This window comes from Mchenga conophoros, linkage group LG3 (genome assembly GCF_057382185.1).
Source record: "Mchenga conophoros isolate Kocher_MC1m ecotype Shallow Benthic linkage group LG3, M_conophoros_male_GT1.1, whole genome shotgun sequence".
NCBI classification, from domain to species: Eukaryota; Metazoa; Chordata; class Actinopteri; order Cichliformes; family Cichlidae; genus Mchenga; species Mchenga conophoros.
This window is the reverse complement of record NC_140528.1, coordinates 42,768,207-42,889,347: the sequence shown is the minus strand read 5'-3', so window position 1 is coordinate 42,889,347 and position 121,141 is coordinate 42,768,207. Positions and strand designations below refer to the sequence as shown.

The following is a 121,141-nucleotide window of genomic DNA, read 5'->3' as shown; positions in this document are numbered from 1 at the left end:
AAATCAAATGTGGAGCTTTAGCACACATGAGCAGCTGAGATTGTTTACTAATACTTAAAATAATGCTGTAGGAATTAAAAAAACAACCACAAGAACAAACATTTCACAACAGCAAGAAAAAAAAACAAAAATGTTGCTTCTATGTGTAAGGAATAAATGATGTGAGTTGAGCTTGTGTTCTCTCAGAGTACTCCACAATCACATCAGACACTTCTGGATCTTTTTCAAAACCTGATATTAGACTCTGACAGAAAGCACACATTCATTTAGTCACAGAGTCAGATTTGACTGATTTCAGGACTCAAACAGGAAACTGATTTTGAATTGTTCTGTCTGTCTCATCATCCACAAACAAAGCAGAAAATAACTCTTCTTTTTGAAAGGAGTAATGATAATGCTGATGATGATTAATATCTTTATCTTATTTTATCTTATTAATACAGCCTGAAAATCAGGGACAGTGGCTGCACTGGACACTTTTAGATGGTGTTAACACTCACTTTCACTTCAGATCTATGTTATAACTTCGCACTTCTCCGCAGCTGCTTACGAGGCAGCTGCACGTATTTCATGTGTGCTTTGAATAGTTCCTGGAAGTGTTTAATAGGTAATCTGTGGAGACACAAGCTCTGTTTTTCAGTAACTACTAGTCAGTAAATGCTTTTATTATTTTTATATTATATTATATATTTATTATTTTATTTTATTAGATATTTTTTATACCACAGTGAAGTGTATGCAGTTAAATATATTTATAAGTAAAATAAGGATCAATGTTAAAAGAAACCTTTTAAATGGGTTCTAAAATCAGGGTTAATCAAATACAAATTGAAAGAGTATAAAAATAAATGTCTTGGAGTGATAATTAATAATAAGCTTGGAATTATAAATGAATTGAAATATATAGAACCAGCGAACGTTTTGTTTATTAATTTGAATACCCTGAAATTTAATGATTTAGTTGAATATAAAATGACACAGAGTCAATAAGGGGAACAGATTAAAAAAAACAAGATAAGGTCAAATATAAAGCAGAGATGTGTTTCTGTTAGAGGAGTTAACTCGTGGAATAGTTATGACAGTGATTTAAAAATGTGTTGTTCATTTTCCTTGTTTTAAAACATGTTTAAAACTAGAGTATTAGAAAAATATATCAATTAAGAATGAAAAGAGCAAAAATATTAATACAGCAAGTGTTGGTTGTTTTGCTTTGATTATTGTTATGAAATTAAATTTAATGTATTTACTTATCTAAGGTGGAAGGGTTTTTTGTTTTGTTTTGTTTTTTGTTTGTTTTGTTTTATTCTTTTGCTTTGAGCCCATATGCTTCAGCCAATACTTTTTGATTAGCCTTGTCTTGTGCTTTCTTTCTTTGTGATAGATCTTTATTCTGTATTCATTGAGATATTTGAATGCTAATCAAATAATAACCTCCACAATAAAAGAAATGTCTGCAGAAACCACACACACACTTTCTCACACCCTACACTCTCGCCAACCTACGGGCACATGTTCAACTGGAAATATACAGAATGACAACTTTATTCCTTGACTCTGTTTGGTCCTCCCTCATTTGAACATCCACAAGTGTCCTGACCCGACACCCTGAAGTGATTGCTGCCAGTTCATATTTCCTGAACCCTTCTAAACAGGAATTACATCACTCGCGTAACAGTTTAAACATGAATTGTCCAACAAACGGGACACGAACTGCAGACAGAAACAACAATGGGATGATATGCAAAAATTTAAGGAGTCAAGCAGCAGACTAGCTGCCAAGAGCAATGCAAATAAGTGAGTTAAAAAATCCAGTGTAAGCTCAGAGTTCACTATTTTTTTCTGACTGAAAACAGTGCAATAATGCAGATAAATGATAGAAGTCATTATTATGCTTTTATATATGAAATTATTCAACATTTAAATGTTTCCCCCTACGTATAGAATTAAAAGAAATTAAATAACCTACAACAATCAAGGGCATCATTATCGTTTGCTGCACACAGCTGCACTTCCAAACATAAAGGAAAGTGAGATGATACTGATAAATGCTAGTGTGTCCACACAGCAGTGCTGTGTTACACTGAGTGAAAAAGGTGCCCTATTATCTCTTTCATAAGACATTATGTCTAAAGTGGAAGCTCACTGTTCTTTGTTGGATCCACAAGGATGGGGGAGGTGTAGCAGAGTTTAGAGTAACGTCAAAGCATAAATACTTCAAACTATATTGAACGGTTCATTTTGTTGTCTTAGAGGAACAGAGTGAGCTTTGTTTCTAAACTCTTGTTTATCAAAAATCAGCACATAATTGAGAAAAAGACTTTTACTAAGTTAAAGTAAACTCAGTTGTATTCACTGGTTGCTCTAATAATGAATTATGCCATCACCAGTCACTGATGAAAGATGACAATCCATGACTAAATGATAGATGGGGAAACAGTTTCCATTTCAGACCCTGCCATCCTGATGACTGCACACAAACCTGTCTGAATGTTAGGAGTGTGGCACCTTGGATACAGAAAGTTGATCACTATGTCATGTGGGTGGGTGTGTTATTCAATGTTTTCTAGCAGTTATCTGTGTGTGGGTGTGTCTTAACAGGAATCAATTTGATTTAATTGTGCAATCAGCCTTCCAGCAGTGTGTAAGCTGGTAGAGAGCTGCCTGGTGAGTGACTGAACCAGTCCTGGGGGTGCACTTTTATGGTGTAATCTGCTTTTTAACTAATCTGTTGTATCTGTTGTCAGCAGATCTGTACCTTTCATCTGTACCTTGTCTTTGTAAAATAAACGTATTGCTTTACTTTGTTTGTCTCTTGGAGTTTTTCCCGCTAAAATGCTTATGTAACACTTCTGGAGTCGTTACAGTATACTAGGACCAGTTAGGTTCGACTACTAGATCAGTAATGAGTGTAGCGTGTGATAAAGACCACAGACCAGAAAATACGTTTAAATTGCCGGATTATTATTTTGTGAAGACAGAGAATAGATAGTTATAGACACATTATATAACACATTCAACATCACACATTTAAGGAAAACAAGATATTTTCTTTCCCCTTTTTGTTAAGTATGTTCTGTTAGTTTATCCTATTTATCTCAAAACCTTTTATTTGGCTTTAAAAGGATGTTATTCTCAACCTAGGTTATTGTCTTATTTATTTCAAGTTCTACGTTCAAGTTTATCCTTTGATCTATTTGAGTTAACACTGTGCTATTTTAAATCAATTTTAGTTTCTTTAAGCCCAAGATTTAATTTAATCTTGGTCTAGGTTCACCTTTAAATTTCAACCAGTTCTTATTTTGTTTTAACCCAACAAAATTATTTACATTTCCATTAACACCATTACAGCATTAAAATGTAAGTTTGACCAAAATAAATTACAAAAATAAATAAATAAATGTAAAACTGAAAACAATTCAGCAAAAGGCTGAATGAATCCCTTAAACAAACAAACAAAGAAACAAAAGAAAGTTGTCTCTGTGTCCTTTAACTATTAATCCTGGAATTGCTCTGAATGATTATCCAGTGCTTTGAAAGTCCGCTGTTCTTTTGCAGAGGTGTATGGATTAATCCTACCAGTTTTATCAGCGAAAGAGCTCAACGTCCAGCAGGGGGCGTTTCCCTTTTCCTGCTCAGTATAGTTCAATGGGTCCGTGGGTGGCTCGCCATCTTGTTTCTCGCTCAGCGGATCAAACTCCCGATTCTAGCTCAGCATTTCCCGATCCAAACCTTAATGGCCTACCATAACAACAAAATAAAGTGCATAAACATTCAAAAATAACACACGGGTAGCCCTTAAATAACAGTAAAAGTCTGTTTTTCCAGCTTATTTAGCCGTAAATGAGGTGACGCCAATATGGCGCGCTGAAACACCGTCAAAAGCCTTTGAAGTACAGCCTGTGTGTCGGTTAAGCACGAATCCACCGTTTTTAACATAAAACAACAAATCTGCTACCTTGGCTCTCCATTTGCATGAAATGAGCAATATAATACAACAAAACATTTCTTGCATGAAATAAAATACAATTTCTGAACTCACCAATTCCCCTTCGGTTATGTTTACAACGTCACCAAGGCAAGGACAGGTCGGAAAAACAAAAATATCTCAAAGACATAAAAGACAAAAAAAATCTCCTACATTCTACATTCTAGGGCAGGGCGATATGGCAAAAAATATTTATCACGATATAGATTTGAAAATTTGCGATAACGATATAACTGACAATATAATTGATGCAAAACAAAATACAACTCCACAACTTTTTTTAGTGGAAAAAAACCCCATCAATTTGTTTTTGTTTAAACAAGCAGCTGTTTATTTTAACGTGCATTACAGCCACACAAAATTCAACAGTGGTTATCCTGTTATATACATGGTTATCCATAATCATGTAATGTATATCCACAAAACTTAAGAGGTGCTTTGCAACAAAAGTGCAGTGTGCAAAATCAATAAGTCAAATAATAATATTGCACAAACTCTTGAGTAAAAACAAAACAAACAAAAAACATAGATAAATTATGCTACTGCTCGTGGAAGTTTTTCTACATTTTAAGTTTTAAGATTCTTTGCCAGAAACACCAACATGTTCACAGATGCGGACCTTTGACAAGTTACAACATTTCCACCTGTGCTGAACAACCTTTCAGATGCAGAGCTAGTTGCTGGAATGCAGAGGTATTTCCTAGCTAATCTGCTGATGTGGGGAAAGTTTACTGTGTGAACTTTCCACCACGAAAGAGGATCACACTCACTGTCTGCTGGTGGACTATTCACTTCTCAGTTCAGATGATAACCTCTCTGCAGTTACCTCCATCTTGCCACTAACTGGTCCCTTCAAAAAACTCCCGAGACTCTTCTTTTGCTTATTAACAGCTCCCTGACTTGTTTGGTCACCAGTAGATGTATGAAGTGTTTCTGAAAAACCTGTGGCTGTGCTACCCTGGTGTGGGACAAGATGCTCTAGTTCACTCATGACTTGAACTTTGATGGCTTCGCTTTCGCTCTCACTGAAATATTCTGTATGAAACCGTGGATCAAGGAAAGAAGCCATGTTAACAAGCCTCTCTGTGACACTGTCTTTGTAGCTTTTGTTCATGTAGTCAAGTATTGCTGTTTTGATGTCTTTGGTCAGCTCAGTGTCACCTTCTTTTACTTTTAACATGTCATTGTTAAACATCTGAAGAACAGGCTTAACACATGAAATGGTTACATACTCTTCAGCAGAGAAAGCATCTGTAAACTCTAGGAGTGGATTCAGTGCAGTGCTGACCGAGTCAAGCTCTTCAATGTCTTGCCATGTCAACATGAGGTGCCTTGTGGTTTTATCAGCAGCTAAAACCTGTGTTATAGCTTTTTCTTGTTCCAGCAGCCGTTGGATCATTCTCTGCTTTGAACCCCAACGAGTGCAACATTCAGTCATGAGTTTGTGTTCTGGTAGGCCCAGTTGCTTTTGGGCAGCCTGCAGAGCTCGCTGGTGCTTCCAGCTATGGCCAAAAGCAGCAACAATCTTCTTTCCCACTCCAACTGCTCGTTTGATCCTTGGGTCCTGTTAAGAAATCAGTTTTACCTCGGTTCTTTTTATTCCTCGAGCATCCAGAGATGGCACCGGACTCAGTAGTCATTTCACAAAACCTTTATTCATCTTTACTCATCTTCATTTATCTTTACTCTTCTTCATTTATCCTCATTTAAGCATGCATCTTCTAGAAGGGAAGACGAGGCCGGTGTCCCTCTCCAAATCTTCACCCCTTTGATCGTTACAGCCAGCTTTATAGAAGCGACCCCATCATAAACCCCCCACGGTGTGCTGCAAACTCTGTCTGTATCTATGTGCACGAGCACATGAATGCCTACATGTGCGCGTTCCCACGTGTCTATGTGAGTGCTCGTGTGTGACTGTGTACGCATACCTGTGTGTATGTGTGAGTGCACATGAGTGAGTGTGCGTGTGTATGTGTGTGCGTGACAGTTAAAACACTGTGGGTGTAGGTGACTCCCTAGAGGTCATAAAACCCATCTCCCTTCCAGACCACAGTTATCCAGTTACAAATGTTGAGAACCCCACCCAAACATTCTCTGGGGAATTTCCACTCAGCATTAACTCCTCTCTGTTTTACTTTCACAGTTCAAGTGGGGGAGGGGTCTCCTACAATCTACTCCTAAGTTCACGACACAGTGAGGCCTTTATTATATTGAGGGCAGCGTCAGTGTCTCTACAATAGTTCTACATTCTATGTTAACACATTTCTAAACTCTAAAATAAGCTAAACACTCCTACAGTCCTTCACACTTCTTTCTAAAAGACATACATTTAAAAGGAAACACAGTTTCAACAGCAATATTAATGCGGTGTGGAATGTGTGACATTTAAGTTGTATAACACACAATTATTTACACATATTTATATATATATATTTATTTATATATATATATATATATATATATATATATATATATATATATATATATATATATATATATATATATATATATATATATATATATATATATATATATATATATATATATATATATAATCTTGCAGTACAACTACCCACATTCAGAGATTGATAACACAAACAGTATTATTACCATCATTTAAACTAATACAATAAGTTCTTAATCTGACGTTATAATTAACTTACCTATTGCAAAAAAAACCAAAAAACTTACCTATTGCAATGTGTAGGCGATGTCCAAAGCATGAAAGTCTGGTCCAGTTGTTGAGTGCGACGGCTTTCACAATGTTGGTCCCGTTGTCTGTCGTCACACACACTTGTTTTTCCTCCTGAAGATTCCACGAGCTGAGGAACTCTTTTAAGACTATATTTTCCCCAGTATGGTCCTCGGGGAAAAAACATGTTTCGAGGCACTTGTTTTGTAGCTTCCAGTCTTTGTCCACGTAATGTATTGTGAGGCTCATGTAGGGGTCTGATGTTCGGTTTGACCACATGTCCGTGGTGGACGCAAAAAACTCCACCGAAGATAACGCATTTGACACCTCAGTACGGATCTCTTCATATAAAGCAGGCAAGGCGACTTTAGAGAAGTATTTCTTTGTGGGTAGCTTGTAGCGTGGATCGAACGTTTTAAGCATCTTTTTGAAACCTTCTCTTTCCACACTCTGAATAGGCATCATATCCCTGGCTAAACAATGTGTCACTGCATTAGTTAGTTTCCCCCAGCGTTTGTTACTTTTGTCATAAGGCGTGCAGCTATTTAAAGCTACGTCGATTGTTTGTTGAGTCATCTTCTTTGGTCTTACCACCTCGCTAGTTGAACCGGACAACTCTTCACGTGCTTTAATGGCTTTTTTGTACTCCGAGGAATGCTTCTGCTTGAAATGATAAAATAGGTTTGTAGTGTTTCCTCCCTTCGCCACGATGGCCCGCTTGCATGTTCTACAAAAAATTGTGCTTTGGTGGGTATCCGATGGACAAAAACCAAACCACTTCCACACCACCGAAGTTGCACCGTTTTACTGACCAATTCTGGCTCACCCGCTTCATTCAAAGATGCGCCTTCGTCCGTGTCATCCTCCATTGGCGCCATACTTTTTCTGCCATGTGCGTATGAGCGTTTGAAAACAAAGGCACTGTGCATGCGCATTTTGCCCACATTCTGTCGCGATATTTCATTTTCCTATCGTTGCCGAACTTTATACCGGTATTACCGTGAACGGTATAATATGGCCCAGCCCTATTTCTGGCTTGTTTTTACTATTTTTTCACTCATTTAAGCAGCAGCTCTGCAAGGACTGTCTGCATCAAAAAGAAAGAACAACCCGACTGGGTGTGGCTATCACAGGAGTCACGCTGCAACGTGCCCTTTCACAATAAGAGTCTGAACACATATTTCAGCCATTTTACCTGAATTAACATAAAACACCATGAATTAGCAAGTTTTTTACCCTTTTAACATGTTTTTAAACACAAATGAAATCTTATACCATGAATTATATCATTGCTGATGTTTTTAATTAATTTTCTAACCATTATGATCTATTTATTGACTATTTATCACCTGTAATATTTTTCTTATGACTGTTTTTACTAACAGGCATTTATTTGTTGTTAGCTATGTTAACCAGGGTTACACTTAATTTATACTTATTTGGTTTATTTGGTCTAACTTGATGTTCAATACTAAAGTGTTGAGGCTGTAAAACAAAGCAAATGCAAAGATAGTCAACATAGATGATGTGATATCAGAATTCCGAATTTGAAATTCAGATCAGTCATGAGCTTTCACTTTCACTGTTTCACTGGTGTTTTACTAGATCTGTGGCACTGTTTTGAAAAATGTATTCTCCACATGAGTCCCTCAGGTTTTTGTCTCTGAGCAGTTGTAGACATGGTATTTGAATTTTTAAAATTTCTTTAACAACAGCTGCAAATTCCTGATCCTGTTCTGGTGAATGACAGGGACAAAATAAACTATTTAAACTTACAGCATGATAAGAATTAATTTCATGACATCAAGCAAACAAGGGCATGAGACAATCTGCATATTCATATACTTCAAAAACTTCCCTCCTGTGGTTTCAGCAAAGGGTGGAGATGATTCAGAATGGGGTGGGGTGGGTGGGGTGGGGGGGTTATTGTTCAAATCATTCTGTCAAAGGGTGGAGATGATTCAGATAACTGGTGTGAAGGCAAGTCATTGGCAGAACCTAATCACAAATATGGACACAAAGATGATCTTATTTTCATTTGATACCAACAAATCTAACATTCCTGCTCAGTGTATCACTCCTATCATATGTTAGCTTCATAAAGTGAAAGCAGCAGAAGGAAATATGATGATAATGATGTCATAGTTAGTGACAGATGTGAGACTTACTGTGAGCTGTTCATACAGCAGCTGTGTCTACTGGGTGGAGTTTTTCAGTTAGTTTGATATTAGTGGAATAAAAGCAGTTCAAATGAAACAAAGGAAAGACAATATGTGTTGTTCTCTTTTTTTTTTTTTTTTTTTTTTTTTGTGTCCCGTTTGGATCTATAGCCATCAGAATTGTTGTCTTGAGGCCAAGAAAGATGCCAAACGGATTTATTTTACCAAGTGGATCATCATGGCCTTGCCATATTGGTCCATTTGATTGACCTTTATTATAATTATGAATTTATTTTATTTTCAGTTACAAACGGGACAGACATGACAGGGGGAAAGAATGAAAGAAAGAGAGGGAGAGAAAGAAAGAAAACCAAAGGGGAGAAGAGACGGTGAGAAGGGGGGGGGAAGAGAGAAAAAAAAAACCAAACAAACAAAAAAAACAAAACTCCTGGGTCACCTGTATGTGTTGTTCTCTTTACAAGTTTAGAGAATCTCATGGAGAGCACTGGCACCAGCATGTATGTAAAGTACATCTGCAATCCAAGTCTGGTAAAAATGTTTCCTGCAATCTTTAACAGAGCAGAGCTTAGAATAACTTCAAAGGATAAATTGTCACGATTTGCATCTCTGTGATATGTTAACCTTCCTGCATGGTAACACAACAGCACTCCTGTTCCCTTCATTGATAGCATGCAACAAAATCAATTACTCCAGCTGTGCAGTGTCACAACCCGGCTCAAAGGAAGTGACAAGCAAGAGGGAGACCACACACAGGCTTTTAAAGGCTGTAAGATATATTTAATGAAAATAAGGTGAACACAATTGAAAGGAAATAACAGCCATAACTGAAACCTCCAAATGAACATGATGGGTTCCAGACAGAAAGAAAGAGACCCCGCTGGTTCAGTCGAGGTGTCTTTATATACACTGGGACTGGCCTTCTCAGGTGTGCTGCATCTCTAATTATAACTGCAAGAAACAGTTAACAGAAAAAACAAAACACAAGGCCATCCCACTGGCTGTCACAGCAGACTCAGGACTGAGGACACAAGTGCAGAGATGGGCAGTAACGCATTACTGTAATCCGATTACTTTTTTCAAGTAACGAGTAAAGTAAGGGATTACTATTGCAAAAAAGGAAATATATTACTGTTACTTTCCTGTGAGCATGCTGCGTTACTAAAACTGTGATTTTTTTTGCGAGAGTGTCTCATGACAGTGACGTAAGCGAGTGCAATGTTCAGCAACAGCTGTGTGCAGATCAACAATGGATAATATATCGAGTGCGGGAGAGAGTATGAGCGTTGTTAGGAAATCAGTTTTACCCCGGTTCTTTTTTTATTCCTCGGGCCTCCAGAGATGCACCGGACGCAGTAGTCATTTTCACAAAACCTTTATTCATCTTCATTTAAGCATGCATCTTCTAGAAGGGAAGACGAGGCCGATGTCCCTCTGCAAAATCTTCACCCCTTTGTCTGTGAAACACAGTTTTATAGAAGTGACCCCATCATAAAACCCCCATGGTGGGCTGCAAACTCTTTGTGTCTGTGTGTATGCACTGTAGCAATGGAAAATGAAAGTACTAAATCATAGTACTTGTGCCAAATCATAGTATATGTACAAAAACATACTATGTCTGCAAAATCACAGTATATCTGTTATGTTATAGTATTACTACTAAGTCACAGTATTTCTGCCAATTCATAGTATTTGTACTAAATCATAGTACTTGTGCTAAATCATAGTATTTGTTGCACATCATAGTATTGGAACCAAAACATAGTATTTGTCCCAAAGCATCGTATTTGTATGGAGTAATAGTATTTCTTCTAAATCATAGTATTTCAGTCAAATCTCAGTAGTTGTGTTAAAATGCAGTATTATTGCCAAATCATAGTATTTGTACCCAATCATAGTATTTTTGCCTTGTCATCGTATTTGTGCCGAATCATGGTATTTTTGCCAAATCGTGGTATTTGTGCCCAATTAATAATTATGTTATGTTATAGTATTACTACTAAGTCGTAGAATATCTGTTATGTTATAGTGTATCTGTGGAATATAGTATGTGTGCCAAATCATAGTATTTATACCAAATCACAGTATTTGTGCTAAAACATAGTATTTCTGCCATATTGTGGTATTTGTGCAAGAACATTGAACTGTTATGTTATAGTATTACTACTAAGTCATAGTATTCCTGCCAAATCATAGTATTTGTACTGAAACATAATACTTCTGCCCAATCATAGTATTTGTACTAAATGATAGTACTTGTGCCAAATCATAGTATTTGTGCCAAAGCATCGTATTTGTATGGAGTCATAGTATTTCTTCTAAATCATAGTATTTCAAGCAAATCTCAGTAGTTGTTGTTAAAACGCAGTATTATTGCCAAATCATAGTATTTGTACCCAATCATAGTATTTCTGCTAAATCATAGCATTTGTGCCAAATCATGGTATTTGTGCAAAAACATAGTATGTCTGCAAAACCATAGTATATCTCTTATGTTATAGTATTACTACTAAGGCATAGTATTTCTGCTAAATCATAGTATTTGTACTAAATCATAGTACTTGTGCCAAATCATAGTATTTGTTGCACATCATAGTATTGGAACCAAAACATAGTATTTGTCCCAAAGGATTGTATTTGTATGGAGTAATAGTATTTCTTCTAAATCATAGTATTTCAATCAAATCTCAGTAGTTGTGTTAAAATGCAGTATTATTGCCAAATCATAGTATTTGTACCCAATCATAGTATTTTTGCCAAATCGTGGTATTTGTGCCCAATTAATAATTCTGTTATGTTATAGTATTACTACTAAGTCGTAGAATATCTGTTATGTTATAGTGTATCTTCGGAATATAGTATGCGTGCCAAATCGTAGTATTTATACCAAATCACAGTATTTGTGCTAAAACATAGTATTTCTGCCATATTGTGGTATTTGTGCAAGAACATTGAACTGTTATGTTATAGTATTACTACTAAGTCATAGTATTTCTGCGTTGTTATAGTATTTGTGCTAAAACGTAGTATCTCTGCCAAGTCATAGAATTACTGCAATTTCATAGTTTTTTTTAGGAAATCTGTTATGTTATAGTATTACTACTAAGTCATAGTATTTCTGCCAAATCATAGTATTTGTGTGAATCTGTATACTGTAATATCACTGTATTATGTAGTGGCTAAGTAGGGGCCGTTTACAGTGTAAATAGGTCATCTCTTGTGTTGGAGTGCCCTCTTGTGGCGCCTTTTGGGTAGTGCCTTAGTAAACGTGAACCCTGTAAGAAGTGGTATCAGACTGATTTGTAGTGGAGGAATTTGTTGCCAGTTTTCTTAATCTTTAATCTGTATGCATGTTGTAATGCATACCCTGTTCTTAATCATAGAAACCACACCATATCACCTCTCCACATCCTCCTACTGTATGCCATACCTCCCTGTACCATCCATCTGACCGCCAATAAACTCCACCTGTGGTAATCTAATCCATGGATGTCAGCCTCTCCTTCTGACTGAGGATAGTTACTATTGCAGCACCACCCAGCATTAAACTGACGTACACCATTCTGTACAATAGTATTTGTGCTAAAAAGTAGTATTTCTGCCAAATCATAGTATTACTGCTATTTCATACTATTTAAGCAAAATTACAGTGTTTCTGCAAAAACATGTTTGAGGGGTGGAAATCTGTCCTCCTCTCATTTTTCAAACTCCGAAAATGAAGCCGTTTCTTCTCTTGTCATATCTCTGCGACGGAGATACAAAGAGCTATGTAAATCGCAGTCAAAGTACACCAAAGTCCACTGATTCACCCAGTGCAAGAATTATGCTTCTATCCCACCTAGTTTTTGAGTTACACGACGTTTTGTAACTCCAAAAAACGGCGTTTTTCACCCTTTTTTCCAGGTGCTCGCCCCCTTTCCAGGTGGCGCGATTGGTAATGAAACGGCTCTTCAGACCAAAGGTTGTGGGTTCGATTCCACCTTTGCCCACATGTTTATTTTAACTACAAATTTATACACTATCACAGACCGGTAATTCATATTGATAATTTATTTACACAGCCTGATGAAGCAGACAGAAGCAGTACCTCTGATTGGTTCAGCATTTTCACCTCTTATCAGCACAAATCTCAGCCTCTTCTGCTGTTTTCATTAGAATTTTAAGCTTTTCCACCTTTTTTCAGTTACATGAGAACCAGTTTGGCTCAATGAGTAGCTGAAAAATATCAGCCTCTTCTGCTGTTTTAGCAGGATTTCAGAGTTCAGCTTTTTCACTTGTTTTAAGCACAAATTTCAGTTTCTTTATTTCTTTATTTATTTCTCATTTCACAACAAAGTTCTTCCTCTTCACCTCTTTTCTGCTAATTTGAGCTTCTGCTCCACAGTGCACTCAGCCTCTTCTGCTGTTTTCATTAGAATTTTAAGCTTTTCCACCTTTTTTCAGTTACGTGAGAAACAGTTTGGCTCAATGAGTAGCTGAAAAATATCAGCCTCTTCTGCTGTTTTAGCAGGATTTCAGAGTTCAGCTTTTTCACTTGTTTTAAGCACAAATTTCAGTTTCTTTACTTCATTTCACAACAAAGTTCTTCCTCTTCACCTCTTTTCTGCTAATTTGAGCTTCTGCTCCACAGTGCACATTTTCCCTCTCATCATATCTTTGCTTGTGACCAGAACTCATTTGGCTCAGAGGGTACAACAACAACAACAATCTTTATTTATAGAGCACATTAAAAGCCCGGGGCATGCCAAAGTGCTTTACATGAAACAATAAAACAATAAAATGATTTACACTAAAACATCAGAATCATATAGGTGTGGGATTATGTTCACAGGTAAAAACCACTAATAGGAACAGTCAATAGCACACAGCTGTAGCAAGAGAACTGTACCATCATACACAGTGATAGAGGACATAGGCAACGCAACAATAAAATAATAAAATAATTAAGACTATAACGTCAGAGTCATATAGTGTGAGATTATGTTCACAGGTAAAAACCACTAATAAGAATAAACTATAGCACAGAGCTATAGCAGAGTAAAGCTGTAAAGCTGAACCATCAAACACAGTGATGGAAAACATTGACAGCACAGGACAACGCAAAACAACCAGACACATTAGAACATTAGAACAACACACTAGAAGCAAGGCGAGAAATTAACTGGTAGGAAAAGCAAGTTCAAACAGATATGTTTTAAGCCGTGATTTAAAAGATTGAATAGAATCAGACGCCCGGATGCCAATCGGGAGACTGTTCCACAGCTCAGGTGCAGCTAGAGCGAACGCTCGATCACCTCTAGACTTCAAGCGAGATCTGGGCTGAACCAACAATGACTGTGAGGAGGATCTTAAGGCCCTCGTAGGAAGATATGAATTTAAGAGTTCCTTAAGATAACTTGGCCCTGTGTTATTAGTAATTTTAAAAGTAAACAACAGAATTTTAAATTGAATACGAAATTTCACAGGCAACCAGTGCAGATCAGCAAGGACGGGAGTGATGTGAGCAAACTTCCTAGTTTTAGTTAGAATGCGTGCAGCGGCATTCTGGACTGTCTGTAATCTATGTAAAAGGGTAGAGTGGAGACCATAATAAAGTGAATTACAGTAATCTAGTCGTGACGTAACAAAGGCATGGATAAGCTTTTCCAAGTCATTGTGCGGGATGTAATGTTTGGCCCTGGAAATAAGGCGAAGTTGGTAGAAACTAGATCTAACGACAGCAGATACTTGTTTGTCAAGTTTAAATGAGCTGTCAAGTAGCACACCCAGATTCCTAACAGTGTCAGGGAAAGAACTGGTGAGAAAACCAAAAGCATCATGAAGTTTGGCACGAAGAGCGTCACTGCCAAAGATCATAATTTCAGTTTTCTTATCGTTAAGGATAAGAAAATTTGCCAGAAGCCATTGCTTGACCTCGCACATGCACTCTCGAAAGTTACTCACGGACATAGCTAGATCATCATTCAGCTCAAAATAGATCTGGATGTCATCAGCATAATAGTGAAAGGCAATGTGGTATTTCTCCAAAATGACACTTAAAGGAAGCATATACAGTGAGAACAGGGTAGGGCCTAGCACAGATCCCTGGGGAACACCACAGCAAACAGGTACAGCGGAGGAGGAGGAGGTAGCCAAGTGAACCGAAGAGAGCCGATCGGAGAGGTAAGATTTAAACCAATCCAAGGCGGTGCCCTTGATGCCTACAGTGTGCTCTAGTCTCGCCAATAGTATGTTATGGTCAACCATATCAAATGCCGATGAAAGATCCAATAGCACTAGGACAGAGGGGCGTCCATTGTCAGCCATTAGTAAAAGGTCGTTAAAAACTCGAAGCAGTGCTGATTCAGTGCTATGGTGTTGTTTAAAGGCCGATTGATATTTATCATTAATGTTATTCTCATCCAGGTAGGTCTGAAGTTGAAGCAGAACTACCTTCTCAAGAATTTTAGCCACAAAGGGAAGTTTGGAAATCGGCCTATAATTGGCATAATCATTTTGATCAAGATTACTTTTTTTTAGAACAGGTTGGATTATGGCATGTTTAAGAGCTGATGGTACATAGCCGGACAGCAAGGAGGAGTTCAATATGGACAAAAGACAAGGTCCAATTGTACTAAAACAATCCTTGACTATACGGGATGGAAGAACATCATGTACAAGATTAGTAGGGCAGCTGCCGTGAGACCCGGTGGCAGAGGTTCTAATCCTACCTGTGACAGTTGCTGCTCATGTTCCCTGCTTGCATGCGCTCTGCTTTCTTGACACTCTGCAGTGTGTCATTACACATACAGCCATCTTCAGCAAGCGCTTCTGCTTCTACACTTCTTTTCAGCTCATCTTTTTGCTTCTTTACCTCTTTTCAGCAGAAATTCTTCTGATTCACCTCTTTTCTGCCAAATGTTTAGCCATTTCACCTCTTATCAGCACAATTCTAAGCAGCTTCTGCTAATTTTACTAGAATTGTCAGTCTCTCCACCTCTTCTTTGTGCGAATGAGTGTGGTGCAGTGAGTTGAGTCGGTGCCTTTAGACCAGAAGGTCCGGGTTCGAATCCTGCTCAAGGCAACATTTTTTTTTTCAACTTTTTCAGCTTTTTTCAGCAGATATCTTCAGCCCTTAAGGCATCCACACAGCATTTTCGCAGGAAATGCAAATTTTTCTAGTTGTGTGGATGCCCTCAAGGGGGCATCCATTTCCTCTTCAAACTGCTGTCAGACATTATCTACTGTACTCTTATCACATCACTCAGACCAGCTGCTTTCTACAAAGTCTCATCAACAACATCTTTAGAAACAAACATCAACAACCAGGAAGCAGCTTCACCTCTGATCACACACACACTCAACTCTACTCACTCACCTGGAGGATAGACAACACTCAGTGTGATACTGCTGATGAGCTTCTCTTGGTTTATTCCTCTCTGAATGACACGGCACTCGTACGCTCCAGCGTCATTAATTGTCACGTCCTTCAGAATCAAAGACACGTCTCCATCCTTCATCTGTCTGTCCTGGAGATCCACCTGGTTCTTAAAAGATGGATTTTGGTATGATAGAAGAAGTTGCTGACCGTGGTACAGCAAGACATTTTCGTCTGTTATGTCAGATCTGCTTTGAGCTCGACACAGTAGAGTGACAGTTTGACCAGATTCAGCTGTGATGCTTATCGAGTCTAAAAGAGCAAACAGCACAGAGCAGAGAGGTTAAAGAGTCCAACATACAATTAAAGACTTCACAGTGAGGAGCAAGTTTTGCAGCCCGCTGAGCTCTGCTGATCTGGAAATGCAGAAATAAAGTACAATGTAAAGGTGGCACACTGCGACTACTATTAATTATTATCAATTTCACTGTAGACCAAAATTGTGAAGGGACACATGAAGAAATCATACTGCTGTATTTACAGTTTTTATAGGCAAATATTAAATGCACTTTTACATAAGGGGAGAATACAAGCAATAAAAACATTATAAATCTATATGACTGCATGTTCAACCAGTCACACAAATGTTAAAGATTCCTGATCGGTTCTAATTCAGCTTTAACTTCATCGGCCCTGAGATCAGAGAGATCACATTAGCTACTCATATTCACAGTGGAACTTTTAATATAAAGAGAATTCCACAAGAAATTAATTGTGCATTTAAAGCAAATTCAGTCCCACCTGCAGAGATGAATAGGATGCAGACAGAGAGCAAAGTCCAGCAGAGAGACGCAGATGTCACAGCACACATTTCTGCTTATCCAGCCCACACACAGATTATTAGAAATGTCCAACGGATGATGGTATTAAAACTTGACGAGATTCAGGTTTTTTCTTTAACCTCAAAGTGTCAGCGTGTGAGAACCAGTGTGTCCGTTCACAGCAGCTCATTGCCTTTTTCTCTTGAAGAAGGGAGAGTTGTGGGGCTACAACCCAACCCTCTGGGCAGCTTTACAAAGTCTGGAAATTTCAGTAAATTCAAGAATTTCTCCGGTTTCTCAATAGAAGGGAATAAAATGGTGCCGGGGAGGTTAAAAAGGGGACAATGTTAAGAATTAAATACCACACATATAATTTTTTGTTGAAATACCAGCTAGGATATAATATCTCCTAGCAATAAATAACTTATACAGGATTAAAAATGCTGGAAAGGAAAGCACAACATCGCAAAGGTTACAAAGGTAAATTCTAGATGCCTTCAATGAAAATAATAAAGGTGTTGCATGAAAAAATAAAAAAAAATAAAAAACATAAACTGATTCTGGGGGATCAGGTTGGTGGTTTTCAATGATTTTTCATGAAATGGCCCCTTAAATAACACAATACTTCTTTGGTTATTGTCCTAAGTGACTTTCTGCTTCTTTTCGATCTTCTTTCACCACGTTCATTTGATTTTTAGTTCTTTTCCGGATCCTATTCGGTGTCTTTTTCATAAGGTGCAGTTGCAGTCTGACGGTGGGAGCAGTGTGACAGGTCAATTGTTTAGGAGAGAGATGGCGAGGGGAAAGAAACAGTTCCTATGTCAGATGGTCCTGGTCTGCAGGCTTCTGTACCGTCTGCCAGAGGGCAGCCGATCAAAAAGTCTGTGTCCAAGGTGTGAGGGGTCTGTGATGATTTTCCCTGCCCGTTTCCGGGTTCTTGAGAGGTACAGATCCTGGATGGAGGGCACGGAGGCGCCGATGATCCTTTCTGCTGCCTGTACAGTCCGCTGTAGTCTGCTCCTGTCCTGTTTAGTGGCTGCACCATACCAGACTGTGATGGAGGAGCACAGGACAGACTCAATGACCCCAGTGTAGAACTGGATCAGCAGCTCCTGTGGAAGACTGTACTTCCCCAGTTGTCTCAGGAAGTACATCCTCTGCTGGGTCTTTTTGAGGATGGAGTTGATGCTGGTCTCCCACTTCAGGTCCTGGGAGATGGTGGTACCCAGGAACTTGAAGATCTTCACAGTTGACACAGGGCTGTCTGATATGGTGAGGGGGAGCAGGGTTGAGTGATGTCTCCTGAAGTCCATGGCTGTCTCTACAGTTTTAAGAGTGTTCAGCTCCAGATTGTGCTGACTGCACCAGAGTACCAGCCGCTCAACTTCCTGCCGGTATGCAGACTCATCAGCATCCAGAATGAGGCCAATGACGGTGGTGTTGTCTGCAAACTTTAGGAGTTTAACAGTCGAGTTCTTGAAGGTGCAGTCATTAGTGTAGAGGGAGAACAGTAGTGGTGAGAGGACACATCCTTGAGGGGCACCAATACTGAGGGACCGAGTTTCAGAGGTGATCTCCCCCAGCCTCACTTGCTGCTTTCTGCCTGTCACGAAGCTGGTGATCCACTGACAGGTAGCTGAGTTCTGCATGCTTGCCCATGTTTCTTGATAAAAGGAGATAAGTTTACTTAGAGATGGGCAATGAGGACAACAACAAAAGAAAAGTCTGAAGTACATAAGCAAAAATAAATGTTATTGCAAAAAGCCAAAATCCATCTTTTAAACATTTTATGTAAATGTGAGCATTAAACCTTCAGTTTATAGAGAGTTTGTGCCATTACTGGATGAAAATGTAATACAGATGTGCCAAATTCTGTGTCTCACTGTGTGTGTGTGTGTGTGTGTGTGTGTGTGTGTGTGTGTGTGTGTGTGTGTGTGTGTGTGTGTGTGTGTTGAACATTCATTAATTCTGAAGGTGTTTTCATAGCTGTCAGCTTTTTTAATGTCTGTAGAGACCGACTATCATGAGAAAGATCGATGGATCTGTTTGTGTCCCGGTCACCCAGAGGTACATTCCTTATGACAGCAGCGGCTATAAGATATGATAGCAGCTGCTGCCAAGGCTCCTCTACCTCAGTCGAGGAAGAGCCTGCAGACTGAATGCAGTCCATGTCTCCTGTCTCCTCTTCTTCTCTATAAAACAGCTCAGTAGTGTGAGTTACTGAAGCACAATGAATAAATGACAACGTAAAAGATGTGTTTTAGTCTGATGATCTTGAATTTTTAAAATGCATTTTCACAGACAGACAAATGTGAACTTTGCCACAGTTGCTGTTCCACATGTATGTAGTGTAACAAGATGGGCCCACCTTACTGTATATGCTTTTGTCATGCAAATACAACTCCAGGCCACACCTCTTGTATTCCAAAGCTTACTGAAGGTTTTCCGATCAACTAACAGGATTTCTAGACAATCTTGTTTTTGAAACTGGAGAGCTGCAGAATTCAGCTGTAAGATGGAGTGTACGTGGTAGGGGTGGCCTTAAAGCATCATGTGTAATTTACCTGTGGGCGACAGGGACACAGACAGAACAACAGATCCTTTAGATGACAGTTGCTATAAAAACACTCCCATTACTAACACAACACACAAAAAAGAAAACCTGTCTTGCAGAAAATGTCACGGCGGGGTGCGCCGGTGTGTTTTTGAAACAGGACCCAAAAGCAGATGTGGACGAGGTGTTGCAGGTTTAAACAGAAAGCGATCCTTTATTTGGATGATTGCAGGAGTAAACCAGGAAACCAAAGTAAACTGACAAGACACTAAGAAACAAAATACTAAACGGTACTTAGACCAAAACCTAAACTATGACTGTGGTGGAAAATAACAAGCAAAGACCATGACTAATAATACATAACAGACAAAAAATCGTAACTAAGACTGAGGTCAAATAAACAGAACCAGGCTAGAACTAGGGCAGAATAAACAGACGACCCGACAATGGCATGAAGAAAACAAAAGGCTTAAATACAGACATGAGGTGAATCAGGGGAAGTGGAAACATATGGGGAAACAGCTGACAGCCATAAACCTAATGACAGGACCAGGAGAGAAAAGCTAAATACAATTAACAGAGAACACATGACATTGTCAGAATAAAACAGGAAATACTAAAACTAAACATGACAACACAACTCAACAGACCCAACACGTGATGAATAAATACCAAACCCCAAAACATAGAAAACCCAGGAACAATAACCAATAACTGCCTAAACTAAAGGCAAAATAGGAAATAACACAAAAACTAATAACATATCAAAAAATACAAAGAAAACTCAGAGTGCTGGGTCGGAGACCCAGCCTGTGACAGAGCCCCCCCCCCTTAAGGGCGGATTCCAGACGCCCGAAAACACCCAGAAAACAAACACAAAACCACAACAACCCACCCAGGGTGGGCGGAGGGGGACCAAGAAGGAGGGCTGGAAACAAAACCAAAAACAAAGCACCAGAAGCACACAGGCCAAAAACAACAAGGGCACAAGAGTCCGAGACCCAGCTGCAGGAGGGCGACCATGAACCCGGCAGAACAGGAGCGAATGGCGAAGCAGTTCAGGTGGCCGCCCCGGAGGTTGACAGCAAAACAAAAGAAAGTTCAAAAGTTCAGGTGGCCGACCAGGAGGCCAACGGTCCAGCAGTCCAAAATCCATGAGCTCAGGGGGCCGACCCGGAGGTCGAGAGCACAGCAGGTCACAGTTCATCAGTTCAGGCGGCCGACCCCGATGGCAACGAAGTCCAGCTGACGGCCCGGAAAGCGGCCGGCGATTCCGAGGGGCAAAACGTGGCTTGGGCGGCGGTAACACAGCCGCGGGACCAGGCGAGGCCGACACAAAAACAGAGGCCGAAGCTGGACCAGGCGAAGCACAGGCAGAAGCTGGACCTGACGATGGCGACGCAGGAGCTGATGCTGAGGCTGGACCAGGCGTAGCAGAAGCAGAGGCCGGACCAGGCGTAGCAGAAGCAGAGGCCGAAGCTGGACCAGGTGAGGCAGCCGCAGGTGGTGGCTGGACGGGCTCCTCGGGCCCTCCAGCTGACGTGGCATGGGGCTGGACGGGCTCCTCGGGCCCTCCAGCTGACGTGGCGTGGGGCTGGACGGGCTCCTCGGACCCTCCAGCTGACGTGGCGTGGGGCTGGTGCGGTTCTCCTGAACCCCCAGCTGACATGGCAGGAGGCTGGACGGGCTCCTCGGACCCTCCAGCTGACGTGGCAGGAGGCTGGTGCGGTTCTCCTGAACCCCCAGCTGACGTGGCAGGGGGCTGGATGGGCTCCTCGGGCCCTCCAGCCGACGAGGCAGGTTGCTTTTCAAGTTGCAGCAACACACAGCCTATAGTGGGTGGAATGAGTTTCTTTGAGTCCTCAGATAAGGCTGCTGCAGACGGCTGAGATGGCTCCCCCGAGCTCTCAGCAGGTGAAGGTGGTGGCTGAAGAGGGGACCGTGAGGATATCAGAACTGGAGACTGGAAAACTGCAGTCCGAGCTGGCGACTGAACAAAAACAGTCTGAGGCACAATTATACACTCTATACACTCGTTGAGGGCGGGGGGAAGACAGTCCTCTGTGCCCACCGCTTTACCACAAGTGTCCATGAACTGAGTGGGATTAATGTTCACAGACCTTGAATCAGCAGTCATAGTGCTAGATTTCTCAGAATGACTGGGTGTCAAGCTGGCCACCTGAATGACGTTCAGGGTGCCGCCTGTGGAAACATCACTTAGCAGGTCTTTATTGGTCTCCACGGTTGAGTCACACACCCTGTTACTTTTAACCTTCACGTCACAGGAACCTACAGTACATAGGACATGAGTTTCTACCTCAGGAACGTTGGCTCCATGAGGTGCAGCAAAGGAAGCAACACCTGAAACAGTACTTTGTTTTATCAAGTTATTATCATAGCTTCCGTTATCAGTGGTTGTCTTCTCAGTGGAGCTAAACACAGTGTTCTCTGACTCATAACATGGCTTTGACTGCGTTTCATTCATGGAAGAAGTCATGTCAGCCAACACCGTTTGCTTAACACTTAAAGAATCAGAAATGCAGCCCGAGTTATTAGTTGCTCCCTTAGTGCGATTCATGATCATCTCTAGGTGAGCATATTTAGACGCACAAGACACCGACTTGACCATGAATTCACAGTTTACCAGATCACTAACAGATCTTAAGTCCTGAACAGGATCCTTACTGGTCTTCGGAAAAGCAGTTTGGAAAGATGGGTTACACTTATTAACCATGGGATCCAGAACATTAATTTCTCGCAACACAGTTATAGGAGCTAAAACAGAGTCGGTCTTTGATTTAACAGCATCATGGACAAGATCCAAGTCCTCTTTGGCTTCTCTCTCAGCTCTATTCAACATGGTGCTTTGCACAGTACAGCACGATTCAGACAGAATCTCAGACCTTGAGTTGTTCAGCTGCTTTTCTTGAAAAATACTCACATAACGTTGATTCTTAAGAGATACATTTAAACAAGGGCTAGTCACAATGTTACAGTCTCTGAACACTGCGCCAGGGGGTTCGTGATTTCCATTGTGCACTGGTGAAGTTTCATTAACAAACTCTATGGAACAACAGCTCCTAATAGGGTCTATACACGGAGAAGTTGAATTAACACAGTCCGTGAAGGTCTTCCCTTGTGAGTTGACATTGGCTGTCATGCTAGTGAGGCTGCTGCTAGCAGCCTCACTTGCAGTCACTTGAACCCCGAACGCTGTGGCAGAAGTAATTTCAGTCTCAGAGCTTGGCTTGGCATGGCTCATTAGTTTACAGCCGGGCCCCTCAACCAGCAACACAGTCTTAGTCTCAGAATCCTCATTAGCGGAGACGTGAGGGGCAAAAACAGAGTCACTCACCTCCGTTTGTAGTGCGGAGCGTCGGTGACGCGCACGCCGCTTTCTCTTGAGAGTGGAAGACGGCGGAGCGATGGGTGGAGGTCCCTGGCAGCTCCGGGGACCCCCAAGAGCCAGTCGAGTTCCCCGGAAAGAGTGCTCGTGCTCCGGAATGAGCCATGGCTTCCACTGGAGCTCCTCCTCCAATAGAGCGCTGAGTATTGTCTGACGCTCGTCGTGGTCCAAATCTATGGCGTCCAGCACTTCCTCGCGTCGGACCGTGGCAAGAGTGTGGCTAGACTGTGACGAGGGTGTGGAAACTGATGAGCTGAGAGGTGGTGACGCTGTGGCGAGTCTCAGCGAACCGACTCGAACCGTCTCGGGCTCGCAAGGCAGCGGCAGTGATACCTGTTCGCGGTTTTGATGCTGCTGCAGTGGCAAAACGGTGCGAACAAAATCCAGCGCATCCTCCGACAATCCCGCCGTGTAAGCAGGGTATGCAGACAAAATCTGATTAAGCTGAATTCTAACTGCCTCCTTCTCCCTTTCCTGCCCGCATACGGAGTAGCCAATCCACTGTCCGCGGAGAATGGTCACCTTAGTGCTGAACTCCCAAAAGTCCTCACAAACAACCGCTGGGTCCATAATGTTCGGGTCGTTCTGTCACGGCGGGGTGCGCCGGTGTGTTTTTGAAACAGGACCCAAAAGCAGATGTGGACGAGGTGTTGCAGGTTTAAACAGAAAGCGATCCTTTATTTGGATGATTGCAGGAGTAAACCAGGAAACCAAAGTAAACTGACAAGACACTAAGAAACAAAATACTAAACGGTACTTAGACCAAAACCTAAACTATGACTGTGGTGGAAAATAACAAGCAAAGACCATGACTAATAATACATAACAGACAAAAAATCGTAACTAAGACTGAGGTCAAATAAACAGAACCAGGCTAGAACTAGGGCAGAATAAACAGACGACCCGACAATGGCATGAAGAAAACAAAAGGCTTAAATACAGACATGAGGTGAATCAGGGGAAGTGGAAACATATGGGGAAACAGCTGACAGCCATAAACCTAATGACAGGACCAGGAGAGAAAAGCTAAATACAATTAACAGAGAACACATGACATTGTCAGAATAAAACAGAAAATACTAAAACTAAACATGACAACACAACTCAACAGACCCAACACGTGATGAATAAATACCAAACCCCAAAACATAGAAAACCCAGGAACAATAACCAATAACTGCCTAAACTAAAGGCAAAATAGGAAATAACACAAAAACTAATAACATATCAAAAAATACAAAGAAAACTCAGAGTGCTGGGTCGGAGACCCAGCCTGTGACAGAAAAGGTACGAAAAATATTCTGTGCTTAGCAAAACACCAGAAACGAAGAGAATCTGCTTGTGACGAAGAACACATTATGCTTTCATTAAGACATAACAGACTTTATTTAATCCCACACTGGGTCTGCCCTCCTCCTGGTGGGACATGCCCAGAACACCTCGATTGGCTCCTTTAGGTGAGGAGGAGTAGTGACTCTCCTCTGAGTATCTCCCCAATGTCCAAAGGCCTGACGTGTGTTAAACACGCGAATGAAAATGAGCTTACAATTTTTGTCTGCCTTAATAATATGACTGAGAAAAGGTGGAGTTGTTGGAGGTCTAATAATATTGCACATCAAGTATTTACAGTAGAAGTTGAAATATATGAATTTGAAAGTATATGAAAACATCTGCTCTGGCAACATTTCAAATTTCGTTTTCAAATGAAATTGAATTGAATTTGGCATAATGTTGCAACATGTTCTCACTGCTGAGTGAACTCATCGTCCTCTTTGTGTTTGACTGTCACATTTGGAAACAAAGTATAACAACCTGAATTTATTTGCTTAAATCTTTTATTTGAAGTTTAAATATGCAAATATATCCTTCTCAACTGCGGTAATGAACACTTCCATTGAAAGCACCGCAAATACCTAAAAACAGGTCAGTCTGCTCTCACAACAGGCACTCCCAGATATGTAGAGGAGCATTACACACATTTGGCATGTGTAACTGCTCTGACAGTGTTGTCTATTATAGAAATCACAGTTTGCAGGTGAAATGTGACACCCCACTCCAACTCCACCCGAGAAAGAGCCAAAACTATGCAATTGCAAACCCCATGCAGCCTTTTATTGACTTTGGCAGTGAGCTATGCCAAAATTACAAACAAAAGATCTCTAAAGCTCCATAATCTTCCATGCACAAAATAAAAGTCGAACAAAAGACACTTTGCTTACATAAATGTCTACTGCGACAAACAAGAGAAACCAGGTTTCAGGAGAAAAAGTTTCTCACTCCTACGAGGCTGCTGCAGTGTTAAATACAGTGAAACAATATGAGTTGTCTAATTCACAAAACTACTTCCAACTGTTTACAAAGGTCTGGTCTAGCACTCACAACACCACACACAAATTGGCTTCTACTCAGGAATGTTTTGACTTTTTTCACACAGAAACACTCAAAGCTACCAGGAAAAACTCAGGCTGTTTGTTGGGTGGTGGAGGCCAGGAGGGAGGGGCGAGGCGGTTAAAAGCCTGTTCTCCAAGTAATTATCCAGTCCAACCACTCAGCAGGCACCTGTCTCCATCAAGACATGTTTCTCCCTTCCAGGTGTAAAGAGAGAAAGACCCAAATCACATCCTGTGGTGGGACGAGTCATACATATAAAACCACACACATAGTTAATTCAATAGTGGACACAAATATTATGCTTTGGCAGAAACTTAAACAACTGAGTTAAATCAACACAACTTATTCATGTTCAATAAACCCGTGCATTTTGTGTTCATTAAACACACTTCATCTAAACATGTTTGAGTCAAGTTGAGCTTTTAAGTCTGTGAAGGTTCTCAGTCATCCAGGTCATCGTAGTCAAAGGAGCTTGCAAAGAAAAGCGTCTGGACTTCGTTAACGCGCTTGCAAGTCTAATAGCAGTTTTACGGTTTTTCTTTTCAGTTTTAGGACAATAAATCATCAAGTTGACCTGTGTTAAGGTTCAAAATTGAGGAAGGAGAGTACAAACCACCCATGGTCCAGAAGGTCTTGGTCAAACAATGATTTTAATGAACACACGTGTGGGAAGAACACTCTGTACGCCGACAGCAAGTGATCTCCAACTTAATCAAAGCATGAACAGATATTTTATAGCATCAGGGTTTGATTTACTGACGCCCCTTCATGCGTCACAGATACATTTTATACATAGATCAGATCAACACCACAATGGCTTTTAACCCAGAAGATCATCTTCTATTTTCATGGCTGGTACTTTCCGTTCTTATCTTAAAGTAAATTGTTCCTCTTTCTTGCCGAGACAACAAGGACGGTTCCTCTTTTACCGAGACACTTTTGCAGTTACAACCAGACATGACTAATCTCTCCTCTAAATAAATTTAACTCATGTGTGTGTGTCACGACCTCACATGCTCTTTCTCAATTCACCTGTTGCACTTCTGACCTTTCACCAGACCAGAGGCTCACTGAGACTATATGTATGTCTTCTACTAAATAAATGTTTTAATCAAGAACCCCTACTAAAAGCTTAATACAAGAATATGAACATATAAAAGATATTAAAATGAACTGTTGTGTAAGCATGTACTGCAATTCCTTCTATGTTCTAGTTTTCCCTCAGCATGGATCATCTAGACACTCTCACTAGATGAAGCTTAAGACCATTAATGAACCTGAACATCAACTCAAATAAGCACAGATATGCATTGTGTACACAATAGTTATAACTGCACCTGAAATACAAGGTCAACATAATAACTGTATGCATAACATCTTAAGGCCTTCTTAAAGCTATCTGTTACATTGTTAAAGCCTCGTCTTAGCCTGCTGCTCAAAATAACTTCCACTTCTGCAAAACTCTCCAAGCCTGTTTCCTGTCAGCCTGTGACTTTTAGCCTTTCTGAAAGACACACTGTTTAAACCTCTAAACACAATATAAACTCCAGATTATATTATTAATGCAATGGTAATGATGACAATTATTTAACAATAGCAGTAAAATAATTTCCCTGCTCCACACTCCCTCTCTCGACCTCTGGAACACCAGAGGTCGCAATACATTGTGTCCTCGCTCAGACCCTCTCTAGCCGTCCTCTGGCTCAACCAGCTCCCATTCGAGAACACTCCATGTGTAAGCTTTGGTTTTCTCGGTCCCTCTCTGGTGGTTCAGCAGGCCTCGAGATCTCCAGGATCCTCGCCCCTCCTGTGGTCGCCGAGATCGATCTTCTGCAAAGGAAACAAAACACCTTTTCCTGCACCTCCCTAACTTATCCTATCTGGGACTCTTTAATCAAAAGCATGATCCTAATTATGCTCTTAACTTATTGACTTGTATTTATGTATATTCTTCAACGTTCCTCATCACTTTAAAACTCTTTAAGCCCTGCTTTCACGTCCGGTTGCTCGCTCTATTTTTCCCTTATCTGATCATCAACATCCTGTGCACAAATTGTCGCTGCTGCAAGTTCCTCTACTCTAAAAGATCCAAAAGAAAACAACCACTTTAATCAATTAAGTTTAAGCATATAAGCAATTACTCCTGTATACATTTCATCATAGCTAAATGCTGCCTTGAAACAACTCCTATGTATTAGCTTCATTTTAACCTCACATTTCCTATGTTATAACCCGTTTTGGTATAGCCTCTTTATTTCATTTTGCTCCTTTTAATGTAACAATACCTTCTAATTCTAGTTTATCAGACTTAACCAAAATATATGCTTTCCTTCCTCTTTGGTCCTTCTTTAAGTTCAGTTAAAAGCTAAATGAATTTGAGGCCTTTTGCCTGGAATCAATACTGTCATGTGTGTTTCTTAACTCTGTGTCTGTAAGCGTGTGCAATCCTTCAATAACTTCAATAACTCATATCAAAAAATGCAATATGTATAAAAATCATTTCTATTTATAAGCTCTCCCCTTTATCCTAAAAATACCTCCTATGTAATATCTGTATGTGTAAGCCTACATCATAACCACTACTTCTAGAAATCAAAAAGAAATCAAAGCTGTTCTACTCCTTCAACCCTCACTCATTTTCCCTCTAAGATTTATTCACAGCTTTGAAAAACCGGCATTGTATCTTCTAAACAGGATTCAGTTCTATCATGGTCCTGGGCCATGTTGGTTCAGTATTCTTGGTTCCTTGTATTTTCGCTCCTTATTTAGGCCATGTTTTCTGAGGTGTCCTGTTGTGGTGTTCCCTAAGTGTTTTTCCCTTTGTGACTCTTACCCCCTTGTGCCCCTCTGTGTATTTATGAGCTCTCGTCTCTCTTTGTGTTTATTCCATGTTTCCCCCAGCCTGTTATGTCTGTGTTCTCCCCGTGCTCTCTCTCCTCCTGTCTGAACCTCTGTGTACTTCCTGTTTTACTTTGACAGTCTCTCGTCAGTATGCGTAATGTTGTGTTCACTCCTGCCCTGTCTCGTTATGTTTATCAGTGTCACCTGTGTTCCCCACCTGTGTGTAATCTCCCTGTGTTCTCTGGGTGTATTTAAGTTGTGTCTTCTGTTATGGTAGTTGCTGGTTCGTCTGTGTTGTTTCCCCTCGGTCTCCCTGCGTCTCTTGTGTATTTCCCCGGACCTCCCTACATCCTCGTTTCTGGTTTGTGTTATTAGCTTACCCAGTTTAGGTTTCCGGTTTCTTGTTTTTCCACCAGTGCTGTTTTGTGCCCACCGTTGTAAATAAATATTCACCTGCACCAGAGCTGCCGCCTTTTGGGTCCTTTTCTACAACTCCACACGGCTTGCCCCGCAAACCGTGACAAGTTCACTTTAATCCTTTAACCTTAACTTAAAAATAACAGTTTCAGTTTTACCATATCCAAATGATCAAAAACCCAAAAGGTCCTGAAATGATCCTAAATTATTAAACAATTAAATTATTAAACCCTAAACCCCCCTTTATCTTGATACATTTCATGTGTCAAGATACTATACAAAACTTAAAAATGCTCAGTTTCCCCACTCATGATCCAATCTATGTCATAAAAATAAACTTAGAACAGTTATCAGTCATGTGTTTCTTCAATTAATGATAACTGAGTTACATCAAAAAATATTTCCCCTTTAGCATTTGGCATTCTCCCAACAATATACTATAATCCCATAATCTAACCCCAGTCAACAAAACAAAACAGAAATTTTCTCTGGTAAAAGCAAATTGTTTGTCCACATTTATTCATCCTCACATTCACTCACACATTCACTCCATATTTTTGCTAATAGTGGAGCTTCCCGCGTCAGATTCTCCACCCTCAGCAAAATGAGCTCAGTCATTTTTTATTTTCCATAGGAAAATATTTCTTTATGCTTTTAGACTGGATTGACTCGCATAAAATCCTTTTTACAGGGACTTACGACCTGAATAGTCCCCAGGTAGCTTTCTCCTCAGCCAATTGTAATCTGGAAAGCCCCCTTATATTTGCTCCTCCCGAGAGTTTTCAGCGCCGTTATTCACTGTTGCAGGCCTGCTTAAAACAGAAATGAAAAATAGAGCTGATTATTAGCTCATGAGAACACAAAACAAAATCACCTGACAGGTTTTCTTTAAGTGCACTGTTACAAAATAATGGGCCCAATTTTTAGACATGTCCATGTTTCCTAAAACTCCCTCTATTAAAAACAAAAACAACAACCCAAACCTAACTGACAGAATCAACCCATCACCACAACAACCTCAACAACCTTAAACACACAAAAGTTTTGCCACCACATAATTTCACCTCCTCAATACACCGAAAGTCTCATTAAAACCACACAATTTGCACACAAAAATCACCCCCTTATGCTCTGTAACATACTTACATTCAGCATAAGACCCCCTTAATCAGTAAACTATAAATTTCCTACCCAACTCTGTACTTCTCTTGTCTGCCATGCTTCCTCTTCTGAAAGTCACTTCCTCAGTCACACACATCCAGGAAGCTCCGACGTCACCACTCACTTCAGCTAATTTGCATACTGAGTCATCTCTCAAGAAGTTGCCGTAACAAGAGAAACATATGTATAAACATTACCACCTTATTAAATTATTTTATTTCTTTCTACAGTGATCACTGGTTTTGATCACTTAGTACGAGAGAGCACTCCTAAGTCACTCTTTTAAAACTACTTTAATCACTTTTTTGTTTTCATAACTCCCTTTGTCATATGGCTTCTTCTATTCCTCAATTACAAACTCAAATGTATTTTATTAAACATTCACACCATTGTATCATTCATACAAAATAGCAAGCTGTTCTTCATTGCATATGTTTGTGTTCTTGGCCAGGTTTAATCTGTATCTATGCATTAATCTCCATGAGCTTGTCTTGTCTTTATAAGGTTAATGCATTTTCTGTTTGTGTGTGTGAATTTGCATATGTTGCTTTTGCAGTGTGTCAGACTCCTGCACAATTCTCCACTCAAGCCGTCAGTTGTCTTTCCCAAATCTGCTAACCCAAATTTTAAGTTCCCACCTTATTAACAGCATCCCTGCTCCTCAGCCAGAAATTAGGGCCCACTTGTCAGGTTTATGGAGACATGGCGCTGTGAACAATTCAACCAGAAACTTGCCTTGGCATGTCCAGTCAAGTTAACCTACAGGTTTCTTCCGACCGCTGCATGGGGAGAATTGATCCAGGTCTCTTTCGCCCCTAAAGAAACACAACTGAGACTTTTTCATTATTATCATAAGTACTTAAACTACCCGTTTCCCTCTCTCTGGTCAGAAATCCCAACTTATGTCATGTATATACGTGTAAGCAGGTCTTCATTGCTTTTCCTATGTATTTTGTTAATGTTCAGTGAGTGTAAGCTGCTTTCTTCATTGCCTCTATATGTTATAGTCAGGTTTAATTCATGCATCTTTTCCTTGATTTCTTAATTCAAAACTATCTCACTTCTGATTCTTTCCAGAAATAATTTCACATGTAACACTTTGTCTATGTATGTTTTCTATTCTTGTTTACCTCTTTGTTTGTGACGGTGGACATCTCTAAACCATCATGAGTTCAGGCTTTCATTTCAATCCAATTACACCCTGTATACTCACAGTCGAACTCGTCCGGCTTCGCCTCTCACTGGTCACTGTCCTCTTCTCTCAGTGTCCTTTTGTTGTCTTGAATTCCAGCAAACACAGTCTGTTTCTTCTCTGTTTCTCTTCAGTATTTTCCTTTTGGATCAAGTCCCAGCCTGGCAAAATACCACATTCAGTGCCTTTAAACAGGCATGTCACACTGTTCTTACCAGCCTGCTGTCCACCGTGCATGTTTCATCACGTGGTTTCTTCTTTTCTGTTGATCCTCTCAGTCATCTCTTTCAAGATTACTCCAAGCATGGCAAATCTGACAATCAATGTCCAGTGCTTTCCACAGCTCATTATCCCACTGTTCAACTGCCCCGCCTGTAATTTACAGTACATGTTGCACCGTGTGCTTTTCCATGCTGCTGCTGGTCCCGTCAGTTTGGTTTCAGTGTTAACGAGTCAGTTGCACTGTCTTTTGGCTGCTGTTAATTCTTGAAGTCCACGATGTTCTGTCGGTCTTCATCAGGAGATTAACTGTCCTTTGAGCTTCTTCTCAGGATGGGGACAAGTGCGAGGTCAAGCTGTAAAATTTTAAGCCAAAATCTGGCCTGTTTTCTCCCAATTATGCTACTCTAGTGGTTTTGGCGCCGTACTCAAAATTCCAGGTTGAGAGAAGTCCACCTTTATTTATCTGTAATCTGTGTTAACACACTAAAACATACAATTAATATCCTTTTCATTTCTTTTCTCAAAACCTCCATTCGCTTTATCTGCCTAAAGTTTAACTCATCTGTTTCTCTCTCTGGGTGCTCACTCGTCACAGTCACTTCCTTTTATGCGCATGTAACTTCCTGTCACACACACACAGCTTCTCAGAGCAGCTCAAGCTGCTTTTCTGTTTCTGCAGGCTAATCAAACTTATTTTGTATTTACAATCTACAAACCCTCTGTAATTCTACTAACTTTTGATCTAAAATGTAGCATCATTCACACAATAATTTCATAATCCTCTCACACACACACCTTTTAAATAAACTAAACTCTTATAACATCACTCATGCATCTCTTAAATTAAAAACACTTTCAAACTTTAAAACATCCTACTTTACATCACCAAAGAAATACCTCTCACACCTTTATTCATCATTCAAAACCTTCTAGTCACCGCATTCACACTTAAAGTGTGACTAGAGTTGAGGAATATAACTCAAAACACACTTTCCTAAGAGTATTTTAGACATGCTTGTCATAATCAAAAAGAGCAAGTCAAAAACAAAAAACAAACGAAAAATTGGAACCTCCATTAATTCTCACCGCACACACAAGAAATTAAAAATAAAACACACCAGCAACTAACGCTGGAGAAAAGTTACTACTGAAAGTAATGTGTTAGTCTTAAGTATATACAGTGCACTCAATATATTTATATATCTGCATCCAAACTCAGTCAATTACTATACATCCACTACGGCAACTCAAAACTTTATTTATAGTCCTCTAATAAACATAAATGGCATTTTAAACACACACTCAACAATGTTTGCAGCAGTATTTGTAAAACCAACTGTGGCTTAAACAGTTCACTGCTTACTCATTTGCATTTTCACTCACACACACACCGTCTAAAAATAGCTCCAGCATTGCCTCAGACTCCTTTCACACAGAGATCTCTTATTTTATATTACAAAGACATCTTATATTTACAACCACTGTCAGATCTGTCAGCTTTAGCGCCTACACAATTTCGACAAATTTAAAATAACCGCCCAGCGGATAAACTCCCTGAGTTTTTTGCGACCAATTAACCAGTATCTGTCCAACAGTTTCTGGCCTCATCTCTAAAGTCCCTAACACAATTTAAAAGCGTCAACCAACCCAAACTTTGCCTGAAGCTCTATTTTTGGCGTTTCACAGCCAAGGCTTACCCCGAAGTGTTAGGTTAAAGTTACACGCCCAAAGTCCAACTTCTGCTGACCAAAAAAGCGCAGAGTGGTCCAACCACTAGCTTATTCCAGGATGCCCTGTACCCCACAGTTAAGCCACACTGAACTAACCCTCTTCGCCGAGAGGTCAATGTCGCGCGTCCACGACAAGGAGGGAGCATAACCTGCGCTTCCTAGAACCCCCACGGTTCCGTTCTAAGATAATTTATAATACTTTGGAACAACAGTAAAACACCCAACAAAGTGTAAGACTGAAGCAGGTCCAACCTTATAACCAAAAAATAACCAGATTCCCTAACATACTAAAATCATTGAGCAGTCCAACTGCTTACCACGGTCCAACCGTATTAAATCCTTTTAGCGGTCCAACCGCATTCAATCATTACCAGCAGTCCAACTGCTTTTAAATCCTCAGTACTGTCATGAGATTCTCATCAAAATCAAAGCAGACATTTACTGGCAACTTTTACTGAATAGACATTTAATTTTATCATCCAATTCAGCACACTTCGGATAAAATCAACAGGCCTGTGCCTACCTCTTTTTAAAGGCGCCTGTCCCCTCAGTTTGGTTGCCGGGTCACGCCTGCCTGTCTGACCACAACGGACCATACATCACCGTCTACTCCTCCAATCCTCCCTCCTCAACCACCGGACGAAGCCCCCAAATGTTAAGGTTCAAAATTGAGGAAGGAGAGTACAAACCACCCATGGTCCAGAAGGTCTTGGTCAAACAATGATTTTAATGAACACACGTGTGGGAAGAACACTCTGTACGCCGACAGCAAGTGATCTCCAACTTAATCAAAGCATGAACAGATATTTTATAGCATCAGGGTTTGATTTACTGACGCCCCTTCATGCGTCACAGATACATTTTATACATAGATCAGATCAACACCACAATGGCTTTTAACCCAGAAGATCATCTTCTATTTTCATGGCTGGTACTTTCCGTTCTTATCTTAAAGTAAATTGTTCCTCTTTCTTGCCGAGACAACAAGGACGGTTCCTCTTTTACCGAGACACTTTTGCAGTTACAACCAGACATGACTAATCTCTCCTCTAAATAAATTTAACTCATGTGTGTGTGTCACGACCTCACATGCTCTTTCTCAATTCACCTGTTGCACTTCTGACCTTTCACCAGACCAGAGGCTCACTGAGACTATATGTATGTCTTCTACTAAATAAATGTTTTAATCAAGAACCCCTACTAAAAGCTTAATACAAGAATATGAACATATAAAAGATATTAAAATGAACTGTTGTGTAAGCATGTACTGCAATTCCTTCTATGTTCTAGTTTTCCCTCAGCATGGATCATCTAGACACTCTCACTAGATGAAGCTTAAGACCATTAATGAACCTGAACATCAACTCAAATAAGCACAGATATGCATTGTGTACACAATAGTTATAACTGCACCTGAAATACAAGGTCAACATAATAACTGTATGCATAACATCTTAAGGCCTTCTTAAAGCTATCTGTTACATTGTTAAAGCCTCGTCTTAGCCTGCTGCTCAAAATAACTTCCACTTCTGCAAAACTCTCCAAGCCTGTTTCCTGTCAGCCTGTGACTTTTAGCCTTTCTGAAAGACACACTGTTTAAACCTCTAAACACAATATAAACTCCAGATTATATTATTAATGCAATGGTAATGATGACAATTATTTAACAATAGCAGTAAAATAATTTCCCTGCTCCACACCTGGAAGACTTGGTCAATGTAAAACAAAAGTTTTGACTGTTAATATGAACCCACTCTACAGCCCTAAATTCTTTTAGAATTTAATCAAAAGTACTTGAGTAATAGTGTTTACTGACAGAAAGGATGACACCCATGTAATGCTTAGTGGGTGGAGACAATGCATTCATGAGGGCATCTGTTAAAACACACACCTCAAATAACTAATGAAACAAAACAAGTCAGTCTGCTCTCCCACAGGCACTCCCTGTTATTTTTATGCACGAACGTCATTATCTTTGGCATTTTTTTTAAATAGTCCCAGATTTCATAATCAACATCAACTCCTCTTTCCTCATGCGACAGTCAGAGAGAGAGGCTGAAAATAAGTATGCAGAGCTGATATGACACTGACCAGTGTTTAACCTAGTCAGGTTTAAAACATAGTTATTCTGTTCTTCCTGGGGGAAAAAAGCTTAATCATTTAGAATAGTTTCATTTAGCTTTGAATGAGCAGAAGTGGATGAAATGCCGGCTGGGAAAAGCTCGTCTCTCTGCCAGATTTTACTGTCTGTCTGCCTCCTGTTTTCCTCTACAGGTGAGACTGAACTTGCTTTAAATTCAAGAGGATTCACAAATAGAAACACACAACGAAGAGCCATGTTTGGATTCTTGCTCTCTATGAGTACATGACACGATCAGATGCTACTGAGGACTTTTTAAAGATCTGAGCCCCTGCTCCAGAAAGTAGAGTCAGTTCTGATTTTGTTAACCTTTAGATATGGTTGAGAAAATGGGTTCATTTAAACTCCAGAGATTTAGCTAGACATGTGCTGCAGTGATTGTGAGGTGGAGACTGCAGCTGCTGAGGGTGCACTACTGCTGAACCTTTGGATGGCTCTTTTGATGTTTTCAGCTAAATCGTGTTTGTGCTGGTAGGCAAGAAGTGAAGCAGCTTATGGCGGTAAGAAGAACTGGACCACTACTGCACACTTTAGCACTGGAGGTTTTCATAAAGCTTTTATTTTGGTATTTCCATTGACCGGTAATATAAATTTGCATGTTAGCTAAATATTTAGTTTCCTGTAATATTTAAATTACATTTAAAATTGTGTTTTAAATATACAAAGTAACAAATATTTTAGTAAATGTTGTACACGTTAGCTCCTTAACTCGTTAGCACTGTGCAGGACCATGCACGGGGCGATTCATGTTAACTCGCCAACGGAGATTTGCCGCATTAATATGGTTATGGCGTTTATGTCAAAGGTTTATGAATGAGAAGTCTGGAAAATGCTATCAAAACACATGTTGAAATCCAGTTCTTGTTTTTCTCAATTAGAGTTGCATCGCTTCCCTTTTTAAGGTTAACTTGAAATTCACCATTTTTGAACTTCTATCAGAAATTTCATCAGAGCTCCAATAACACCATCGTTTCATGTTATTAAAAAATCTACAACCTCATTTTCATTCAAAGGAGTTGATCTCAGACATACATGAGCCTAAGTTTTAAGGGACTGTCTACAAATTGCAACACTGAAAAATAAAATAAAAAATAAAACAGAATATTAATAAATATTAACTAAAAAACTCTGCTCTCAAACACTATAGAGTAAGAAAATTCATTTCACACCAGGTCTTCAATATAGTGACCCCAACTGTGTTATCTACCACGCTGATAGCCAGTTACTAAATAGGCTTTCTCTTTAGGCTCTGGGGGCTGTGTTTTGGTGACAGCCATGTTCTGGACTGACAGTCTCTCAAATAAATGAAGGGGATCCGTACAATGGGAAGTCTGTGTACAGCTGTTGAATGTGTAATGACCGTTTCCTATCTGTGTTGTTGTTGTAAGTCTGGTTTGTCGACATATCCTGTTTGTTCATAATAATAATAAAACAGGTCCTTCTGATCTTACTGCAACAGTGAGTCTGAAATAAGGCTTTAAAACGGTTTTATTTTAAATAAGGTATATATTTCAACACTTTGGCAAATCTACATGTAAACTAATCAATGATGCATCAATGCTTGCCAAAGCTAACACACACTTATCTGAGATGAAAACTTAAAGTAAACATTTTTGTGGGTAATTGTTAGAATACTCAGTATCAACTATTTATTATAAATGTTCCCTCTGCTTTAATTGAATGTATTTACATACTGCAGAAAATCACGGTGTGTCAGATACTTCTATCTCACACCATATCTCAGATTAAAAAGACTTTTTAGTTCAGCTGAGCTCTGCGGGCTCTCTGTCTGTGAATTAATAAGGTTTTCCCCTGTTTCAGATGGGAAAATCATCAAAGCTGAGTCTGGACAGAACGTGTCTCTGCCATGTCAAACTCCAAACATCAGCGTGCCCATCAGAGCTGTGGAGTGGTTGAGACTTGACCTGCAGGAAGGACATGTTCTCATGTACCGGGGTGAGCAGTTTATTTCATTCAACCAGCTTCCATCGTTTGTGAACCGGGTGGATCTGCAGGACAGACAGATGAAGGATGGAGACGTGTCTTTGACTCTGAAGGATGTGACGAGTGATGACACTGGAACATTTCAGTGTTACGTGGTCCAGAGAGGAACAAATGGCAGGAAAAGCATTTTTGAGTATATCAGCACCGTCTACCTGAAAGTTGTTCCTCCAGGTGAGTCATTTAGAAGAGGAAATGGATTCTTTTCTGTTCTTCGCTCATCACCTACCTGACAGCTGACACCTCACACCTGTTTCTCACCTGCAGGTCAGCCAGGAGGACACAGGAAAGGCAAAGGGAACGAGGATGTATCCTCTGGACTGGACTTTTGTTTAACAGTTAGTGTTATACTTGTTACGCTAGCTCTTACTTTTTTTATGACCTTCAGAATACATAAAAAACAGGAGAAGAAGATTTGATCCAGACCTCAGATGACTCGACAGGTGAACCTTAAGTCACCTACCCACTAAACATTGGACAGATCATGTCTATACTGGGTCCATCAGTCCATGACCAATTCTGAACATCTATATATCCAAACTAGGTCCACAACTTGAAATTACAGAAATGGCAGATAAAAGTCACTCCGAGGTCAATTTGCTCAGTGGGTTCTAGATGTCTAACACCTGAATTTATTTAATAATGTCTTTAGTGTTTCTTTAGAAACATTATTAAAAAGATAAAAAAAAGTAAATGAATGAAATAAAGTGCTTTCTTTTCCAAGATTGTTTAGCTGTTAAAAAGCAATCATTTAAATCAAAGCTGGATGTAATCAAGTCTTCATAGAGCAGCCAGTCCCAAATGACTGCTACAATCCACTTTCACCAAAACTTATTTTTTATTTCCAGAATTATTTCTATCATTATGTTTTCATTTATTAATTTGATGATTAAATTTTTTGGGAAGCACTGTGTAACACTATAAATGTATGATCACATACATCATGTTGAAACAGGATTTCTACATGATCTAGTCCTCACTCATTTTGTTTCTATACTGTACATACAGCCTGGTATATATTTATTTGGGAGATGGTGGAATATGTTTGTTTGTCACTGTCAGACGTTGTGTATTGTTGTATGTGTTCAGAGATAAAGAGAGTTTACAAAGTGAATAATAAGCAGGTTAATCAGTGTTAGTGAATCTGCTCAGATATATTATTGAAGCTGCAGAGCAGGAGGATTTAGTTGTAAGTTACACTGCATGTAAAAGGGATCAATAAAAGGTCATTATTTTGTAAATTTATACCTAAACAAACAAGGTAACCAGGTGGGTTTAAAGATCTTAACCTGAGTTAACGTTGTGTTTTTATGTGACGACAAGATGACAATGTGTACATGGACAAAAAAAGATGGTGAAATTCTGTTTAATAAATAGATGAGGAAGAGTTTGCAGATTGAACACAACTTATGTCTCCTGCTCGTGTTTTTCTGTATAAAACAGGCCAATCAGTCTTACAGGCCTGCAACAGCTACAACGAGCTCTCATTTTCCCTGTATCTCATGAAAACACTGCAAATTGTCAACATTTGGGACTTATAGAAAATCCCATTCTAATTTATTTAAGATCCTTCTCATTAGAGTCAGTCTAACTCTGTAAACACCCTCATTACTAACACAACCCACATACTCATAAAAAAACACTTGTCGCGAAATCAATCAATGCAGAGCAGTGTCACAAACCACAGAGTGCAATCAAACGGTGAGTTTATTAACACCCAGGAGAAAACATCGGCATACGTCTTCTGACAAAAATACATGTTGAGAACACTTATAAAGCAGTGAGGTATATACAGACATAGACAGACATAGAACTACTCTTTTCTATAACACCTTCCAAGCAAGGTAATAACTTAGCCTTCAAGGTCTCTGAGGGCTGGTTGTCGACTCCGGTCATCTGTTACCAAGTAGACAAAAATGCAGTTGGAGGCTAAATGCGTTAAGGCCTAAAAGAATTTCTGTATCTCCACACACTCTTGCAGAAAAGGTATGAAAAACATTCTGTGCTTAGGAAACAGCAGAAACGAACAGGGTCTGTGTGTGTTAACTATAAAGTTTTGGAAATAAAGGTAGAGTAACAAACAGTTTTTCCTGTCTTCCTTATCTGTGTGTTATCTTTAATTTCAAGGGAGTAGCATGTTTGAATGCACATGTGTCAAACGCTACTACGGAAGTAACAAATACTTCTCACTGCAGTCGGGGCACATGTGGAAACAGACACCATAAAAATAATTAGAGGCACTTATTTGTATTTATGTTTTGGTACACCATCAACCCTTGGCGTGTTTTTTGATTAGTCCCAGATTTCATAATAAAGAACTTTAACACATCCATCATCAGAAGACACAGATTATTCTGTTCATCATTTGGAAATTCAGAATAGTTTTATTCAGTTTTGGTGAGCAGAAGTGGATGAAATGCCTGCTGGGACATGTGTGTCTGTTTGCTGGATTTCACTCTCTGCCTCCTGTTTGCCTCTACAGGTGAGACTAAACTTGCTTTAAATTCAGCTGGATTCACAAATAGTAACACAGCACTGAGAGCCATGTTTGGATTCTCAAGTCAGTTACCGCTTTGTTTTCCATCGCGTTTTCTTCCTGCTGCACCTGTTTTTATTATTACAGTCACTAAATACATTAAAGTGTTTTAATCAGCAGAAGTTCACAGTTTGAGTTAGAAACACTTATCAATGTCACACTGTGAACTTTTTCTACTTCACTGATCCCAGCATATTTAATCCTGTTATAAAGGTTAAAAGGTTATAAATGAAATGCTGTCAAAAAACACGTTGAAACACAGCTGTGAGATGTTGTCAAACAACATTTAAAGTTTGAACCGAGTTATCTGTAATGAAAATAGGAGGCCTGCTACACCTTGTTAAATATCCCAAGTCTTTGTTGTTTGGGCTGAAGGAAGAACAAGAGAGATAAGATAAGATAGAACTTTATTTATCCCTCGGGTGGATTCCTCTGGGAAATTCGGTTTCCAAATAGCGCAGCACCAACAAAGTTGCAGAATGTGAGCAGAATAGCATATATACACATATATAAATAAAGAGTATACAAAAGGGATAAATAGAATAAATAGGAATAAGAATACAAGGGAATTGCACATTTCAAGTATTGTGAGTCTGTTGCACCGTTGGTTATTAACAAAAAGTATTGCACAGTGAAGTGAAGAGGCACTACAGCTTAGTTGTTCCCCCCTCCTTTGTCCTCCTGTTTCCCCTCCCTCTCCCCTCCAGAGAGGAGTTAAACAGCCTGATGGTGTGTGGGTGTATAAACACTCAGTATATAAATGCTCAATCAACAATCTCTTTATTCCATACACTTCTCATACAGTGGGGCAAAAAAGTATTTAGTCAGCCACCGATTGTGCAAGTTCCCCCACTTAAAATGATGACAGAGGTCAGTAATTTGCACCAGAGGTACACTTCAACTGTGAGAGACAGAATGTGAAAAAAAATCCATGAATTCACATGGTAGGATTTGTAAAGAATTTATTCGTAAATTAGGGTGGAAAATAAGTATTTGGTCAATAACAAAAATACAACTCAATACTTTGTAACATAACCTTTGTTGGCAATAACAGAGGTCAAACGTTTACTATAGGTCTTTACCAGGTTTGCACACACAGTAGCTGGTATTTTGGCCCATTCCTCCATGCAGATCTTCTCGAGAGCCCACTCAAGAATGGTGCTAATTATTTTAGGGATTGTAACATTTAGTCCTCCAGCTTCACTGTGTTTATGTTATGCTAACATAGCTGTGTCGCTAGCGATCACGCAGCACATCATTATACACCAGCTAGCCCAACTTCAGTAACCCTACAAACGTCAATGCTATTTAGTTTTCTGTCTTAATTTATGTTTGAAGTGATGGCAGAGCTGTACGTTTTCATTTTTTCAGAACTCATCATATTTATAGTGCGGAAAATATGATACATCCCAATGAGATATAAAGGGGTCTTGCCTAAGTATTAATGAAAAATCAACATTAATGAATCAATGGTATGGAAGTGGAGAAAGCAAGAAGAATGAGTTGAATACAATTTGACTTATCTGACTGTTTTGTTTCGCTTAATGTGCCTTCCGGTGCGCCCTATGGTCCGAAAAACACGGTACATTGGGCCCCTTTGATGCAATTATTTCTGACCTTTGCCACTGTTCTTACTGTGATGTTTTTTTTTTGGTTTTTTTTGTTTTCACATTGATGTCTTCAGGTGAAACTTTGGGTATTTATTTCAACCAATTGTGTGTTTTTGTCCTCATCCAGCATTAAGCCATTCTTTATGGATGTCTCTCTGCCCAGAGTGTGTCACATTTTGTGTTTTAGTTTGCAGAATACTTCTTCCAAAACCTAATCTTTTTTTTCATTGATATGCTTTATAAGTGGCTTCTATCATCCAGAAAAATAGATTTAATAAAATTATTAAAAAATAAAATAGTTGTTTGGGGTTTTTTTTTTCAAGTAAATTTTAAAAGAACTATTTGTCATACTAACTAATTTGACTTAAACACTGGAAAGCAATTTATTTAATATTTACAAAACAGTAGTGTTATATGATATTTTTGAATTAAGATACAGATTATTATTTTTGCTTATAATCTGTTAGCTGATTTGGATCAGTAGAGGATCATGTGAGTGCAGCTGGCTTGCAAAAGACACATGATGCTTAATATTTTTTTTTCTCTCTCAACTGAAACATTACAAATAACATCACCTAGAAATGCTTGCTTGCCTATCCCATTTAAGTTTATTCTTAAATGGGACTAATGGCAATATTTTTCTCTCTTGCAAAATTTAGATTTTCATTTTTAAATTTAGGTGAAAGGAAGGTGTAGGGAATTTTAGGGGTTTATCTCTGCCATTTCCACTATGTGGAAACCATTGGATGTAAACTTCTTAGACAAGTCATTGGTTTTACACTGTGACTTGTCACTGTTTTGCCCTGAGGCATCAGGTTTGTTGATAGTGAAAATAATGTTGATAGAGAAGGTGTGGACACAACCTAAGGTTGTCAACACATGAAGTGTCAGTAGTACAGAAGAAAGCACTGGTAATAATGTGTTAAATTTGCTTTCTAAAGTTCTAAAGTTCTAAACTTTTACTTTATTTTGTGACCAGTATGACTGCTGACATGTTAAAAGGTTTGTCAGCTGCTTGCAATAATAATAGCTGTTAACTACTGACTAACGAATACAATATGTATATTTCATGGTTTGTGAGTGATTCAGTGGTTTAGTAGACAAAGAAGTCAACAGTGACTGTGATATAAACATATCATCACTATAAAGAGGTCTCTAAATAAGTAACAGTACTCTATTATTAAAACTGATGATGATTTGTATGCTATTTACGACACTGACAAATGTTCAAATCCGTCACAATATTGGAGTAAAAGAAACACTTCCAAAAAAGGATACCAGCATACATTTTAATACTTCCTAGATACTGAATTTTTGAATTAAAAATGAATAACACTGATATTAAGCCATTTATTAGTTGTGTAGCAATGTATATACAACTCCAATTACACTATGGATTACATTTTTAAGGTACTTATCTACCTATTTATTATATCCTGGAAGATGATAACTTTGTCACAGATGGCACAGAAATTGACCCAAAAGCAGACACAATGCACAGAAGCGATCGAGTTTACAATCAGTTTGTTTACAATAACATAATCAAAGTTCACAGTGAGAGTCCTGTCCGGGACAGAACGCCTGAAACAGGAGCCAGAGCAGTTAAACAGTGAGAATTGAGCTTTCCTAACTTTTTTGTGCAGAGGCGTATTAAATCCCAGTTCTTAGTATTCTTTACGGCCAAAAAAGACACAAGGCTCAAAGTGGTCAAACTCAAAAAATGATCTTTAATTTTACATATTCCGGAATATGGAGACTCAGCAGACACACAGAAACGTCAGCCAAAGTCTGAAGCAAAACAGGAAGCTTAGTCATTTATATAATTCCTCTAGACGTCACACACACTTCAAGTTTCGATCAAAGTGAAAGTCTGCTTACTTTCACTTTCTGGGTGCAGGTCCTATTTTTGCAAAAGCATAGTTTCCTGTCAGTACAAACTCAAAGCTGGCCCTCTCTTATACATAAAACAATATAATCAGCAGATAAGCATTCAGATTATATATTTAAATCCCAACAGTTTCCCCTTTTCGTCTTTTTTTGAAAAGATGACATAAACCCTAATTTATCCCATTAAATTTACTTCCATGTGAGAATAATAGCTAAAATATAACAAAAGAAATCATATCAAAAATGAAACCTTTTAGTTGCCCAACCCTTTAGGTCCTCCGTCCCCCTCAACAAGTTATACATTTTCAATGTTCCCTTATTACTATGGCATAATTACTTGTATCCACAACAAATAAATCAAACAAATAAATCAAGCCCTTATACAGCACCTTGCGTTTACGCTGGGCTGTGAGCTATCATTGCTTCTCTTCCTACGATGCTGTAAAGTTAACTTTGTCAGATCAGAGGCTAGAGAGGACCGCGCCACCATTCATTGTTTGGGCAGAACAAAGAAACCTGTTCAACCTGCAAATAAACAGTTGAACTCCCATCAAGTCAGATGGCAGCTAGTTTTTGGTCGATTCAGTTTCACTTTAAGCTATGGTGCTTAAAGTGAAACCTGATGCCTTGTCTTAATTTGCTGAAGTAGAAAGTATCTTGTAACATGGAAAATCAAAGACTAGATATGTCATATGTCATGGCTGTGTGCAGGCAGGGAAAAGGACCCAAAATGCAGGACTCACAGAGGCAAGGTGAACTCAAAATGTACAGCTTTATTGCAAGTTGCGGACTGGACAGAAAACTAGCTATTCTGGAGAGAAATAAACTAGCAGACTGGCAAGCAGATAAACAGAACACACAGCATCGTATGAGGGCGAGCAGACATTAACGACCCAACACTGACACAGAGAAAACAGGCCTTAAATACACAGAGGGAGCAATCAGGGGATGACAGACAGGAGGGAAACACAGATGGGTCAAATCAGGGGTGACGAGACAAGGGGGAGCAAGACCAGACACAATACACACTGGACAGGGAGACACGTAAACTTAACACTAGGGAGACAGAACATAGAGACCTGAAATGTGGGACAGAAACCAAAACACAAACAGTCATAATCCATGATAAAATCAAAAGTAAAAGTTCGAAACTCAAAACACTGGGTCACCGACCCAGGACCGTGACATCATATCCAGCAAATTTAACCAGATACCACTACATGACCTGTAACTGTTGGCATGATGACATTGTATATAATTTGGATTATTTCTTTATCTTGTCAAGATCCATGTCATGATTGTAAATTGTTTAAGCTGTACATTACTTTGTTTGTTTTTTGTAGTCAACGTTTTGGTGCTTTTATTTTGAAAGTCAAGTTTGCTTACAAGTTGCGCTAGTTTCCGCTTTGGGTAGAACGAAGAAAAACACCTGTAAGCGCGCAGAAAGGATGGTTTTATTGAAAGACATGTTAAGTGAACTTTGACTACACACGGTTAAACGGTTAAAGGAAACCTCAGAAATAATTGGTTGACATCAGGGGTAAACTTTAAATCTTTTTCCATTTCTGTGATGGAATACAGATTCTTATATATATATATATGTATAACTTCTGCTCTAATGTTTTTGTTGGTCTTCTCTTCCAATTTCATCTTGTATCTGTTCTGGGTTCTGGGAACCACTGTTCTGGGTTTTGGACCAAGCATTTTGTATTTTTGGACTCCCAATTTCTGTTTATGCTGAATTATGTTCAGTCTAACTTAGTTTAGCTCTAGTTTAGCTTTTCTCTTTTGTTTTTTCCATTGTATTTATCTTGTGTGGTTGACTTTACAGCTGCTTGCAGTTGTTTAGTTTGTCTTACCTTTAATTTGTAATTAATTTGAGTTCTTAGTTCCTGGTTTTGTCTTTAAAGCAAAAGTGTTGGGAAAGCGCTGCAAAAACCACCCTTCAGTCTTGCATGCTGTGGGCGTTAGATCTTTTGTGTGGTACTTGCTTTTTGTGCCAAAACACAGGAAGGTGTAATAGGTTTTTTCCATTGTTTGCTTCTTGTTTTGATCATTTTCTGTTCTAAACTGGAAAGAAATTAAATGGTAGTTTTCAGGAAAATTATCATAATACTCCCGTTACCCGTTTCTGCAGGTTTTCTGCTTAAAAAAACAAAAGTTAAGAACTGTCAGTCTCAAGACTGACTCAACATAGACCAATGGCAAGAAGGTTATAAGAAATTTAATAAGCAGAAACCAAATCAGTGTTCTGTGACCTGATATTTGAGGCCACAGGACACACTTTATTTTAGATCTTTGCAAATTCTAAGATGGATTCTCTAAAAAGAAGCAATTTCCCAGTGTGTTCATCTGACCTGCTAAACAACTGTCATATAATTCCAATGTTGTATACTAAGGTACAACATTTTACTCTGGTCATACAAACAAACAAATTATTTTGGTCATATGCCCTTTTTTCGTCTCTTTATTTGAGCATGGAAAACTGAATATTTTGTCAGCTTTTGTGTTAGAACGCCAGGTAGTACATGTAAAGTACAAATAAGCTTTTACTTTTTTTCAAATTTCTTACAACTGATGATCTATTTGTAACTGGGTGGATTCTAGGTGAAGTGTTATTTTAAATTGGCTGCAGGTATGAATGTTAGCTTGAGTGGTTGTCTGTCTCTATGTTAGCCCTTTGATTACCAGGCAACTGGCTTTCCAGGTTTTCATTGTTTGTCTTTTGCATTCCTGTCATTGCTGTCATGGTCCTGGCTGTGACCCAGTGTTTTGTGTTTGATTTATACTTCTTGGTTATTCTTAAAGAAGCTTGGAGTTTCTGTACCTTACCTGTGTTGTGGTTACCCTTTTTATCTGTGCTTCATGTTCCCTCTGTCTCTCCGGTCAGTCATGACTCTGTCTCAGTGTCAAGTCTCTGTGTTATATTTCCTGTTTTACTTTGAAAGTCTGTGTCTCATGTCAGTGTGATAAATGTCAGTGATAATCATTTTATTCTCAAACTAGGCCTGATCCACATCAGGGAAACTGAACCACTCTATCTGGCTTTATATATAAAATGATTTCTTTTTTCTTGTTCTCATTTACAATATTTTAAATATTAATAAGTAATAAATAATTTACAGAACTAAAATTAAGCCATGACTTTGGAAAAATACTGCCTCCTGGGAGTATAAGTCCTTAAAGAAAAGATACTTTTTTGTGTAGGTTTAGAGTTAAACATAACCCTACGTGTTATGTTTAACATAACCCTACCTGTTATGTTTAACAGGGTTAGGGTGTCAAGTTTCTTCTGCTCTATTAAGTAGTAAAAGAGCGCCCTCTATGTATCATCATATATAATGACCATAATTTGGTCGACAGTCAAGGGTCCACCTCTTGAAAAGCAGCATACCATACATTGTCAAAGCTGGGTGATCCACATCAACCTTTATCGTGTGTGTGTGCGTGTGTATACTGCTGACAGTTCTTCTTGCTCTCCACCTTAGCTCTCTTGCCTCCCTGTCTCTGACTGTTTGTGCGTGTATGAGTTTTGCCTGCTCTCATATGACAACTCTCCACTCTCCACAGATATTAACAATAACACAAATTTCAGGAGATCAACCTTGTAAAATTCTAAATATCTAAATATTTGGTGACTGCATTAGACAATATGGCATTGGCATTTTTTCTCCACTTGAAAAAATAAATCAGCTGGGCTCTTTCCTCGCCTTCAGACATTTTACAACATTTTACGTAGCAGCTGCACTATATATCGGGATGCTGTTAAGACTTCTAAAGCTGCTTTTTTGTCCAACAACATCGCGACTAATAGCCATAACCCCCGGGCCCTGTCTAAAATTTCAATTCTGCCATCAATCCTTGCCCTGATAAACTAGACTTGCCCCCCCAGCTCTCTGTGAGCAATTTTTAAATTATTTTACACGGAATATTTCACTTCTTAAAACCTCACTCCCACATCTTCCTGTAGTGAATCCTCTTCCTCCTGGTGAATCTCTGTCCAACTTCTACCAGTTTGAGCCAATTTCACTTTTACTTTTAAAAGTATAATTGATCAATTGAGAAGTTCGAACTCGGCTCATCTTTTCCATCCCGGATTTTAAAGGATGGGTTCAATCCTTTAAAATCCGGATTGGGCCTCATTTCCTTTAATTACCAACTCAGGTTGCCCTGCCATTTTAATTTTATTGGATCTGTCCACTGCTTTTGATATGGTAGACCATAAAATTATTTTAGAGAGACTGGAACATGTTATTAATTGGTTTAAATCCTACCTCTCGGGTAGGAATTTCTCTGTCATGATGGACTGCTACTCGTCCGCCCCTCTTTGTTGTGGAGTACCACTGGGGTCTGTGCTGGGCCCTCTACTGTTTGCCTTGTACATGCTACCTCTGGGTTTTATCTCCTACCACTGTTATGCTGACGACATTCAAATCTATTTCCAATTGTCTGATGACCTGTCAGCTTCATTGAATTGTTTGTCTGAGGTTACAGAGTGGCTATCAGCCAATTCTCTCATTTTAAATGAGAAAAAAAACTGAGATTATGGTGTTTGATAGTCACACTTCATGAGACCAGCTAGTTGCCCGATTCGGTTCTGACATAAACGGTAGTAACCAGACCGAAAAGCAGCGCACATTTCGGTGCTTTATTTCGGTGCTTTTTTTTCCTGAGCTGTGATACACTTCTAGCCAATCATTTTACGTTTCTGAGGATAGTAGGCGGGTCCAGGTACGTACGTTCTTTTAGAGCAGAGCTACAGATTAAAATGCCCAAGGCGAAGCGGTCAAAAGTCTGGCTGTACTTCACAGCAAAATATGCAAACTCAGCAGCCTGCAACAAGTGCTTTAAGCTGATACTGTGATACTGTCAAAGGAGGTAACACCTCAAATCCGATGAAACACCTGGCGACGCATAGCGTTTTTTTTTTAAAGCCGAGAAATGCGCCGTATGATAGCTTGCTGCGAGACCTCACACCGAGCGCATCTACTGTGCGTGGGTTGCCTGTTATCGGACCCGGAGTTAGCAATATCCCCCAAAAACACGAAGAGGAGAGTCCTGGCCCCTAGCCCTGCCAGTGTATCAGAAATGATGAGGATGATGATGCAGCAGCAGCCGTTCTTCTCTGCGTGAGTAGCTTAATGTTCGTGTGTAATTTACGTTGAGTAGGCTAACCACGTTATTACATTAATGCATGTAAGGTGAACTAGCAAACACCATCATAGCTACATGCGGCTGTCTTCTTGTTTGATGGCCGATACTCCCTTCACCCTGGCCAAAAAGGCTAAAATGACCAAAGAAAAAGTGGAAAACAGTTAAACATGAGAGGTTTTGGATAAAGTTTGTGTTTTTTCCATTGATTAAGCACTGCTTCCAGCCAAGAGTGATACCATATATCCCCTATAGCTGCAGAAAAGGCTAACATTGTTATCTTTTTACAAAAAACCAGCTGAACATGAGAGGTTTTTGGACCAATTTTGTGTTCTCCATTCTTTAAGCACCAGTTTGAGCACCGTTTGAGCACCAGCACCGTTTCAAAAGTACCGATTTGGCACCGGTATCGGATAAAACCTAAACGATACCCATCCCTAATCAGGGGCGATTCTAGGATCAGGGCTTTGGGGGTGCTGAGCACCCAGAGAGCTGCCCATCCAGGCAAGGTAAACTTTACTCGTCACGTTGAGAGTTCTTCCCCGTCTCTGTCAGTCCCTGCATCCTTAAATGTCTCCAGTTGTCCCAAGTTCTGACTGTCTCCTTGGTGCATTTAAACCCCTGTTCCTCTCTGTCCTCATCATCTGTTGTTTTCATCTCCATTATCAGTCATCATAATTTTATCCTCTCTGTGCAGGTCTGCAAATTTCTTTATTAAATTCTAAGATTCTTAAATTCATCAAGTCTCTCTGTGCCTGGGTTCTCGCTACAAAACATGACAACACTGTGTTGAACATTTTAACACAATTTAATCCCCACATTTGTGAAAGAAAAGCAAAACACTTTTTTGAAAAGCATCAAATCTGATAAAGGTTATTTAAATGCTGCTAAAGACTACTACTGCCAAAGAAGAATGGATTGGAATGTAAAAAAAAAATACATATCCTAACCTTAATTACTGCGGGAGAATAATGAATGATGCTCATAGTGCGTAAAAAGTAAACTGAGTACATTTCTTGGACAGAGATTCACTTTAAAAGTGTATGTATAATATAATACAGACACATAAAAAATACACTCCAAAAATAGAAGAGTCCTTGAAATGTACAAAGTATTATTAAAAAATTTGAAAAATTGAGACACCTTGGCCTATGGTACAATGTATACAATGTATGAAAAGATCTTTACTGCAGATACTACTATGGCTCTGCAGATTTTTTCTTGTCTTTTAACCTATGTCGCCTCACCTTGAGGTTGGCAAATCTGTCTATGTCACATTTTGGTGGTCAAGTCTCTCAAGCATCTCTTTCTCAACTGACATCACAGCCAGGTGCTGGAGTCTGCTTTGACCCATGGTCCTTCTCAGCCAGGTATGGAGCTGACTTAAGACACTAAAAGACCTTTCACAACTACAGCTGCTAACTGGGTTTGTTAGGGCAACCTGAATAACAGTTTTCAGTGTGGGGAAGATCCGATTATCCAGAAGATTGTACAATGTTAACATATCTGGAATGGCACCAGCCTCACTCTTGAGCTGAGTAACTGAAGGTTAAATGCAGCTAATATGTGCTGTTTTAAGGCAGGCGCTTCCACCTCCGCTCCACTGCGTCTCAGCCACCATCTCTCTGGCAGCAGCAGAGCATTAATTGCTGTATTGCTACTCATTTCTCTGGATAATCATGATTTCTCCGTATCTCTATTTACTAAAGCTTTTTGTTTGTTTTCTCTATTTTGTCTATTTTACCTTGTTTTAATGATTTAATCATTTACCGTTATTCCTTACTGTGAAGCACTTTGGTGTACCCCCTGGTTTTAAACGTGCTATATAAATAAAATTGTATTGTATTGTATTCACACAACAATTCTGATTGCTGAAGTACTGAACAGGACAGGAAAAAAAACATGAAAGAAAATGCAGACAATATTCAGTACAAGACCATAAACGCCCCCTCTCTTAATAAGTTACTTCACCATAACTGTAAAATGTTTCTTTTCACGTAAACAGCTTATTTTAACTAAGAATGCTACACCATAGTATTTCAGTTAAACACAATGTACATGTTTAGACATCCGACAGCTTGCCTGCTGTCGTTTGTCTTTTTGTAATTCCACCAACTCTTAAGAAAATACTTCATTTCTTAAAAACCTCATATGTTAGAAACTACCATATAGTATAACTCCTGGGTGCATTTATTTACATATTTAAATTAAGCAATGGATTAGGAAAGAAAATCCCTTTAGAGATTAATTGTCATCCTTCCTAATAAATCTTAATATCAGTTTCAGTTATGAGGGTTAGGAAATAACTATAGTTATAGATACACATCCATTTGGCTTTCAGTACTTTCCCCACTGAATGTTTGGCATTCAATCACATTTTTTTTTCATTAGGCCTTCATAGAACTTAATTAATTGTTGCTGAGCTAGTTGCTGTTATGTGACGGCTGTGTGCAGGCAGGAGAAGGACCCAAAGTGCAGACTCCGGAGACAGAAAGTAACTCAAAACAGTAGTGATGTGACGTTCTGTATCAAGGCTTCGAAGCTTGTGTCGAGTAATTGAGGGAGCGTTTCCACGATGCACGTATCGAGGCTTGCTTCATTTATGGGAGGAGCTGAAAATGATGACGTCCGAAGCCTTACCGCCCGGCTGTACCACGTGACTGGTTCATGAAGTGGTTCGAACTTTGCCGCGAGATATGACAGAGATATAAACCCCTCAGACTTCATTCAAAAATGTGGGTGCTTGATGGAGAGTTGCGGTTAGTGAGAGTTTGGAGACAGTTTGGAGGTTTATGAGAGTGAGGAGAGAAAGTCAGGAGAGAATGGAGCCAGCTAAGAAGAAGAGGCTGTCCTCCCCTGTGTGGGAACATTGTGATTTTATTCCTCCCAACAAGGTATGTAGATTTCTACAGAAGATGTATTTTCATAATAATGATGGTGCAATAGAATTTATGTTAAGCTGTCGTTACTTTTGTACAAGGTGAAGTGTTTGCTATGTGCCAGGGAGCTGGGATATAACAACAACACCTCATCCATGCTTAGGCACTACAGAGCTTTGCATGAGAATAAGGCGAACACCGATTGTGGAGCAAGACAGGTGAGCCATCAAATGCCATGATAATATAGCATGCTGTAATGTTACTAAATGATATAATAATAATAATAATAATAATAATGATGATGATGATGATGATGGATTGGATTTATATAGCTGTTCTGCCCTCCCTGTACGTTGATGCCCAGTTTGGCAGATAGATAAACAGTTCTTCAAAAGGAGAGGCAAAGGCTTCCAGTTCTCATTGCAGGGTTTATTTGTCTCCCTAATGAAGGCACTGTAAAACTACAAACATAAGAAAAGCATATTAAAACATACATCTGGAACATAATATATTTCTCACATTACAAAGTACAGACTGAAGACTTAGCAACTTGAACTATAGCTGGTATAACCAAGAAAAATAAATGAAAACATGTTAACTCAAGATCCCGCTAGCTTGATGCTAACACATAATGGAATTTCCTATTGACATGCTAACACAATTAGCATCGGCAGTGCAGCTAACATGCCGGCTTCAAATATGAGAGTCAACAACCCATTTTACATCACATGCTTAACATGAACACAGAATATAATCGTACTTACAAGCATATATTTCTCATGCTCCAGTACAGCCAACTTCAGAGCTAATATTTTGTGTGCTGGTATCAACTTGGCCAGACTCCATGAACTTTTCCTCTATTTACTAGAGAAACTTGAGTACACAAACCCGCTTCCTCCCCCTAGTGGGGTGGTGGAGCTACTGCACCCCAGCAGTGGCAGCACAATAGCGCTTTTCAAGGCACCCAAAGCGCTTTACAATGCCACTATTCATTCACACACTGGTGGAATATAACAATATTATACAACTGTTATAAGTTACGTGTGTGATATTTATATTTGTGCTTTGTCTTTATTGTCTTTCCTCAGGAGAAGAATCTCAAATAGATGAAAACCTGGTTAGCATGGTGATTGAGGACTCCCAGCCATTTAGCATTGTGGAGGACAAAGAATTTAAAAGATTTGTTAAATCATGAAATCCTAGCTATGCTCTCCCCACTAAAAAGGTCATAAAAGCAGTGAAAATTTTGTTTTTACAGAATAAAATGTGAACAGGCAGGACTGAGGCTCAAAGCCTCAGTGTGTAGCTGTCCATACCTCAACGTTACAAAAGCTCAACTACTGTCGACACCCCAGCCACACCTCACCTCACAGTAAATGATCATTTCCATTTTAAGCATTTCCAAATAATCATTTTCCATACTGCCAGTATAAATATACACAGTATACTGCCATCACTACAATATACATGTTTTACACACTCCTTTTGTTGTTGACATTTACAGGCTGTGTGCAAAAGGCCACACTCTTCAAATTCATGCCAACTAATATTTTTACGTCCAGTAGGTGTCCTACTAGAGCAAATGAAGCTTCAAGAAGCTTTGCGCCGGGATGAAAAGCTTCAGTGCTTCATGAAGCTTCATCTGCCCATCACTACAAAACAGCTTTAATGCTGAACTCAAAAGGGTAACAAAACCTAAGAATACAAAATACACCTACACAGACAAAACACACACAGCAGGATAAAGGTAGATCACGACAATGACAAACTGAAACACAGGGCTTAAATACATAGAGAGAGCGATCAGGGAATGGGTAACAGGAGGGAAACACAGCTGGGGCAAATCAGGCCTAAAGAGACTAGGGGAAGCAAAACCAGACACATTAACATCAGACATGGACTTTCAAAGTAAAACAGGAAACATAACACAGACTCACAGGCAGACACTTTAACAAAGGGAACAGAGACGTGGGACCAGGGCAGACACAGACACTGACTGGACGTGGGGATACAGCAGACAGGGGAGACAGCAACTTGGGAACACAGACAGAAAACCAGAACACTAAAACTCTAACCAAACCTAAACCTTAACTAAGAATAATCCTAAAACCCATGCAAAGCTAGAATATAATGAAATAACAAAATCAAAGAACCAAAAACACAAAACACAAAACACTGGGTCAACGTCACAAAAAAAACTCCCAAGCTGAATGTTGCAATTGCTTTGCACATTGTTAATGAAGACTGTGTGCTGTTTTCTTTGTACAAGTTGCCAGAATAAAGAGGGAGCTGTGATATTATTCTGTTATCATATGTTACCTTATATATGTAATCAAAAGTAGTTGAAGTATGATACTGCTGTAGATCATATTATACCCTTTAACATAGAGTGTGTGATCAGTATGTAGTCTTAGTTTGCATTATACTTCTGACTTAAAAGAGTGTGAAAATCATTAGATCTATTGGATTGACCTGTATTACTCGACACTGTTGAATGTGTTACACTGTTTCTTGACATTTCATACTGCTGAATCATGAAGAGAATGTTGTGTGCAGAGGACCTTGTGCCGATAATAGAAGAGACAGACCACATTCCATACCCCCACCTTTCAGAAGAGCAGAAAGACAGGGAGCCAAGGTCATAACTTAGGCGCTGTAAGAGAGAAAGAATGTGAATATTTAGGCTTTTACGACTAGGTGGGGGCCACTAGAGACTATAAAAAGCTGAGCAACCCGTCACCATTTGGAGACTTGCTGTGACCCTCTGCAGGCAGGTCTCCCCATCATGATGGTCCTTATGCTCTTAAGTGTTGAATTGTATGGAAATAAATGATTGTTGATTGAGCATAAATACACCGAGTATTGTCCTTCCTTCAGCCCAAAGATTCAAAGAATTGGGAGATTTCAACAGAGCCCAGAGTAAGGGCAAGTCCAGCGTTGCACTGCCATCCTTTCTACATGGGCATATCACACCACTTGCACAATAGACTCACAGAACAGCAACAGCTACATTGGAACAAAAATTTCCTTTTTCTTTCCAAACATAACACTTAACAAATGACTAAGATATATTTAAGATATATTTATACAACACAACATCAACAAAGTCTTTCTTTAAAAAAAACTTTTCTTTTAAAAGTTCTAGCTGAAACCAAACCCTAACAGTTGCTGGATGATGTTATACTCATAATTTCCAGGATGTACTCCAGTTCTTAACCTTATGTTAGTATTGTGTGAGTATTTCCCAGTAGTGACTCCAGTTTCCATCACGGTCAGCACCATAACCAAACACATTAACCTAGGAAGACAAAAAATGAACATATGAATGAATGAGAAACAAATGCATGAACAAAATGTCCCTTTTCTAACCAAACTCCACACAATGGCTGCTGAAAAATGAAATGAACAGTTGGACAGCGACCTGAGCAAGCACTAAATGGAAACACCATGATTATACAGGGAGTGCAGAATTATTAGGCAAGTTGTATTTTTGAGGAATAATTTTATTATTGAAGAACAACCATGTTTTCAATGAACCCAAAAAACTCATTAATATCAAAGCTGAATGTTTTTTGAAGTAGTTTTTAGTTTGTTTTTAGTTTTAGCTATTTTAGGGGGATATCTGTGTGTGCAGGTGACTATTACTGTGCATAATTATTAGGCAACTTAACAAAAAACAAATATATGCCCATTTCAATTATTTATTTTTACCAGTGACACCAATATAATATCTCCACATTCACAAATATACATTCCTGACATTCAAAAACAAAACAAAAACAAATCAGCAACCAATATAGCCACCTTTCTTTGCAAGGACACTCAAAAGCCTGCCATCCATGGATTCTGTCAGTGTTTTTATCTGTTCACCATCAGCATTGCATGCAGCAGAAACCACAGCCTCCCAGACACTGTTCAGAGAGGTGTACTGTTTTCCCTCCTTGTAAATCTCACATTTGATGATGGACCACAGGTTCCCAATGGGGTTCAGATCAGGTGAACAAGGAGGCCATGTCATTAGTTTTTCTTCTTTTATACCCTTTCTTGCCAGCCACGCTGTGGAGTACTTGGACGCGTGTGATGGAGCATTGTCCTGCATGAAAATCATGTTTTTCTTGAAGGATGCAGACTTCTTCCTGTACCACTGCTTGAAGAAGGTGTCTTCCAGAAACTGGCAGTAGGACTGGGAGTTGAGCTTGACTCCATCCTCAACCCGAAAAGGCCCCACAAGCTCATCTTTGATGATACCAGCCCAAACCAGTACTCCACCTCCACCTTGCTGGCGTCTGAGTCGGACTGGAGCTCTCTGCCCTTTACCAATCCAGCCACGGGCCCATCCATCTGGCCCATCAAGACTCACTCTCATTTCATCAGTCCATAAAACCTTAGAAAAACCAGTCTTGAGATATTTCTTGGCCCAGTCTTGACGTTTCAGCTTGTGTGTCCTATTCAGTGGTGGTCATCTTTCAGCCTTTCTTACCTTGGCCATGTCTCTGAGTATTGCACACCTTGTGCTTTTGGGCATTCCAGTGATGTTGCAGCTCTGAAATATGGCCAAACTGGTGGCAAGTGGCATCTTGGCAGCTGCACGCTTGACTTTTGTCAGTTCATGGGCAGTTATTTTGCGCCTTGGTTTTTCCACACGCTTCTTGCGACCCTGTTGGCTATTTAGAATGAAACGCTTGATTGTTCGCTGATCACGCTTCAGAAGCTTTGCAATTTTGAGACCGCTGCATCCCTCTGCAAGATATCTCACTATTTTTGACTTTTCTGAGCCTGTCAAGTCCTTCTTTTGACCCATTTTGCCAAAGGAAAGGACGTTGCCTAATAATTATGCACACCTGATATAGGGTGTTGATGTCATTAGACCACACCCCTTCTCATTACAGAGATGCACATCACCTAATATGCTTAATTGGTAGTAGGCTTTCGAGCCTATACAGCTTGGAGTGAGACAACATGCATGAAGAGGATGATGTAGACAAAATACTCATTTGCCTAATAATTTTGCACTCCCTGTACAATGGCAAGTTTAGCTAAAAAGCTTTCCATGAAGGACTGTCCTCTACATTGTAGTCTAGTCACATCAAGAACAGGAAACATCAGAAAGACTTGCAGAAGCTTTCACTTTCATAGGGCATGTGAATTGAAATTTAACGATTCACAGATTTAATCAGAGTTCTTTAATCAAGTGATACTGGTGTTTAAACCAGTTCTGATCTTCACCAAAGACGTTTTGAACTTTTGAATAACTTTTGAAATGCAGATCTATTTAAAAAGGCAATACAAAATAAAATGATGAACAGATTAGTAAAGACTCAAATGGACCAGCTTGTATGACAATAAAAAACTAGTGCTGTCAGTGTTAATCTTGTTAAAATGACGTTAATGCCACAACCGCATTAACACGGCAAATCTCCGTTAGCGAGTTAGCGCGGATCACCCAGTGCGTGGGGCTGTACGGTGTCAACATGTTAGCGCGAATCAGCCCCAAGCACGGGGTGTGAGATTAACGATGACAGCACTATAAAAAACATATTTTACTTCGTACTTCTGGCACTTCAGAGACTGAAAACTTTCTACTTACCTAATCACAAATGTGAAGTGCAAGAATCAAAAAAATGTATTATTAAACATTTTTTATTTTTAAATATTACCATTGCTTTGCTGTTGACGTTACTCACCAAATCCTTGTTAGTTTTGATCTTTGATTTCACTGGCATATATGACCTGTTGGAAACAGCATGACATTGAAACATATAAAGTAGGTGTTTAACCTTTGTGTGGTGTTCGTATTTTTGTTACTCAGCCAGTGTTCATGGGTCTGGTGGACCCGCTAGAGTTTTGGCTTTCCAAATTAACACTATCAAACAATTTTATGTTAAATTACTCAACAGATGTTTACTTCATCCCAATTACAAGCCATATGAACAGCAAACATGATTAATTTTTTTCCCTTTACCTTTGTTAGATCACATTTATGAATGAATGTGCTTCTCGTTTTGTTTTTTTTTTTTTTTTTTTTTTTATTATAAAATGTTATAAAAAAATAAATCAGTTATAATCAAGTGGAGTGAGTGGAAAGACACAACACATTTACACGTGAAGCAATATGTTTCACAACTAAATGGGATCAGCTGCTCATCAATGGCCCAGGGTTGTAAAACAGGGAGAGGTGGTGCACCCACTTATCCCACACTGTCCTGATGGCAGCTAGCTCGTCTCTCTGCCGTCGAGCTGGTCTGTCGTCTCGGTTATCAAAAAGGAATAATCCTGGAAATTTTGTGGAAGTTTTCCAGAGACATTGATGCACAGAAAGGTTCTTGCCGGTTTCTGCATCCCACAGGGATTCTGTGGATTCCCCTTTGGACCTGAAAACTCCAGCAAGGATAAGAACCCCAAAGTAGGCCTTTGGGGTTCTTAGATGAATTTGGTCCATCTCCTTCCACCTCTCTCCAAAAACACACCTTCCTTCTAGATTACTGCAATGCAGAAAAAATTTCTGGATGGAATCTGGGATGAAAAGCTCAAATGAAGACTTGATGTCCTGCACATGAGTAACTTCAGCCGTGTTGGCCCTGGCTTATCACAGTAACAGCTCTGCAGGGTGGCTCATTTCTTGGGCAAGAAGACCATTCAATGTCACCAGTTACTGACATCCATATTTCTTCACTTGCTGTCTGGTGGGCTTGTTCTGGTCCTGGAGCTGGCTGCAGATGGGGTACTCGTCTTCGTTTTGTTACTAAATGGTGCTCAACCTCATCCTCTTCTTCAAAGTCACGGTCAGACTCTGAATTTTCAGAAATGTGAAATATTCTGAAACCTCTTTGTCAACATCATCATCTGAAGCCCCTCTCTCTTCCAAAATCAATTGCATGGCCCTCGCAGTAGATAATCTTTTGCCATCTTGATCAGTTGTCATAAAGAACCACACTGGCAAAGTCTTATTTATAGTATTTTGCCCCTAATTTGCAGGTGGGACAGGGTATGAGAAAATAAAATTTGGATCCCTCAAGAAAGAGGGTAAAATGTGTGAGATGTCAGAGCAGACGGTGTTGATAGTTGAATTTTCAACAATGTTGCAACTTTGTGCGGAGCAGGAGGGGAAGAAAACACTATCAGCAGCACCAGAAAGGAGGAAGACAGAGTGTGGGAACACAGGACCTACACTTTCAACACTTTTACTAGACCTGGGTCCAGTGGACCCGAACACCTTGTATGTAATGTAAATGCGTGGGGGGAGGTACAGCATTCGGTCATTGAAAATTAGTTCGGATTTATGTTCTTCACAGAAAATAAGCCAAAGCCAATGAATTTCAGGTTGAAAAAATAATTCATTGTTTAATTTTTCTCTTGAGAAAAACTGAAAACGGGTCTCACGGACCCGAACACCATACAAGGGTTAACAAAAACAAAGCTAAAAAAAGGCATGGAGAAGGATCAGAGTAATGGTTTGATATAGAAATTCACCTTATTTCACCTCACACTACATCCATCAGCCAAATCCTTTTAATCTGCGTACATGTTAAATTCATGCACTGGCATTCTATTTTTGCATTTGATGTAAATTCTGTACTGCAAGACAATCTAGGGGAAATATTTTGAGATACTTTGCTTAGTAGCAAAGTAAACCTAAACCTACAGAAGAGTGTCATTTAAAAAAAAGAAAAAACTCGGGTGGCATTGGAGGGACCAAGAACAAATCTTATCTGTCAATCTTATCTGTCATGTTTCTGGTCTGCCTGGTTAATGGGGGTTGGGGTTGGGGTTAGCTGCTCGAAAGAACCATATAATTGAAGCCATGGTATAACACTTCTGGTGTTCTGCCACCTTTTGCTTATATTTCCCTCTGGCCATGACTCCAGGGGATCTTCGCCACTGTCATTGGCGCTGTTATTCCATCGGAACAGAGTTTTTCCCTAAAACTAATCAACATCACAGGCATAACTGATGACCACCTTAGTTGCCCGGAATGCTCAGTACAGTCAGGGAGGCCAGAGTCGTTCTATATGGATGAATTTATTCAACCATTTAATTGCCAGTACAAAAACTACCTGTCAATGGAAAATTGTATTTAGTAGTCAGTATAATCTTTTAGTGATATAAGTTTGCATATGGTAGAATACTGCATGTAGTTATTTGTATTAGGAAATATTCAACCATGTATACTTAGAGGCATATAATCAATTGTGTGTGATCTCTAACAGGCTGCAGGCTTGGTGTGCACTCCTGGAATGCACCCCCACGTCCTGGGAGCATGAGTGTTCGTACCTTGTTTTATTGTTTTACGGTAGGATTAACGTAGCTATGTTTGTTTTAGTTTAAGTGCTTCTTTACATATAGATGAACTGCTGGACTTCCTCACCATGTTATTTAGGGTGAGGGGGAGACTACCCTTTCCTGACCAAGGATGTACCTTTTGTGCTTTCATGACCCTTTGATCAGCAGGACACACACAGAAGTATAAATAAAGACCAGGGCAGTTTCTTAGTGCGAGTCTCTCAGTAGGGAGCTGCCCTTGCTAGCAAGAACTCTGTGTGTTTCTCTTCTCTGAGTCTTTACTGAAGAAGTGTTTTAGAATATTTTCCTTAACATTTATTTGGTCCTTCGTAGCCGGAGCAGAAAATATCAGAATTGTTATCTGTGACTCTGTTCCAAGATCCAGCACTGATTCCTGACGCCGTGGGGAGCCAGCACCGAAGCCTGTGCACAGCCCTCTTGGATGAGGAGAGAGCCCCAGGACGTTAAATTCAGGTCTGGGCCGGTGTTATAATCTGGTCCACGGCGGTGGGATTCAGTCCAATGATCTGAACCACCAGTGAGACGTCGGAGAGTGAGAAACACTATTTTGGTATATAAGACGGCCGCAAAAGTTTAAAGAAATGTGACAAATTAGGTTTAAGTTCGCCAAAAGGAACTGTGTTTCGACCAGTTTTAGAGGTAGCTGAAATTACTTCGTGACGAATTCAAATATGTTTAAGTAAATAAAAACAAGTATAAAATGGCTGCAAAGGTTTAAAGTAACGTAAAAAATTAGGTTTAAGTTCGCCAAAAGGAACTGTGTTTTGACCAGTTTTAGAGGTAGCTGAAATTATCTCGTGACAAATTAGCGCGCAACTGTCTATGTGTGTGTATGTGTCTGGAAGTAAGTTGATTTTACAGCACAATACGCTGCTGAACTACTTCCATTTTTGTTTTCTTTGCTGAGGCTCATGTGCTGGTGACAAAGGAGAACGGTTGAGTTTCATCTCATAAAACTGATACCGCTTCACCGTTAGGGTGAAGTCGAAGGCCGTATCAGTAAACCACTCTGAAGTCAAGCGTGGCAGCGACGGCCCAGCAAAATTTTTGAAAATGGGTGATAAACAAGTAAAATTAACACCTGATGAGAAATGTCTAGAAAAACAGCAAGCCGGAGCAGGACTAATCCAAAAGAAAGAGAGAGGAATGCATAGTGGAAGAGCAAGAGGTAGAGGCTACACACACACACCAAACAGCGACTTTAACACTACATGCTGGAGGTGTGGAAAAGAGGGACATTTTGTACGTGACTGTAAGAAACAAAGAAGACAGTAACTCAGAATAGGATAGCAGCTCAGGTGAAGAGAGCAGTTCAGACTAGGAAGAACATAATAATCCCTCACCCAGTGAAAATTAGAGATCACAGTAGTTTGAAGTAGTTTAAAAAAGGGTTGGAAACAGACCCGACTGAATAGATATAAATGCAAGAGGAGTAAACTAAAATAAACAAAAAGCTAAATTACAACTTAATTTTAATGCATTCAAACTAATAATAAAAAGGATAACAACCTATAAACTGGTATTAATAATGAAAGCAGATAATTCACACAAACAGAACTATGATAACTGTGATAACTGGAGTGTGCAGCGTTTCCGTGAGCAGTTTTCCTGCATCTTGACTTGTGTGTAGAGTGTTCATAACATCAGCATCATGTTTTTGTTTATTTGTTTTGTTGGGTTGAAAAATAGTTAAATAAACTGGTGATCATATTTATGGATCACCATGGCACATATCATCAGCCATGTGATTTATTTATGCAGCTGAAAAAGTGAGTGTGAATGTGTTTGACGTCACAGTGTTTTTGTGCGCTGTGTAAAAGTAATTGCCTCTGATTGTGAGAGCGGTGATTCTGCAGGTCACCAGCTATTATTAAAAAAAAAAAAAAAAAGAGTGAAAAAGAGACAAAATGTACATGGTAGATGAAAAATAATTATAGGAAAAAGGTTTTGTGTTGATCAGCCAAAAAAACAACTATAATCTCATTTTATGCTTTTAAGAACGGATTGTTCACAAAAACACACACACACAGAGAGAGAGAGAGAGAGAGAGAGAGAGAGAGAGAGAGAGAGAGAGAGAGAGAGATGATGATAATAACAAAAATGTCTTAGTTTGTCACTTTCAGGTGAAAAGCAGACCTGAATCAATTTTCCACATGCAGCGGTCGGACGAAAAGTTATAGTTTAACAATTGGAAACGTTCAAGCCAAGTTTCTGGCTGACTTATTTACAGCACGATCTGTCTCAAAACTCTCACTCTTACCTGAAAAAAACCTGATCAGCAGCGGCAGTATCGGAGCAGAGGCTGCAGAAGCAATCTAAAAAAAAAAAAAGCAGCAGAAGAAGAAAGCAAACCCATCTTCCTATCTGATTGGATGAATTCCACGGAGGGGCGAGCATGATGGCGGCGTGAAGAGGAGTTTTTGTTCGAGCGCTTAGCACGAGACACTTATTTGACGTCTTTCTGGCTTTCGGGACTTTTTTGGAGATCAGCGCGCTAAACCTGCTGGATCTGAGGCCAGGTTCTGCGGCGGCAGCATGTCGAAATGCTCAGAAAGGACTGAGTGACTCGGGCAAGCCACATGCGGCTAGCATGCTTGCTAGCGACCATAGCTACATGAAAAAAATGGACCCTTCGTGATGCGCTCAACGTGCCGGCGCTGTGGTGGGAAAGGCTCCATCATAAACACGCCCTGCGCAGAGGTGCAGGCCAAGAAGAAGAAGACGACGACTTCCAAGCCCAAGAAGGTCGGCCCCAGCGTGGGCGAGCTGATTGTGAAAGCCGTGGCCGCTTCCAAGGAGCGCAACGGCGTGTCCGCGGCCGCTCTCAAGCAGGCTCTGGCTGCCGGAGGCTACGATGTGGACAAGAACAAGGCCCGTGTCAAGACCGCCATCAAGAGCCTGGTGGCGAAGGGCACTCTGGTGCAGACCAAGGGCACCGGGGCTTCCGGATCCTTCAAGATGAACAAGGCTACTAAGACCAAAGCCAAAACGCCCGCCGCGGCCAAAGCCAAGAAACCGGCAGCAGCTGCTAAGAAGTCTCCTCAGTGAGAGTGGTGAGAACACAAATTTTGTTATTTAATGTGGGAAATTAAAATTTGGGGTAAAAAAACCTGGGAAAAGAAAACTGACTGCTTAAGTGGGAAAATTGAGAAGGAGTCTGAAACACTGCAAAAATAGAAACATACAAAATCACACACACACACAAGCAGAATATGCAGTAACCATACTAACACTTCCAAACACAAAATAACTCATGAAGATTAGACAACATCTTAAGCGTGTGAGTCTGTTTATCATTTTGTTTAAGTCACCTCGTGTGATGCAAAGACCAGTGGAACTCATAGCACATTACATGCTCTGCTGGATATGCAGCTCCACAGACATGTATTAGACCTGCCTAATAACACAAACACCCATGCAATGAAAATTAGCTTGTTATCTTTCATCAGTGTTAAAATAGTGTCAATTTAGCAGACACTTGTTATCAAATACTGAATTTATCCAATGCAAAAAAAATTGACTCTCTAGGTTGCAGGACAACAATTTAAACTTTTGTGGGAAAAAAGATCCTGGTTTGACCAACCAGTGATCAGACAATAAATTTAGTTGTTAATATAGATTTACTGTATGAGGGAAATTGTCTTTTGTGATAATATTTTGAACATGCTTTCCTGTCGTCCTGTCAACTTAGTGGGTTAATAGCTGATATGCAAATTAGTTGATCGGTTTTAGATTAATGAAAGGTGACTGAATTCTAGCACGAGTGAATGAGATGTGTTGGAGTTTGTTGTGTGTTGAGTGGAGACTCTAAAACACTGAGTTTCCTGTTTTGATGTGCGAGTGAATCCTGTATTTAGATACACAACTCTGAATACGTCAGAACAAACTTCTTTTGTGAAGTGCATGACAGCATGTCACATGTTTTATGATGAAGGGAAAAAAAGGAAAATTGAATAAAATAGATCTGCGTGTCACGGCGGGGTGCGCCGATGTGTGTGGAAACAGGACCCAAAAGCAGATGAGGACAAGGAGTAGTAAGGTCTTAACAGAAAGGTGAGGCTTTATTAAAATGACGGCAGGGTTAAACCAGGAAACCAAAACGAACTGGCAAAACACTAAGAAACAAAAACACTAAAGGTACTAAGACCAAAAACTATAACTATGACTGAGGTGGAAATAAACAGGCTAAGACTATGACTAACGTGGAAATACAGCCGAAGACTAGAACTATGACTGAGGTGAGGTAAACAGACGACCCGACAATGACATGCAGAAAACAGAGGGCTTAAATACATACATGAGGTGATCAGGGGAAGTGGAGACACATGGGGGAAACAGCTGACTGACATAAACCTAAATGACAGGACCAGGAGGAGGAAAGCTAAATGCAATGAACAAAGAACACATGACACTGTCAGAATAAAACAGGAAATACTAAAACTAGACATGACAACACAACTAAACAGACCTAATACGTGAAGAATAATACAAGAACCCAAAACATAGAAAACCAAGGGAACAATAATAAATAACAGCTTAAACTAAAGCTAGATAGGAAATGACACAAAAACTAATCACATATCAAAATGAGAAAAATACAAACATGAACTCAGAGCGCTGGGTCAGAGACCCAGCCTGTGACACTGCGGCCTAAATGAGTGACTATTCTTCCCATCCCATGCAAGGCCACCTGGATTGGCTGGAGGACTGTTTACTAAGCCTGATAGGGCGAAGGACACTGTCTCAGCTGAACTATGGACACGCACACACATACACTTACACTAATAAGCACTCACTCATCCCCCCTCCCTTTCCAACGCCTTCGATGCTTCTTGCCCCCTGGGAACACGAGGCGGGTCTGGGCCGGCGCTGGAGACGGCGCCGTTGCAGGATGGCTGCTGTGTTGTGTAACCCATGTCAACTACTCCCTGTCACATGACTGATTTGAGGTCCCTCTTCTGATTGGCTCCTTCGACGTCGCGGCAACTCTGAAAACCGGCTGTGGAGGGATACTTCTGGGTTCGACTCCTGCTGTGGCTGTGAGCTTATGGCATTTAGAACGGTGTTGGAAGAAAAAGCGTTTTCTCCCCTCAATTCATTTATAAACTCATTTCAACTCAGCGGTCAGGTTTTTTTTCCCCCCTTTGAATTGATCTTCTTCATATTGAAGTGGCGAGCCGGTAGGACCATTCTTTGTTTTCCCCTCTTTTCCCCCACTTAGCCGTCTTTGGATTACGGACATATTTCCCCATTGTATGAAGCTGGACCCTAAGGAGGAATACCTTAAAAGTGAACTTTAAAAAGAAAAGGACCAAAAAAGGACTCTTGACAAAAGGACTCTTGCACAGAAAAATCACAGCATTGATTTATTATTTAATTGTGGACATTTACGCTGTGTGTTGTATCAATTATTTTGTTCCATTTCCCCTTTCCCCTATTTATTCAATATATTTTTGGTACAAGACATTGGTCTCATGATTCACACCATCTAGGCTCCATAAAGAACTATTTCTTCTGCGCGTCAGTCAGTATTAGACTAACTATTCACTTTAGCTAAAGTTATGAAGTTAGCTAAAGAGTTGGGATGCTGTGTAAGGCATAAATAAAGCTAAAATACAAAGGTTTGGGCACCGTTTTGCATGTTTCCCTACTGTAGGGGTCTCTGCAAGCATTCTGAGAGGGTACAAGATGACAACTTTGGAATTCTACTAGAAACAGTCGATTATATTCGTTTGTCAAAGCTGAATTCAGGGCAAACTACGCTAAATTACCGTTTTTAGCTAACAGCTACAATAAGCATAACAGTTACTGTACGGCTATCTTTTGTTAACATGACGCTTGTTCTTATACATGTAATACATTTATTACCAACCTGAGAGTTTATCCGCTGGTCATTCGACATGACGAATGACTTCTGAAGTCTTAATTCAGCTCAAGACGCTGTAGATTCCCGTCAGTAACACTTTCGGTCCGCTAGTAAAACGTAGTTCTATTAATCTGAGCTTGAACCGGAACCGGATGTAAGTTCCAAAAAACTGAATTTTGGAACTGAAATTGAATTGTAGAACTGAAACTGAATGGTGAGAAGTGAAACTGAAATTATTCGAGAGCTGAATTTTTAAAGGATAAAATGCAGTTTCAAAGCAAATCAATTCATTTTCAAAATATAAAATTCAATTTCAATTTAGTGATGATCATTTTCAAACCATAAATTCAATTTCAAATTAGACTAATTCAAATTCAGTTTTCAAAAGCATTTATTCAAGTTACAATTCAGATTCAATCTGAGCAATTCAAATTCAAATTGAACTTATTCAAATTCAGTTTCTGATGGCACAGATTTCTGCCCATACACTTCATTCAATTTCAATTCAATTCAATTTTATTTATATAGCGCCAAATCACAACATAAGTCACCTCAAGGCGCTTCATAGATACAGAGAAAAACCCAACAATCATATGACCCCCTATGAGCAAGCACTTTGGCAACAGTGGGAAGGAAAAACTCCCTTTTAACAGGAAGAAACCTCCGGCAGAACCAGGCTCAGGGAGGGGCGGCCATCTGCTGCGACCGGTTGGGCTGAGAGAAGGTAGACAGGATAAAAGACATGCTGTGGAAGAGAGACAGAGGTTAATAACAGATATGATTCAATGCAGAGAGGTCTATTAATACATAGTGAGTGAGAAAGGTGACTGTGTTAGGTGTGGCTGTGTGCAGACAGGAATAGGACCCAAGGTGCAGACTCCGGAGACAGTCGTGAACTCAAAATGGCTTTAATGTGATACTCAAAATATATCATAACTGAAAAAACTCAAAATAACCTTAAACTGGAGGAATGACAGAACACACAGCAAGGTAAACGGTAGATCGCAACACGGACACAGAGAAACACAGGGCTTAAATACACAGAGGGAGCAATCAGGGAATGAATAACAGGAGGGAAACACAGCTGGGGCAAATCAGAACTGACGAGACCAAAGGAAGCATAATCTGAACACACTGAGATAAGACAGAGACCTTCAAAGTAAAACAGGAAACACATAACACAGACTCACATGCAGGCACTACAGAGGGAACAGAGACGTGGGACCAGGGCAGACACAAACACTGACTGAACACGGGGATATAGGAACTAAGGATACACAGAGACGCGAACTAGACAAGGGGATGCAGGTGATAACAAAATCAAATAACCAAAAACACAAAACACTGGGTCACCGACCCAGGAACCCTAACAGACTGGAAAGGAAAAACTCAATGCATCATGGGAATCCCCCGGCAGCCTATGTCTGTTGCAGCATAACTAAGGGAGGATTCAGGGTCACCTGGTCCAGCCCTAACTATATGCTTTAGCAAAAAGGAAAGTTTTAAGCCTAATCTTAAAAGTAGAGATAGTGTCTGTCTCCCGAATCCAAACTGGAAGCTGGTTCCACAGAAGAGGGGCCTGAAAACTGAAGGCTCTCCCTCCCATTCTACTTTTAAATACTCTAGGAACAACAAGTAGGCCTGCAGAGCGAGAGCGAAGTGCTCTAATAGGGTGATATGGTACTACAAGGTCATTAAGATAAGATGGGGCCTGATTATTTAAGACCTTGTATATGAGGAGCAGGATTTTGAATTCAATTCTGGATTTAACAGGAAGCCAATGAAGGGAAGCCAAAACAAGAGAAATATGCTCTGTCTTTCTAGTCCCTGTCAGGACTCTTGCTGCAGCATTTTGGATTAACTGAAGGCTTTTCAGTGAGTTTTTTGGACATCCTGATAATAATGAATTACAGTAGTCCAGCCTGGAAGTAATAAATGCATGAACTAGTTTTTCAGCGTCACTCTAAGACAGGATATTTCTAATTTTAGAGATGTTGCGCAAATGGAAGAACGCAGTCTTACATATTTGTTTAATATGTGCATTGAAGGACATGTCCTGGTCAAAAATGACTCCAAGGTTCCTCACAGCGTTACTGGAGGCCAAGGTAATGCCATCCAGAGTAAGAATCTGGTTAGATACCATATTTCTAGGCTTTTCAGGGCCAAGTACAATAACCTCAGTTTTATCTGAATTAAGAAGCAGAAAGTTAGCGGCCATCCAGATCTTTATGTCTTTAAGACATTCCTGCAGTTTAACTAATTGGTGTGTGTTATCTGGCTTCATGGACAGATAGAGCTGGGTGTCATCTGCATAGCAGTGAAAATGTATGCTATGTCTTCTAATGATGCTGCCTAAGGGAAGCATGTATAATGTAAACAGAATTGGTCCTAGCACTGAACCCTCTGGAACTCCATAATTAACCTCAGTGTGTGAAGAGGACTCTCCATTTACATGCACAAACTGGAGTCTATTAGATAGATATGATACAAACCACTGCAGCGCAGTACCTGTAATACCTACAGCATGTTCTAATCGCTCTAATAGGATATTATGGTCGACAGTATCAAATGCTGCACTAAGGTCTAGCAGGACAAGCACAGAGATGAGTCCACTGTCAGAGGCCATATGAAGATCATTTGTAACCTTCACTAAAGCTGTTTCTGTGCTGTGATGAGCTCTGAAACCTGACTGAAACTCTTCAAATTAGGCATTCCTCTGCAGATGATCTGTTAGCTGTTTGACAACTACTCTTTCAAGGATTTTTGATATGAAAGGAAGGTTGGAGTTATTTTGAGCTAAGACTGCTGGGTCTAGAGATGGCTTTTTGAGTAAAGGTTTAACTACAGCTAGCTTGAAGGCCTGTTGTACATAGCCGATCATTAGAGATAGGTTGATCATATTTAAGATCGAAGAATTAATTAATGGCAGGACTTCTTTGAGCAGTTTTGTAGGAATGGGGTCTAAAAGACACGTTGATGGCTTGGAGGAAGTAATTATTGAAGTTAACTCAGAAAGATCAATTAGAGAAAAAGAGTCTAACTTAACATCAATGGTACTAAGAGTAGCTGTAGATAATATTACATCTGTGGGATGATTACTGGTAATTTTTTCTCTAATGATAAAAATTTTATTTGTGAAGAAGTTCATGAAGTCATTACTAGTTAACGTTAAAGGGATTGTTGGCTCAAATGAGCTCTGACTTTTTGTCAGCCTGGCTACAGTGCTGAAGAGAAACCTGGGGTTGTTCTTATTTTCTTCAATCAGTGATGAATAGTAAGATGTTCTGGCTTTGCGGAGGGCTTTCTTATAAAGCAGCAAACTATTTCTCCAGGCTAAATGATGATCCTCTAAATTTGTGACACGCCATTTCCTCTCCAGATTACGAGTCATCTGCTTTAGGGTACGGAGTCAGGTACTTCTGATTTGAGGACTTAGTTTTCACAGGAGCTACAGTATCCAGAGTCGTACGTAGTGAGGAGGTGAAATTATTAACAAGATAATCGACCTCTGTTGGGGTAGCATTCAGATAGCTGCTCTGCTCTGTGTTGGTACAGGGCATTGAAGATGATAACAGTGGGTGGATTATATTCTTAAACTTAGTTACAGCGCTTTCAGAAAGACATCTACTTTGATAAAGTCTACTCTCCACCGCTGTGTAATCAATTATTGTAAATGTAAATGTTATCAGGAAATGATCAGACAGGAGAGGGTTTTCAGGAAACACTGTTAAATGTTCAGTTTCTATGCCATATGTTAAAACAAGATCTAGAGTGTGATTAAAGTGGTGGGTGGGTTCTTTTACATTTTGAGAGAAACCAATTGAGTCTAATAACAGATTAAATGCCATGTTGAGGCTGTCATTTTTAGCATCTACATGGATGTTAAAATCACCCACAATAATTATTTTATCTGAGCTCAGAACTAAATTAGATATAAAGTCTGAGAAATCAGACAGAAACTCTGTGTAAGGCTCAGGTGGACGATAGATGATAACAAGTAAGACTGGTTTCTGAGTTTCACAGCTGGGGTGGGCAATGTTAAGCATCAGGCTTTCAAATGAATTAAAAGTCTGTCTTGGTCTTTCATTAATTAATAGGCTGGCCTCGGGGCTTTGCCGCAGGGCCTCTATAAGTCCTGGCTGACGTCAGTCTTTCGGCGTGTCCCTTTTCCCCTCGGTGAACGTCGATTCCAAGGATCCGGCTCAAGAAGGACCAATTAATGATAGGTTTGTAACGTAAACCTGTTCGCTGGAACGTTAAGGACAATTTGCTACGCAGCAAAAAGCAAGACACAAGGCACCAAAGTTCTCTGGTTTACTCATGCATGAGGGAGACCTGCCTGGAGCCAAGTGTCGTCCCACCACTTGACCTCCGTCAGACTCTCAGCCAGGTTCCCCATAGCACTCCTTTTATTATGGTTAAATGAATATGCATAGGGTCATTAATATATAACATCTTACATAGGTATACATGTGAACAGAGAATACTGTATGTGTGTGTGTGTGTGTGTGCGTGTGTGTGTGGGGTCAGAGTATGGCCCCATAAACGACTTCCCTTAACCTGCTGGTCTGGAAAATCCAACAGTTCATCTATATGTAAAAAGGCACTTAGACTAAAACTAACATAGCTACGCTAATCCTACCGTAAAACAATAAAACAAGGTACGACCTCTTCCCATGCTCCCAGGATGTAGCCTTTGCAGCCTGCTAAAGATCACACATCCTATCACTACACAATTGATTATCCACCTCTAAGCATATATGGTTAAATATTTCCTAATACAAATGACAATAATAAAATCTCAACCCATCAAGTGACTTGCAGGTTTCTTTGAAAAATACTTATATCCAGGTTCTTCCTTTTTGCTGCCATCCTCCTCTCTTCCTCGCAGCGCAGGCTTGCCGCTGCAAAAACTAAACAGAGCTCCCTGAAAGGCACAGCCAATCACATTGGCCATATTTGTCACATGAGGTAGGACTCCAGTAGAGGACGTAATTTAACCCTTTCTGCACCGCTAGGTGAATGAGACGTTGACAGATCTTTTTCTTTTTTTTCTTTTTATAGGGTTTGATTTTCTTTACTCGAATAGATCAAATTATTGGTGGGGACAATTCAATAATCGCTGAATATTGGTGGGGACATGTCCCTTCCGTCCATGCCAAATCGACACCCTTGGACTGAATGTCATGTAAAGCAGTCTAAAGGTCCTTAGGGACTAAGTAAAGCGCTATACAAATAAACGCCATTTACAATTTACTATTGCTTTCGTCCCTAGCAGGATGCCAAATTCCACATATTTTGTATGCATATTTTGTATGAAAGTGACCACAAGCACTTGCTTACTATTTCAACAGTACTGAAATTATGAAGAGTTCTTTGAAAGTGAGCATTATCCATTTCTGATTTGTGTGACATATTTTTGGTTTTCATTTTTTATGTTCAGAGAGTAAATAGTAAATGTTTGTGTGATCCATGCAAACTATGGGTGATTATGACTATCTGCTAGCAACAAAAGCATTGATATATTGAAGAAAAAGAAATAGTGGAGAAAACAGAACAATAAAAGTTCAATATACTAGATTAAATAACCCTAACCTTATTAACAATAGCATAAGACATCAAACTTTCTATAGAATAATTAAGAAATCAAATCAGGAACAATAAAACCCAACAGAAAGCCACAAAATAGCTATTTTCACTAATAATCCCAAGCTCTGTCAATTCTGGAACAATGACAAAACAATAAAAATGAAAGATAAGAAAATGTTCAGATGAAGTGCAACATGTATGACAACAACTGACTCTTATGTTCGTTTATAGTCTTCTATCCATATCTAATGCACTTAAGGTAGTTTTTGAAAAAGTGAAGCTGTAGTTTGAATTCTCTATCATTTCTTCCAGGGCTTCTGAATTTGTTGTAGGTAGGATTACGGTTTTCGCCAGTTTTAGGTTGATGGTCAATTGTCACATCACCACATGAGGCAACCATCAAAGAGCCCAGGCCATCCATGAAGAACTCTAAAGTCAGAAAGAGAGATTTGCCATTTGACAAAAAATCATACTGCAATTTTCAATGTAAACTGTTTTGAGATCTGGACTTACCTGAATGTGCTACTCGCTGGAGCTTCGGGTCAAATCTCACCCTCTGCATGGCATCTGTACGAGCCAGGAAGAAGTTGACCACTCCACTGGCCAAATGGCATTGTGGGTAACTAGGAAGGGAATGGAATTTCCCACCAGACTTCCTGTAGAGGCAGCCACCTTCGTTTGCATCTCCTTCCTCATACAGAATAGAAAAGTGAAACTTGTTCCCTTGCACTGACCCACCAACCTAATTAGAGAAAAACCAAACAACTCATTATAAAGTCAACCCTAAACAGATGTAACAGATGTTCAAAACTGGTGATTGAGAAGAATAATCTTAAATTACTTTTAAAAACAAAAGACCATCTCAGTTTGTTATATACTCAGCTCTCTTCCTCTTTTCCCCTTCCTTTTTAACTCATTAAGTGTATGGTATCACCTGTAAAAATACCATCCCAACCCCTTCACCCTAATTCTTGAATCTTGAAAATAATTTTTCTCTGTGTCAGTTAGAATTGTTAGTTTTTGCCACCTGAATACAAAAACCTAGGAGAACAACGAAGACTGCATATTCTAAAAGTACAACGTTAGGGTCATCAGCCTACTACTGTAGCTGTTACAGTTCTACTTAAACCAGTTAAAACAAATTGAACGATCCAACACAAGCTATTTTATCCTTACCATATCTAGTTCTGGGACTGCCTCCATCACCTCCACAAGTTTCTCTATCTTTGTCTTCTCAGAAAACAAAAAGTCGTCATCCACCCACAAGAAGTACTTGGTGGTAACCTGCGACACAGCCAGATTTCTGCCTGCAAACCAGCCCTGAGGGAAAAAAAAAACATCCCGAATTCATATATCGGAATGGTACCTGGTTTGATGGTTTGACTGAAATTGTACTTGATAAATCTTCCATAAATTTAATCGACAATTGCATATCTTATGTTCTATAAATGTAATTTTAGTCCAAAATATTGCTAAATACTCATAAATCATGAAATTATTGCATGTGCATACCTGTGCTGGAGGCATGATGTAATGCTGGATGTTTTCTCCAGTAATGCTCTCTGGTTCTAAGCTGTCATCTGCAATAATCACTTTTATGTTACTATAGAATTTCCGGATGCTATCCAACAACACCCTCAGTTGTTTGTAGCGCAGGAAGGTCTTTGTGACAATGGTAACTTGAGAGCTGATATCTAACAAACAGAAGTATACAGAGAATATTGTTATAAAAGATGGATTACTAGTAATGGCACCGAGTAGCATTAGATTTCTGAATCATTCAAAATAAATTAAATGTGCATTCCTTCTAATAACCAGCAGTGGGTGCATTCTCTGGTTTAAAAAAATCTAATGTATGTCTCTCGCTAGCAAAGTTGACCCACACAACAAAGTAAAGCTATTTTTCGGTAATGAGCCAGACACAGAACCCAATGTATTAGCCAGATGTCCCTTAACTACAGTTTGGAGCCGCAGACCTGTTTTATACATGCGCAAAATAGTTTTCTATACAAGATGGAAGCAAAAAGTGCAGCCTTACCTAATGCCCACCCTAGTATTACTCATTTTATATTAAGATTTAAAAATCTAGTTGGTGTTGGTATGGCGAGTATCCTTCATTAAAAATTAGAAATCACACAGCAATAGTGCATTCATCTAGTTGTAAAAAGCTTGATAATATATTAATATAATCCAAAGTATTCAAAATACGTTGCTCTCATTGAGTAATGTAACAGAATACGTTACAAAATACATTTTGGAGCATGTATTCTGTAAACTGTAGTGGAATACTTTTTAAAAGTAACCTTTCCAACACTGGTAATAAAGTCTCAAAGCATTACCCTTATGCTCACTTGATTTATAACCTCAGTAAACATTTCCCTTAAAGTTTATCATTTTATTTTAATCTTATACAATAAACAGATTATTTTTATTAATTATAATAATAATAATAATATGTAATAGGAACATTGTAACTGAAAGACTTTCTCAAACCCTATAGTGAGGGTTCTTTTATTCCGTATGTTACATTGGAAATATGTTAATGTCTTGTGTTTTTATAATTAGCTAGGATTTAGTTGAGTTTTATTTTGGGTTTTGTGCCATCTGTGTCTCCTTAGTTATGTATCATGTTTCCTGTCCAGTCTGTCATGTTTCTCATGTCAGTGTTGTGTCCACATCAAGATTGTGTGTGATGTCTACGTCTCTCAACGTATCCCATTCAGGGCTCACAAAATCGCTAGCCCGACGTCCCGGGACTAGCGATTTTTCCAGTCGGGCTACCAAAATCCATCTCAGCCCTGCCTGTCAGGCTATCATAGGAAGGAAAGATATGTCAATGCTTTTCCATTCTTTCGCAAATGTAGCTGAGTAATTATGTCATCAGCATCGATGAGCCACTGTCAATATGTGACACATTAAAATCGCGTTTGAATTTGCGCTTGTTTTTTACTTTCACTTTCACTTTGCGATCGCGCGAACTGTGTATAGAGAGCGGCAGCACTGATTGGTAAGTCACAGATTAATTGCGCACCAATTCCTCTGGCATTTTCTTATCAATGGTTAGCTTACTATCAAACATGACAAGTGAAATCTCCTGCAGCAAGCTTAAACGTGATAGAGGTTGATTGCGCACAGACTTGCTGATCGTTATGTATATATGTGTGTAAAAGCAGATGGCTTTCCGCAGGTATTTTAGTTCTGCAGAGCCAAACAAGACAGGTCAGGGTGAAGAAGGGGCAGCCAAAGAAAAGCTTACCACAAATCGGAAAAGTTATGACAAATCAGACTATGAGGCAAAAGGAAAGCACAGCTTTTTTGGTTTCATGGACAAAATAATTTATGTGGCTGGAATATGACAAGCTAAATAACATGATGTTCTGCCAGGCCTGTTGTGAGTTTCCCTCAATTTCTGAGTCGACAAGCGCCTTTGTTACTGGGACTAGTCATTTTAAGAAAGACTCCATCAGAACCCATGAGAAATGCAAGAAATGCATTATTGCCCAGTCTGCAGTATCTCTCCCAGAACAAACACCAATTGCAAAAAACATACTAAAAACAAACCAAGCATAACAAGAAGTCCTGAAAAAGCTGTTTAGAACAGCGTACTATGTTGCACAGAGTGAACTACCATTGGCAAGATTTAGCAGTCTTTGCAATTTTCAAAACGCAAATGTCCTAGATCTTGGTTCCACTTGCCTCTTACTGAACACTGATTCATGTTCTACACAGTTCTTGCAAGTTCATAGAAATTTCTGTTCAATTAGAACCAAATATTTGAGTTGATAATTGTAATTTGTTGTTGTAATTTGTGTTTTAAATATTTTTAGATTGATGTTTTGTTTCCTTTACAATATTATACATTAAAGTATAATATTGTAAAGGAAACAAAACATCTATCAAAAAATTGTCCTCTTCTTTTTTTATTCGGGCTACTTAAATTTATTTTGGGCAACCAAAAACTGAAGAGTGCCTGCCCGAAGGGCTACCAGGGATTTTGAAATTTTGCGAGCCCTGCCGTTTTATTTTGAAGAGTCTAGTACTTCCATGTTAAATGTGCTTTGTTTTACTTTCCCCTGTGGCATCACGTCTATTTGTGTCAGCTGTGTCTCCCCAGATGTTTCCTCTTCCCTCATTACCCTTCTGTATATTTATCACCTGTTCTTTGTTGGGTTGTCTGTTTGTCTCCACGCCAAGTCAGGTCTCGTCACAGAGTTTTCTTTCTCCTGTTCAGGTTAGTGTTCATGTTCTAGTTCTCTAATGTCATAGTTTCTCATGTTCCTGTTAAGGCAATGTTCAAGTCACAGTTCTCATGTTTTAGTTTTAGCTTTTCCCATGTTTTAGTTTTAGCTTTTTCCTTGCTTTATTTTTGTTTTGACATCAGCCTAAATAAACATCTCGCCCTTTGCTACCTTGTTTTTCTCCCAAGTCTGCGTTTTTGGTCCACCATGACAGCACAACCTGACCAGCATGGACTAAGCAGTTGAGGTAGGCAGTCTGTGCAGAATTGAGCACTCATCAGCAGGTCCTCAGACTCCAGGACAATGTCCATCGTGCTGGAGGCCACGGACGCAGAAGGGAGCCGCATCACCATTCATCAACTGGCAAAAGTGTTGGACTCCCTGGTTCTGTTGAAAGAGGGGCTCTATGCCCTTGTGCTGGCGCAGGCTGACATTGGCCAGCTCAGGGTTGGCTCGCTGAGCCTCTTCCTCTGCCCAGAGTCGCCTAAATACACCTTTACGTCACGCACAAGTCACTTGCCCTCACTGCCTCAGATGGATCTCGCATGAGGTCAGATGATGAGGAGGTTGCTGCCACTACATCTTCAGCTCATGTGGCATCAGCTTCCCTTTCGCCCACTTCTAGGAGGAAACGTCATCTGCACCACAAGCGCTCCTCACTGCGGTGGGAATCCTAGACTTCCCTTGAGTGCATGAGCAGTTACCCCCTGCTTGGAGGATGTAAAGACTGATACAACTGGGTATATGGGTCATGTGTATGTTGTGTGCAGCCATGGGCCAGTTGCAGACACACTGCTGGTCCTGTGCTGGCCCGGAACAGTTTCACCTCTGGCCCCAGATGTCAGCCTAATGTGTACCTTAAACAGTGCCATCATTGCCAGACCTGGCCCACATCTGGTTGATATAAACCCTGCCATGACACCAGTCAGTCAGAAGTGCCAGCTTGATGCCGGATCCGGGCCAGACCTGTTTTCTATGAGCCTGGGCCACATAAACCAAACCACAATCAGGCCAGATGTGGCATGCCATCACATAGACAGTGCCATTTATGCCAGGCCTGGCCCATATCTGGATGACATACCATCTACCAAGCCAGAAGTCAGCCAGCAATGCTGGCTTGACACAAGATCAGGGCCAGACCTCTCTGCTATGTGGGCATCTATTACCTGCCACCTTTATATATATATATATATATATATATATATATATATATATAACCTGCCAGTACTACATGGAAGCTCCTGTCAGGCATCATATCGGCTAAGATGAACAGGCACATGGGTCAATACATGAGAGGGACACAGAAAGGAATTGGCAAGAATACCAGAGGCGCAAAACACCAGCTACTGGTAGACAGAACAATCAGCCGAGACTGCAAGACCAGACTGACCAACCTGTGCACTGCCTGGATTGATTACAAGAAGGCCTATGACTCAATGCCCCACAGCTGGATACTGGAATGCCTAGAATTGTACAAGATCAATGGGACCCTAAGAGCCTTCATCAGGAACTCAATGGGGATGTGGCGTACAACACTAGAGGCCAACTCCAAGCCCATAGCACAAGTCACCATCAAGTGCGGGATCTACCAAGGAGATGCTCTGTCCCCACTGCTGTTCTGCATAGGCCTGAACCCCCTCAGTGAGATCATTAACAAGACTGGCTACGGATACCGACTACGGAACGGAGCAGTTGTCAGCCACCTCCTGTACATGGATGACATCAAGCTGTATGCCAAGAGTGAACGAGACATCGATTCACTGATCCACACTACCAGGCTATACAGCAATGACATTGGAATGTCGTTCGGACTGGAGAAGTGTAGTCGGATGGTAACAAAGAGAGGGAAGGTAGTCAGAACTGAGGGGATTGAACTACCAGAAGGCAACATTGCAGACATAGAGGACAGTTACAAGTACTTGGGGATCCCGCAGGCGAATGGGAACCATGAAGAGGCCGCTAGAAAAGCTGCAACCACCAAGTACCTGCAGAGGGTCAGGCAAGTCCTGAGGAGTCAGCTGAATGGTAAGAACAAGATCCGGGCCATCAACACGTACGCCCTGCCCGTGATCAGGTACCCTGCTGGGGTAATAGGCTGGCCAAAGGAGGAGATAGAAGCCACTGACATAAAGACAAGAAAGCTCCTTACCATGCATGGAGGGTTTCACCCCAAGTCCAGCACCCTGAGGCTGTACGCTAAGCGGAAGGAAGGGGGCCGGGGACTGGTGAGTGTCAGCACCACAGTCCAGGATGAGACAAGGAACATCCAAGAATACATTGGGAAGATGGCCCCAACTGACCGAGTGCTCAGTGAATACCTCAGGCAGCAGAAACCCAAGAAAGAGGAGGGAGACGAGGAACCATCATGGAAGGACAGGCCCCTGCACGGTATGTACCACCGGCAGATAGAGGAGGTGGCTGATATCCAGAAATCCTACCAGTGGCTGGACAAAGCTGGACTGAAAGACAGCACAGAGGCACTAATCATGGCAGCACAAGAACAAGCTCTGAGCACAAGATCCATAGAGGCTGGGGTCTATCACACCAGGCAAGACCCCAGGTGCAGGCTGTGTAAAGATGCCCCAGAGACAATCCAGCACATAACAGCAGGGTGCAAGATGCTAGCAGGCAAGGCATACATGGAACGCCATAACCAAGTGGCCGGCATAGTGTACAGGAACATCTGTGCCGAGTATAACCTGGAAGTCCCGAGGTCAAAATGGGAGATGCCCCCAAGGGTGGTGGAGAATGACCGAGCTAAGATCCTGTGGGACTTCCAGATACAGACGGACAAAATGGTGGTGGCTAACCAACCGGACATAGTGGTGGTAGACAAACAGAAGAAGACGGCCGTAGTGATCGATGTAGCGGTTCCGAATGAGAGCAATATCAGGAAGAAGGAACACGAGAAGCTGGAGAAATACCAAGGGCACAGAGAAGAGCTCGAGAGGATGTGGAGGGTGAAGGTAACGGTGGTCCCCGTGGTAATCGGAGCACTAGGTGCGGTGACTCCCAAGCTAGGCGAGTGGCTCCAGCAGATCCCGGGAACAACATCGGAGATCTCTGTCCAGAAGAGCGCAGTCCTGGGAACAGCTAAGATACTGCGCAGGACCCTCAAGCTCCCAGGCCTCTGGTAGAGGCCCGAGCTTGAAGGATAAACCGCCCGCAGGGGCGTGCTGGGTGTTTTTTTTTTTAATATATATATATATACCTCGTCTGCGCGTGAATCTGTTTCAAACATTGTGACAGAACTATCCAGCCAACATGGGCTCAGCGGGTCAGGATCCTGTGGCTCAGGCATTGGCTGCTCAGGAGGTGGCGTTAGCTCGTCACGAACAAATGCTAATGCAATTGAGGAATGAGATCGCTGCATTAACTCATGCTGCCGCCCGACTTACTCCTCTGGAGGCTGACGTCCAGACAGGGAATCTCCCGTCTGCGAACGCAGCCCCTCCAGCCTCTCCGACTGCCGCTGCGGCAGCCAGTCCACCTCCGGGCGTTACACCTTCTCTGGAGGGACCCCTGCCTATGCCGGAGCCGTTCTCGGGTGAGTCAGACAAATGTGCCGGTTTCCTAGCGCAATGCTCATTGATCTTCAGAGAACAGTGACGTTTTCATAACAATGACGGAGCTAAAACAACGTTTTTCGTTCAACTGCTGAGAGATCGAGCACTGAAATGGGCTCAGGTCATATTGAATTCGGACCCTGAGATAACATATACAGATTTTTTTTATCTAAGTTTAAGACTGTGTTCTCCCAAGGCTCCGGCACTGAAACAGCTGCACTCCGCTTATTGAACTTCAAACAAGGTAAGCGGCGCATGTCTGACTATGCAATAGATTTTTGGATTCTGGACGAAGAAACAGGCTGGGGTCAGGAAGCGCTGAGAAGCGTGCTTTTGAACAACACATGGGAAGAATTAAAGGATGAATTAATCATGCGTGACCTGCCAACTTCTGTTAATGAATTAATGTCTTTATGCATTAAGGTGGATGAGCAGCTGCGGGCTCACCGGATGCAGCGACACTACACCTCCCATGAGGCACTGGGGCAACTGGGAGCGGGAGCTGCGCCCGAATCTGTTTTTTCCTGAGCACCTAGGGAGTGGGGGCAGTGAGGAAGAACCCATGCAGATAGGCAGCTCTCATCTCTCTGCGGCCGAGCACATCTCTCTGCTGCCGAACAGAACTTTATTGACTCGGAATTAGGTCAATAGCTCTGTCTGAATCTGGACCTCTTGCCTCATGCCCTGCGTGTCACCATTTTGTCAGGACAGTGTCTTCCCGACATCACGCACGTTTCCAAACCTGTAACACTCACCCTGTCAGGCAACCATTCGGAAGAGATTTGTTTTTTTGTCTTCCGAGCCACTCAAACTCCGCTGGTTTTGGGGCACCCCTAGCTTCAACAACACAACCCACGTATCAATTGGCAGAAGGGATGTATCACTAGGTGGGGGGAGGAGTTCCACATGACTTGCCTAAGAGCTGCCTCGACTTCCAGCTGGGTGGCCTCTCCATCCGAGCCGCCTGTGACTTTCGACTTAGCCAATGTTCCCTCGGTTTATCATGACCTTGCTGAGGTTTTTCAGAAAGACCGTGCACAGTCACTCCCTCCCCACCATCCTTATGACTGTGCTATTGACCTGCTCCCCGGCACTCCGTTGCCAACCAGTCGTTTCTATAGCCTCTCCCTCCCTGAGTGAGAGGCTATGGAGAAATACATCTCTGAATCCCTTTTTGCCGGCATAATTCGCCCTTCCTCCTCTCCTGTTTCCGCGGGGGTTTTCTTTGTGGAAAAAAAAGACAAAACACTCCGACCATGCATCGATTACCGCGGGCTGAATAAAATCACCGTCAAGAACAAATACTCGCTGCCCCTTCTCACCTCCGCCTTCGAACTCCTTCAGGGAGTAACCATTTTTAGCAAGTTGGATTTGAGAAACGCTTACAATCTGGTCCGCATTCGCGAAGGTGATGAGTGGAAAACTGCCTTTAACACCCACCTGGGGCATTTCGAGTATTTGGTTATGCCCTTTGGCTTAACCAACGTCCCGGCAGTTTTTCAGGCATTAGTTAATGATGTGCTTCGGGATTTTATTAACCGCTTCGTTTTCGTCTACTTAGACGACATTCTGATCTTTTCAAAATCCCATTCAGAACACAAAAACCACGTCAGGCAGGTTCTACAATGCCTCCTTGAGAATCGACTGTTTGTCAAGGGAGAAAAATGTGAATTCCATGTCTCCACAGTTGCCTTTCTAGGTTACATAATCGACCGAGGGAACCTCCATCCGGACCCAGCCAAGGTAAAAGCTGTTGTGGAGTGGCCAAAGCCTCCGAATCGACTCCAGTTGCAGTAGTTTCTTGGATTTGCAAACTTGTACAGGAGGTTTATTCAGGACTTCAGCTGAGTTGCCTTGACTCTCACTCAACTAACCTCTCCAAAAGTTCCTTTTAAGTGGACCGACGCAGCCAGTCTGCTTTTTAAGAACTTAAGAACCTGTTCTCTTCAGCACCCGTCCTGGTCCAGCCTGACCTCACATTACCATTCGTGGTCGAGGTCGACCCCTCTAACTCAGGCGTGGGGGCCGTGCTGTCACAGCAACAGACAGGTAAACTTCATCCATGTGCTTTCTTCTCCCACCAGCTATCCCCAGCGGAACGAAACTACGACGTTGGAGACCGAGAGCTGCTGGCAATAAAACTCGCTTTGGAGGAGTGGCGGCACTGGTTGGAGGGCACGGCTCAACCCTTCATCGTTTGGACCAACCACAAAAACCTGGCCTACCTGCAATCTGCCAAAAGACTCAACGTGTGTTGGCGTGGTGTGCCAATACCTAGTGGATTGGGAGGGGTATGGCATGGAAGAGCGTTCTTGGGTCCCGCGAGCGGCCATTCTGGATAAGCGCATGCTGCTGGAGTTCCACCTTTCGCATTCGGGTAAGCCTGGTGGGTCGCTCCCGTTGAGGGGGGTACTGTCATGGTCCCCGTGCCTCACTGGCTGACTCTGTGTTTGGCAACATGTTTTGTTTGTTTTTCCTTTGCGCTCTCTCTCCTCTGCCGGGGCAGTGCTCATTACGGGCTTCCACCCCTGGCCCACGCACCTGTGCTCACAGTCACACCTGCAGCCGATCCCAGCTGATTTGGAGCACTATTTATGATGAAGGACCTGTGTCATCCTTCACTGGATCGTTGAGCCATCAGCGTCAGTCGCTCTGAAACAGAATCTGTTTCTGAATCGGTATCTGTGAGTTTGAGACTATCCCTAACCTGGACTTCTTTCTCTGTGTGTATATAGGTCTGCCCTGGACCCGAGCGAGCGTGTGTGTGTTTGGAACCCACTGAGAGCGTGTATTGGATTAATCCCTGTTTCTCCCTGGACCCTGGAGCCCCAGACCCTTTCCCCCGCCGCACTGTATATATATCCTCACCTGGTGTCTCACTGTAAATAAACGCACTTTCTCTTTGCCAAGGATACCTGGTCTGCGCGTGAGTCCGTTTCAAACATTGTGACATAATTATTATATTCTTGTGGATTTCCTACATCTTTAGGATGATATTTCTAACTAATCAGTTACTAGTTCTTAACTAAGCAAAGTTTTTCAGCTGGAAACAACTAGGAATGAAGAAGAGTTTTGAGAGTATAGTGTTTGTTTGTTTGTTTGTTTGTTTGTTTTGGGGGGGGGGGGGGGGTTCCACAAGTGTAGGTTAATGAGAAAATGACAATGATGGAAGCAGACAATAATTCTGCCTCAACATAACTAATGTTCTTAATTGTATGCAATGATAAACAAGATGCAAATAATAAAGAAGCATTTAAATGAATATGGACTTGGCTTTTGACCCCTGATGAAGAGTACACTTCTACCTGTTCCCATGTCATACAGGACTGGTACATGAGGCTGCTGGATGGTAATGGGAAACACGGCTTCATAGTTTTCAAACTGGAAAGTGACTGAACACAAAAATAACATTTGTTTAGGTTCAGAACAAGCGGGACTCTTGTTTAAAGAAAAATAACAAAGAAGCAATTCAGGACTCATTCTTTCAGTTATTTTAAATATAACATACAGGACTCATACATTAATGCTAATGTAAAATGCACATGACATTTTGCAAATTCAATTGTCATTTAAAAATGTGGGTTATAGCTCTTCACATTTTTGACACATACCAAGGTCTCCAGTGTTTATATGGTAGATGGTGCTGGTATAGGACACTTTGGCCAGCAGGTTATTGAGGGCCAACAAGGTGCTAGACTCAATAGTCAGTTTTGTCTCTCCAGAACCTGTGAATTCAAACCAAACAACTTTACGTTAGCTTTAAAATGAAGTTTAATTGGTTATGGCTAAGTGCCAATAGATGTGACAAATTTACTTTATGTATATTCACAGTAATATAATACTGCTGGTAATTTCTCAGAAAGGACTTATAATATAACAGGAGTAGTCTTTAATTCAGAGTAATTTATTCTGACTAATTAGGAAAGTGGTTTTCCTAATTAAATTATTCACCCATCCATTCTCTTGTGCTTATCCTTATTGGGAGGTCAGGGTGGGTCGCCACTCCGTCGCAGGCCTAACACATACATATAGACAACTATTGGCACTCACATTCACAGGCAGTTTAGAATCACCAGTTAACCTAACCTCATTAACTGCATGTGTTTGGCTTCTGGGAGGAAGCCAGAGTATACAAGAGAACCAGTGAAAACACAGAGAGAACATGCAAACTCCGCACAAAAATACAGTAGATGGTGGAGATGAATTTAGGACCTTCTTGCTGTGATGCAACAGTGTTAACTACCATGCTTCCGTGCTGTCCAGCCAAAATACATTAGTTACTGATAATTGACAACGAGAATATGAAGTCCTGAACTTTACTAAATAAGATTCATGTAAAACCACCAATGCTACGCTGATTGAGGAGACACAATGTCTGAAATTGTATGGAGCTATGGAGGCAAGTTAAAGGGAAAACCATTATAACTTAAAAGGTGTAAAAAAAAAAAAAGTTTTGCAGGGTAGGATTTTTTAAAAGGTGTCAAGATACCTTGTAAGTAAAAGAATACATGTATATGTCTTTGTCTTCTAACTTTTATCAGTCTTTTGAGATTACAATTTTTATTTTACACAGATGTTATCTAAAAAAAAAGTAATATTGGCTAGCTTAATGTGCTACTGACAGGACTCACTCAAGTTAATCTGATCTTTGTGTTTAGTCAAGACTCTTGCCCATGCAAAAGATCACTCGTGTTTTGTGTTTGTTCAAGTCGAATTAGTCACTTGCCACAGTTTAAATTATTTGTAAATATCTCCAGATTGAATTAAGTTTTTAACTGATTATTCTGCTTTGTTTTGCCTGGGTCCCGCACTTGAGTCATGTTTAGGGCTGGGTATCGTCACTGATATCTAGAATTGATTAGATTCCGATTCACAAGGTCCTGAATAGTTTCGATCCACAATTTGATTCGATTCGATTGTAATCGGTGAAATTTTGCCTCAGTCAGAAATATTATAATTCTGATCAACTATCAGTACATTTCCATATTTTTATATGTATAAAAAGAAAGCTGACACTTGCAAGACTTAATCAAAGGTGTAAGCATCACAGCAGATGCCTTTGTGTCAAAAACACAGAAAAAGATGAAGGCGATTTTCCTGGCCTGGGATTTTATAGCAGATAACCTTATAAATATTCTGCAATAGATCAAAAACGTAAGAAAGTCATTAACATTTGAACATTACCTGATTCTGCTGAAGTGAAGCAGAGCAAAGTTACAGAGGTTTTATTAGTGACACAGCTAAGCATTTTGCAATTTTGCATATTTTTAAAAAGTTTAAATTTGTTCAGTAGCCTCATGCTGCCCCGACGTCAGCCAGCGCATACTGGAGATGACACAGGGACTGATCGGTTTTCTATCGCACATTTGCTGAGAGTAAGGGCGCCCTCCATTTGCGAGGTGCACCTGCTGCTTGCGACACAGGGAGGAGAGGGCGGGGCTGCAGACTTATAATTTGGAACTATGTTTTTTCGAAATTCTATATGCGAAAAGTGAACGCGAGAGCCCTGAAGTCAAAGTAAACTTTATTGTCATCTCCGCTACATACAGTCCAGTATATAGAGAGATGAGGCTCCAGTTACAACAGTGCAAGTAAACAAACAATAAATATAAGAAGAGTAAGAAAATAAATATACACTTTAGGACTCGGGGTAAAGGGATCAATAACAATTTAAAATTTATAATTTACAGTTTGATGATTTAAAGTCTCACACACAACCCATTGAAAGGGGAGGGGGGCGGCTGCTTCCAAATAGAGCACATTTCATTCATAATGATGTAAATCCAAGTCCATTATGTACTCACGATCTGAATCCTGGGTTGTGTGAAATCCCAGAAATACACCTTAGACAAAGTGAATTTGTGAACTAAGATGTAGGTCTATTAGGTTAAGTTGTGGCGATCCTCAAGTTGTGTTCATACTGGAGTGCAAAATTAAAACCAGGAAGATGGACAAGAAAAGTTCAAAGCCATCAGTTGCTCAGTTTAGGAAAAAAGAAATAGAAAAGGCAAGGCAGAGAAACGAGCAAAAGATACAGGTAAGCAGATATGTCGTTGGATAATGGCAGGTCATCCTGAAACAATCAGCATCAGAATACTGTACTAATCCCTAAGGAAATTATGTGTGTTACAGTTGCTCCAAGAAGAAATGGTAAAAATAGTAACAGTAACAGACTAAACTCCAAACAATACATTATGTTACAGATGTTAATATTAATTAGTCATTGTCAATTGTTGTTTTGTCCTGTTCTCGTTGTATGACGAATTATGATGGCTGTTTGGTAGCCGTTTGCATACAATGCATACTCTCTCTCCCTCTTCATGGCCCCTGCCCCCAGCATACCCTCACCACGTCTGTCCAGAATTTTCTGCCACAACTGATCACCAGGTGGCGCAATTCCCAGCACTCCACCCAATTAACCCAAGAAGGCTGAGCACTCATATGGGCAGTCCAACATAGCTGGACTGGCCTTTGGGCATACCGGGCATTTGCCCAGTGGGCCGATGGTGATTTTTCATTTTTATTTTTGTTTGTTTGTTTGTTTTTGTAACAGTATAAACAACGATAGCTGGTGGATTGGCCAGATACTGGCCGATGTGTAAAAATAACTCAGTTGTTTGGTAGTGGTTTCTACGGCGGAGCTTTCACAGAGGCCAGCAAGTGAATGAGGGAAAGGGAGGGAGAAGGAGAGACCCGAGGCGGCTGCCCCGGTCCGAGTGTCAGGTGAACTAAACTGCAGGTTTATGACCTGCAGTCTATCTGGGTCAAATATAAACCAAGTTTAGGGGGAGTTTATTTTCGTTGTGCTGACTTTTTACCGTCAGTTACAATAACTTATACTGCGTTCTAGCTAGTGTTAAGATTCAAAATTGAGGAAGGAGAGTACACACCACCCATGGTCCAGAGGATCTTGGTCCAACAATGATTTTAATGAACACACGTGTGGGAAGACAACTCTGTACGCAGACAGGAAGTAGTCTTCGACTTAATCAAAGCATGAACAGATATTTTATAGCATCAAGGTTTATTTACTGACGCCCCTTCATGCGTCACCGGTACATTTTATACATAGATCAGATCAACATCATCATGACTTTTCACCCAGAAAATCATCTTCTATTTTCATGGCTTGGTACTTTCCGTTCTCTCCTCTAAATAAATCTAACTAATGTGTGTGTATGTGTTGACCTCACATGCTCTTTGTGTCACCTCTTCACCTACTGTCTGTGTCTCGTCTGCTTTCGGTTTCAGTTCTGCAAAAGGCACACTCTGCAAACCTGCAACTTCCTGTCAGCCTGCAACTTAGTCTTTCTGAAAGACGCACACTGTTTCAACATCTGAATGCAATATAAACTCCAGATTTTATTATTAATGCAATGGTAATGATGACAATTATTTAACAATAGCAGTAAAATAATTTCCCTGCTCCACACTCCCTCTCACGACCTCTGGAACACCAGAGGTCGCAATACATTGTGGTTCAGCAGGCCTCGAGATCTCCAGGATCCTCGCCCCTTCTGTGGTCGCCGAGATCTTCTGCAAAGGAAACAAAACACCTTTTCTTGCATCTCCCTAACTTATCCTTTTTGGGACTCTTTAATCAAAAGCATGATCCTAATTATGCTCTTAACTTATTGACTTGTATTTATGTATATTCTTCAACGTTCCTCATCACTTTAAACTCTTTAAGCCCTGCTTTCACGTCCAGTTGCTCGCTCTATTTTCCCTTATCTGATCATCAACATCCTGTGCACAAATTGTCGCTGCTGCAAGTTCCTCTACTCCAAAAGAAAACAACCACTTTAATCAATTAAGTTTAAGCATATAAGCAATTACTCCTGTATACATTTCATCATAGCTAAATGCTGCCTTGAAACAACTCCTATGTGTTAACACTAACTTCATTTTAAAACCTCACATTTCCTATGTTATCACCTGTTTTTGGTATAGCCTTTTTTATTTCATTTTGCTCCTTTTAATGTAACAATACCTCCTAATTCTAGTTTATCAGACTTAACCAAAATATATGCTTTCCTTCCTCTTTGGTCCTTCTTTAAGTTCAGTTAAAAGCTAAATGAATTTAAGGCCTTTTGCCTGGAATCAATACTGTCATGTGTGTTTCTTAACTCTGTGTCTGTAAGCGTGTGCAATCCTTCATGAACTCATATTATCCTCACAGTAGATTGGCTAATCATAGCGCTAGCCAAAGGCTCGTGACCCTCCAGAGACAAATTTGAGCCACAACTCCTTTAAAAGCACAAAATGCAATATGTATAAAAATCATTTCTACGTAGAAGCTCCCCCTTTATCCTAAAAATAAACCTATGTAATATCTGTATGTGTACGCCTACATTATAACCACTTCTTCTAAAGATCAAAAAATCAAACCTGTTCTACTCCTTCAACCCTCACTAATTTTCCCTCTAAGACTTATTCACAGCTTTGAAAAACCGGCATTGTATCTTCTAAACAGGATTCAGTTCTGTCATGGTCCTGGGCCATTTCCTGTTACACACACACAGCACGCAGCTGCTCAGAGCAGCTCAAGCTGCTTTGCTGTTTCTCCAGGCTAATCAAACTTATTTTGTATTTACAATCTACAAACCCTCTGTAATTCTACTAACTTTTGATCTAAAATGTAGCATCATTCACACAATGATTTCATAATCCTCTCACACACACCTTTTAAATAAACTAAACTCTTATAACATCACTCATGCATCTCTTAAATTAAAAACACTTTCAAACTTTAAAACATCCTACTTTACATCACCAAAGAAATACCTCTCACACCTTTATTCATCATTCAAAACCTTCTAGTCACCGCATTCACACAAGAAATTGAAAAAATAAAACACACCAGCAACTATTGCTGGAGAGAAGTTACTACTGAAAGTAATATGTTAATCTTAAGTATACACAGTGCACTCAATATATTTATATATCTACATCCAACTTCAGTCAATTACTATACATCCCCTACGGCAACTCAAAACTTTATTTATAGTCCTCTAATAAACATAAATGGCAGTTTAAACACACACTCAACAATGTTTGCAGCAGTATTTGTAAAACCAACTGTGGCTTAAACAGTTCACTGCTTACTAATTTGCATTTTCACTCACACACACACCGTCTAAAAATAGCTCCAGCATTGCCTCAGACTCCTTTCACACAGAGATCTCTTAAAGTTTTTATATTACAAAGACATCTTATATTTACAACCACTGTCAGATCTGTCAGCTTTAGCGCCTACACAATTTTAGACAAATTTAAAATAACCGCCCAGCGGATAAACTCCCTGAGTTTTTTGCGACCAATTAACCAGTATCAAGACTTTAACTGTTTCTGGCCTCATTTCTAAAATCCCTAACTCAATTTAAAAGTGTCCAACACCCAAGGTCCAACCTTTGCTGCCCAAAAAAGCGCAGATACCGTTCCAAACGGTAAGGAGACTCTAACTCCTAGTTTAATTCCAGGATGCCCTGTACCCCACAGTTAAACCACACTGAACTATCCCTCTTCGCCGAGAGGTCAATGTCGCGCGTCCACGACAAGGAGGGAGCGTAACCTCCGGGCTCTGCGCTTCCTAGCAGACTTGAACTGCCGTTCTAGAATAATTTATAATACTTTGAAACAACAATCAACACCCGAAACAAGTGTATAACTGAGGCAGATCGACCCTGATGGACAATGGGGACTCTAACCCACAAAATGACCAACCAAGGTCTGACCTAATGACCAACCGGGACTTTAACCCACAAAATGACCAAATACCCTACCAAACTACTTGAGACTCTAACTCAATTTCTTTGGGACTTCAACCCAGTATTTAAACTTTTCCTGGCAGACTCTAACTGCTTTAGCAGACTTTACTGCTTTAGCAGACTTTACTGCTTTCATTTCTTCATTCTTCTTAGCAGAACTCTAACTGCTTCAACTCATGAGATTTTTCATCAAAATCAAAACAGACATCCACCAGTAACTTTAGTGAGTAGACTTAAATTTTATCATGTCCAATTTGGCACACTTTGGAAATAATTCAACAGGTAGTGCCTTACCTTTTGGATAAGCCGGCTTATGCCCACTCACTTCGACCACTGGAATTCATGTCTGCCCGTCAGACCACCTCAGAGACCACCAAATTTCTCCATCTAAACCTCCAATCCTCCCTCCTCAACCACCGGACGAAGCCCCCAAATGTTAAGATTCAAAATTGAGGAAGGAGAGTACACACCACCCATGGTCCAGAGGATCTTGGTCCAACAATGATTTTAATGAACACACGTGTGGGAAGACAACTCTGTACGCAGACAGGAAGTAGTCTTTGACTTAATCAAAGCATGAACAGATATTTTATAGCATCAGGGTTTATTTACTGACGCCCCTTCATGCGTCACCGGTACATTTTATACATAGATCAGATCAACATCATCATGACTTTTCACCCAGAAAATCATCTTCTATTTTCATGGCTTGGTACTTTCCGTTCTCTCCTCTAAATAAATCTAACTAATGTGTGTGTATGTGTTGACCTCACATGCTCTTTGTGTCACCTCTTCACCTACTGTCTGTGTCTCGTCTGCTTTCGGTTTCAGTTCTGCAAAAGGCACACTCTGCAAACCTGCAACTTCCTGTCAGCCTGCAACTTAGTCTTTCTGAAAGACGCACACTGTTTCAACATCTGAATGCAATATAAACTCCAGATTTTATTATTAATGCAATGGTAATGATGACAATTATTTAACAATAGCAGTAAAATAATTTCCCTGCTCCACACTAGCATGATGGAGTTTCTATACAGCTGGGTGGGTGCTATGATGTTACTGATAGTGAACTTTATTTTATTCACAAGGTTAGTTAGTAGAGTTGCCAATCGTCCCGTATTCAGAGAAAATATTACGCGTTTCGTATTGAGCTGAAAAGGAACACAGTATGTCCCGAACTTCAGCTACAATGGAAAAAGACACAAAGCTGGATTTATTGTGCATCTTTACGCTGCACAGCTGCCTCTTCTTCTCTCATTCTCTCCCCTCCCTCTCCTGTTCCTACTTCAATCATGAAACTGATCAATGATCAGCTGATCGGCTTTTCTCTCTTGTTTGTTTATTGCCCACGTCTTCTCCACTGAACGTGGAGAAGACGAAGGAGATTGTTGTGGACTTCAGGAGAATGCACACCCAACATGCTCCTCTGACCATTGACGGAGCGTCTGTGGAGAGAGTGAGCAGCACCAAGTTCTTGGGTGTGCACATCACAGAGGATCTCTCCTGGACGTACAACACCACAGCACTGGCCAAGAAATCACAGCAGCGTCTCTTCTTTCTCCGCAAACTAAGAAGAGCAGGAGCACCAGCCCCCATCATGTACACTTTCTACAGAGGCACCATCGAGAGCATCCTGTCGAGCTGCATCACTGTGTGGTTTGGAGCCTGCAATGCGTCCTGTCATAGAACCCTCCAACGCATAGTGAGAGCTGCAGAGAGGATCATTGGTGTCTCTCTCCCCTCCCTCCAGGACATTTACAGCACCCGTCTCACTAAAAAAGCCCTTTGCATAGCGGCTGATCCCACGCACCCAATGCAAAGCTTCTTCAAGCTGCTGCCGTCGGGGAGGAGACTGCGGAGTCTCCAGGCCAGGACCAGCAGGCTGAAGGACAGCTTCATCCATCAGGCTGTCAGGAAGCTTAACTCCCTCCCGATTCTGCCCCCTCTCCCCTCTCTCCTCCACGGTCTCACTGAACTCTGTCACACACACACAAACACGCACACTCTCTGACTCACTCACTGGCCTGCACCAGTTACCAGTCACTTTGTGGAGCATTGGACTGCCATTACCTCATAAGACTTTGTTGTTACACTTTCTCTTACCGTACACTACTAAATCTCCATTTGCACTATTTGCCTATTTGCACTACTCTGCCTGGTTTACACTCAATGTCACTTACCCATTATATTGTATATTATACAGCTTTCTTGTTATATGTAAAATTGTATTTATTTAAATTTTTACTTTTTAATTATTTTACTTGCATTTTTTAATCACTTTTATATTTAAATATATTTAAATGTTCATTTGCTATTTATCTAGGGATTGAAGAGTAACGCAATTTCTATTCTCCGTATGTCCTGTACATGTGGCAGAATCGACAAATAAAGTTGACTTTGACTTTGACTTTGACTTTGACTTTGACTTTGCGCCAGAAAGAGGAAACCAGCGGCTGTCGCGTTAAACAACAGCAGCACGTTTGATCAGCTGTTGTTAGAATGTATTTAATATTACTTTCTAGTATCAGCTGATGTTTGTAAAAGCTGCTGGTCATGATATCGGTTTGGTTATCTGGTGAGAGGGAAACATGAAGATGAAACCAGGAGATGTCCTTACTGAATCATCAGAGCTGAGCAGGTGATGGAGAAACAGGTTTACCTTTTAGGTGACATTAATGAGTTGAAGGGAAGTTATGACCTGTTTCTGAGAGACAAATAACACCAGGATCCTTTTATTACATAGCTGACAGCTGGTAACTGTGCAGGGGCGGGTCTAGCAAAGTTTTGCCAGGGAGCCAGTTAGGGCATTAACAGGGAAAGGGGAGCACAAAGAAATACTTGTCTTTCTTATCTTCATTTAAAACGTCTCGCTTTTAATAAATAATTATCTGAATATATATATATATATATATATATATATATTAGGGGTGCAACGATACTCGTATCAATGTTGAACCGTTCGATACAGTGCTTTCGGTTCGGTACGCATATTTATCGAACAATACAAAATTTTTAATTTATTTTATCAACTTTCCTTCTGACGATGCTGTCTGTGTTGAGCGCTCAGTGGATCTGCGCTTGACAGTGCGGCCTAGGCGGAGTAGTCGATCACAGATTCACTGAGCGCAGGGAAAGATAGCCTGTCGTTGCAACTTGGCAAATTGAACCTCCCCCACCCTAATTCAGAGGTGGCGTTTGGAACTATTTTGGTCTTCATGTGACGTATGACCCTGAAGGTAAGCGCGGCATGGACTAAAGTAAAACAGTATGTTGGATGTGCCACGCAATGCTCAATTACATTGGTTGGAACTAGTGTGTTAGCGCAGTTTGCTCGTTAACGCGTTGGCCGTCCAGCCCCACGCACGGGGCGATCCGCGGTAGCTCGTTAACGGAGATTTGCCGTGTTGTGGCTTTAACATCATTTCAATTAGATTAACGCTGACAGCACTACTGGGAACACAACGAATATGACTGCACATTTACGCCGACAGCATCCTAGTGCAAAGACAAGTGGAAGCAGACAAAAACAACAAGCACGCATGCTACAAACTTTACCCGAGTCATTTAGACAGCCGTTAGCACATGATTCTCCTTATGGGGACCTGATATGTTTAATATGCTGCTGAGAATATAGCCCAGGAGAAGCGTATAGTATAGCTTTTATTTTGGAAAGAGCCATTTCTCTGTAATAAACTCTCTTTTCCAAAGATGAGTGATTTCTCAATCAGATATATTTATTTTTTTTATTAATTTGTTGTTTCAGCAACATTAAATTTAAAAACTGTACTTTTGAGTTAAAATATATATTTATAATTTTAATAAATGACAAATTAAAAAGGCATGAACATTTTTTTTTGTATCGAAAAAATATCGAACCGTGACACCAAAGTATCGAACCGAACTGAACCGTGAATTTTGTGTATCATTGCACCTCTAATATATATATATATATATATATATATACAAAAAACTTGAATTTTACAATGTTTATTTATCGGCCAGAAACAACAGGGGAGTCCAAATTCAGAGGCTGTGTCCACCTGAGGACCCGGCCTTCGCGATCTAAGTGGGCTGGGTCCTCCGACTGCCAGGTAGACCTCGAAATGAGCCACTGTGAAATTGGACAGTCTAGCCTTCAGAATTACGTCACCGTCTGCTCCTTGCTGTCTAAATATAACCGGATGCTGGCGTAAATTTTCGACCATGTAACACTTCTGTTTAATCAGTTTTCTGTTTGACGATTATTCAGCTGTGTGAAAACCCAGGAGGAACCCTCCCGAGGGATCAATAAAGTTTTATCCAATCTAATCTAACAACTTTAATCTCTGCCAAACCGATTTACTCACAAACAAATAAAACACTGACACAGGCCAAACAATAACATTTTTAAGTTAAGTGACTTAAATATCATGTTTAACCTGAGTAGCAAAAGACCGTGGGGGTTTGAAAATGATTTGCCGGGAGTTTGCTGTTCTTGTCGGCTCAGATATTTGAAGTTTACACAGCTACATTGTCGCCTGAAAATATGTTAAAAGTTTATTTTGCGACCCAGAAAGAGTAATAAGAGTAATATTAAAACTAGGTAGCTGCGGTAATAGTAGCCATTGTTGGAAACTGGAATTGGCTGGACCAATCTGGGATATGGTTTTTCAATTTTGTTGTCCAGGTGGAAAATCGGGAGAAATTCGAGAGAATGGTCGCCAATGTTCCCTCTAATTTTTCATGTGTCTTAGCGAACACACAAACTCCCTGAGCGATCCCTTGGACCACTGTGACCAACAGCAGACTTGTGCACTGTGGTCACGCCAGCATCAAATCCGTCGAAGTTACATGGTTTATTAAAATAATCAAATTACAGCATTTACATTTATGTTAGACTACTTTTAATTAACTGCTTTAGCCCACTTACAATAAAAATTAATAAAAAAATCTTGTTCATGAGCTGTGTAGTATGTTAACACTATTGGAAGTAAAAATAATTTGAACTCCAATTTCGAAAACACAACTTTTTTTTATTATTTTTTTATAAAGCTCTGATTTGTATTATGACTATAAGTCTGTGGTCTGGGAGAGAGTCCTGTAACTCTCTGTCTGCAAAATACAGTATACAATGACCAATGTTGAGCAATTAATTACATAGTTACTTCTTCAAAAAAGTTACTGAGTTTTGCAAACAGCAAAGTTTTTTGCACCTGTTTACCTAAAAATGCAGCCAAGACATTTTTTAAACAAACATTTCAAAATATTTACAGAACAATCAGCTGTTCTGCATCAAATCTGATGCCACACAAATTATTTGTGCCACTCCAAAAAATAATTTCTGTCCACTATGAGATAAAGGAGAACAACAGCCTGATACCTGCAGGCCTGACAACAGGAGATGTAGCACTCCTGTAACACCTGTAAAATTCAGCAGTCGCCTCATTGTTCTGACACACACAACAAAACTATTGACTACACTACACACTAACTAAACAAGATTTGCGCTAAACGTCTCAAATCACTCACATCTCAAAACACCGCCGTCACTCCTAAAACTTCCTCCCATTTCTTAACAACTAAATGCCATATAATTTTTTGATTTGACATGGTTCATTTTTCGACCAATAGGAAAGGGTGGGGGTTTTTTTGGTTTTGTTTTTGCAAAGGTGGAGAGTGCTTTTGAGCGTTTTCCTTATAAAGCGCCGTTTGTACCGTTTCTTCCCGCAGTAAATATAAACAACCAGGGCCGGACTGGGACAAAAAATTGGCCCGGGCATTTTGACTAGAGACCGGCCCACCAGGTATTACAGGAAAAGCCATAAAGCCTTTGGATGAAAGCAGATGCTGTTGTGACAATGATGTACACTGTCTTGTTGTATATTTAAGATTTCTATACATTTTACATCAGATAATGTAAGATTCAGATAATTATTTAATAAAAGCTAGACATTTTAAATGAGAATAAGAAAGAAATGTATAGAAAAACTTTGGTAGATCCACCCCTGCACAGTTACCAGCTGTCAGCTACGTAAAAAAAGGATCCTGGTGTTATTTGTCAGAAACAGTTCATAACTTCCCTTCAACTCATTCATGTGACCTAAAAGGTAAACCTGTTTCTCCATCACCTGTTCAGCTCTTCATGTTTCCCTCTCACCACATATCCAAACTGATATCATGACCAGCAGCTTTTACAGCTGTGGCTCCAGCAAACATCAGCTGATACTAGAAATTAATATTAAATAAATTCTAACAACAGCTGATCAAGCTTAAATGTGCTGCTGTTGTTTAACGCGACATCCGCTGGTTTCCTCTTTCTGGCACAAAGTGGGCGATAAACAAACATGAGAGAAAAGCCGATCAGCTGATTATTGATCAGTTTCATGATTGAAGTAGGATGTGAGAATGAGAGAAGAAGAGGCAGCTGTGCAGCAAAGACACAGGAAAAACTGCAGCTTCGTGTCTTTTTCCATTCTAGCTGAAGTACGGGACAAACTGTGTTCCTTTTCAGCTCAATACGAAACACGTAATATTTCTCTGATTACGGGACGATTGGCAACTGTACTAACTAGCCTTATGAATGAAATAAAGTTCATTAACATAGCACCCACCCAGCTGTATAGAAATTTCGTCATGCTAGCTAGTACGCAGTATGTGTTACTGTAATTGACAGTAAAAAGTCAGCACAATGAAAATAAACTCCACCTAAACTCGGTTTATATCTGACCCAGATAGACTGCAGGTCATAACTTCTTACCTGAAGTTCAGTTCACCTGACACTCGGACCGGGGCGGCCGCCTTGGGTCTCTCCTCCTCCTGCTTCCCCTTTCCCTCATTCACCTGCTGGCCTCTGTGGAAGCTCCGCCATAGCCACCACCAAACAGCTGAGTTACTTTTACACATCAGCCAGCATCCAGCTGGCCAATCCACCACCTCTCATTGTTTATACCGTTATAAAAAAAAAAATCATCGGCCCATAAAGACGAAAAATCACCATCGGCCCATTGGGCAAATGCCCGGTATGCCCAATGGCCAGTCCAGCTATGTAAACAACGATAGTATTCAGGAAGAAAACCAAACATTGCATATATTTTTTTATCATAACCTTGGTTTTACGTGGCCTATCAACACAATTTAAAAACTGGTATAAAGTCCACACTTTTTCTGTCAGTTGTTCCGTCTGTCCTGCTCACATCTCCAATGGTTGTACACGTTGTCATTAAAACGGTTTCACTCCACATCAGCCACACCGCTTTTCCAGCGAAAACACCGGTGTCAGCACATAAGGACGCTGTCATAGCCTGTCAACGACGTTGATTAGCTGCGTATATACGAATGTAAATCACGTGTTTGACTGGAGTATGGGATAAGGTGGCATCGTTTTAATCCCATACGGGAGCAGCCAGTCACTTACTGACTAACACTGCAAAACAGAATTGTAAAAGTTTTAATTTTAATTTAATTTCAGGATAAAAACGCAGATTTTTTGTGCGCAGAGACCGTGCCAGCAGTGCGCAATTGCGCACACGGGCAGCTTAGAGGGAACATTGATGGTTGCCCCGGGAGATTTTTAGGAGGGGGCACTGAAATTCGGGATTCTCTCTCGGAAAAATCAGAAGGGGCATGTATGAGTTTACATCACTGTCACAACAGCGTTTGTTGTCATTCAAATGCTTTATAGCTTTTCCTATAATACCTGGTGGGCCGATCTCTAGTCAAAATGCCCGGGGCAATTTTTTTGTCCCAGTCCAGCCCTGACACAGACAAATGATAGTCAGGACCTTTTCCCCAACCCAAAGGCATAGAGAAGCAACTTCTGATCCACTGGATCTCAAAGTCTGGAAAGAAAACCTGGTGGAGGGTGGAGGATTCAAGTATACTCCCCCCATAGGTAGTGGGCCACCGTGGTTCAGGTGGTTGGGAAGCTCCTCTGTAACTGGAAAGTTGCTGGTTCAATACCCCAGCTCTCTCTGTCCTGGTCGTTGTGTACTTGGGCAAGACACTTTAACCTGCCGCTTACCAATGTTGGCCAGAGGGGCCGATGGCTTCTGTTAGTCTGCCCCCAGGTTACAACTGTGGTTTTTCTGTACCAGTGTGTGAATGTGAGAGAGTGAGTGCTATATAAATGCAATCCATTATTATAAGTGGATGGACCCATGTACAATAGGATGCAAAAGTTTGGGCAACCTTGTTAATAGTCATCATCATTTTCCTGTATAAATTGTTGGTTGTTACAATAAAAAATGTCAGTTAAATATATCATATAGGAGATATGATATATATATATATATATATATATATATATATATATATATATATATATATATATATATATGTATGTATGTATGTATATATACTTTCTGTAAATCCAATAAACTTCATTTCACTTATCACTGTGTGTGTCTCCTATATGATATATTTAACTGAATGTCATTTAACTGACATGACCTTTATTGTAGCAACCAATGATTTATACAGGAAAATAATGACTATTAACAAGGTTGCCCAAACTTTTGCATTTCACTGTAGCTTCTTTGAGGCTGAGGCCAGCTAGCCCCCATGGGCAAAGCCCTGGCTATCAGGTGTGGCTAGAGAAATTGAACTCAGAACCTTGAGTCTTACAGTCCAGGCCACTAAACTAAACCCAGTCATATTTCAAGAACACTGAACAAGAGGTATCCAACATCCATCCAAGCTCTGCACTGAGGTAATACTCATATGATCAAACTTCCTGTATTCAGGGGTTGGTCCCACAGATCAACAAGTGCAATCCCCTACCTTCCCTCTCTTTGTTACCATTCAAATAAACTTCTCCAGTTTGAATGATATCGGGGACATAGGAACAAAAAACATTGAAACAAAGAGAAAAAAGCAAGCTAATAATATGGTTTAAAAAAACCCAATATTAATTTGGTACCAGTGTATATATAAATTTACCTTTGACTTGGAAACTCACCTTGAACAGTGGCCTCTGCAGTCGGAGTTTCTGTTGTTAGGACACCATTAGACACAGTTAAGAGAACCTAGAATAGAAACACATGAATAAACTAAAAAGTGCTCTGAGTAATTTTAGCAATACCAACATTACTACCATCTCCACAAAACTGCACCACCCCTTAAGCTGTCTTTTTAAACCAGAAGAAAGCTTTAAAGTGAGAAGGCATCAGACATTAGTCCCACCTTTTAGAGAACCTGACGCAAATACATATTTTTCATCATTCATATAGTTTTATTTAAGATTCAGTGCATATCAGATACATTACACAGCCCAAAGGTGTGTCATCTGTCTTGTTAAAGTGCAAACTAGTGGGAGATGCAAGTATGCAAAGCTTCTTTATTATTTATTCTTGTCTGGTCTCAAGAACTAACAGCTATAACAACTCTGTTGCTCATGTCATACATCTCGTATCACAAATCTGGTGATTGCTTCTGGTTTTGACAAACCAGCAGGACAACTATGAATACATAGTTGACAACTATGCCATGGTTACGTGGTTCGGTCAGCTGAAAAAAGGGTGGAGTGCCCACTCTGGGTCAGGGAAGAGTTCCTGCCCCAAGTGGAGAAATTGAAATATCTTGAGGTCTTGTTCACGAATTAGGGGAGAAGGGAGCAGGAGATCGACAGAGTGATTGGTGCTGTGGCTGCAGTGAGGTAGACACTGTACTGGTCTGTCGTGGCCATTGGAGGGCCGGCGCCAGTGCCAGCACCCATTCTGATGGGCGGTCTGTTCCTCTGGCTAAAAGGCTCTCCTTTAACCCTGGTCGGGTTCCTACCAGAGCTTTCCTAGTTTCTCACCCTTCTCTGTACTTATGCTTGCTATGCCCTGCCAGCGACATGCATTACTCCTAACGTGCATATTCTTTTCCCCAGCCAGGAGAACTGTAAGATGTTTGTTATTTTGGGGTTCCTGCTCTAATCCCTTTCACAGCTGGGGTTCCTTTCTGCTGAGAAAGGCCATCGTAGTCTAACCGCAAAACACCGACCTATATTATTTTCATCAATAAATCAAATCTAATTATCTCTCCTTATTGAATTCACATTCAGGGAATCTGTTGACTCTACTAGGTATGTAACACACAATAACTTAAACTTTATTATACTTGGTTGGTTGGTTAATAATGCAAATTTTCATGTCAGTTTTAAATTACTGTACATGAATAACTTGCACAGATTTACATATATCACTAGCCAATACAGTGTTACCTGGTGAAATATAGGGTCTACTAAAATAAACTGACTGAAACTGAATAACAATGTGTTATGAAAGCCAGTACTGACTATGTAGATTGTATATCAAGCCTCGTTTGCCACACATGAATGCAATAATACTTTTTTTGATAGTTAGTATACAGTATACAAATTAAACACACATATCTTTGAAATTTAGAAACATTCAGCAGCCATCTTTCATAAATCAGCCAACCTCTACCATTCAGTCAGGCAGATCTGGGTGAGATCTGCCTGTTTCTAATCTGTGATATCAGACCAACCTTATAGCTGTTTCCTTCTTCCGCATGCAGACCTAAACCTGAAATTCAAAAATTACCTTCAGTGTCACTTAGTCCTTCTACTGAAATACACATATTCACATCATATTTTGAAATTACACAAGTGTTGCCAGGTGAGTTCTTGAGGACACCTCAGCTATCTTTCACTCAGGTTTTTCTCAGTGGGTGAATGCCATAGGCATTCAACCTATTGTGTTCCTGTTTCCCTATATTTTTAATCTTCTTATTATTCTAGTTGCTCCGTTCTTTGTCCTTTGACTACTCCCACAGTTCTCAGGCTATTTTCACCATTCAAATTTTAAAAATTCTGCCATTTCTGTTCTTACCTGCTATATCTTTTGGTGTCGTTACTTTGTATTTTTGAAAATATTAAGCTTTTTGTGCTGTTTTTGTGTCCCAATGACATGATTGGGACCAATTCGATCTGACTACTGACAGCATACTTTTATAAAAAGTACTATGATCACTTTCATGTTAACAGTATCTTCATAAACAACTGTGAACCATGGCCTTGTTGCCTTCCTATTCTATTTGCATTTATATTTTTATAGGAACATAAAAACTAAAACACTGGTGACTGAAGCATATATTGAGCTTGAATTACCTGGTATTGCAGTTGCAGTCAAGGGTCGTACTATAACGCCCTGGATAGGATACTGCAGAGGAGAATTAGGGAAAGCAAAAAGTAGCTTGGATAGGATTGAATTAGTCCTGTTGAGGAGATGGAATTGGGAAAAATTACACAAAAGAATTTTGAGTACTCAGTAACACACATACACACACACTTTAAATTATTTTATTACTGAACTGTGAGTCTAACAGTTCCCGGAAAGCTCCCACCCATACATCCATCTTCTACCTGGCTTTGTATTGCTGGAACTCTTTAGCTCGTCGCTGCATTAAATCCTCATACTGGTCTTGTGGGATGTGGTCTTTGAGGATTGTAGAGCCATCAGGACAAGTGCATGGACCAGGTAAACGGTGTTGTGTGGGCAAAGATGACTTATAACTTAGAGAACCTGAAGAGTGCCTGTAATATGGAAGTCCTGAAGAGTCACAATTCAACATCAACATGTAAATGAACTACTACAGTCAAGTATAAAAGAAAGTATATCCTTATTGTAACGTGCGGTGGAGATGAAGCCAGCCATGGAGGTGTGCAGGTGGATAGCGAATGAGCAATAGCTTCTGACTTTCCAAAAAGTACTCATTTATTTACAATATCAAAAATAAAAGTGCTACCGCTATCCAAACATTACTAAAGAGCACACTAGTCCGCGTACACACGGGAGCATCCATTACAGGAGGGGTGCGAAGAAGAACAAAAAGGGGGTGACACCAGTCACCAGTCGTGAGCCGCCATGTGGTGATACACTGCATTACAATAGCAACTGTTACATTATGTAATGTGATCCTTATGGCAGCCTCAGCATGGCCATCCTTTTCATCATTGGATTCCTTCTCATCAGTCATTTCTTGGTCTAGATTGCATGGATTATATTCCGTGCCACCTTCAGATGCAGACAATTTCTCCTCTAATGCATCTCCACCATCAGTTTCCTGGCCTCTCTCCTCCTCACCAGTGTAGTGATCAAATAAGTAGTAAAGAGCCTCACTTAGGTTATATATCACCTTGTCATGGTGCTGACACCCAGTGACCTGTGAGCAAGGCCTCAAAAAAGCATTGTACACCAAATCTACGAGAAATGTTCAATGATACAATGATACTGCCAACAGAGGAGTCGTTCTCTTGGAAGTGAGGCTCTATTGGGCAAACATTTCCAGAGTAGTTGCTAGGGAACCCATTGTGTGTGTGTGTGTGTGTGTGTGTGTGTGTGTGTGTGTGTGTGTGTGTGTGTGTGTGTGTGTGTGTGTGTGTGTGTGTGTGTGTGTGTTTACGGCCATCTGAACTCAGTTATTTACACTAATTGTTGTCTCCACCATTCATTTCTAGTGATTGGTCATTATTGACCGGAAACAGTAAGTGTACAAATGTTGAATAAAATGAATTAGAGATCATTCACGAATCTCCCAGAACATTTCTAAACATATATGCAGTTCTCTCTACAATGATCGTGACAAAGACAGTATCAAAAAGTACATCCATCCATTTGCTTCCGCTTATCCTTTTCAGGGTGGCAGGGGGCACTGGAACCTATCCCAGCTGTCATAGGGCAAGAGGCGGGGTACACCCTGGACAGGTCGCTGGTCTGTCACAGGGCTAACACAGAGGCACAGACAACTGTTTGCACTTACATTCACTCCCGCATTCACAACTATGGACAATTTAGATTGTTCAGTTAACCTATCCCCACAAACTGCATGTCTTTGGACTGTGGGAGGAAACCATAGGCATTCACCCGGGGAGAACCAACGCAAACACGGGGAGAACAAGCAAACTCCACACAGAAAGACCCCGGCCTGATGGTGGAATTGAACTCAGGACCCTCTTGCTGTGATTGAAACAGCACTAATCACTGTGCCACCGTGCTGCCCCCACTATCAAATAATCAATACATAATTGACGTGCAGACTATCAGGGTTTTACAAATCTTGTGCACTGGTCATTTTCAGCACAGCACTGTTTTAGCTACATCAGTTTATCCTTCTCACTCAGTTGCTTCAGTCTATTTGCCATGAAAAGAAAAATGTGTACCATACATATCATATTTTTATGTCCACACACACACACACACACACACACACACCAGGATACAGGAATACTTTACCTTTGTTTGTTGTAGGCTAGCGCACTTGTCCCATTACACAAGTTCCCGAAATAGAATGCAAACATAATGATCAGCATGCCGACAACAGCAATCACAAAAGGCTTTGAGCTTGTACGGACAGACATCTGTTGATACACACAAACACACATTATAGTAGATTAATTAACAAAAGGCAAAATCTTTACCATCTAAATAGTTACATTTTGCAAATCAGTCATATAAAACATGTTATGTCTTGACTCACATCTTAGATATGATTGAACATGTATAAAATGAACAAATACTTTCTTTTTTTTTTTACATTTTTACATTTTTTTATTTTTTTTTACAATTATTTCCTTTGCCTCTGTAAAAAGTTCATCCTGCCTTTCATGTCTCTCAGTTGAAGCTCTGTGTGTTATTGCCAAAAAGTAATTTCCAGTACTTGCCAGTAATGTTTAAGCTGTTGTAAATGACTTGTCAACATTTAGATGTCTTTTATTTATTCGGGTGAACAGTCTCATTTACATTAGAAATGTGTTTTTGAAGAGTGAGCTGACCAAGGGGCCAGCAGAAATTGAAGAATAATATAGCAGTAGCATAACGATAGTGGGCAGAAAAGACCCAATTGAATAAAATTTAGACACAATATCATGGAATCAGACATGATATTGTCTGTTCGGCTGGAACGTTGTGGTAAATGCAGACTACAGATACTATGGCAGTGCCAGGATTGTGAGTGATTGCTGAAAATATTGAAATGTATTCACTCACTTTTTATTAATATTTGTAAATATGTGTACAAATGGTTGGGGTTTTTTTGTACTGTTTTTATCAATAAATCTCAGCAACATGTGTTTTGTGGACTTGGAGAAGGCATTCGACCGTGTCCCTCGGGGTGTCCTGTGGGAGGTGTTGCGGGAGTATGGGGTGTCTGGCCCATTGCTACGGGCCATTCGATCCCTATACAACCGTTGCAAGAGCTTGGTTCGCATTGCCGGCAATAAGTCGGACTCGTTCCCGGTGGGTGATGGGCTCCGCCAGGGCTGCCCTTTGTCTCCGGTTCTGTTCATAATTTTTATGGACAGAATTTCTAGGCGCAGCCAAGTGGCGGAGGGCTTTCGCTTTGGTGGCCTCAGAATCTCATCTCTGATTTTTGCAGATGATGTGGTTCTGTTGGTTTCATCGGGTGAGGGCCTCCAGCTCGCACTGGAACGGTTCGCAGCCGAGTGTGAAGCAGCGGGAATGAGGATCAGCACCTCCAAATCTGAGGCAATGGTTCTCAGCCGGAAAAGGGTGGAGTGCCCACTCCGGGTCGGGGATGAGTTCCTGCCCCAAGTGGAGGAGTTCAAGTATCTCGGGGTCTTGTTCGCGAGTGACAGGAGAAGGGAGCCGGAGATCGACAGACGGATTGGGGCTGCAGCTGCAGTAATGCGGACGCTGCACCGGTCCGTCGTGATTGCTCTCCCCCCGCTTCAGGACACCTACACCAGGAGATGCCGGACTAGAGCAGCGCAGATACTGAAGGACCCGTCCCATCCAGGCAACAAACTGTTCCAACTTCTGCAATCTGGTAGAAGGTTCCGCATCTTCCGGGCAAGGACAGAGAGACTCAAGAGGAGCTTCTATCCCCAAGCCATCCGTGCCCTAAACACACACACCCGCCCTCTCACATCATCTATAATTGACTGAGACAGGACTCTCTTCCAGACACTCTAAACCAAGGCACAATGTACATTTCAATTCCTTTAATTTTAAATATGTTTATATTGTCTATCCTGTAAAATAGTCAGATGTCTATTCATATTAATGTACAGAATTCACCTGCTTGCTGCTACTACTGCACATTCACCCAGTGTATATACTATATATATATATATATATATATATATATATATATATTAGGGGTGCAACGATATTCGTATCGATATTGAACCGTTCGATACAGTGCTTTCGGTTCGGTACGCATATGTATCGAACAATACAACATTTGTAATTTATTTTATCAACTTTCCTTCTGACGATGCTGTCTGTGTTGAGCGCTCAGTGAATCTGCGTTCGACCACAACGAATATGACTGCACATTTACGCCGACATCATCCTAGTGCAAAGACAAAAACAACAAGCATGCTACTAACTTTAGCCGAGTCATTTAGACAGCTGTTAGCACGTGATTCTCCTTATGCTGCTGAGAATATAGCCCAGAAGAAGCGGATAGTATAGCTTTTATTTTGGAAAGAGACATTTCTCTGTAATAAACTCTCTTTTCCAAAGATGAGTGATTCCTCAATCAGATACAGGGCTCGCAATATCGCTAGCCCGACGTCCTGGGGCTAGCGATTTTTTTCAGACGGGCTACCCTGCCCGTCGGGCTATTGTAGGAAGGAAAAATATATGTCAATGCTTTTGCATTCTTTCAGAAATGTAGCTGGGTAATTATGTCATTGGCATCGGTGAGCCACTGTCAATATGTGACATATTGAAATCGCGTTTGAATTTGCGCTTGTTTTTTTGCTTTCACTTTATAATCGTGCAACTGTGTATAGAGAGCGACAGCACTGATCTGTGAGTGATGATAATTTGTGCACCAATTCCTCTGACATCGTCTTATTAATCGTTAGCTTACTATGCAAACATGACAAGTGAAATCTCCGCAGCAAGCTTAAACATGTGAGAGGTTGATCGCGCAGAGAATCGCTGAGCTTATGTGAGTCGGTGTGTAAAAGCAGCAGGATATATATTTTAGTTCTGCTGAGCCAAATAAGAGAGGTCAGGGTGAAGAAGTGACAGCCAAAGAAAAGCTTACCACAAAACGGAGAAGTTATGACAAATGAGACTATAAGGCAAAAAGAAAGTGCAGCTTTATGGTTTCATGGACAAAATAATTTCTGTGGCTGCAATATGACGAGCTAAATAACCAGGGCTGCACATAAGTGGTCCGCAGGTGCGCATTAGCTGTCAAAATAAAAAACGCGCACAAGGGTTAGGGTTAAATTTAAAAACTGTACTTTTGAGTTAAAATATATATTTATAATTTTAATAAATGACAAATTAAAAAGGCATGAACATTTTTTTTGTATCGAAAAAACATCAAACCGTGACACCAAAGTATCGAACCGAACCGAACCGTGAATTTTGTGTATCGTTGCACCCCTAATATATATATATATATATATATATATATATATATATATATATATATATATATATATATATATGTAATGTTCTTCCTCTACACCCCCCCCCCCCAATTTTTGCACATGTCGAGGAGCGTGTCAGGCTACATTTCACTGTGTGTTATACTTGTATAACTATGCATGTGACAAATAAAGAACCTTGAACCTTGAACCTTGAAGAGGGAGCTGAGTGTAAAAGCGAAGCTCTCAATTTACCGGTCGATCTACGTCCCTACCCTCACCTATGGCCACGAGCTGTGGGTAGTGACCGAAAGAACGAGATCGCAGATACAAGCGGCAGAAATGAGCTTCCTCCGAAGGGTGGCTGGCCTCTCCCTTAGAGATAGGGTGAGAAGTTCGGCCATCCGGGAGGGGCTCAGAGTAGAGCAGCTGCTGCTCCACATCGAAAGGAGCCAGCTGAGGTGGTTTGGGCATCTGACAAGGATGCCCCCTGAGCGCCTCCTGGGTGAGGTGTTCCAGGCATGTCCCACCGGGAGGAGGCCCCGGGGCAGACCCAGGACACGCTGGAGAGATTACATCTCTCGGCTGGCCTGGGAACGCCTTGGTATTCCCCCGGACAAGCTGGAGGAGGTGGCTGGGGAGAGGGAGGTCTGGGCCTCTTTGCTTAGGCTGCTGCCCCCGCGACCCGGCCCCGGACAAAGCGGCTGAAGATGGATGGATGGATGGATGGATCATGGAATCATAAAGATACTTGCGACACAAGTTATTTCTTTATTTTATATGTAAGCCTTTTGTAAAGTCTATTATCTACAATCGGTTTACCAATATAAACAGATATATTACACATGAAAAAAAAAAACAGAAACACTGGAAAACACATTTTGACAGTTTATTGCCTGTATCTTTCAATACTATAAGTCCTTTTGGCTGCCAAGGGGCTCATGGGATTGGAAGAGATTAGTCCATTAGTCCAGGCAGTATGTCAGAATTAGCGCCATCTGCCTGTGTTCAGACAGACTGCAATTTTAAGGCGCAATTCATTTTTGCTTTGTCTGTTTGAAAATAAATAACTGCAATAATTTGAACTAAAAGAATGTTGTTTTTATCATTGCAAACTAGGTCTGCACAAGTAGGATCAAAATGATTATTTTGGAAAAATGTTGAGATCAGAATACTTAATTTACCATTGATTTTAGTAACATTAATGTTTTTTTATTATTATTTAACTGTTATGTAAACATAATACTGCTTTCACATCTTAATATTGCTACAAACATTGCTTAAAAACAGATAAACTGTTAAACAATAGAACAGTAGAGCTTAAAAACTTGTTTAAAGCATTTGTGAGTATGAGTATTCACAGCAGTGTCATCAATGTATCATTTATTTTGCATGAGTCACCTTGGCACAGGTAGTCTCACTGCAAGTTTGGTATGTGCCAGTCTTACCAAGTTTTACACGACGCTCAACCCAGACCTGTTTAAGAGTTCTTAATTTTATTATGCTTTTTACGAGGGAAACTGGTTGGTTTTTCAACCTCTTATATGTGGTTAGAGGACACACGCGTGCACACACACACACACACACACACACACACACACACACACACACCTGTAAGGCAGTTTTAAATAGGAGATTACAATGTAATCCTATATCTTCAGTGACTGAAAAAACAAGTATTTGCTAAAGAGGTGTACCTTTTTTTGTTCTTGTTAATACGTTTCTGTATGCACTCATAAGAAAACATATGGAGACCCACAGGCTTTAACCCTCTGACATCTTTTTAAAAATACTCTAAGAAATATATAAAATACTCCAAGTCTCCACAGATGAGGGAAACAATAATGATCAAAATAATTTACACACAACAAAAACTATTTACAGTTTTACTTTTTTCTGTGCTCAGAAAAAAAATGTGTGCCTTGACCCAAAACATTTAAAACACACCATGATATTAAGGTAAAAAAAAAAGAAGACTTTCATTGGCTGCATATTTAAAGACAGAGTGCAGTTACCTGGAGTAAGATTATTCATATGACATAACGATCCAGAAATTTAGTTTTAAGGTGAAACCTCAAGGGAGAGCCACTATCTCTTGCTTGCCTCAGTGATACAACGTTTTATGTGTAGAGTTGGTCAATCAGCATTTTCTGAAGCTTGTTTTGACCATGTTTACCTGCCTAAAAGCCTGAACACATGGGTTAAATAGCTGTCCAGCAGGTGTACCTAATAAAATATATAAATATAAAAGTATGGGCTTCTTTCCCTTTTTGTGGTAAAGGACTACACTGTAAAACCCAATAAGTTAATTTTACTCAAAACTTTTGGTGAAACTGATTACATAAAATATTTTAAGTAACTAAAACTTAAAAATAAAAGTTAAATAAACACACTTTATTTATTAGCTTTAGATAAATATTTTTAAGTACCATTGATAAATGTTTTTATGTTATATCCACATTTTTGGTTTAGTACTCTCTACTTGATATTTTGAGTTTCAAGTACAAATCTAGCTCAAGTAACTTTAAGGAATTAATTTTTAGTTTCAAAATGTTAACCATTTTAAGCTAATACAACTCAAAAATTTTAAATACAAATGCTTGTAATATCCAAATCTACTGTGTTTTGAATTTGATTAAAAAAAAAAAAGTGCCCAAAATAATTACACTTGTAAAAACATAAGACAGAAAATATAAATTCAAGTTACAGATTTATTGAGTTACTTTGACACAAAAAGCCCAAAGACATAAATCCACCACATTTTATAGGGAATAATGTCAGAAATTTTGGCACAAGGTTACAATATTAGAAATAAAGAATTTCAGAACATGTTTTAAGAGTATTCAAATTTGATTAACACATGAGTATGGCCTTTTTATTAAAAAAACAAACAAAAGGAAAAGAAAATCCTGCATTATTAGGTGGGAAAACCGAATGAAAGTAATAGTATAGTGCAGCTAATACACTGAAATATAATTGGTAACCTTTTTAATATGCCAGTACTGTGGTTATGCAAAATGCACATTTGTAGAGTGCAATCACAGTCTCAACAACAAAGCAATAAAATTTTAAATAGAAAAATACTTCTTTAGAGACATAAACAAAGTGTTATAAACCTCCTTAGCGCCTTATGTCAGTTATGAGTAGTTCAGGAGGAACGTTCCTTAAGTGACATTCAAGATCCCACCTAGAAGCCAGAAATGAGATTGTCCTTCATTTTCTCTATAGATTTACAGTTATCTGACTAAAAACACAATCAAAATCAACTAAAACACAAGTGATGATGGGGGGAAAAAAATAAATAAAAATAATAAAATCACCCCTTTTACTTTGGATGTGGCTTTTAGATAATGAAGTATGAAACAGAGTCTGCAAAGATTTCTTTATTCTATTCTCTCTTTTTATAAAAAACTTATCCAGACTTGGAAACATGATAAACTGAATTACTTGCTTTAACAGGCACTTGAGGGCTGTGTAGGAATCCTGGACATTATTCTGCTGCCAAAAGATCATTTTTAAGACTCAGCACTTTGGGCTTCAACTTCCCACCCTTCAGACCCATCAAAACTTTCTGAATAAAGTCAAAAATGTTGGCCAAACATTTTGGGTAGCTTAGGTGCAGGACGTCAGTCAGTCCAAATATTACTAGAAATGCATCAGCCAGGGTGGTGAAAACAATGATCATGTTACCCTCGACCAAAACTGCAGTCTTCTCAGGGCAGAAGAATGTTGCATCGCTGGAATTGGCTCTGATCAGGAGGAGTCCAAGTGGCACTTCACTAATATCTGGTCTATCAGAATGCATCATCTACAGAAAACAAAATTACTACATGTTAGTGCATTCCTATTTCTCTTAGTTTCATCTATACAAGTCACATTTCTGGATTATTACTAGCTCAGAAATCAATTGTTTGAACAACAAAAAAGCCACAACACACCAAAGATTTGAGAAAACAAACTGACAAAAATAGTACTTTTAGTAAAGCAAAGTCATACCTCTTCGTAGCAATAACAACAGAAAGTCAATAGGAGTTATATATTTTTTTCATTTGTACAGTGATGTATGGTTGGGCTAGGAACATTATAGAAGGTCTACGCACATTAAAAACATGTAGTGTTTCCATTATGTGACATGGACACTGTTGTAGACAGATCCAAGCATGGAGATGCTTCTCAAACTCTCAAAGTGTCATAATGTTTTGAGAAATCTAAACAAGGATGCTACTAAGATATTGTTCACAACTTTGTCCAAAACTTACATCCCATGTTTTGATGAAGGTAGAGGTGTCTTCGTACAAATAGGCAGAGAGGGCATGAAGCACACCAGCACTTTGGGCATGGATATCAGCTTGTTCCTACATCACAAGAAAATTTTTATTTTAAATTCTTGGCTAACCTAGTCAAGAATGGTAATTAAAATTGAAAAATTGATCAAATCAAATGAAGCTCAAAAAACAAGACAAAAACTCACTAACCTGGAGATTATAGCTTCTGAAGAGCTGAGACAGGACATCAGACACGTTCCCTGTGCAAACAGCTTTCTTTCTGAATAAGCTCTGGAGCCGGGGAGCATGTTGGTCCAGCACAGCATAAAAGTGGTTCTTCAGGTGGAGGTTTGTAATCCTGTGGAATTCTGCACAGATCTGAACACACAGGATACATTTGTGTTTACAAGTTTCAATTAGTCTATAAATCTTTGCAAAATACATCAAAATCCTTACACTCCAAAGGCATAATTTGTTCAGACAGGCCAGATAACAGGGGTTGATATAAAATACATCTTGTTAGATACATCTATATACATTCTTACCTGGGACTGGGATTTCAGAGTAGGCCAGCAATCCAGGATCTGACCTACTGGTAGGTCATCATTGATGATCTCTTTGCATTGCAAGGCCAAAGTTGTGAGCATCAGCTTTGTAATCAGGATTCTTTTCACTTTTCTCGACTTCATCTACAATCTGTAGTCTTAGCTGGTCAAGGTAAACAGCATCTTCACCCCTGAAAATTTACTTCTGCCCTGGCATGGACATAACAGTAAAACACAGAAGACAAGACAGACTACACAGAGAACAGAAAAGACACACAACCAAGGAGACACAGATGAAACATAACCAGCCCAGAACTCAACTAAACCTTAACTAATAATAACAACAATACAAGAACTTCACCTCATTTCAATATAACATAAGAAAGCAAAACTACAAAATAAACTCAAAATGCTGGTTCACAGACCCAGCCCCTGACAGATAAAAAACTAAGTCTTTCACTAATGAACACTGGGCATCAGAATAAAATAAAACGAAAAAATAACTGTTTGGTAAATATATTCACCCTTAAGCTAACCTAAAATAGACCAGGCACAACAATTTTACAGTTCAGAAGATTCTACATTTCAACTTGGTATACATAACTATTTGCAATGTAAACCAAGTTCTACCGCGTAAATATGTAATGATTATTCACTGCTTTTGTAAGTATGTCCTGTGCCTACAATTTTGCTGCCCCAGTTTTAATATGTACAACTCCAGAGAACTAAACATAAGTTTTAAGTTCCACTAGTTAGCAAATGGGCTAGCCAATATCAATATCCACGTATGCGCTAAGTGTGAAGCAGCGCAGCAGTGCATATTGATTCAACAATTTAACCACAAGGCAGTTTATAATCTGCAAATCCAGAAATGCCTTCTAAAGACTTCTTTTAAAATAGTAAGAGATTAGAAAAGTTATTAACACATTATTAGTCCCAGGGACTAATAATGTGTTATACTAAATATGAGCGTATTAGCATAATTCATGCAAACACTTTGGGGCCAAGCCGACATGGATAAAACGACGCATGCATGTAATTCTTAAATGCCTGCTAGAGTTGTACATTTATGACGATAAAAACCCATATTACAACGGAGAACTATAGTTTCAGAAAAAATAAAACTTACCACAAAGCGCTCCTGAAGATGCCGCGAAGGCGGTAAATGCAGCTAGCCAAGTGCAGAGGGTTAGCTGTTCCAGTTCAAAAGTCCGTAACATACCATAGCATGCCCTCCTTTATCCAGCGTCAAAGGCAATGCCGCAAAAAACCCGTTGACAAATGTTTTTATTTCTGTTCGGATATTAACGTTCCACAAGTTTCTTTCGGGGTAATGAGCGGGCATTCGCACTCGAAGCGAGGAATCCAAGATGGTTGCCAGCACTTCATAAAGAAACAGGTGGCGCACGTAGGTACGTACGTAGGCACGTAAGTGACGTCAGTGTTAAAACTCAAATTATTTGAGCGCAATGCTAGAAACTAATCAATATATTCAAGTACTGATAACTTGAAAAAACAAAATTGTTCAAACTACTCAAAAAAATAAAGGTGTATGAACTTATAACAGGTTTTTAAGTAGTTGGAACTCATTTCATTTATCAAAGTATTACTATTCGGTCTTACAGTGTATTTACTTCAAAGACAAACTAACCAGTTTTCATTGTAGCCAACAGCTTTTTTTTGAGTCAGGCGTCAGTTGTTCCCCTGACAGTGTGACAGTAAAGCTAGTTTGACTAGATGGCTATGTGAAATTTACAGGTCTTGTGGTGCAACAGTAAACACGAAAGACTGGAATACTCAGCATGCACACTCAGAAATTAAAGTACAGAAATGTACCTATAGGGGTACAATGTCTTGTCACTGGGGTGGTACCCTCTAAGGTACCGTTCTGTACCCTAAACTGTGGGTACTGATTTGTACCCTTGTAATTTGTACCTTTTACACGTCAAACCTGTACTTTAAAGGGCAAAGTTGTACCCTTAGTATAAAGTACAAAAAAGAACCCTTAAAAGGAGTACAAAAATGTCTTTCTAAAGGTTCAGTCTCTACACACAGATTTCCTATATTTTTCCTCTCAAGATTTGAAAAATTGAAGATAAAGTCAAAAATACTTGTCACATTTATTACCTTCTTAAATACATTGCTTAAACAAAACTAATGAAAACCTACAGCGCCAGAATCAGAAAGTATCGGAAAATTTTAAATTACATAACTTATTTATGTAATTTCAAAGATATTGGGTTTTTATTCTTGTAGTATGACAAAAGTATAGAAAATAGCTCATTTCCTACCTCTTCTCCCTGCTGTTTATGGAGCCACAATAAGAAAAAGTGATGAGCGAGTGACGAAAAGCCGTTCTTGAAAAACTTGAACAACTTGAATATAATTGTTGAAAAGTTTGCACACTATGAAAGGTGCGGTGTTCTTCTTTTCAGGTAACTGGTGTCACAGAGGACAATATAGTGTTACGATGAGGTACGATAAGGAGGCGGAACCACTGAGCAAGGTTAAAAACAGCAGAAAAAAGCTCAACCAACTGTTCTGATACATCCACACAGCTCCATGCTTTACCGACAGAAAAAACCCAAACAACAAAACCAAAGTCTGAATAATATGTCATTTACCTTTTCTTGTATTTTTAGATAATTTGTGGATTTTGGTCCTTGTGTAGCAGTATGTAGTATGTGCATGCACCAAGAATAGCAGTACAAATAAGCAGATATTTCTCTCTCAAAACATTTAGGTAGATAAAGGTAGTTTCCAGCATAACCAGTTTTCATTGTAGCCAACAGCTTTTTTTTTGTTTTGAGTCAGGCGTCAGTTGTTCCCCTGACAGTGTGACAGTGAAGCTAGTTTGACTAGATGGCTATGTGAAATTTACAGGTCTTGTGGTGCAACAGTAAACACGAAAGACTGGAATGCTCAGCATATAGGTAATGTCAATATTGTTTGTGTAAGAAAAAGGAGAAGCTGTCATGGTCCTGGGTCGTTGACCCAGGGTTTTGTGTTTATTCTGATTTGTATTAGTTTGGGGTTGAACCTGAAGTTGATGTATATTCAGCCCTACCTGTGTCTGTCCTTGGTGCTCTGTTCATGTCTCCGTGTTGTGTTGCAAATCAGTCTGTGTTTCCTGCTTTACTTTGAAGGCTCATGTTATAGATTTCCTGTTTTGTTCTGAAAGTCTGTTTCTGTTGTCATTGTGTTCAGCTTGTCTCCTCCAGTCCTCATGTGTATTACGTTCAGCTGTTCTTCCCTGCTGTGTGTGATTACCTGATTACCTTGTGTGTATATTTAGTGGGTGTCGGTCTGTGTTCGTTGTCGGCTCGTCTGTGTTTCTTGGTATCCTGTTCCTTAGTCTGCGTCTCTCTGCTCCGCTCTCCGTTTTGTAGATTTCAGGTTTGCTCTTTAGTTTCTCCCAGTTTAGGTTTGTCATTACTCATGCTTCATTGCCTGTTTTTGCCACTGCCACCGTGTAAATAAACTTCACTCGTATCATCAGTTTGCTGCATTTTGGGTCCTCCTTTTCCTCCACTCCACACGGCTCACTCCGCCAGCCGTGACAGTAGCAAAAATATGTGTGTGGGTCTGTATGTGTGTGTGTCTTCCTATACAATAGCAAGACAATAGAGTAACACTCCTGCATTTATTCATAGGTTTCTCAAAGAGGAAGCACAAGAAGGAAACTTGGGTCATGGTCCTGGGTCGGTGACCCAGCGCTTTTAGTTTGTTATCATTTTCTAGATGATGATTGTTTAAGTTCTGTGTTATATTCGGTCTGCCTCTGAGTCTGCGTCTGTATCTGTCTGTCTATGGTGTCACCCCATCTGTTTGTGAAGCTGTCTGTTTAGTTCAATGTCTTGTCTGGTTCCATGTGTCTGAGTTTCCTGTTTTATTGTGAAGGTCCGTGTCGTATGTGAGTGTGATCAGTTTACGTTTCCCCTGTCCCGTCAGCCCAGATTCCTCCCAGCTGTGTTGCCCTCCTGTCTCTCATCCCCTGATTACTGGTGTGTGTATTTAAGCCCTGTGTGTTCTCCTGCCTGTTGCCGGTTCGTCTGTATTATTCAGTGTCAGTCTGTGTATCCACCGTGTCTTCTCCCTGTTGTTCATCGTCATCCCCCTCTGCTCGTTTTCATTCAGGTTTGTGCTCTGTAGTTTAGTTGTTTCCCAGTTTAGTTTAGTTCGAGCCCCGTTTGCTGTTTGTCCACATTCTTTTTGTGTTCAATAAATCACCTTCACTTCTCCACGACTGCCTGCGATTGGATCCTCATTTATTCCACACGGCTCGCCTCGGCAGCCGTGAAGGTACGAACCAGCCACTATGGACCCAGCAGCAGTCAACCCGCCCGAGGAGCTCCAGGTGGACATTATTTACTCGGTAGACAAATTAATTAACTTATGGCTCGAGCATGAGGGGAGAGAATTCCGCCAAGGCATAGCTGTTCGGCTACAGCGCTTAGTTTCTGGTCTCCCCTATTTGCTCAGCTGACTTCACCCGCTCACACAGAATTTCGTTCTGATCGAGCTTCATCTTCTCCCCCCTGCTACCACCCACCCTGCAACTCATGCTTCACTCCCTGACCCGACGGAGAGTGTCCTGTCCGGCCCGTCGGTCCAGCCTTCAAATGGGAAACGGCACTTACGCCGTCGACGCCCCTCACCACAGTCGGACCCCAGGATATCAGAGCGGCCGACTGTGGTGAGTAAAAAGGATAACAGCTCCAATCTGAACTTTGAGACTTTTTCTTCTGGGGTTGTTCGGGGTGTGTCAGTGGGAGCTAATTCGCAAAGCTTACCTACCTTCATGATAACCGATCTCTCCCAGGTTGGCATTTTTAAGACTTCAGTGAAAGCAAAGGGCTGTTGTTCTTCTGAACCTGTTAAACCCATGTCAGCTAACCCAGGGTCTGCTAAAACTGTGGCATATATCCCAGAGGCAATTAACACCAGCTCTGATAATACCAGGACTGTTTATTCTTTTGAACTGCAACCGGAAGCTCAGTTAGCCGCCCGGCCTCAAGCTCAGTTAGCCGCCCGGCCTCAAGCTCAGTCTCCAATTCCACCACCGTCGTCATCCCAACCATTGTTTCAGTCACCCTCGGTTCAGCCTCCTGTTCAGCAGCCACTAGCCCTGCACCCTGTGTCACTTGCTACTCTGGTACAACAAGCTCAGTCAAATCAATCTAAAAGGAACTGTGTTTCATCCGTTTGTTCTAAGCAGAGCGTCAAACCTAATGATAATGTAATCATTCCTAAAAAGCTGGCCAGTTCAGAGACTGTGACGCGCTCCAGGGCCTCCCCGGGGGCTGAGTTTCAGCCCTCAGCCCACTCTGGACCCCTGGAGGCTAGGAACCCAGCTGAGGACTGCACCCGGCTGTCACTGCCTGAGCAGAGTCAATGCTCTGGGCGGCTGAAGTCTGCTATGTGTTTGCCAGAGGCCCGTGCGCCTGCTGGTTCTGATCTGTTCCTGCCAGAGGTCCTCGCACCTGCTGGTTTTGTCCTGTGTGTTCCAGGGGCCCCTGTGCCCACTGGTCCTGAGACTGTTCTCGCTGGAGGGCCCGAGGAGCCCGTCCAGCCTCCTTCCTCGTCAGCTGGGGGGCCCGAGGAGCCCGTCCAGCCACCAGCTGCTCCACCAGCAGCCTCATCCACGCTTGCAGCAGCAGCAGTTTCATCCATGCCGCCGCCTGCTGCAGCGCCTCCGTCTCCAGCTTCCCCGCCAGCTGCAGCCTCCGTGTCTTCATCCACACCAGCTGCAGCCTCCGTGTCTTCATCCACACCAGCTGCAGCCTCTGTGTCTTCACCCATGCCGTCGCCTGGCTCGGCCTCTGCTGCATCCTTGCCGTCGCCTGGTCCGGCTTCAGCATCACCCACGCCTGGTCCGGCTCCGGCTTCAGCATCACCCACGCCTGGTCCGGCTTCGGCTTCAGCATCCCCATCAGCTGCTTCGCCTGGTCCAGCTTCAGCTTCAGCATCTTCATCAGCTGCTTCGCCTGGCCCAGCTTCAGCATCCTCATCAGCTGCTTTGCCTGGCCCAGCTTCAGCATCCTCATCAGCTGCTTCGCCTGGTCCAGCTTCAGCATCCTCATCAGCTGCTTCGCCTGGTCCAGCTTCAGCATCCTCATCAGCTGCTTCACCTGGTCCAGCTTCCGCATCTTCATCAGCTGCTGCCTCGCCTGGTCAAGCCTCTGCTTCTACTTCAGCCTCGCCTGGTCCAGCCTCTGCTTCTGCTTCAGCCTCGCCTGGTCCAGCCTCTGCTTCTGCTTCAGCCTCACCTGGTCCAGCCTCCGCATCCTCATCATCCTCGTCTGGTCCAGCCTCCGTGTCTTCATCCTCATCAGCATCGCCTGGTCCAGCTTCAGCATCAGCATCGCCTGGTCCAGCTTCTGTTTCAGCGTCCTCATCAACTTCATCTGGTCCAGCCTCAGCTTCTGCCTCGTCTGGTCCAGCCTCCGCTTCGCCTGGGGCTGCAGGGGCCACGCAGCCTTCAGGTCCCCTACTGCCACCTCCATATCGTCGGTCATCTGCCAGGCCGCTTGTTGGGCATCTCCGCCACCGTGGACGCCTTCCTGAACGCCGCCACTGCCTTCCGCGTGGCCGGACTCCGGACTTGTTTCCACGCCGCTGTTGCCGTCCGCACGGTCGGCCCCCAGAACTGTTTCCACGCCGCTGCCTACTGCGTGGCCGGCATCCGGACCTGCCCCGCTGCCATTCGCATGGTCGGCCTCCTGAACTTGACCATCTGGGCCTTTTTGGACTCTGTCCCTCCGTCCTGGGCCCCCTCCGCCCGCCCTGGTCGGGTCCTTTTCTGTTTTGTTTTGGTCGGTTTTTGTGTTTCTGCTGGGCTGTCTGGAGCCAGCCCTTAAGGGGGGGGGGGGGGGTACTGTCATGGTCCTGGGTTGGTGACCCAGCGCTTTTAGTTTGTTATCATTTTCTAGATGATGATTGTTTAAGTTCTGTGTTATATTCGGTCTGCCTCTGAGTCTGCGTCTGTATCTGTCTGTCTATGGTGTCACCCCATCTGTTTGTGAAGCTGTCTGTTTAGTTCAATGTCTTGTCTGGTTCCATGTGTCTGAGTTTCCTGTTTTATTGTGAAGGTCCGTGTCGTATGTGAGTGTGATCAGTTTACGTTTCCCCTGTCCCGTCAGCCCATATTCCTCCCAGCTGTGTTGCCCTCCTGTCTCTCATCCCCTGATTACTGGTGTGTGTATTTAAGCCCTGTGTGTTCTCCTGCCTGTTGCCGGTTCGTCTGTATTACTCAGTGTCAGTCTGTGTATCCACCGTGTCTTCTCCCTGCTGTTCATCGTCATCCTCCTCTGCTCATTTTCATTCAGGTTTGTGCTCTGTAGTTTAGTTGTTTCCCAGTTTAGTTTAGTTCGAGCCCCGTTTGCTGTTTGTCCACATTCTTTTTGTGTTCAATAAATCACCTTCACTTCTCCACGACTGCCTGCGATTGGATCCTCATTTATTCCACACGGCTTGCCTCGGCAGCCGTGACAACTTGTCCATAGACAATTTAGAGTCCATAGATTTTACACTTTGTTTTTGTTTTTTTTTTACAAAACTGTAAAAGTAATTGGTCAAATCTGGTCTGAAAATCAAACATTAAAAAAGCTACTGGGGCTGCTTGAGCCACAGTAACTCCACTGGTGGTTGAGCTGTAAGCCAAGCTGAAGGCACAGGATGACTAAGAAGGCTGGAGGAGAACGGAGGGGCACACTGCAAGCTGTGCAGGTCATAGGACAATGCTGACAGGTCCCATCTGTGAAAAACAGCAGTGGTGGTATGGTGGTTGGGGCATGTTTACTGTATTTTTCTTAAATATAAATATAAATGTAAAAGTTTAAAAGTTTAATTTTATTTTTTAAATGAGGTTTTATTGGTTAATATGGTCAAAACACTTTCTGCTGGCACTAAACAGCCTGCATGAGTTAATCAACCTGTGAGTGACATTTCTCTTGATAGGAGTGCCAGTAAACTCTACTGTGCTCTACTCAACTCATTGTATAAAATTTAAGAAGTTAAATTATAATACAAAAACAAAAGATTTAAAAAACTATCTATTATTATTATTATTATCATTATTATCATCATATACAACAAATTATAACCCAAATATTGAATCTTTATTTCTTTGACACCTAAATCTTATTTCCTGAAGATAAATTTGTGCACTTAATCAAAAGCCAAAAAATAAAGGAAAGGACTGTGTTTGCTTTATTTTAGACAAACACACCACCACACCTTAACCTACATCAGACGCCATTACCACAACCACTCCTGCTGATTCCTCATTCCTTTTCCATGTGTTGTTACCTGTTGGATCGGTCTGTGTTGTGGTTCTACTGGTGTTAGGGATTCTATTGGTGAGACAATGGCTGTGTCCCAATTCAGGGTCTGCACGCTTGAAGTACGCGTACTACGTACGGTGCGTACTATAAGTATGAGAAGTGCGGAAGCGCGAGGCTTGTGAAATGGGACGGTCTAGCCTTCGTAGCGCTGTTCAGGTTGCCTAGCAACCATGTTACTAACCGCGAGAAACGTTACATACAGCTTTGTTTGACAGAAATGAAGGAGAAAAAAATGTTTTGTTGGTCATTCACAAGCTGTATCAAAAAAAACCCCCCCAAAAAAAAATAAACCCTACACCCTTTCATAAACACCTATAGCCTTCAGAAACCCCACCAGTTCCCTCACCTGTGCCCTACTAACCTCCAACACACTCTTCCGATTAAATTCCCCAATTCCCCGCTCCTTCAATCTATTCTGCAGAACTGACCTCTCCACATCATAACCCTTGCACCGCAGTATTACATGCTCTACTGTCTCCACCTCCTCCTGGCACACTCCACAAAGCCCCGCCTCATGTTCTCCTATCATCTGTAGTGTTTTATTTAATGCACAATGTCCCAGTCTAAGCCTGGTAATGACCACCTCATCTCTCCTATTACCCCTATACAACCTACTCACTGCCACCTCCTTATTAAGATGATACAATTGCCTGCCCGTACTCCTTGAATCCCACCGCTTCTGCCACTCCTGAACAACCTGCCTCCAAACAACACCTTTCGCTTCAGATCCACTGCTTGTAATTTCCATCTCAGTCCTATTTTTAGTCAACGCTCTTTTCGCCAACCTATCCACCTTTTCATTTCCACTGATCCCTACATGAGCTGGCACCCAAAGAAAGTGAATATTGCCACCACAACACCTTATTCTGCTGACAGTCCCCAGAATAGCATACAGCATGCCATGCCTTGTCTTCGAACTAAACGATTGTAGACTTGAAAGAACAGCTGCCGAGTCAGAACACACTACCACCTGCCTGATTTTTGAACACTCTACCCATTTCAGTGCTACCAAAATTGCTACCATTTAAACCGTGTATACTGCCAGTCCATCCGAAGTGCGTCTGTGTATTCCAATATTTTTTGACGGAACTACTATTCCAAACCCTGTACATCCAGTAACTGGACTTTTAGCACCATCCGTGAACACATGAATACACTCAGGGTATGCAGTCAAGCTGTGAAAATGAAATGCTGAAAAAAGATCGACTCTGCCTTTCAATGTTCTCTTCAGATCCAGCAAGTACCAGTCCAAAGGAGGGGTCTCCAATAACCATGGGGGAACCACAGAGAACACTACTGCAGGACATATTTTAGGGTCATACACCTGACCACTGGTTCCCCACCTTTCCAAAATGAGCCTTCTGACTTCTTCCATACTCCCAGCATTCCAAAAGTACCTCCTTTGTGGGATGTGCGTCACCATGACCACCAAGAACCCAGTAATTCACTGACACTTGCTTCCTCCTAAGATCTAGGGGCATTTCTCCCATCTCCACCTGTAGGGCACTGACTGGAGATGTCTTAAAAGCTCCACAGCACACTCTAAGGGCTTCCGATTGCAGAACATCCAAACGTCTCAACACAGAAGGAGCTGCTGAACCATATGCCACACACGCATAATCAAAGACCGACCTAATTAATGCCTGGTAAAGTCTTTTCAAAGCAGAAGAGCTCGCTCCCCAACCCCTCCCACCTACACACCTCATGACATTAATAACTTTTTTGCATTTGGTTTCAATCCGATCAATATGCTCCCGCCATGTCAGTCTCGAATCAAACACAACACCTAAGTACTTAAAAGAGCTCACTTTCCCAATTACCTTGTCATACAGTGTCAATGTCAAAGTCTCACTCACTTTTCTTTTGGTAAAGAACATCATTTTTCTTTTTTCCACCGAAAACCTGAATCCCCAGTCAAATCCCCACTCAACCACCATATTCACAGCCTCCTGAACCTTGCCCACTAGGTGCTCAATATTTCTTCCTTATTTCCATAACACACCATCATCAGCGAAGAAAGACCTCCCAATTCCCTCAGGAACATCAGAAAAAACATAATTGATCATTATAACAAAAAGCAGGAGACTAATCGCACCGCCCTGTGCAACCATGCACTGACTAGAAATTGTAGACCCAATTCGCACTTGGATCTTCCTACCAGATAAAAAGTCTTGGATTCAATTGAATGTCCTGCCAACAATACCCAACTTATGCAACTTGAGTAAAAGCCCATCCCTCCACAACATATCATATGTCTTTTCTATGTCAAAAAACACTGCCAAAACAGACTATTTAGTCGCCTGCGCTTTCCTAACGACATTCTCAAGTCTAACAATAGCATCAGTTGTGTTACGAGCTGTCCTGAAACCACTTTGGTAAAAGCCCCTTTTCTTTCCAGCTTAAAATACAGTCTTGCCATCATCATACGTTCCATTAACTTGCACACATTTGATGTAAGAGCAATTGGTCTGTAGCTATCTGGTTTAGATGGATCCTTCCCGGGTTTTCTTATTGGCACAATAACAGCCTCCTTCCAAGTACTTGGGAGCTCACCCTTAATCCAAACTGTGTTAACCAAACATAGCAGTTTATTAAGCGCTTTCGTACTGTGGAGATCAGGGAAATTATTTTGCTGCTATTGTTAATAATCATCATCATTAACATTGCACTAATAATATAATCTACAGCATTGATATTGCATTCAGATGTTTAAACAGTGTGTGTCTTTCAGAAAGACTAAGCCACAGGCTGACAGGAAATTGCAGGTTTGCAGAGTGTGCCTGTTAGGTTTTGTATTGTTGATTGTCATTTATGCTTAGAAATATTTAACCATATATGCTTAGAGGTGTATAATCAATTGTGTAGTGATAGGATATGTGATCTTTAGCAGGCTGCAAAGGCTCGGTGTGTATTCCACACTGGAATGCACACCTACATCCTGGGAGCATGGGAAGAGGTCGTACCTTGTTTTATTGTTTTATGGTAGGATAAACGTGGCTGTATCTGTTTTAGGCTAAGTGCCTTTTGTTTAGATGAACTGTTGGACTTCCAGACCAGCAGGTTTAGGGAAGTCACACACACACACACACACACACACACACACACAGTATTCTTTGTTCACATGTATACCTATGTAAGATGTTATATGTTAATGACCCTATGCATATTCATGGAAC

The 121,141-nt window shown here is 40.7% G+C and overlaps 4 protein-coding genes and 2 long non-coding RNA genes across 9 annotated transcripts; 3 read left to right on the top strand and 3 right to left on the bottom strand.

The window, feature by feature from the left end:
* Positions 1-34,961: 34,961 nt before the first annotated feature.
* Positions 34,962-38,493, top strand: LOC146578800 (butyrophilin subfamily 2 member A1-like). Its single transcript, XM_085269089.1, has 3 exons — positions 34,962-35,220; positions 36,908-37,261; positions 37,355-38,493. The coding sequence occupies exons 1-3, from the start codon at positions 35,151-35,153 to the stop codon at positions 37,504-37,506; spliced, it is 576 nt and encodes a 191-aa protein (XP_085125215.1). The 5' UTR covers positions 34,962-35,150; the 3' UTR covers positions 37,507-38,493.
* Positions 38,494-50,964: 12,471 nt separating this feature from the next.
* LOC146578798 (uncharacterized) lies at positions 50,965-53,971 on the top strand. Its single transcript, XR_014891576.1, has 3 exons — positions 50,965-51,165; positions 51,252-51,368; positions 52,239-53,971. It is a non-coding gene; the product is annotated as an uncharacterized LOC146578798 (long non-coding RNA).
* Positions 51,561-52,010, bottom strand: LOC146578799 (uncharacterized). Its single transcript, XR_014891558.1, has 2 exons — positions 51,915-52,010; positions 51,561-51,611 (listed from the first exon to the last, which is right to left on the bottom strand). It is a non-coding gene; the product is annotated as an uncharacterized LOC146578799 (long non-coding RNA).
* Positions 53,972-62,088: 8,117 nt separating the features above from the next.
* LOC146578797 (histone H1.5-like) lies at positions 62,089-62,499 on the top strand. The gene has a single exon (XM_085267847.1). It carries the CDS (start codon positions 62,089-62,091, stop codon positions 62,497-62,499), a length of 411 nt encoding a protein of 136 aa, XP_085123973.1.
* Positions 62,500-70,357: 7,858 nt separating this feature from the next.
* LOC146578795 (beta-1,4 N-acetylgalactosaminyltransferase 2-like) lies at positions 70,358-112,280 on the bottom strand. 4 transcript variants are annotated; one of them, XM_085268862.1, is made up of 12 exons: positions 111,912-112,048; positions 101,695-101,819; positions 99,825-99,995; positions 99,570-99,676; positions 98,948-98,985; positions 97,413-97,479; positions 82,322-82,435; positions 82,016-82,102; positions 72,419-72,600; positions 72,083-72,226; positions 71,420-71,648; positions 70,358-71,335 (listed from the first exon to the last, which is right to left on the bottom strand). In XM_085268862.1, the coding sequence occupies exons 2-12, from the start codon at positions 101,817-101,819 to the stop codon at positions 71,142-71,144; spliced, it is 1,458 nt and encodes a 485-aa protein (XP_085124988.1). In that variant the 5' UTR covers positions 111,912-112,048; the 3' UTR covers positions 70,358-71,141. The 4 variants fall into 4 exon arrangements, with proteins under 4 accessions (XP_085124988.1, XP_085124989.1, XP_085124987.1 ...); XM_085268863.1 differs by lacking the exons at positions 101,695-101,819; positions 111,912-112,048 and adding an exon at positions 112,245-112,280; XM_085268861.1 differs by lacking the exon at positions 111,912-112,048 and having other exon boundaries at positions 101,695-102,528.
* Positions 107,630-111,232, bottom strand: LOC146578796 (uncharacterized). Its single transcript, XM_085268990.1, has 5 exons — positions 110,750-111,232; positions 109,621-109,871; positions 109,286-109,453; positions 109,070-109,165; positions 107,630-108,618 (listed from the first exon to the last, which is right to left on the bottom strand). The coding sequence occupies exons 2-5, from the start codon at positions 109,762-109,764 to the stop codon at positions 108,301-108,303; spliced, it is 726 nt and encodes a 241-aa protein (XP_085125116.1). The 5' UTR covers positions 109,765-109,871; positions 110,750-111,232; the 3' UTR covers positions 107,630-108,300.
* Positions 112,281-121,141: the final 8,861 nt, after the last annotated feature.

Coding starts and splice junctions, on each gene's coding strand:
- LOC146578800 (XM_085269089.1), top strand. CDS start 35,151: ATGCCGGCTGGGAAAAGCTCGTCTCTCTGCCAGATTTTACTGTCTGTC. Junction 35,221..36,907: donor CCTCCTGTTTTCCTCTACAG/GTGAGACTGAAC, acceptor CCCCTGTTTCAG/ATGGGAAAATCATCAAAGCT. Junction 37,262..37,354: donor CCTGAAAGTTGTTCCTCCAG/GTGAGTCATTTA, acceptor TCTCACCTGCAG/GTCAGCCAGGAGGACACAGG.
- LOC146578797 (XM_085267847.1), top strand. CDS start 62,089: ATGCGCTCAACGTGCCGGCGCTGTGGTGGGAAAGGCTCCATCATAAAC.
- LOC146578795 (XM_085268861.1), bottom strand. CDS start 101,843: ATGTGTGTTTGTGTGTATCAACAGATGTCTGTCCGTACAAGCTCAAAG. Junction 97,480..98,947: donor AAGAAGGAAACAGCTATAAG/GTTGGTCTGATA, acceptor TTTCTATTCTAG/GTTCTCTTAACTGTGTCTAA. Junction 82,103..82,321: donor TATAAACACTGGAGACCTTG/GTATGTGTCAAA, acceptor TTTTGTGTTCAG/TCACTTTCCAGTTTGAAAAC.
- LOC146578796 (XM_085268990.1), bottom strand. CDS start 109,764: ATGAAGTCGAGAAAAGTGAAAAGAATCCTGATTACAAAGCTGATGCTC. Junction 109,166..109,285: donor TCAGAAGCTATAATCTCCAG/GTTAGTGAGTTT, acceptor CTTGTGATGTAG/GAACAAGCTGATATCCATGC. Junction 108,619..109,069: donor CCTTCATCAAAACATGGGAT/GTAAGTTTTGGA, acceptor TGTTTTCTGTAG/ATGATGCATTCTGATAGACC.